The 140566-nt window shown below is 42.0% G+C and overlaps 8 protein-coding genes across 22 annotated transcripts in view; 5 read left to right on the top strand and 3 right to left on the bottom strand.

Moving 5' to 3' along the window:
- Positions 1 to 21933: 21933 nt before the first annotated feature.
- On the top strand, positions 21934 to 39462 carry C1QTNF4 (C1q and TNF related 4). 2 transcript variants are annotated; one of them, XM_035328566.1, is made up of 2 exons: positions 21934 to 22222; positions 37940 to 39462. In XM_035328566.1, exon 2 carries the CDS (start codon positions 37948 to 37950, stop codon positions 39046 to 39048), a length of 1101 nt encoding a protein of 366 aa, XP_035184457.1. In that variant the 5' UTR covers positions 21934 to 22222; positions 37940 to 37947; the 3' UTR covers positions 39049 to 39462. The 2 variants fall into 2 exon arrangements, with proteins under 2 accessions (XP_035184457.1, XP_035184458.1); XM_035328567.1 differs by lacking the exon at positions 21934 to 22222 and adding an exon at positions 24480 to 24549.
- Positions 39463 to 41136: 1674 nt separating this feature from the next.
- Positions 41137 to 46259, bottom strand: FAM180B (family with sequence similarity 180 member B). Its single transcript, XM_035326746.1, has 3 exons — positions 44668 to 46259; positions 42771 to 42850; positions 41137 to 42488 (listed from the first exon to the last, which is right to left on the bottom strand). Exons 1-3 carry the CDS (start codon positions 44732 to 44734, stop codon positions 42045 to 42047), a joined length of 591 nt encoding a protein of 196 aa, XP_035182637.1. The 5' UTR covers positions 44735 to 46259; the 3' UTR covers positions 41137 to 42044.
- A 4409-nt stretch (positions 46260 to 50668) lies between these two features.
- Positions 50669 to 55556, bottom strand: NDUFS3 (NADH:ubiquinone oxidoreductase core subunit S3). Its single transcript, XM_035326744.1, has 6 exons — positions 55400 to 55556; positions 54425 to 54522; positions 54016 to 54165; positions 52640 to 52765; positions 52089 to 52208; positions 50669 to 50918 (listed from the first exon to the last, which is right to left on the bottom strand). Exons 1-6 carry the CDS (start codon positions 55512 to 55514, stop codon positions 50751 to 50753), a joined length of 777 nt encoding a protein of 258 aa, XP_035182635.1. The 5' UTR covers positions 55515 to 55556; the 3' UTR covers positions 50669 to 50750.
- A 105-nt stretch (positions 55557 to 55661) lies between these two features.
- KBTBD4 (kelch repeat and BTB domain containing 4) lies at positions 55662 to 62868 on the top strand. Its single transcript, XM_035326728.1, has 4 exons — positions 55662 to 55761; positions 57274 to 57894; positions 60507 to 60613; positions 61192 to 62868. Exons 1-4 carry the CDS (start codon positions 55743 to 55745, stop codon positions 62050 to 62052), a joined length of 1608 nt encoding a protein of 535 aa, XP_035182619.1. The 5' UTR covers positions 55662 to 55742; the 3' UTR covers positions 62053 to 62868.
- A 146-nt stretch (positions 62869 to 63014) lies between these two features.
- PTPMT1 (protein tyrosine phosphatase mitochondrial 1) lies at positions 63015 to 65205 on the bottom strand. Its single transcript, XM_035326745.1, has 4 exons — positions 64879 to 65205; positions 64721 to 64801; positions 64451 to 64642; positions 63015 to 63274 (listed from the first exon to the last, which is right to left on the bottom strand). The coding sequence occupies exons 1-4, from the start codon at positions 65188 to 65190 to the stop codon at positions 63134 to 63136; spliced, it is 726 nt and encodes a 241-aa protein (XP_035182636.1). The 5' UTR covers positions 65191 to 65205; the 3' UTR covers positions 63015 to 63133.
- Positions 65195 to 121743, top strand: CELF1 (CUGBP Elav-like family member 1). Of its 13 annotated transcripts, none has more exons than XM_035326743.1 (15): positions 65195 to 65253; positions 80122 to 80160; positions 94906 to 95093; positions 95722 to 95804; positions 96223 to 96271; positions 98160 to 98294; positions 98476 to 98555; positions 98866 to 99027; positions 100400 to 100481; positions 103488 to 103616; positions 108740 to 108853; positions 109027 to 109212; positions 110462 to 110605; positions 112275 to 112443; positions 118752 to 121743. In XM_035326743.1, the coding sequence occupies exons 3-14, from the start codon at positions 94916 to 94918 to the stop codon at positions 112400 to 112402; spliced, it is 1470 nt and encodes a 489-aa protein (XP_035182634.1). In that variant the 5' UTR covers positions 65195 to 65253; positions 80122 to 80160; positions 94906 to 94915; the 3' UTR covers positions 112403 to 112443; positions 118752 to 121743. The 13 variants fall into 13 exon arrangements, with proteins under 13 accessions (XP_035182634.1, XP_035182621.1, XP_035182633.1 ...); XM_035326730.1 differs by having other exon boundaries at positions 65199 to 65336; positions 80122 to 80146; XM_035326742.1 differs by having other exon boundaries at positions 65199 to 65336; positions 98163 to 98294; positions 100412 to 100481; positions 108743 to 108853.
- Positions 121744 to 125675: 3932 nt separating this feature from the next.
- On the top strand, positions 125676 to 135740 carry RAPSN (receptor associated protein of the synapse). 2 transcript variants are annotated; one of them, XM_035328911.1, is made up of 9 exons: positions 125676 to 126512; positions 129028 to 129366; positions 130640 to 130798; positions 131131 to 131229; positions 131327 to 131449; positions 134065 to 134118; positions 134754 to 134953; positions 135603 to 135679; positions 135711 to 135740. In XM_035328911.1, exons 1-8 carry the CDS (start codon positions 126297 to 126299, stop codon positions 135673 to 135675), a joined length of 1263 nt encoding a protein of 420 aa, XP_035184802.1. In that variant the 5' UTR covers positions 125676 to 126296; the 3' UTR covers positions 135676 to 135679; positions 135711 to 135740. The 2 variants fall into 2 exon arrangements, with proteins under 2 accessions (XP_035184802.1, XP_035184801.1); XM_035328910.1 differs by lacking the exon at positions 135711 to 135740 and having other exon boundaries at positions 125681 to 126512; positions 135603 to 135691.
- A 240-nt stretch (positions 135741 to 135980) lies between these two features.
- PSMC3 (proteasome 26S subunit, ATPase 3) overlaps positions 135981 to 140566 on the top strand; it is a 10013-nt gene continuing 5427 nt past the window's right edge. Inside the window, exons 1-3 of the mRNA XM_035327883.1 lie at positions 135981 to 136141; positions 136218 to 136298; positions 140335 to 140460. Coding sequence (XP_035183774.1) covers positions 136115 to 136141; positions 136218 to 136298; positions 140335 to 140460 — 234 coding nt within the window. The 5' untranslated portion in view covers positions 135981 to 136114. The remainder of the gene's footprint in view (positions 136142 to 136217; positions 136299 to 140334; positions 140461 to 140566) is intronic.

Genomic DNA, 140566 nt, shown 5'->3' with positions numbered 1-140566 from the left:
TGAGCACCTAATGAGTCAGAACCCCCCAGATGATGTCTTCCTGAAATCCTAAGATTTTCCAGGTCTCATAGTGTGCTGTCGGTCTGACATAAAGCCTGTATAACATCAATACACAGTTGTACCTCTCTGACTAAATTGAGAAGTATTGCTTTGTGATTGAGACTGGTGAATCTGGGCAGGTATGTCGAGATGGAGAAACAGGGAGAGCGCCTGAGTATCGGTGAGAAAAGTTCTGGGTGGAGAGAGAGAGAGATCACATCTAGACTAAGGAAGTAAGTGCTGTTAAAAATGTGATGTTTCGGTCAGTGCAGCCTCTAGGTTGCCTTCGGGACTCATTAAAATACAGTTTCCCCACTTCCACTAGGACTTTACAAAGTTTAGCATTTCAAAAAGGCTTTTTAAAAATGTATCTTGTATACAGGCAAATTATAGCATTGAGGAAGTAGTGGAAGGAAAAACTGCGGAGTGGAGAGTAATTCACACAGTGCCTTAGGAAGGAAATTAAATATGTATGTGAGGTTTTGGGGGAGGATCTATAGCATGAAGGCCTATCTGTGGAACATTTGCCTTGCACACAGTCATACCACAAGACTGCTTGATTTAGCTCTTGAAACTAAAGGTTTTGTAATATCTGGTTGCTCGGTATAGTTGCATAAGAACAGTAAAACTGAGAAAATGGTAGCCAGCCTGCAATTATTAGTAGTAATCAGACGACTGGCACCAAACTGCAAATAGATAACATCTGGCCAGGCTGGATTTGACCTGTGAGAAGTAATCCTTTGGACCATGCTGGTCCAGGACTGTGTTGAAGGGCCTACGAACAGCAGTGAAAAACCAGCGGTTAGAGGTCAGGTGTCCACTTCATTTTAAGCCTTCCTCATCAAAGAGCTTTCAGTCCAGGCTATCTTAACCTCAGAAACTGAGAACCAAGACAGTGGCTTCCAAGCTAAAATGGCGTCACATTCACAGCACGGTATTCTGAAGACTTAGCTAACAGGTGTGAGAAGTGCTTGTGCTTTAGCTGGTGATGGATGAACTGCCTAGCTGAAGATTTGAGACTGCGATGTCTCAGCCTCACAGGTAGGTACTCCCGCCATGGTGGCCCCAGTCCTGTGTTTACAGTCACAAGAGATCCAACATGAAAAACTGTGATGGCTAGGGGGAAATGTCTCCCATGTGTACTGGCTGGGATGTTAACTTTCCCTGCAGCAGTCCATACAGTGTTGCGCTCTGCACTTGTAGCTACAACAGCAGTGGCATCACACCAGTGTTGTGTCTGCTGCTGAGCAGTGCTGGCACAGCATCAGGACTCTCTCTAACCCTCCTAGCAAGTGGGAAAAAAAAAGTTAGAAAAGAACATCAGCAGGGCAGCTGACCTAAACCAACCAAAGGGATATTCCATACCATATGATGTCACACTCAGCAATAAAAGGTGGAAAAAGGAAGAAGAGGGGAGGGGTGGGCTCTCATTGCAAAAACGTCTGTCCTCCTGAACACCAGCTACGTGCGTTGAGGCCCTGCTTTGTGGTCAAGCATCGCTCATTTGTGGGAAGTAGAGAGTAATTTTTTCCTCTGCACTTCCACATAGCCTTTACTTGTTCTGTTTTGTTTTTCCCTTTCCCCCTCCTTTTCCCCTTTCCCTTTCTTCCCTTTAGTTAAATTGTTTAATTAATAATAAGCTTTCCTTAATAATTATTTTTCCCTTTAATTAAATTATCCTTATCTCAACCCATGAGTTGTTCTTTCCTTTGCTTCTTCCCCTCCTCTTCTAAGGAGGGGCAGTGAGAGAGTGGTTCTGATGGAGTTCAGCTGCCTAGCACAGTAAAACCACCACACCATGTTTGAACCAAACATGAGGATATCTGCATATATTTGTTTGATTTTGAGGGACAATCTGTAGAGTTTGAAAGCACTGTTGTCAGAGACCAGCATGGCTTTATTAGAGCAGAGGAGCTGCAGAGCTGTGAGAAGTATTTTTTACCAGGGCCTGAGTGGACAACTCGGTGTACCAGGCAGTGGCCAGAAGCTTCTTGAGTTCACAAGTCAGTAAAAATGTAATAGAAATTCAATGGTATAATAAACACGACTGTCACTGACTACATGTCCCAGGAGAAATAGCAGCACTTGGTAGCAGAGGCTTTTGAGGGCTGCCTTCAGTTCTTCTTCACAGTATCATGTTGTTCTTGGCTGTGTCTCAACCATTCTCTCCTATTTCATAAGCTCATACATTCTCTTTCTAAAATAATTATGCTAATAATACATTGAGGCTCTAAAAATTTATCATACGGGATTTAAACAAAATGCCTCTTTCCCCCAAAAAAATGGTTAGAGAAGAGTGATCATGGTTTTAAACACTGACCTTTTGTTCCTCTTTGCCTGGGTGAAATATGTTACAGCTTCTTTATCGCATATGAAGGAGAACAGGTACCTTCCTATGCCACAGAGAATGGAAATGAAATACATTTCTGCCTTCAGCAGTTGAACAACAAAATAAAACGGTTCTGGGAGCCTGTTGGAAAACAATGCGGACCGGGGCTCTTCAGTTTGTCATGGGGGTTTGGCAGACTTCAGCCTAAGCTGAATACTGCTCAGGTATACACAAAGTCAGGAGGGCTGGCAGAGTGGACTTGTTTATCTGCAAGGGTGTGTACATGTTTAACAAGGAGTATGCTTTAGAGGTTTGTACTTAGAGATGGAAATTATTTCTGTTGAACTCCTCACTCATGTTAAACCACATTCACCAATTACATTTGCATTGGCAAATTTACAGTAACAGTTAAATCAATCTCACTTGGATGGTAAGTTCTGTTTGTTCATACTAAACAGGGGTGGTGGTAGCTTTTCCTTGTAGCCAGATGTTGATGTGAGTCACACCTGAGATAATCGATAATCCAGGCAGTGACAGCCAGAAATAACAGCAGTACAGGAATCCCAGATTCAGTTAAGGTAACGTTAACTTTATCTACTTTATCCCCTGCCTGGTTCCACACTCCCACCTGTTCTTTGATAGCTCAAAGCAACACAGTCCGTTTCCTCCACCACACAGGACAGATGACAGGTTCAGAGGCCACACGGGAGCTGTAAGTGCTGGGCCATGCTCCTGTAGCAGAGGCCCAGAGGCTCTCTCCTCCCTTGGAAATTCAGCCTTAAATTTAGCCCCTGGCTTCGGCAAGCACAAACTGAGATCTTCTGCTTTTGTGCAAACAGCACAAACTGTCTAACACACCCTCATCTCCTCTTAGGTAGTAGAAATGGGCCGGGTGTAGTGCATGGTCCCTGGACTGCCAGCTGGACTGCCATGCTGTACTCAGAGAAGAAATTTCCATAATCCTTGGTTATGTTTCTCTGCTAGATCCCTTTGGATTGCAAGACTAATTTTGGGGATAAACCATTATGTTCCTCTTAGTTACAAGCTTGCTTACTGCTCTTTAAAACTTGCACATGCTTTATCATATCTCACCTGTAGAAATCAATGAAATCTGGAGGTGCAGTCTATAACATTTCAGTTGACAGTCCAAAGCTTGAAAATAACATTATTAAATATTTTATTAGAAATGTGGATTGAGGGCAGAAAGTAAACTAATGCTCTTTATTAAACTTTAGGGTGGGGATTATTTTAATATTTTTCAGTCTTTGCAACTGAATATTTGGAACTGTGCTTGCTGAACTATGATTAGTTCTGATATGTTTTTTATTTCTCTTTTCTGTGCCTTAAGCACGCTTCTTTCCCGCTGTTTCTAGTATGACTAATGGAATCAAATGCAAATAACATGGAAGTTAATATTTCATATGTCATAGCAGCCGAACCTTAAGTGTAGTTTAAGTTAAGAAATTTATTAAAGTTGTCCAGTAAATCTCAGATCTCATCCAAAAAAATCTGAAATATCAACACAATTTTGAAAGACTAATCTTTTATTAATACAAGTTACATTAAAAAGAAATAAACCTTGCAACAAGAGAAATATTATGTACGTTAAAAATGTCCAAAACCATAAAAAGGTTGCTCTAAAATTATTTAAATTAAACATGAGAATCTAACAAAGATAAGTGTGATCAACTTTCCTTCTGTGAAGATGACAGTGAAATTTTTTGATAGACTCCTGCCATCTACTGCATGATGTAGGAAATGCAGCATAAAAATGTGAAAACCAGGAGAAATCTACCTGCTGACAGTTCAACATAAAAATAGTTCCTATTTTATAATAATTCCAATGCTTAAATACCCTACATGAAATGTTTTCTCTGTCTCTGTAATTTCAGAAAACAGTTGTGCGCGTCTCATCCATTCGGTGTGTCAGAGTCGCTCTGGAGCTGTGATGTGAAACCAGGTGAAGGCTGAGGAAAGGTAGGAAATCGTGCACAGTCTTTAAAGCTTCACAAGTCCTGGGGAGAGCAGTAATCTCAGTATATACTTGGGGCTAAAAGCTCTGCAGACTGCCTGCACCCGATCTGTTTCCCACTGTGAGTTAGCAGCGTAGTCTGGACCAACCTGTCTTGAGGGCAGAACTTGGAGAACCTTTAATGTAGCAAGGCTGGTTCAAGCTGTGTATCTTCTTTTAGCACTGGAGACAGAGCATGCAGGGGAAAAGGAGTTCTCTTCTCTTGCTCAGAAAGATGATCTTATCAAACTCTGATAGAGTTTGATTCCAGAGATCTTGCTCTAAGCAAGCTTTCGTGCTGCATGTTGTCTCCAAAATGTGTCAACTGTTCAGGGATGCACCTTTAAAATCAGTTAACCTTTGTTCAGGAAATCATTGCCCCTGCAAATTCTGTTTTTAGGAAAGAAGGCAATATCTGTATACTGTTTCGACTCACACTATCAGAAGAAATAGCATTCACCTTGGGTATCCAGGATCCATTTGCATAATATTTTACAATCTAGCTGATGATGAGCCAGCCTAATTCCCTACTCCTCAGCACACTTTCAAATTCCTCCAAGCAGCCTTTCCAGAACTGTCCTTACATGACATAGCAGTGACAACCGCTCACCCTCAACCAGCTTTAACGGATAGCTGTTGTGAAAGACAGAAGATAGTGTCCAAGGCTCATAGACTGATAACCACCCAGATAAGCAAGCAGAAGGATGCAACAGGACCTCTGCTGCCTGTATGCAAAGTGCTGATGAAAGGACATCTGTTACCAAGGAAAGATGTTATATGAATTAGGTGTCTCCTGTGCTGATGAGGCTACTTGTGGTCTGCCATGGCCAGTGTATTAATAGGCTTAATAGTATCACCTAGTAGCATGAGCTGTTTGGCCTTAGTTGCCTCCTCTGTAAACATGCTCTAAGTCTTTGGATGAAATCTCAAAATATTTAGCCTATGTTCCCTAGCCCACTGATTCATTTAGAAAGGGCTACGGTATGGACACAACTACAAATGTGGTTCTTCTAGTTTCTTAAAGCAGGGATTAGACTCTGTTGTAGGCTCCTGGCTCCAGCAAGATGAGGCTCCTACAAGCATAAGATAAAAAAGCATTTAATGAGTAATAAAGTCTTTGCTGTAACCCACAGCCTTGTCAGAAAATCCTGTGAATAAACTCCTGTAGTTCTCTCAAGACTAAGAAAAAGAGAGAGATCAGAATTTCTTACCTCCTGATTTCCTCAATATTTTGAATTTCCTTTGCAATGGTGGCATTTTAGACTAAATTTTAAATAATTGATTAATAGCTCACTTTTTCTAGCTAAATGAGTTTCTAAATGAGAAATCCAGTACTGAATCATTTCTAATACCCTAACTTGTAAGGCCATCTCCAAGTTAAAATTCGTTAAATGAAAATCTAGTAATTACAAGCTCCCTTATGTATACTGTCCGTAAAATGTCAGCGTTTCAAATTTTTAATCAGACTATAAGCCTTTTAAATTCTGTAACTGCATAAAATTAATAGCAATTTAAGGGCCATTGGTGGAGCTTGGCTTGAGACCTACTGACTAGACCTTATATCATTGGGAACTGGTCACTACTATGAAAATCAATTTTAAACACACCAACATGATAAAAATTGAATATTACTCAGAAGTTCAATGTTTGAAATTCAAACAAGAACAACTTCGGAACAGTATATATGTATGTGTTGCAATAGGGTGTGTGTGTCTGGGCAGATATGCCTGCACAAAATTCTTGCTGACCTCTAATGACAGGAGCATTTCAGATCAGGTCAAGTCTCATAAATTTGCAACTCAAAGCAAGTTCACAGTAACTTTCCTGCAGTTCAAGAGGTAATCTCTTTGCTTTGTGATTTCTAGAAGATTTGGATGTCATTAAAGGCCATCCATTAAGTACAGAATATGTTTTGCATTTTTTACTTTTTCTTCTGCAATAAAGGACTCAAAAATATGAGAAAAGCCCTTGAAAGCCCCCAGGAAAAGCCCTTGGCTTGCCACCATTTTAGCAAAGTTGTTCTACTAGCAGCAAAAGTAAAAGAATTGTGTCCCCAGGTTTTCTTTCATTCTTTCACTCCTTCAGTATCCCCAGATTGCTTCTCAGTTTTCTGCTTACTTCACTGTTCAAAAGGCAGCACAGCTCGCTGGGTTAGTAGTTTGCACTTAGACTTGAGCTGCCTCTGCTCAGTAGCTCCAGGCTGACTTCCTAGCCAGCCAACACCTCTGAGATGGACGAGGGTCTGTCTCTCTCCTCACAACGACATGGTCTTTGTTGCACTGGAAGATCAGACTGAATTGTCCAGAGCAGACACTGATTTAGAGGCTTCTACCTGAATTACACCATGCTGGAATTTTCCAACAGATTGTTGTGCCAAATAGAGAATCCTAACTGGTCCTCTATTCCCTCCCTCTCTGGAAACTTCCAGGGAAAGTTGCCATGCTGCTTCAGATCAGGGTTGTGTTGGGGAGCAGTCCAGTGAGACAAATGCTCATCTCTGGCTTTCGTAGAATGTGACTTCAGAAATGTTATTACATGGACTAGTATTTGCAGAAAACAGGATTTCCCCCTCAAAGTCAACCCAATTCTAAAAGGCAAAGGAAAGGCGGAGATCCATCGGTTCAATAATTCTGTTGAAAAACTTCCTTTTCTTCTGTCATCTGTCTGCATAGTTTGACAAGGAATGTTAATTGAGGAAGACATTTTAATATGTGGGAGGGATTGTGACAATTTTATGTGGCTGCACAGAGTAGGAAGAAGGCAAAAACTATGAAAGTGTGTGAGAATCTTAGCCTTTCACTTAAAATACATTGAAATATTAGCATCTGACATTTCTCCAATTTTAATACATTGAAATATTAACATCTGATGTTTCCCCAGTTTTCTAACATGTTTTATTATGAAAAGATGGACATAACTGGAAGTTTAGTAACAGTATGACTCTCAGGTAGTCTGGACAGGTCTTGCAACACATACTGTAGGCCTGGGAGGGATTTGGGGATGTTTAGTCTTGCCCAAGAGTTCTTCACCCACAGCTCTTCGTCCTTCAGCATTGATGGATGATTACTATGAAAATTGGAAAAATGAATTTAAATGTTAGATAACCTCTCAATTACCTTTTAGGAACCTGTATCCAATGCTCATTTAGAGACCTGGATCCAATGCTCATCTACTTAACACAGAAGCCTGTTACTTAGACTTTATTCCAAGGAAACAGCATATGTGTAGGCACTGGAACAAAAAGCCATTGTATACCAGCTGCTCAAGGGTAACTGAACTTTTTCTTAGAGTAGCTGTGAGGCAATTTGAGATAGTTTACCCTAAAATGACTTGTGTAAATATGTATAGAGAGAGGTTTTTAAACATAAAAGGTATGAAATATTTTTTCCTAAACCAATACTGAAAATTAATGTAATGATTCAGAGCTGACCTACTTGTGGGTGTATACCATAATTTTCCTTTGAAAGAGCTTACATTTGCATATACCTCTTGCTCAGAACTTTTGAGATCTTTTCTTTTTAAACTTTTCCAGTATTTTATGAATTTTTGTAACCTATCCCAGACCTCAGTCACTCTCTGATCAGACTCCTACTCTCCATAGCTTCTCGCAGTCTTACAAAGCTGCAACTGTACGCCTCTGTGGTGATACCAAATTCCCTCACTGACAACAGGACTCTATATAGAGTCTTTCAAGGGACACTACACATATACTTTGTACAGTTGTTCTCTCTTCCTGTTTTACTGCACAGGATTTGATTCCTGCCAGGTCTTCCCTCATGATACCTCATGATACATATTTGTGTGTTTGTTTTATTAAGGACAAAATTCATCTTCACTTTCAGAGAACTTGCTGAGTTCCTCTTCACCAACCAGAAGGAAGGGGAAGAGGAGGGAGAAGCAGGGACAAAAGGAAAGGATAATTAGTATTACAGACCCATTTTGTAGATGAAACATGGCAGTCTATGACTTAAACACACGCTCTTTGACATAGCAGCAAAAATCAAGTTTGTGTTATCTAGAATAAGTTTATGTAGAGGACTGAGTCATATTTTAAGAGGTTAAGAGCTTTGACTTCAAAAGCCCTTTGCATCAGAAGCACTGCATTCAGCTCTATTTTTAACCTTTTTTCCTTTCAAAGCAAAAGAAATTACATAGCCATTATACGTCTCTTTTGCATTTCAGTGTGTGCCAGGGGCAAGCATGAAAGTTTATTTCAGCATCTGATGACTCATAAGGTTGTTTCTTTGACCAGTCAGCCTTTGGCTTGACATGCTCAAGAATCAAACCAAACAGTAATTGCCTGTTTTTTTTTCCTCTAACAGGATGGTATTTCAGTTGGCACAGAAGTTGTCCCATAAATGGTTTTGATTTTCCATATTAGTACATTACTGGTGCTTCTAGATATCCACAACCACCCCATTTCTCCTCTTAAAAGAAAAATGAGAGGCATTTTGTTTTTACATTCTGCAGAGCTATATCAGATGGACAAAGTGACCATGTGTCTGTTTCCAAAATCTAAAGTATGGTCTGGCTCTAACCATCATGGTTTCATGACTAACGTTGGCCAGAGGATGTGTTACTTGGATCATGAGCTTGCACATCTGCCAAAAGGATGCCAATCTGTTTGGTCAGAAGAAAAAGGCCAACAGCATTGCCCTGCAAGGATGACACTGCATGCATTTCATTGTGCATTTCCAACCAGGCACCTACAGCAATGGTGAGCTTAGCTCACTAAGCTTTACAAAATCTTTTAATCGGATCATCTTCTGTTGTGGCAATACACAACTACATATATTAGTTTCCTGAAATTTCCACAAGGCAAGAGCAGAAAAGTTACACAGTTACGTATTCTACCTTCAGCAGAATCTGAAGCTATGGTCCTCAGAGCACACATAAAATGCAGCTCTGCAATGTCTGGGAAATAAACTGTCACCAGATAAATCCATTGGTTGAGTCCCCTTCTTTCTGTTTAGTTCCTATACTTTATAGACTGGGAATTGCTATCAGGGTTGGAAGATGCTAGCTTTGGAAAACAGTGAAGGAAAAAGAGGTGGGGTGTCTTTCTATGTTCCCTCTTGTGCTTTTATTTATATTATTGTTTCATAATACATGGTGCTGTACCATTGATAAACTAAACTTTTCAATTAGATGGAATGAGAAAAACAACCAAAGAAAGCAGCTGTAAGTAATACCTCTTTTTCCAACAGTGGATTACATTTCACTGAACTGGAAATCAAGTCAGAAACCTAGCAGATGTGCAAATCCCCCTAGAAGTCCATTTGCACCTTTGGCAAAAGATGCCTTTGAAAACTCTTCCCTAAAGGACTTATCTCTTAGAAAGGAGAATAAAAAGGGGGGAAGTGGCAAAGAAGAAATAGAAGGATGCAATGTGGGTTTTCAGAGTTATTCTTTATTAAACTTCATGTTGAAACCAACTGAAAATTGGCAAAGCTTCCAGGAAAATTTAGCAAAGAAACAGCTTGCAGTAATCTAGCAACAAGGGTTACTATGGCAATAGCAGTACACTGTGAGATTTAGTAGATATAATTTTCCATGATTCATGATATATTTTTAGCTATTTTTCTTTTTGTTCTGTCATGCAAATTGCCTTTCTGAAGAAAAGGAAGGACAAAATTGGCTAGGTCTTGCCCTCAGAAATGATAGAGAGGTGTAAGTTGGTGCTTAAGGGAAGTCTTTGTGCTCCAGCCTCACGTGATCAACCGTCCTAAAGAAATCTTGGGGTCTTTACTTCTACCCAATTCATCTTGTCTTGAGCCTTTAACACCACTGATTGTTCCCTGCTTCTTGAATCCCTTCCATTCTTTATTCCCCTTAATTTCCTTCTCTAAATCTTCTCCCTCCTAGTTCACAGTCTGAACCCTACAAATAATTTTTCTCCCTTCCTTCTTTTCCAGCTATTATACAACATAATTCTTTTCCATACCACCATCTCTTTTCTTTGTGGCATCGTTTCAACACAGGCACTCTAAAACCTGGCTCCTAGCTCCTCGCCCCCCTCCTTCTGTGCAGTCCTCTCTATGGCCTCTTTGTGGCTTGCTCATAGCCTGAGCTGATCAGGAGTTTAATGTTCTTTTATTCTCAACCACACTGATTCAGTCGCTCTCCTAGCATTTAGATAAGCACCATGATTTTTGTATGGCTATGACGTGCGAGCTGTTACCCTTTGTTTACCCTCGCAATATCTCTAAGATCTGCCCCCCTGTTCTTTGACCAAATGTCAAAACTTGTCATTTGAGGCCTTTTCCTCTACCACAACTAAAGTCTCTGCTCCTGGGCTGCACATGCTCAGTCATTCAAAATGTTGATGAATTCATGATCTTCCCGATGCACTTCTTCATCTGCTAATGTCCTCCTCCTCTGCTACCACAGGTTTCTCAGCTGCATCAGCTTATAACAAAGTGTCCTTCTCTATATTGGTGCTTCTTATCATCCACTTCACTTTACCACTGTCTCCAACTTTTGTTAAAGTATTTCACAACTCGTACAGGTGTCTCACTGATGTGTTACATTGACCCAGAATATCTCCTTTAACTCCCCTTTTGCAGTTCACGTCCACCACATTGTATGAAACAGCAGCATCTTAGTACTGGTTAGGCAACCAGAAACCTGCACAGAATCATGGGCAATCACCAGAACATGCTCATGCTGTTATTCCTTGACCTTCCTTACTCTTCACCTCTAATCATTTGTTTGCTGAATTCACTTAATTATTGTCGCTAATTAGACTCTCAGTGTTTTAAGAGTGGGACTGTCTGCCTGCTATCCCCCTTAGGTATACAGTTCAAAAGAAATGAAGCTCTTTGAAGCCTCTATAAAAGCTGGAAGGAAGGCATAAATGGAAGAAGTGTCAAAAATGCTGAAAAAGAGCAGTTCTTTAAGTTAGTAAAGTCTGGGGAGGCTTACAAGGATCTTTGGAAAACCTAGTAAAGGATCAGAATGTAGATATCCACTATTCACAGCTACTCCTGATTTTAATATTAGCTTCTAGTAACAGCATACATAAGTACAAATAAACACATACAAAATAAGAAAATATTCATAAGAATGAAAAGTTAAAAACATACAGAAAAGTAATTTTGCCAAAGCAAAATGTAATTATATAGCCAAACTTCCTGCTATATTTACAGGAAAAAGCTGCCTGCTTGTCTATGTATATTCATGAGTTTATGTACATTCATGTTTATGTATATTCATTCAAAGGCTCACAGTACCTCGTCTCAAGACACAGCTGATCAGTAGCTGGGGCTGTGGTGCAGTGTTACATAACGCAAGTTTGTGACTTTGCAAGATGTCATTTTCCTTTCCAGCATTTCTAGGTTTGTTTTTTTTTTCTATATTCAGAAAGTAAAGTATTTCAGATAAATACTCTTTGCATGTTTTTTTACACCACATAGGACATATTAGATACAGTCATGGTGTAAATATAGCAATACAAAATGTCTTCTCTCACAGACGATACTGAACTAAAGATGTCCTCATCTGTTCTGTGTTAACGCTCCTCTGTTTCTCAAATTAAGTTTTTCTTCTCACTGAACCACTGTGATGCATGGCAATATGGGCACAAGGTAAAGTCAAAGAAAAAGCTTCCCAACTCTGAGAAACCGTGTTTGTGAGGAAGAAGGAAGAAAGCAATGCCTCATCCCTCAGAATAGGTGATGGGTGCAAAATACAAAGAGTGGGAGTTCCTCTCTCAACAATCAGCAGCACTGGGGCTCCATCATCTTCTCTGTAGTGCCAGCAGTCTCCCTTGCTGCAGCAGGCTTAGCTGGGCAAAGGCTCAGCTGTGCTCCAGGCAGCACTGCAGGACTGGAGTTTTCCTCCGGTCCCCTGCACAACTGCCCTTCTGCAAGGCCCAGTGTCTGACATCCATTACAGGTGACACACTCAAGACTTTAGTTCACAATGGGCTTTGTGTTACCTGATACTACCAGATTTCTCTTTTCCCCTTTGGTGACTGTGAGTGCTGCTTTCTGGCTGCAGATTATTTCTTTACATTTCTTTGTAAATGTACTCCTAGACCTTTGGTTATTAATGCAGGGTTCTACAAACAATTATTAATGATATTGTTATTGTTCTACAGCTAACATAATTAATGCTATATTTGTAAGTAAATGCCAACATTGTAATTTCAGAAATGTCTCCTGTTCCTACAGCTATCACATAGCACTTTCTGCTACCAGAAACTAGGACTTTTTAGGTAGAAAACCTGTATTTACTCCCCGTGTTTTACCAGAGGATCATCAACACCCCTGACAGGAAAGCAAATATGACATGTTATAAAAAAAAAAAGGTGTTTGAACTGTTCAGCCTATTCTGGATGGCTTGCCAAATACAATATTGGTATATATTCTATTTACTATTGCAGTTTCTAAGCTGTACTCCCTGCACTATCCAGTAGATGATGCTAATGTATTACAAACTAGTCTCTGTTCAGTTTTCATCTGAGGAAAGATGATGATGGCCTCAAAAGTGCATTTCTGTCACATTCCAGACATTTTACAAAATTCTGTGATGTTCTTTTTAACTCTTATCTTTTCCAGTATGTGCAATCTGGAGTTTCAGACTGTGTTATTTTTCTGAAGCAGTTTTGTTACTAAGGTTGCCACTTTCAAGCACCTACCTATCAGTCTTTCATAAATGTCTGACATTTATATCAGTCTGACACATTTGACCAGCCTCAGAAGTCCATTGCCATCTATTTACCATCTATTGTCATCTACCATCACTTTGCTATCTATTTACTCATATTTTATGATGTACATTAGGCTTTGTGTTGTGTCAACATTTTTTCCTGTTTCCAGACTGCAGCAAATATGTGAAGCCAAATCCTTGCACTATAAGGACACAAGCAAGAAAGGGAAATAAAATGTTCCATTTGTATACATAAAGAAAAGAGCAGAAATGAGTTTCCATGAATCTTCCAGGATTCTCAGCTTTTCTAATCTCATTCTCTAGCATAAGCATACCTTAATTACAGACTATGGGAGGAAGCTATATAATCACTTCTCCTTTCCAATGGATTCTGTTTTTCTTACACAGAGAGGCTTGCTGCTAATTTCACAAGAAGCCTCTTTAAAGATCTTGGAATTACTGGCAGAATGAGCATGCTCCTAATCATATATATCAGAGCCCAGGTTTTCTCAAACAGAGCAACGGTGTCTGCATGACATTTATAGGCATTATTTACATTTTCTGCTGAAAGGAAAACAGAGTTTAAAGAACAGGTTTGCCAAGGTGGATGCAGAGAAAAAAAAAAAAAAATGATCTCTCTCTGCTTGCCTGAGTCTCAACCTCATTCTCTGAAGTAGTGAGATCCTAGCCAGCCCCCTCCAGAAGCTAGGCAGCTAGTTAATATTTCTCCAGTGCTAGCAGACTAGCACTTGTGGTCCTTCCAGCCATTGGATCCTGATGTAGCTGTTACTGCTTGCTGAATTGACACACCAGTAGAAGGAGACAAGGCAAGAGGAATAAATCCTGTCTTCTGAGGCAGAAAGAAAGAATACAAAAGAGGGACCTGAGCTACCTTTCTTTGCCCTTTGTTTCTTAGTCCTTTTTAGCTTCTCGCCCTTGGGAAAAGTATGGGCACCTGAGGAGATGGAGAAAGAACTTTCTTGCCTCCTGCAGCAAGCAGGTCTGATGTCTATCCTTTCCAGATTGTGAAGCTGAGTCTAATTAGACCACTTGGCTTTTTATACTTTTTCCCCCAGGAGGGATGAGTTATATGAGAAAGTTGAAGCTTCTCATGTCATTCTGCAGCAGGCTCAAGGACAGGCAGAAAACATTACTGATAATTGTATTGCAAGAGTTGGCAGCATAGAGGAGATCTAAGAATAGGCCACCCAGACAGCAGCTGGGGCATGAAGTAGACTTAGGAAATGCATGATTCAAGGCGTAGGCGTCAGGGCTTGCATGTCTTAATCTAACACCTGAGCAAAAAGTTCCAGAACACATGAGTAAATCAGCATGAAAAGCTTCAGCAGAAGCATATTTAGTCATGCAAGGCATATAGGTTGAATTGCAGGGTTAGTTCTTGTGTAGTCATTAAAGCAAAGAAAAATAACTAATCAAACAGGTGAGCAAATTGTTTTAACAGAGAACATAAAAGGAGTCATCTGATCCTTTTCTATTTTCCTGGCATCAATCACCAACAACTACATCTTTGTCTCCATGTTCAAGGAGAAGAAGAGAGTGAAAGACAGGAAGAGAAGGCACAATGCTTCAACCAACAACAAGTCTCTCTCCTGGATTGGAACTGCTTGCCTGGCCAGCAGTCTGCCTCAAATGTGGTTTTGTGATGTGTGAGTCCCTTTGGAGGTAAACTTCATGCAAGTATATCAGAAGACACTATATTAAAGTGTTGGAGAGAAATTGTTCACAAAATAATAATTTCTATTGATAGGTACTGAACACATCTCTAATAATCCAAGTACATGTCACATGAAATAGCCAAATCGGCAGTCTAATAAAAAATACCTGCTTTTTTCCCACAATGTGCTGTTGTCTCAAGAGCTGGAGGCATAACAGAAGTACCTGTACCTTTGCACATCAGATGTCTAGGAAGGAAGGAAGGAAGGAAGGAAGGAAGGAAGGAAGGAAGGAAGGAAGGAAGGAAGGAGGGAAGGAAGAAAGAAAGAAAGAAAGAAAGAAAGAAAGAAAGAAAGAAAGAAAAAGAAAGAAAGAAAGAAAGAAAGAAAGAAAGAAAGAAAGAAAGAAAGAAAGAAAGAAAGAAAGAAAGAAAGAAATGAAAAATAAGAAAGAAATGAAAAAGAAGAAAGGAAGGAAGGGAGAATTTTTTATAGAAGTCTAAAAGAAAGGGAAATGATTGAGAAAACACAGGCCTTAGAGAGAGGTTGCCTTTGGGCCTGGCAGGCAAAAGAGCCACTGAACTGAGAGAAATACTGAAGAGCTGGATCTGTTTTGTTTTATCTTGAACTTTATGCACCCTGGAGAAGGGCAGACTTTTTATGTAATTGACAGGAATTTTAACACACGAGTACAGCTGGTTGATGAGAAAAAAGCTGCTGGTTGCTGTAGTTTGACTTGATAGAATTTGTCGGGAATGGCTTTGCTTGCTGTGATGTGTAAGCATGGGAGACGTTTCATTGCTACTGTGGGGGCTGTTTTTAATTCACTGTAGACATTTGGGTTGGGAAGCTGAGCTTTACGGGCCATTGTATTTAAGTAATTTGGAAAAAGAGTTTGGAGTATTAGAGGGAAAGCTGGGTTTACAATATGTTAATAAGCAGGAAGTCAGCCTGTATAAAGCTTTGTTTGGAGCAATATGCATAGCCTCCCTGTGAGCTTCATTGTATACATGGAGAAGGATATTTTTTTAGTTTAGTAGAACAAGTTTATTTTAAAATGGTTTAGGTTTAAGTTATACAAGCATGGATTTGTGGGCTGAATGTTTGGGCCTGGAGAAACCTTTATATCTAATACAGATACAACCAAAGATTGATGGTGGGAAATTAAATGAATTTCCAGAAGATTAATAAGAGTGCAGACATCCAAAAGATGTCATCTAGAATGGCCATAATGGGAAAGATGTTTCTCTCAAGGTATTGCTTATTTCTTTAAGAGAAACTGAATTTTTACTGAGAAAAAGTTACACAATGAACATCCAGTTCGTGAAATATTAAGCATTTAGCATGCTGAAGGAATATTGAGTTCTTTGTTGTAGCAAGCAGTGTACAGGGAAAGTACACTATAATTTATATCACTTCTTTGTATGCAATCTGCATGTGTAAATTGCTTAGAAAATTGTATAGCTAACAATCTGAGACTGCATGATTCACATGTGAGATTTCACGGGGGTTGGAGCATACTGGGTAAGGAATGAAACGTGAATATGAAGGTTTGGGATCTTGAGAAGAACTGTGAATGTTCTAAACAGCATAATGCAGGGGAAATATAATTTCTAACAGAGTTAGAAACTGCCAAATAGAAGAAATCTGATCAAGCCTCCTTTTCCTATGGAAAATAAAAACATTGTACTCCTTTTGTGGGCAGGAGGACTGGGCAGGGGCAGAACTGCAGAGAAAGTAGGTCAGATGACAGTTTCTGTCCAGTTATGTAGGTTATTTGGAAGAAAATGGAGTAGTTCGTACTTCAATATTTTTGCTTCAATGAGCAACAAGAAAAGAAAGTTGTTCATGAATTATAATGAATGGAATGTGTGTTAGGTTCATCCTATTCTTTCAATTAGAGGTCTGAATATCAGGAAAGTATTTTGATTCAAATTCTGAAGCTCTTTGTTTGAAGACAAAGGAACTGGCACTGATGGAAGACAAAAGTACCTTCTTTTGCCTCTTGAGTTAAGTACATATAACTTAGCACAGATAGCAATTGTATAGGAAAAATGACAGTGTTAGTTAATGGGAAAACAGCAAAGAAAAAAAATGGGGAAAAAATAGTTAAAAAAAAATTAACAAGGCTTTGAAAATTTTTGAAGAACTGTTTTTTTTCATTGATAAAACTGACTTGGAGTCATCGTCCGTAGCACCAAAGTCTCAAGAATGAGAGAGGTGGTTTCCAAACACAAGAGATGTCTTTGAGCAATATGCTGTTTGTTTGTTTTTTTTTTCATAGCAACTATGCAGTCGGGGAAAACACTGAGTTATAGCAGATGCAATAAGAGACAGCTTTCCCACCATATGCGAGAAGACATTGGCAACATGAAACTTCTCTGATCTCTTTCTTTTTTCAAGATTTGCAGGACAGCCTTGAATAGAGCCAAGCTGTGTACACAGTTTCATGATATAATTATTAGAAAAAGCAATGCAATACACATTTACAGGTTTTTTTCAATTGACAGTAATCCCTAGCAGTTATATGGCATTTGTCTATTAGCTTAATGTAGTTATAGCTACATATATATATATACATATACATACTTAATACAGTCGTACTTCATTAAGATGATTTTGGAAAAAGATAATACATGGTCAGCTTTTCTTCAAAGTATTTTGTCAAATTATATATATATTTACTGAAGCTATTTTTCAGTTTCAGCGAAATAATGTAATACAAAATCTATCTGCTTACTGTAGTAAAGTTTTATATATTTTGAAGGAGCAATGAGTGTATGTACATTTTCAAATAAAAGAGAAAAATATTCGAAGTTAGCATCACAGTAATTGCAAGGCATTCTTGCTGAGGTGATGCCCACCCCCAGGCTTTGTCTGTGTCCCATGAGGCACCACAGGAGACTTAGGAAATGAAGACCAGTTAGAGAAGCAGGTTAATGGGAGAGGATAGGGCCAAAGGGAGCTGAATTAAAATTCTTACTGTACTTTGTCTCACATTTCCAAATGTGAGAGTTTTGGTTTTCAGTTTTTCATTAGTCAAAATTTTTCTACTGGGTCTAATCCTTAGTAATATACATGGCACCAAGAAACAGGTATAGGCTACATTACAGATAATATTTTGTAATATTTCAGGCTTTCAGCAAGGTATTTCTCATTTATCTGGACTCCTGTTGCAATTGCTAGAGTGAATAAAAAGCTAATCAGAATATACAGAAATATAATCAGAGAAAAATGCCTTCATTTTATTTGTAACACAATCCTTGGATTTTCACCAAAATTTCTCTGTATTTCTCTTGGCAAATATTGTGCCCATCACTGGTGAAAGCAATTATACTCAGCTTTTATTCCTGGCTCTATAACCTCTACAAAATGATGCAGTTGAGGATGATACTGTCTTCTGATCGCTGATTCTTTTCAGGAGCATACATGTAGTGAGTGACTACTTAGACTTTACTTAGTTACTTAGTTACTTAGTCTAAGTTACTTAGACTTTGTTATGGAGATACGGGGTTCAGCCAAAGTTAGCTTTAACAGAGGAGAAGGGAAGTAAGAGTCTGCTATTTCACAGCACTGGCTGAAATCAAAAATAGTGAAGAAATCATCACTCAAGAAATGAGACTTTATGGCTGTGTTGTGTTGAGTGGGCACAAAAGTGTAGAGGGGTGATTTATTACAGACACTTTTGTTGTGTCATTATGCACCCAAAATAATGTGACTTATCACACATGCAGACTGGTAGTTTACTTCCACAAATACAGTTAAGTGCTAAATTGAGAACTCTGGAAGTGAAAAAGGCTATCCTGAAGAGATGGAGTGTATATGCATGCTGATCGCTGGCCTGGGAGCAATTTTAGAGAAGGAGGAGTTTTGCAGCCATGTAAGACAGTTGAAAGAGCTACCTAAGCACATCCAAGAGGCTTATATAAGCCTAAAATGATATTTGCAGGAGGCTGCGTATGTGTTTGAGGCTGCCAGCTGACAAACAATGCTTCTAATAACAATGCTGCCCCAGGCTGTCTTTGCCATGCCTGATTTCTGACACATGCCAGGACAACAGTTTGTGGAACTGCACAATGGGCAGGACCAGGGAATTTATCCAGGTGATGAAAAAATTTAAACAATATGGAGAATCAAATCTTAAAACCACATAGCTATGAGGAATATGGGGAGATTTCTGGTAATATGCAGACTTTCAAATGAAAAGTCTAGGTTGCTTACTTTTGAAAAACTAGGTTACTGAAAAGGTTGATCGATCCTAGAAAGACTTGTCTTAGCATCTTTGACTCACTTTCTCTTCTGGTTGTTCCTTTGGAGTGCGTATGAACAGCTTAATATTCAGATTTTCAGGTAGACATCTTGGATTTAAGAAGTAATTTTAGATATTGTGGGAAAATGCCCACATAATTCAGAATTTAATTCAAGAAGCTGTAGGAAAAGCCTAAGTACATTTATATAGGTGTGCACTGAGAACAGGATAACTTCTATATCGTTTTATAGTGTGCATCAAATATAGAATCATACTATTTTCATTTGTATGGAAAAGACAATTTTGTAAAGAGATCTATGAGTTCTTAATAATGTCACACAAATGTTATTAATACTAAAAAATCTCTCAACTTAGCTATTACTAGATACATATTTATGTAAGATATTTGTGCGTTAAGGAAGTAATTGCCTGCTTAGTTCCCTTCAGGAGAATTTTTGACATTCCTTTCTCCTTTCATCACAGTGAAATGCTTGATAGATCTGTCAATTTCTTGAAATTATAACCACAGCTTCCTTCTTACCCAGGTTATGTGAGCCCTCAACATTCCAGCCATGAGAATCATCTTGATACTTCAGGCTTGCCAGTTCCATCACACTTCTTTTTATAGTGGAGAATTGTCATTTTTTATCCTTGTTCCTCAGACTCCAGCATTAGATGAACAAGCAAAATGTATCTTTAAATTCCTTGACACCTTATGTGTGCCATACGCTGAGTTCAAACAATATTTTTTCTACCTTCTTCTGTTGTCAATGTTATGTTTTTTTGGCTGCTTCTCCAGTGAAAAGGATCAGCATTCATGTCTATCAAGTGCAGCAAAATTGCAGCATGCTGCCCTGTTATCACTGTGCTGTTGGCTTCATCTGCCCTTTACGTCACAGAGTCACCAGCATCCATTGCTCACCTTCTTCCAAGAACTCCCATCATTTATCTTCTGCAATTTTCTGTTCCGTTTTGCCAGACAAGTTCCTCAGTAGGTGACTTGCTGAGTGTCTAAAACCCATTTGATAAGTTGACTGCTTTCCAGTTGTCTATTCACTTTGTGTTGTAAGTTGCCAGTCTGCTACAAGGGTTTCTGGTTTTCTGTGTTTTCCTACTGCTGACCCTTTTCCCTGTGACCCCTGCCAATTAATTCAAGGGATTTTAATCTGCTCCTACTGTACCTAGGATTTAAATCCCAATAACATATCTTATGCTGCATTTCTGCTGGCTTGTACCACATGCACCTCAGTGTGACACATTGCCCTGGTGAGAAGGAAAAAGCAGTAGAGGCAGAGGCACAGCTGGCAGAAGCAGAGCAGAGCTCATCTGGATTGACAGGACAATGCTAAGTAAATGCCTAACTTATAATACTGTAGTATCTTAGTACTCAATCATTTTTGACCCCAGTGGCAACGTATGTATTTAGAATAGCATTACCATCATACTGTTGATAAATTACTCATCACTGCTATCATTGCTAGATGATTAAAGGAATGTATTTGTCTGGGCTGTGTTCAAGACATGCATTCTCATCTCCTGGAAGTCAGTGGTCCATTCATTCTTCCAGGAGCAGTAAATTGGGTGTTGAGTAATCTGCCCTTTGAAATGTGTAAAGAAGCTGTTAAGAGAGCACAGAATATGTTTAGCCAGCAGTACCAGCTGGATGTGAGCCCACCCAGGATACTTCGTTCAGCTGACAGCTGCTACCAGAACCACATGAGAGTTAGTCTCTAGCACTCTCATGTCTCATTCTGCTTATCAGCTTCCCCTTCACTTTGCTCTAAAGGGAGGTAGAAGGAGAAGGATATAGCACAGGGGCAGAAGCAGCTGCTGGTGTGTAGAGGGCTAGGGAGGATTTGCACCAAGGCATGGATTTAATGTTGTGCACACCAGTTTAGATATGCTATTGGGGAGAAGAGTTACACCATAAACTGCATCCTTGTAATAATGAGGAAATTATGTTCTGGTCACTCCACCTGCCAGCCCTCTGCCTCTGAGGAAAACTATTCCTTTTGTTTGCTTGCTTCTTTTCATTCTCTCCCTGTAAATTGTGGGGATCAGCCTCATGCCTGGTACATGAGTGTAGGTGAGCTCTGACACCTAGTGAAGAAGGGAGAGGAGTGGAAAGGGGCCATGTGGGAACCGACTCAAATGTCTTAGTGTGCAAGCCTAGTGCTTGCTACAACAGGGAAAGTCCTGGTGCCTGCCAGAAGAGGGGTAAGTAGAGATGGAGGCTGGAAAGCAGAACATGCCAAAATGGAGCTGCAAAGGCTGTAGCATCCTCTAAGAGAAGCATGACTAGATGCCTCAGGCATGCTCCAAAATGAGGACACTGGCATCTGTACCTCTCCAAAAGGGGGGCTGTATAGCAGAGGGGAAGACCCTTGGTGTTGGAGAGCCAGAACCTTTTATAACCGTTCCAATCTTTACATTTTCTTTCCAGAAATCAGCATTAGATGATTGGAGTGAACTAACAATAGACGTGCTTTACAAAACCCCAAATTTGCTCCTCAGGATAGAACAGTAACGTGAATAGCCCGCTATTTTGCTGTCAGCAAAAATCAATGCAGACCTTCAAAGGAACAAGCAGTCGCCCTGTTGTTAGGTGATGATCTAAGGCGAGGCGAGCTTTCTAGGGAGAGATAAGAGCTGTCGCTGGACCAAATAATACAGCTGCTCAACAGAGGAGCTTCTGGGCTCACAAATCTTCACAGCAGGAGGTCAGACCTGAACACGATCTCGTCCACAGCTCTATCGCTCGGTCTCACTGTCGCCCTTAACCTCCGAGCGCTGCTCTGATGGACGAGCAGGGCCGGAGGGCCCGGTACCACAGGGGGCCGGTCGGTACCACAGGGGGCCGGTCGGTACCACACGGCTGCCCTCGCTCCCGGCCTGTCCCCCGCTGCCGGCCCTCCCCGGCCGCTTCCCCGTCCCGTCTCCCTCCGCTGCCGCAAGCGCCTCTGCTGCGGTGAGCGGCTGCCGCTCGAGCCCCCGGCCCCGTTTCCCGGCGCCTCTCCCCCAGGCAGGTACCGCTCCCCCGGCCCCGCCGCCCCCCGCCATTTCCCTGCCCGCCCCCGGGCCCTCCTCCCGTCACCGATTCGGCGCCGCAGCCGCGGGGCCCCGAGCCCCCTCCTCTCCCCTCCGCCTCCCCGCCGCCGCCGCGGCTCCCGAGCTGTCAGTGCGCAGGCAGCGCCGCGGCCCCGCGCCGAGCCCCAACGGCCGCCAACCGCCGCCAACGGCCGCCAACCGCCGCCGCGGGGCGGCAGCAGGTAGGGCGCCGGAGAGCCGCCGCCGGCCCGGCCGGGCTGCACCTGACAGGAACGGGGCTGGGGCTGGGGCTGGGGCGGGACGTTGGCCGGTGCCCGCGGGTCTTTTGTTTGTTTGTTTGTTTTTCTCATTTCTGCTGTTAAATGGGGAGAGTGAGGAGGCAAGGGCGTGACATTTTGGCCCCGCTTGGAGCCCAGGTTGGTCAGCCTCCCACGGGGAAGGGCGTCCTGGAGGATTTCCCGAGGGGCGGTTTGTCGGGTGGGAAATAGCACCAGGCTGGCACGGGGCTCTGCTTTAGCTTTCTGGGGGAACCGAGCCCCCTGGGCTTTCCCGAGGCTGGTGTATGCAGCGGGTTCAGTAACGTACTCGGAACAATCTGGTCTAGTGGGAGGTGTCCCTGCCCACGGCATGGGGCACGAATTAGGTGATCTTTAAGGTACCTTCCAACCCATCCTGTGATTCTATGAACATACAGTATTCTGTCAGGTAATCTAGCTCGATCCTTCTCTATGTGCTTGGCAATCCCACTGCCGTCTCCTTAACCCACTCCCCAGAAGCTCCTAGGGAAATGGGTCAGTGTCCCCAGTTGATGTACCTCACAGACACTCAGTGAGTTTCTGCACCGCCAGCTGGCTAGCAGGCAGCATTGTGACCCTTGGTTTATGCACATACTGAATGAGCCTTGCTTCAATTATTCATTCTGATGCTATTGCAGCCTTCTACAGCTTCTCTTCTCCAGGGAGATGATGTGTAACAAGACTTTGAAATACTTTGCCATTGAGTCTGTGATCCTATCCAGACACATAGCAGCTGTTTGCTCATGTAGCCATTCTTAAGGGTTAATTTATAGCAGTAAAATGTATGTCAAGGAAGAGTGAGGATTCACAGTAGAACAATATTACCCTCTACATCCCTTCTGTTCCCCTCTAAAAAGCTGTGATAAAGCTGAGAGCAGAGTACTGAATGGTTAGTGGACAAGGCTCTAAAAATGAGTTTTGTATTTTCTGCCTGGAAGAATTAATGCCACAAAAGTACATTTGGTTTCCAAAATGTAGAACCTATGGCTTCAACATGGTATTGGTCTAAATCTGATAATTTGTCAATGTGGTAGACAGTTGCTATTTTGCAGATGAAGAAACAGGTGCAGACCTGAAATAAATTGGAAACAGATTTGGCGGCAAAACTTGGAATCCTATTTGTTGTTATTTATGTTTCAGTAGTGTGATCAGCTGTCCATTACGCTGTCTTCTCCGTAGAGTACTCATTGATAAACTGAGCACCATCCAAATTTTCCAAATACAGGAGGCTGGGTAGACCCACAAAGGCCAGCAGCTATACTTACTGACATATAACTGTGACTGTAGTCAAGCAGCTTTCATATTCTCCATTTTAATAGCAGACATATTTCCAAACAGCGGCAAAGCTGATTGTTGATCTCTGGTTGTTGGAATTCTCACTCTTGCATCAGACACTAATCCAGATGGACACAGATAGAGAAATGCTGTATGTCTGAGGTGTAAAGAGCCAACATAGTTTGAACCTCCTGTGCATAACACCCAATAATATGAAGACCAAGAGAAAAAGATGCTAGGGTGAATACAAAAGTGAGCATGCACTGAGTTTCCAAGTGATCACTGTCATTCTGCCAAAATTTCACTTTCTTATGGTTAGTTATAGGCAGAGAGCATTGAAATGAACTAATCTGATAGCAATGGTAGGTTTCTCAGAAAGTACCTCTGAGAAGATAATATTCTCAGCTGAGTAACATCTCTCCTCAAGAGATGCTCATATCTACATTGACTCTTAAGGTATGAGATTAGAGCAATTGTCTTAAAAACACTATTCTGAAAAATGCTGAAGTCTAGGCTTTGTTACCAACATCTCAAGTCAGATGTTAGGATCTGGTCAGCTTTACCTTTGAATTCTCCCATTCACCCATTCTTTTCCACTGCCCAAAGTATGAAGTGTACATTCTACTCAAAAGGTGCATAGTTAAGGAGAATGAAGTTCAACTTGCATTAGAATTACAGCTTACTGACTAGCCTGTAGGGGTGAGCATCTTTGTACGGTCTTGGAATACACATTAAGGATTGGCGATTTGACAGTTTGTCATTCTTTATCAAAAAAATCTGACTGACTGACTCCAGTTTTCACCCAGTGGAGATGAAAAGCTTCAGTTCTTAATTCCTGATTGACACTCATAAATTTGGTACAGATCCCATTAGCCAGCATATCCAAGTGCAGGTAAATTAGGACTTCATTCTTCATTTCGGCATTCCCAAACCTTTACCTTTGCCAGGAAAGGAAATTTACCTGATGTTCAAACGAGGTAAGTCAATAATGTGCAACCGCTGTGCTGCTGACTCTCTCGTCAATCACTTTTCTTCCCGAGTGCTTTCTTGTTCCTGTAAAGCCTCTCTAGATGTATACATCCTCCAGACGGGTTAGAGAACAAAGGAGGAATTCCTGCTGCATCTAATCAAAGGTCTGAGGTTTCCAGCAGCGGTAACCCAGTCAGAATCAGGAACTGATCACAGAGCAGAGCAGTCAGAGACTACTTCTGAGGCTCATGGTTGATTACTAGGGCTCCAATGGGAAACAGTACAGGTTCCTGAAGTCTTACTTCTTCACCCTACAGCTGGTTAATCTATTCTGTGTGTATTTTCTGCTGTGTCAGAGACTCAGCCACAGTGCCGGCAAAACTGTCCATATGGGGTTAAAGAATCTGGGGAGATTGTGAAAGTGATCACAGGAATGGGAGCTAGATGACAGATTCAAGCCATTGTCAGGAGGAACACCGGATCATCTTTATTCCCATGTACACAATGGCTTACTATCTATTATGTGCCTGTTTGTGACTGCTGTGACTGGTGTTGAGCTCTGAGAAAGGAACTTGCAGTCCTTTGGTCAAGGGCAGATGCAAAGAAAATGTTTAGCCCATCAAAATCTACCAGATGTCTTAGTGCGTCCCTTCCAATATGTGCTGCTAGCGTACCTCAAAGTGAGTGCAATAAATGATGACATTTTGAATATATCCCTAAGTCTGCAAAGAGAGATGGCTACATCTTTCCTATTCATTCTTTCAGTATTCCAGCAGATTCTGACAGAATGGGCTTTGGTTCATTTCACACATTAAATGATTTTTTTGATGTTGCATAAGTGAGAGATTTAATTTGTTTTACAGTAAAAAGTTAAATTCTTGATCATGGCTGTATATTAAATATTTGCTTTGGTGGGGTGCAGAGCATAGCAGGTAAAGGAGGCTATAAATTGGGCAAAAAATATTTTCTGAACAGGAAGATAATCTTTAAATAACATTAAGAGATACACAACTCATAATCTGTGTGCTTTTCGTCTGTACAAATCCTTCAGAGAGGCCACAAGCTGCTTAAAACTGATACGATAGCTGTGTTGGTGAGTCCTGGGTCTGCTTCTGTTCAGTGTTTTCTTAGGTTTCCTGGATGCGAATAAAAAGAGTGGGTGTATGACATTTCCCAAGGACGTGAAACTGTGAGACTTGAAGCGTTTTGGTGGAAAAGATCAGAATTCAAACTTATTCCAATAAATTGGAAGAACTGAGGAGAAAAAGACCTGGATGAAATTTGGTAGGGGTAACTGCAAGGTGCTACACTAAGGCAGGAATAATCAACTGTATAAACACAAGAGAGAAGCAAATGACTAGGCTGCAACTCTGCAGAAAAGATTCTGTGTTATGACAGATCACAAGCTGAACATGAGTCAATGTCATGCTGTTGCAAAAGAAGGCAAACATCTTGCTAGGATATGTAAAGGACATATAGCCTGGAAGACATATGAAGCGATCCTCCGGCTCTGTTCAGCATTGCTTATAGCTCAGTTTGGAGGCTTTGTGAAGTTTTGATTATTACACTTTGAGACAGGTGTGATTGAACTGGATAGAGTCCAGAGAAGGGCAGCAGAACTCTTCAGAGGTCTGGAAAGCATGACATGCTTTGATAAAGAAGATTTGAAAACATGCAAATTATTTAGCCCAAGGAGCAGCAAGCTGTCAGGGGAATACTACAGTCTTCAGATACAAAATAGAGGAGGGAATGATCTTCTCTTTGGGCCTGTGGTGGATTGAATAGAAAACAAGAAATAGCAGAAAGACTGTAAGACTTACTAGACTGTAAGAATAATTTTCTAGGACCAAGGATAATAAAACTGCTGAATATTTGGTCCGGGGAAGTTGTTCCTTCATTTTAAGAACAAGTTAGGTAATTATCTCTGTAGAATGAAATTAGGCTAGATCCTATCTTGGGAAAGTTCTTTGCACTATATGACTTCTTCAGTTCGCTTTGAGACCTTTTCTACCATTTTATGAAGGCAACATGCTCTTTTAATGCAAATGAAATAAAAGTTGTCTAGTTATCCTGTAGTGAGGCGTATATAATACCCAAGGGTAGTGCAGCCCCTGGAATATGGTGCAGCTCTTTCTGAAAAGAGCCTAAAAGAAAGGTAAAAGTTTACTAGAAGATGGTTAAAAGAGCTCTTTTTGGAGAAGGCATAGGGAACAGGACGCTGGTTTCACTGAAACAGATGCTTAACTAAGTCTGTGAATGCTGAAAACAATGATATGGAAGAAGAAAAACCAATGTGGATAAGCAGTTGTCAAAATGATCTGAACTGAAAATAAGAGCTCTTCTAATATCATACTCCTTGAATGAAAGACCATAGTCCAAAAATTCTTGTTTGTTTGTTTGTTGTTGTTGTTTTGTTTTTTTAAAGAGATAAAATGAAATAAAATGAAACCTAGTTCTGCAGGTGATCTTTTTAGACATTTCTCCAGGGAGAGAAAATCTAGGTCCTGTAGTACTCATGGTTTAACAAATATTGTTTAGTATAAATGGAACACACGGTCCCCCATGCACAATGAAAAATACTGAATCTCTGTGAGCAGACAGGTAGAAAGAAATGAGAGAGCAATGATCATCTCTTTTGGATTCTGTAGTGATGAGCTGCACATAAGATCCTGAACAGAAGTAGTTTTGAGTCCAAATAAAGAATTTTTTAAACCTCTAAGGGGAGAAGGATTTTTCCTTTCCTTACCTGTCTCCACTCAGACAAAAAGAAAAGCTCTGAGGAATTAAAGACGTACTGGGAGGAGTGGAAGAGATTTTTAGACCAACCAGGCAATAGGGAATCCTTTCTACAAAAACAGGTACCCTGGGACTGAAAGGCTGCAAAGCAGTGCTGGAAAGAATCTGTGCTGAATTAACAGAACAAGGAAAAATGAAGAATTAAGGTGGGCTTTTTAGAAAGCTATTTTCACGAAGCTGTTGCTCAGTGAACTGTAGCGTGTTAGCATTAGAATCTGATGTAGTTTAAAACTCTTACACTGGAATTATCCATGAATTGTTTGATATCCTCATGTTTTGATTTACTCTGGGACATGTGCGCACCAAGTATGACATTCTAATTGCCCTTCTCCCTCCATCTTTGATTGCCACTTGAAAACTTTGGGAAAACTGTTCATTTACTCAGAAAGCTGGTCACTTGGTGCCCCAGCTATTTCCAAGTAAATTCACCCCCCCTCCACCCAAGGACTGACCAGTGATTCATACTAACTCCCATTGCTTTGCCTGAGTTTATTTGATCCTTCTCCCATCCTTCCCTTAGCTTTCTTTACTTTTCATATGAGTAAAACTGATTTCCCAACCAAGTCCTTATCTGGGAGACAGAAGGGGTATCCAAAAGAAGGCTTACATTGACCTGATGCTAAGGCAGGTTCAGTTTTGAAACAAAGTGGTTCTGGAAGGAAATGAAGCAGAGGATAGCTAATGTAAAAAATCTCCTTTTTACTAGTAGGAGGAGACAACAATTTGGAAGGGTTGTTCTCTGTGAAACCTGGGAGGAAATCTGAGAGGCTGGGCAGAATACGACTGGACATGCTGGAGGGGGTTCTGCAGGTGGTAACCTGCTGTTGGAAGCTATTGTCGTGAAAAGGGAGAGTTTTGGACAGAAGCAGCTAGAAGGAAGATAGGAAACTGGAAGAATTTGAACAGAAGTAGCGCAGGCTTGAAATATGCACTGAATACGAACATTTGCTTACAGGGCGCATGGCTGAAATTTCCCAGTGTGCTTGTGAAGAAATTGTGTAGGCTATTGCAAATGGCACTTCAGCATGCACCACATGTTTAATGCAAAATAACAGGATCCAAGCTTACTTTAAATAACGCATCTGCGTAGCAGTGTTCAGAGCAGCCATACCCTTCACATTATTTTGCCTAGTTACAGTCTTAAAGTAAGGTAAATCCTTCCGGTGTGTTGCTGCAGACATCTCTCTAGTATTTTAGCAGAATTCTTGTTCTACAAGCGAAAATCAGAGGCAGCAGCTTCAAGCTGGCAAGGGAAATTTTGCCTAAGAAGAAGCTGTCTGGTCACGTGGATGAGACTGGAATCTGTGAACATTTGACAGGCTCTGAGCGCTTTCTCTGCATGAATGAGGAACTGAGGAGTGAACAGCAGTGTCCAGCAGCACTTTTTGATGGTAATGCCAAAGCCTTTTACCAGCAGCTTCGCAGTTCAGATGGACTTTTACAGAAACAGCTACATAAACATTTCTACTGCCACTAAGAGGGAATGGGCCCCTTTTATATACTGGAAACAATGCAAAGACAGAAAGCAGGTATGGGAAAGCTCTGTAAAACTATGTGTGTGAAATTATGTAAGGATATTGCTCTGAAAATGCTCCTCTCTGTTCTCCCATCCAAGGCAGTACACTCTGCCTTGTGGCCAGCAGCACTTCTGTGTCATATTTTTACAGAAAAATCCAATTTCAAAAGCACATTTGTGAAAACTTGAATTGCACAGGGTTTAATGGGGGAAATTCGTAGCTTCTTGTTAAAGAAGATGACAAACTGGTTAAATCTCTGGATGAAAATATGCTCAGAGTTTTAAAAGTGGAAGCAAAACCATGTGTTTTCCTGAAGATAGCAGGGATGAATTCACAGCTCTGGCTGTCTTATTTGCACCAGCTATAGCCTTCTGAGAAATAGTTTTTTTTTGTAAAATGGATAAAAAACCTGATAGGGCTTAGGTTCCAGCTGTCCACAGGCTTTCCACAGAGAGCTGTCATTGCAAGAGATTTGTCAGGAAATACCACTGGAAGTGAGGAACCGCACATTGCAGATTGTGAAGGGTCACTGTGAACAAACATGACTAACTTCCCTAACTTGCTTTGCTACTTTTTACTGTGTGTCTGTGGACATGAATGAAAAAATGTTACCAGACCTAGAATTTGGTAAGCCTGATTCATGTCAAGCTACAAATACTAAGGCGCATTATGTGGACTGCAGGACTTCACTGGCAGAGCAGGATTTTCATCCTGGAGTAATACTGGGCTCTGCATTGGTTCTGAGTACATCACAGTTGTTTCTTCTTCGTTCTCCAGCTCAGGCCTATGTCCTGCCCCAGCAGAAAGAGGAGCAGAAAGGAAGGTGTGCTGGAGCAGAGATGGAAGTAATTCTCATGGAGATACACAGATCTTAATGCCTTTGATCACCTTCTTCAGTAAACCACAGCTCAGTGAATTTCCAAATTGAGATGTTGCAGCATGTTGGCAGCAAAGAGCAGCACTGCAGTGCAATTTGCAGTGTTCTCTGAGTATCTTCACAGTAATAAAACAGCAGGACGTGAAAAGAAATGAAGGTGATTTTTTGGCTGAGTGTGATGGCAGATGTTAAAAGACAGCATGCTTTCCTGCCTTACCTGTCAAGACAAGAAAAAAAAAAAAAAAAAACTCTCAGGGAAAGAAGCATTCTTGTAGGCAAATACCCCTGTGTAGGATAGGTTTTTTTCAGGTGGATTTGTGAAGCCTACTGTTGGAACACACTAGTCAATAGCATGAGATATTTTTCAAAGTGTGCTGTAGTTCAGCCTTTGATGGATAAAAAGACAAAAGCAGTTATGTTTTCATTGGTGAAACATAGTGTTACAAGTTGCTCTGTCAAGCAAAGGGAACTAAATCTCATTGATTCTGAAAATTTTCTCTTAACTGCAGGTAATAAAGAGAGGAACCAGAGTTACCCAGCTTGTGAACATCTTTTGTTGCATTGCTAAATAAACTCTTAGCAGTCAATGAGCTCAGACATGGCTAGGATACCAAAATGCATTTTGTTGTCTTTTGCAAGTAATCCCAGCTGGCACTCAGCTATCCATTAATTTCCTTAGGGGATGATTATTGGACTCCACAAGCTCATCCTAACTTGTGATGCAATGATCCACCAGCAAGAACCAGCACATCCCATCTTGCTTTTACCCACGTGGGTAATGTGGCAGGTCGTAGGGCAGTGACCGGAGGGCAGCATTCCACTGAGTGGGGAATTGGTTGGAATCAGCTACTGCAGGCACAGAGTTCCAGGAAAGATGAGAATCGTGTGCCCACTCAAGCAAGAGAGAGAAAGAGGTGTGCTTATGCAGATAGAGAAAAAACAGACAAGAAAAATCTAAAACTTGTTCTCTTTTCCATAGAACCTTACATAGCAGTTAGTTACATTAAAATCGTATCTTTTCTGATACAAAGTACAAGAGCACAGACTTACAGAAAGTAAATCAAGGACATAAAGCTAATACAGAGATGACAGAGAACAAACTTTGAGATTACGCCACAGGTTCCAGTATCTCATTATGATATCTCCACAATCTCATGTACAACAGTCTTGAACAGGAAGACAAGTACAACTGAAGTTGTGACTCCTGTAATGTACAGACAGCCAAAATGACTTTCCTGCTTAGTGCACTTTCATGGGTGGCAGGTTCCACTGGTTCCCATTAGATCCAGAACAGATATACCTCCTACTAACAGTTGTTTTCATTCTTAATGAGGAGGAATGAGAACACAAAAGGATCACTGCAAGATTTTCCCCAGCTGATAGTGCTGCGCCTGACCGGTCTGCTGGGTGACTGGGCACATGAATGAAAGTAGCAGTATGGAACAGGAAGGAAAACAAGTACAGCCTATGTTTAACTGGAACACTTAATCTAATCCTCATGAAATTTCCCTTACTTTCTCTAAGCATTTGTTACAATTAAGGATTTAAAGAAAACTGACAAATGGGACGTCAACTCTGAGAACAAATTAGGAACCTCCTGTGCTGGTCTGCAAGCTTGGAGGATGAAAATATTCCTTCAGCTGTATTGAAGGAAACTGCTACCTAGATGTGTAGAGGAAAGCGTGATTAAAATAATCAGTAACTACCTATGCCTATGCCTTTGAACTGTTGTTAGACTTTCATTACTTAACAGAAGGAGTGGGAACTATCCTGAGCTAAGAACAGGATAAGCTAGACAGCTTAGGCCAGCTGTCTGACCTACAAACAAACTTTTGTTCAGTGAGGCTGTCTAAATTGCCTTTTCATTCTTTGTCAACCCTTTAAAGTCCTCATGCTGCATTAGTTCTTGGGGAAAAAAAATGGAAAAATTATTTTCCTATTTAAATTCATATTAAAAAGGAAAAATTACAAGAGTAACCTGTGATGCTGAGCCAATCTGCATCTTCCTTAGGTTCTCAGTTTTGGTCTCCAACCCGGAAACTTACAGAAACATGTTTCTCCCTCGTTGCCTCTTAGGAGAACCTCTGTGTAACCATTGCCTTCTTCATATTCTCCTTTATCTGCTGTGGCACTGCTGTGGCGCTAATGGAATCGTGCCTGTTGAGTCCAGCTGGTCAGATGACGAAATGGAATTGTCCTACTGTCTGACTCTTTCATTTTAGCATCTTTAATCCTGCAGGGGAAGGTTGTTTTTTGTTTTTGTTTGTTGTGGTTGGTTGGTTTGGTTTGACCTTATAACAGCATAGTAAAGGTGAGAAATCATGTGCTGTGTTTGCTTGTTTTTAGCCGTGTTCCCTGTCCTATGGCCTGTAGATCATAAACGTCTTTTAAAAGCTCTTTTACAGAGTCTAGCAATGTGCAGTTTAGCAGGCTCCCAGCTCCTTTGCAGACTACTGTGATTTGAATATCATAATTTAAGCAAGATAAGAAGTTTAATGTAAAATCATCAGAAAGCCCCTCTGAGATCCTTACGGTAGATGCTGTCAAAGTGAGTTACCTTCTTTAAATGCTCCTGGTATTCCAGGCAAACCTGTCTCAGTTAATCATTTATGCTAGTGTGATCTGCCTTCTGGGGCAGCAACCTGGCTGCTCTTGAAGAAACAGGATGCTTCAGCAAAGCTGTGTTCCACAAGCTCAGCATCTCTTGTGCACACCAGTAGAAAGAAATGCACACGCAATCCAGGAAAATAGGAAATAAGGTTTGGGGCATGAAAGGAGTTGGTTTAACCTTGGCATTACTGCAGCTGTAACTGGATCCATGAAAAAAATCCTGCTGTTGAAATGGTCTCAGTGTTTTATGTCTAAAGGTAGCAATGTTAAATAAACATTGGACAGCAACAGAGACTTCTGGCTTTCTCAGGCTGCAGTTTTCAGTCTCCTCTGGCCTATGCTTTCGCATAAACCATTTATCTCTGAGCTCATTCCCAGCAGTAGCTTAGGTTTTTTTACTACTTACTGCTGGTGTGATTTCAATGACAGTTTAGTAACAGTCTGTTTAACTGCAAGTGCGGAACAACTTCATAGAATTCAACACATTTTATGCACCGTAGTTTGAACTCAAATATTCTAATAATGTTTTCTGTTGTTTTTCCACTTCACATCAATGTTAGAGTATGTTTCTTTGCTTTATGTTGTTTTGGTCTTGTTTGCTTGAGGATTGTGTATGCGGCGGAAGGTTGGATTTTTTGTAATTAGTTCATTTTTAAAAGTATGTTAAAAATGTGCATTACATTTTAGTCTGTTAGAATAATTGCTGGCTCCCACCAAGAGTTTATTCAGCCTTCTTCTCTACTAAAACACCACTTTGCCTTTCTAAGTTTAAACATTTATACATACACATAATAGTCAAAATGGATGACATGGTGTGTCACCCTGGCACAGCAAATGTGTATAACAAATTTCCCTGAATGCTATTATAGGAATAAAAAAGGTTAATATCAAAACTGTCATGTTTCTGTTTGATCAGTGCATATACATTTTATATATCATCATTTTAGCTTAAACAGAGTTGTTAGAATTTCAGTTGAAATATAGAAGTTTTAATTAATATTCTGAAGCGCAGGCTAACATTAGAAGCTTCTGCCAAAATACAGTCTCTCCATTTCCTTTTCCTGAGTACGGGCAGAGTTGAGGAATTTCAAAAGAATTTTTCTCTCCACAGATCTTGGGGTATACAGAAGCTGGTTTATTATGCTGACAGACTCCCTTGACTGAAGGAAACGTTTAAAATGAAGTACTTTCTGTATCATTGCCATACAGTTCTGTGATTCAAAGTGTGGCTTATAATTTCCAAGAAGCATCCCAAATGCTTCAGACAGTGATTCACCTCTCTGGATTGATGCAGAGTTCAAAAAAACATATTCATCAAAAGCAGAGAAAGGTCAAAGTCCTAAGTGAGTCCCTGATTTTGTTACACAGTCATCTTTATACTGACTTCGCTTTTGAGGATCTGCTACAATAAATTTCTCCTTGATACTGGGAGAAGTGATGCTCTTAATCTGTATCCAATGAGTGGAGCAGACAGTAAGTGGTATCTGGGGAAAAAAAATCTTGCTAACCATAATCCAAGAAAGCTGTTCGTTACGCAGGCTTTCACTGATTCACATAATTGAAACATTTGCAACTGTCCTAAAATATTAGAGCAAGAGCTTGGAAGAACAGGGCTTTGCTTTTGTAGCTTACAGGATTTTGCCAACTTTTACTAACTTTTACTAACTGTGAATCCAGCTGCATTGCTTCATTTTGGTTTCTTATGTCATTTTTCAGTGATCTTACGATCTTAGGAAATTAAAGGTCTCCTGCCAAAGGTAGGACTAGGGAATCTGGCTCATTAATATTTTAGAATAAAAAGAAAACCCTCTTGAGTTTTACAAGAAGATCTGACCTACAAGACTAGAAACGGGGTGACCTTTCTATTATTGAAAGTCCTTTACTAAAATCCATGGATTTCAATAGAAGAATAAAGCTAATTGTCTTTCCACTGGTGGATTGATTCTGTTTCAGGACAGAAAAATCACCTCCAGCTAGCACAAAGGTATTAAAGTTTCCTGGGTCATGCACATGGTGAATTCTGGCACTTTCTTTCCAAAAAAAGGGTTTGCAATTCCTGGCCTGCTATGTGAGTCACTACCATTTTAGTCCAGTCTTTTCAGGTCATTGATGTAATGTCAGTGCCTTTGAGAACTGGTGAGCTCCATCACGTTTTTTATGCCTCCTCTTCCAAAATTAGTTTCTTGGCTTCTTCCCTGTAGGCTGCTGTCCCCTAATAGTCCTGCCTGGTGTAAAGGCACTAGCACTCCTTGTTTATGCCTTGGATCTGCTTGGCTTCGTTGCATACCTCTGCGCTAACACCACAGGGGCGCCCATAATAAGGAATGGTAGGGTGGCAAAGTACCCTGCTCCATACATAAATGGAATGAGGGTAACACAGCTGCTGTGTATGACTCGTGTGACTCATGCTGAAGGCCCACGTGCCACCTCTGGCCTGAGTCTCTCCTCTCAGCCTGCAGTTTCCAATCTTATGCCACAGCATGAACTCAAGGTTGATACCACAGAGCCCACGACCAGCCTCACATCCTGATGCTCTCTCTTCCCTTCAAAGCTATCACAGGAAAAGGCTTGAGCACCTTTGCCCAACGACTTCTGCCTTTGCTGGGGCAGCAATGAAGCATTTTGGAAGTTTTATCTTGCAGACTTACTATGCTAATTCTGAAGTCGAGGAGCTGTGAGTTGCATCTGTTTATGGCAGCCCTGTAGTTAGCTGAGTCTTCCTAATGATTGGCAAGCGATTCGTAGATTGGTTTAGTGAGAGGCAGTTATTAGATACTTTCTAAATTATTTTAAATAGATAAAGAACCTAAATAGTCCTGAAAGTGGTGAGTGGGAGCTGTCAAGGAAACAATTTACTAATGGAAACACGGCATAATTAACTGCCTTATTTAAATGACTTGCCGGCACGTTACTGGGAAGAGCTGATAAACAAGAGACTCTGCAGCAGCAGGGAGTCTTTGCAACTGTAACGGAGAGATCCAACCTTTGCAAAGCGACCGTATTACAGAGAAATTAGCTTTGGGACGGAAACAAGGATAGGGGTCATATGAAGAAACACAAGGTCAGACTCACCGTAGAGTTTATTAAACTGTTTTGTCTTTTCGAGATTGTTTGGCCAGCAGTGTCCTGCCTATAGTATATTCCCCAACTCCCATGTAGTGTGGCTAAAAATGTGCATTCTTAATACTTTGCTGTCATTTTTTGCCTCAAGAGCATGCAGGAATGTCACAGTCAGCCTGCTTCTCCGTGTGGCCACACCATGGTGATCATTGGAATAACAACGGATGAGTATGAATCACAAACATCTCATAGCCCTTACAAGTTTGCCTTTAGGGACTGTTTTACTAAGCTGGGAGCTGAAATGAGCCTGCCGTGCTAGATGTAGCACTGTGCAGAAATAATTCTGCAGAACCAGAGGCTAAGCTCACAGTGTGACTGTTTGGGATTTAGTTCTTGGTGAGATGTTAGGGCCTATTAGTATTGTTTAAAGTGCAGCAGTGGCCAAATGCAGTACAGAAGAGAGAGAGTCTTTGCCCTGAGCTCACAAGCTAAAAGGCGAAGTGAGGAAAAATAAAAGACAGCATGGAAGCAGATACATGTCATTAGCTATGGCTTAATAGTTACATTCAAAATGCTTTCTTAAATTAATTTGCTGGATGAGACAGACAGCTGGTTAGCTCCTTGTAAGTGTCATGGGTAAGGTTAGTCGTTTTATCTCAGAAGGAGGTTGGTGTGGTTAGGCATGATCTACCTTTAATCAATCTGAGCTGAACGTTCCTAGTCTTGTCCTTCTTTGTCTTCCCAGCACTGTGTTCCAAGAAGACATGCTCCGTGATCTTCCCAGGAAGCAAAGTCAGGGGCAAACTGTCCAACCAGCTTGTAGTTCCTCAGGTTATCTTTCTGGCCCTTTGTGAAGACGGCAGCAACATTTGCCTTTTGCCAGTCACCAGGGATCTCCTTTATCTCCATGAACATTCAGAGTGACCGTGATATATCAGTCATCTCTCTCAACACTCATCGATGCAGCCCATGGAATCCCAAGGGTGTGTGGTATGCTCAGGAGTCAAATCAGTCAAAGCTGGGCAAAGCGTTGTGAGTTCAGAGGCATGGAGGAAAATACTGAGATGCTTGTGAGGGGTGATCTAATGTAAAACTGGGACATGGAGGGATATTTCTTTTTGTCTTTGTTAGTGTGTCCCTTTCAATAATTAGGTGAGAATTTAATTTGTTGCTGCCTTCAGAGCTATTAGAGCTGCATTTCAGATTTCAGTTTTATTCTCAAGTATGAGGGAGCAGGGACTGTGGGTCAAACTGAAATCTTGTTGGTTGGTTATTGCAGGTATCGCATCGTGCCAAAGCGGGATCCCATTACCTCCTCACAGTCTATGTGGATTCCATCTGCTTTACTTCTATTACTGTGTCATCCTCCATTTTTTTCAAATGTTTACCCCTCTCATTTTTAATTCAAGATTTATTTTCACCCCTCCCGCAATGAGTAGCGTGTTTTGCTCCTGTTCTGCCGGTCTGTGAATTCATTGTTTGCTGGCTGGCAAGGCACCAGTTCTAGGGTGACAGATGGGGCAGACTGCAAAGCAGGCAGTTGCTTCCCAGCCTGACTGATATTTTAATAAGCACAGAGACGTGACAGAGGGAGAAGCTTCTCACTGGAATGACTGGCAGTTTTGTTTTCAGCCTGAAAGCACTAATAGATGATTTTTGGCCTCAATCCAAAAAAAAATCAAAGAAAATAGAGGCAGAAAATCCCATTAGCTCCTAACTTATCCCTCTTTTTTAAGGGTCAGAGAAGTTTTTTCTCTGTGGTCTATTCTCTAGATAGTGAGTTGTTTCCTTTTTTCTAGTGTTTTCAGTTCTCTCTCAGAGAAAACTCTCTCTCAGGGAGACTTGCATTTTAATTACCTTTTATTTTCCTTCTTTTTTTCCATTTCATTCACTTTCTCCATTGTCTTCCTTCCTCCCTAAACGATCCTTCTTCCTCTAGTTTCTTTACATTCCTCACAGCTCCACAGTGAATTCTGTCTGAATAATGGGGCCTACCAACTTACTTGGCTTCCAGCTTCCGCATCCTGTGAAACAGCTGCTGCAGTGCCAGGCAATGACATCTGCATGGGAATCTCGAGAGCATATGTCCTCTTCTCTCTGCCCTTCAGCTGGATCTCAGTTACATAATACAAGGCCTGTGCAGGGCTTTGTTTCATCCTTGGTCTTACGAACAAAACCACTGCAAAAGAGAGCTCTGGCAAAGCCCCAGAAAGCTCTGAGATCCCCCTGCAGTGTGAGCAGCACAGTGTTCTGCAGACAAACTAGAGGATAGCGAGGCTTTCGGAGAAGAAGATTCTTTTTTCTTCCTAGAAGTACAGGGAAAAAAAGTCCAGCTGTCACTGGGAAAATATCAAAATGGTGCTGGAATATGAACGGAGATACAGTCCCATACACTGATCAGAGAATGCCCTGAGAACTTCTCAATGTTTTCCTTAGACTTTGATGTCTATTTAGCAGGATTCAGGTCTGGGTATCAGCTGGAGCATGAGCTGGAAATTAACGGGATTCCTGCTAAAATGTGCTTCTTTTTCTTTTCAGATACAAGGATGACTCTGAAGGTTCAGATTCTGATTGGCTTCCTCTGGTGCATGATTTTAATGCACACAGATGGCTTCCCAGTAGACAGCAATACTGAATTTCGCTCTGCTTTCTCAGTGGCTCGAACCAGCAGCATGGAAGGGAGCTCTGAGATGGTCATTACCTTTGACAAAGTGTATGTGAACATTGGCAATGACTTTGATCCCAAGACTGGGTTGTTCCGGTGTCGGATTCCTGGAGCCTACTACTTCTCCTTCACAGTTGGGAAATACCCAAAGAAAAACTTGTCTGTCATGCTGATGAGAAACAAGAATGAGGTGCAAGTGATTGTGTACGATGAACATCACCGCAAGGAACGGAAGGTAGCCAGCCAGAGTGCCATGCTGCAGCTTGACTATGGTGACACAGTCTGGCTGCGTTTACATGGAGACCCCAAGTACGCTCTATACAGCAACGTGGGCCCCTATACAACTTTCAATGGCTACCTAATCTATCCAGACACTTCTGCCTTCTTCCAAAATGCTCTTAGCTCTCAAGAGCTGGGGCCTCCCCATCACAATATTCAGCAGCTTCCAGGAGAGCAAAATGAAGCTTCCCAGCGACACATGTTGTCTGATCAGCTGAAGAGGGAGCAAGACCCTCGCTCTGCGTTTTCTGTTGCTCGCTCACAAAGTCTCCTGGGGACAGACGACAAGCAAACCCAGCATGAGCCAATCACATTTGACACGGAGTTTGTGAATATTGGGAAAGATTTCAATTCCTCCACTGGCATCTTCTCATGCCGCATACCTGGTGCATACTATTTCTCCTTCACCATTGGCAAAATGCCCTTTAAGACCATGTCAGTGAAACTTATGAAGAACCACAATGAGGTTCAGGCCATGATCTATGATGACAACCACTCCAAGAGGCGAGAGATGCAGAGCCAGAGTATCATGCTGCCTCTGCAATACGGGGACACCGTCTGGCTCTACAGCCATCAGCACGATGGCTACGGTGCCTACAGCAACCATGGCAAGTACATCACCTTCACAGGCTTCCTGATCTATTCTGAGGCTCAGCCAAAGCGGCTCCCAGGTGCCAGCTCACTCCAAGGGTCAGAAAATTAAATGCAGATGTGAAAGGAGCATAAGAAAAGCCAAGGTGCCATGAACTTGGGTATAGCTCCTCCTTGGATATCATCCTCTACTTTGAGCATGCTATCATGTGTCCAGTGCTTTCCTTATGCTGCACGCTTGTGCCTGACTGCAGGGCCACTGTTGTGTCTGTCATTCATCCATAGAAAGGTCTTTACAGGATGTATGTGTGTGTCCAGTGTTGGTGTTTGATGTAAGCATAAAGCATGAGGTAGTTTGGGGCAGGGGTGGGGCGATGTAGTGAAATGCCAAGGATCAGAGAAACATTGCAGTAATGCTACTGCAGATCCCTAGCATCCAGAAAGCAAAGGATGGTGACTTTCCTTGCATATCTGTTAAGGGATTAAATGTAATGAAATTGAATGTAATAAAAAATACAAAATATGTCCAGTTTTCTCAGATTGGAATTTGTTGTTGGCTGTGAGACTTGTGTTCTTTTAACGGCCTGAGGTGCTAGTTCAAGAGGGAAAGAAACATGGCGATTGTACGAGCTGCGGTATCAGTTTCTGAGCCAGACAGTTACTGGGGCTGTGCACACACTTTTCTCTTGTGTGTGTGTGAAGTGTTGGTGCCTCTTATGACTTTATTACAAGTTCCATCATATTTGTCGCTTTTCTTAATCTGAACTTCCTGAAGTCAAGAAGAACATGCAAGACAAGCATTTAAGAATCTCAGCTTCCATTTAATGAAAATAATACATTTGGGAAGAAGAAAAAAAAAAAAAAAAGAAGTAAGCTTTTAGCCTACTAGGATAGTAGGGGCTAGAAGGATAAGGGCTCAAAGCTACAAATGGACCAACTTCTGAATGCTCAGAAGCAAGGTAAGTGTTTTTAGATCTAATATTTGGGTCATGTTTATTAAGTGAGTAGTGGCAGTAGTTTTCCCACAAATGAGCTCCTTGAATACAAGGCTGTGGATAACCTTTATGCCACATTGCTAGCCTAGCACGGAAGGGATCAGAGGGACCACCAAGTGATAGGTTCTGCCTGTGTTCCCGTGGGTTCTCTCGTAGGCTGCGCTCAGTCGAGTCGTGGTGCTGCTGCAGTGGGACTGCTGCGGCTGTAGAGGGCACTGGTGTGTTCCTACAGGGCAGCCGAGACGGGCAGCAGGAGCAGAGTTGGGATTTAGGAAACCAGGAGGCTGGCGGCTTCACGGCAGTGTGGTTAGTGCTGTTTCCGTTGAGTTAGATGCTCAGCGAAACCCTGGTTTGCCTCTCAAAATACATAAACTGCCAAAGTGCACCATCTCGAGCATGCACGGAACTTCGTGATATCTCTGGGATGCAATTTAGAGTCTGCTCACCAGATAGAAAAGCAGACCCAAACAGACCCTAACAAAATCCTGAGTTCAACAGAATGCCTTTGTATCTGAGTCACAAAGCCAACCCCCTCGATGTTTATCCAGACATTTATGTAGCTCAGGCTGTATATTCTCCAGCAAGACAATATTTTCAGGCACTAGTGACATCCCAGCTCGGCCTTTTAATGATGTTCTGTGCTTAAACTGGATGGATTTGCAGCCACTCCCTAACTCCATCATTCCATACTAGACATTAAAGACTGAAGACCAAGGAACAGGATTAAGGGTAGAGATTGGAAGTATATGGGACGCTACCTTACTAGAAGCTGTTTCAAGTAACATGCTAATCTTGATCCCTACAACCTTTGGGGGGGTGGGGGGGGGGGTGGGGGGAGGGAAGCTTTATGAACTGCATAAATTTGTCCTGCAATGTCCTTTTGTAGCCCTAACCTTACCTCTAAACCCATTCTCTGTGGCATCTTGCTTCCAGGCTTCTTATTCCTGCCTCACCATTTTGCTTCTCCATCTGTTGGGCAGCAGTGGCTTGGAGAAAAATAAACTAGGTCAAAAGCTAGCAGTTCCACTTTGAATGTCACATACCTCCTTTTTCAGCATGGAAAATTAAGAGTATATTGATAGAAACAGAATTACAGATCCCACCATCTAAGCACGCACAATGAATTTTTGAAATTAATATAGCTAGAATGGCAGCAGAAAGCCCAGTAGAAACAAAAACAACATCAACAAATCAAAATCCTCCTGTACAGATAATTATATTTATTTAATTCCAGACAGCAGCATGTAAGATAGAAAAAAAAAGATTAATGATCTACTTCTATAAAATAATTATATTTCTGATTTTAAGAATAGAGATTGTGTATTTGTTAGGTTTGTCTTTAAAGTGCCATAGTTGTATGAAAAAAAAACTTCAGAAGAGGTAAAATCTGCTGAACAAATAACTAGGTCACGATCCTTAGGAATTTAAATGAGACGTAAGGAATTGTATTCCAAACTAATAGCTAACACAAAGCAGTGTACATACATAAATATGATACGTGAATACGAGGAAGCTTCCTGGAATACATACATCTTCAGGTTGATCTTTAATGAACACGTGAGGTGGGAAATTACTGTGGACACATCAAGTGTGATGCTGCATAACCAGCAAGCTGAAATTAAATACACCACCTCTATTGTGAAACACAGCCGCATCTGCTTCGCTGATTACTGGAGAGGAGAAACGAGACTGCGTTTGGCTGAAACCACAGAAGGAATATGAGGCTGAACTGAATTATTCAAGATGAATTCAACTAGGACACCAGTGTAACATCCTGGAAAAAAGCTGCCAGGACATCTCCCTAGAAAGCATCAGTGATCAAGGCAGATAACACATCTAAATAGCACTGCCCACTTCAGCTCAGCCCACTTAAAAAGAGAGAGAGAGAGAAAAGGGTGAGATGCACTTTTTAGTTTTGTCCTGGTTCATATAAAAATTAAAAATCTGTGTATAAATCCTTAGAAGGTTGCCAGCACAATGCAGAAAGCAGTACAAAAAGGTGTGTGGCATATTTCTACAAAGTCCTGAATACTGAGGAAAGATTGCCAGCATTCAAAACAAACAAGGACACAGCTGAAGTCAGATGTGTCCTTTCCCATGGCACTTCCCCTTTTTAAGTGTCTCTCTTGGTCCTGGCCAGGTTAGAATGATAGAACTGTTTCAGTGATGCGAAATGTGAAGGTTTCTCCTTCCAGGGCCAGGAAGCCATAAGGAGAGTGGAATTTGCAGGGCACAGCCCCTTGCACAGATCACGAAAGATTTCATCAACTAGCTGGGAGAAAAAATGGATCCAGAGATTTTTATCCAGACCCTGAATGGAGCGAATCTGATAGGCACAGTAAACACTGGTGAAAATCAGACGGTCATACTCTCCGGGAGGCAAAGGGGTATCGGTCAGTGAATAGTATCTCAGTAGCTGCTCGATCTCCATCGGTGTTTTGGGAACTTCGTTCTCTAAGATCTGCATGAACCGCTGCGCTGGGCGCAGGGAGGCCAGCTCCTCGTCCCGCAGCCTCATGGTCCCATTGGCCTCGATGTCCAGCCTCCCCCAGAGCATCTGGAAGAGAAGAGCATTGCAAAGCTGCCTGCTCTATGTCTGTCTCTGCCAGCCCCACGCCCTTTCTCTGCCTGGCCCCAAGCCTCGGCTTCCCACAGGGCCCTGTCCAGCCACCCACCCTGCCTCTCCCCCGCCAGCCCGCCCTGCTGAGGCATCTTCCAGGAGCTCCCAAAATACAGTGGCGATGAGAAGAAGCAGAACAGGTGAGTTTTTACGTGCAAGCAGATGGGAGCGCAGGTGCTAACAGCACCTCTGCCCAGAGGCCCCCAGCGCCCCGGAGACCTCTAACATGATGTCGGTGTCCTCTGGGCCGCGACGGGGTGTGTTGGTGCTGGCACCATCCCTGCTGCGAGGATGTTCATCTGGAAGACATCAGGCAGAGTGTGACACCACAAGATCATGGCCCTTCCCATTTGTTTCTGTCATTTGCTTGTCGATAAAGCCTTTGGTATTTCTGAGCTGTCACTCACGGCTTGCCAAATATGACAGATGCTGATCATAAGATTTCAGTGAGCAAAACAAGCTTCACAAGAGAAGCATAAGTGGTTAAGGGAGGCAAGTACGAATTTTGGATATGATGACCTCAAATCCTGCCAGCACAGAGCTATAGCGTGTGGCAGCAAAAGCATTTGTCTTGGAAGGCTGCAAGGAAGCCCGCTGTGGGTGGGTGCAGCAGGAGTTTGAGCAGATGGGTTTCGACAACAGGTTGCTTTGTAGCTTTAGCTAGGAGAAAGAAATGCTGCCGAATGGAAAGAGGGTGCCAGGAGGCTCCTAGAACTTTTGGTAGAAATCTTGCTTGGTGCTCACCCTGTTTTTGTACTTGTTCCCTGAGCATCTGCCACTGGCAGATACAGATTATGAGGCTAACACGGTCAAATTCATGGCTGTTCTCAAGTCCAGCTAATTTCTTGCCAGGCCATCTAACCTCATTTAAACTGGGAAAAAATGAATACTAGGCGAGAAGAATGAGTGTGAGAGTCACATTAATCCCAATAATCCTTTATTTTTTGTTTAATAATTCTTCTAATACTTTAACTTTCTTTTTCCCTTATTTTTTCTTTCTTTCTGAAAAAAAAAAAAAAAAAAGGAGACGCATGGATCCTCAGTCCAGGACTGTAAGAGGGATGCTGCGACCCCTCCCTTCTTCATGCTGATCAGCATAGTCATGAGCCAAGACCCTCTTCAACAGGTCCTCTGGGTCAGGAAAAATGAAATGCAAAAGCCAATATAAAATAGGAAGCTCTCTGACACTTCTCTGTATTATTATTTTTATACAGATAAAGCTTTTCTATATTAAAAAATAGAGAGAATATACATTGAATACTCCAGAGTTAAGGTCAGCAGGTGCTTAGAAAAAGCAGAAAAATGATTTAATACTGTATGTGTGTGATGACTGCTACCAAAGCCCACTTCCAACTTTCCATTCTTGATTAAAGCTTTTCAGGGAGATAGATGTACAAGCTGCCTGGAGATCTGCTGTCCCCTCAGACTGAGCTTTGTTTCTCTGCACAGCTGCAGGATCCCTAACATAAGCCAGCTGGGGCTTTGGAATGTGAGCTGGGCTGTAGCTGCTTTTTCCTCTTCCTTCATGGATGCGCCAGCAAAGCTTTTACACCATCCGAAAATTTCTTTCCTGGGCTTCTCCTCTCAGCTAACTGATCTGCAAAGTTCACAGATACCTCTAATGAAAGACATCTGACTGGCTTGCAAAGTCAATAACTGCTGTTATTCATAACCATCTTATACATTTATGCAGTGTTACAGTAAAACAAAACTCAACCAAAGCATAACAAATAATGTAGTGAAATAATAACATAAATGTAATTTGGAGATGGGAAAAATAGTCCCTTATTTACTTTATCATTCATCAGTTGTTCTTTTCCCCAAAAAGCACCTAGAAAACCCACACACATCATTGCAGGAGCAGACTTTTTCAGCACAAACCCCCTCCTCCTGCCTCCAGAAGCAGCAGCAGGTCTCCATCCTGCAGGTAGGTGCAAGCATCTCCCTGTGGGCACAAAGCCCAGCTGGGACTCCAGCTAACGCGCTCTCCTGCGTCAGCACAGCTAGCAGATGCGTTTGACCGTATCTGAAGAAGCAGGCAAAGCGTAGCACCACGGGAATTGCACAAACATTTGCCAAGCCAAGAAGCTGCCCCACGACCAGGTGCACTTCCTACCTGTCAGCCTCTGGGATCCAGCGAACACACACAGCACCAGCCAAGCGTTGAGCTGCACCTGGGCCATAGTGGCCGTGCCCAGTAGTGGTTCACATCCCCTCTGCGGCCAGCACCGGGTGTAAAATGAGGGCTGTTTGCTGCAGCGTCTTTCTTGGCTGCTTCTGATCCCAGCAGCCTCTGCTGGAACCGATCTGCCTTGCTGTGTTTGTGGTTGCAGTCCCGGGAAGGGCTTTGCAGTTGAACTTGCTGACCCAGGAGGCTATTTTCCATCATATTTTGGAAAGTTGGAAGACTTTGTTATGAAGTTTTTGGCAATATTATTTAAGGTTCGCTTCCAAAGACTGACTTTCCACTGCAATTTATTATACAGAGCTATTAGTTGCAAGAAATTTTACTACACATGATTGCCTCTGAGGAATGGGGGAACCTCTTGGTCCCTTCCTCCTCTGCACAGTGCTTCTGTCCCATCTCTGTCACCCTTCAGTTTTCCCTTTTACTGAGTTTGAACATTTGCGAACGATCCAGAAATGTCACAAACAGATAAGGCCACAGTCTGGGCAGATTCATGGTAGGGCAATAGCAGCCAAAATATACAAGCATGCAGAAGAAATGTTACTTATTGAGCTCTGTAGCAAACCTTTGGGAAGGAATACTCGGTATAATGACCTAGCAAACTGCAAGGATCACAGCCAGTCAGGCTTCAGCACCTCATCATCCTCTCTTGTGACTTATGGGTTACAATGAGCAAGGTCTGCCTTAGGTGTTGTGAATTATAAAGAGGAAGCTTCATCTGATTCCCTTCACAGCAGGTATCTGTGCTGTACACATCCTTGCACTTTCATTAGTGCCTAACCCTCACTTGAGACACTGTATTTCTCCTCTGAATGGAGCGGTATTGTTGCAGGTTCACCAACAGGTTCTTGGATGTGAGGGCCATACAAATCAGTGATAAATATAAATAATAGTAATGTCATCTCCCTCAGGCTAAAGGTGTTCTCTGGGGAAAGAAGTCTGCCTAGAAAAGACAGGAGGAGCTGAAGTCCATACCCTCCTGAGTAAGTTAGAGGCTGTCAGTTTGTGGTGACTTTGGTCGCCAGCTATTTTACGGGATGATGTTCCAGTTAATAAGCTGTCAGTGTGCAAGGCAGCCATTCTTCTGCAGCTTCCAGGATCTGCAGCTCTGCCTGGCAATATGTGCTCACAGCAGCTATCAAAAGTGGCACAGATTTATTAAGGAAGGAGGAGCCCTCGATATCTGGAGCCATTTTTCCCTTCTGTTTGGATCAAAATAAGACCTGTATCTGTCATAGCCGTGGCTGTCTTACAGTCAGCTGACACTTCTTTCAGTTTTCATTATTTGCTGCTGCTTCTGCTTTAGCTGCATCCCTTTCTTCTGAGATATCTTTTATTAAACTGTAAATAATATGCCACTCAAGAGGCAGACTCAGATGATCCATCTGCGCGGTGAGATTGACGTCCCTTCTGATTTGTGCTGGTCCTTTAAAATTCGCAGTGTACACCAAGGTACACATGACTGTCTAGAAGTTACTTTAAAAAACAACAAACACATCTTGTTGGTCATAAAATAGCCTCTCTTGTATGCATCGGGGGGCGGGGGGGTTGTAGTACATGACAAAGGAGTCATCCAGTATTTTGGCAAACATCTGCACAGGTCACAGTTGATTTTGTCAGTGGGAATATTTCCTAGGAACAGCATGCAGCTGAAGGTCTAGAAGAGGATACCCATTTGGTGGGAGGGAGAAGAGAGGAGGCTCACAGGCTGTGCTTAGGTGACTGATACTACGGCAGGTAGGAGGCGAGCACAGGTGGCAGACGCTGCCTTGAGCTGGGGAAACTTTGCACAACTGCCTCTCTATCCCACAGAGAAAGGCAGTTGCAGAGCACTGATAAATGTATGCTTTAGCTCTTTGTGAGCCAGCAGTAGTTCTACGGGACGTGCACAGGAGCAAGTATGAGTTTGTAACAGCTGCACACAGTCCCTGCCCGTGCGATTGCAATGTTTGGTGGTGCACCTGCTCCTCCTGAGGGATTTTGTCCTTGCCAGGTATTCACAGCTGAGCGTGCACAACCCTGCCACTCCAAGCTCCCTCTGGTCATGCCATCTGTCGTAGGCACAGTTTCAGCATGGCACATCAGGCCAGGTTTCTGCAGGGTCACCCTGGCTACTTGTGGCATTTCCACCAGGACTTCCTGGATCAGGAAGGTGGGAAAGGGGAACAAATATGCAGAACTAAAATCTGTAGGAGCTGGTTGGAGGTTGATCCTAAATTTGTTCCAAGTAGCAGAAGCTTTGCCCATCACAGGGTAATTGTGCAATGGAGTGAGAAACTACCAAAGGAAGAGACAAGTGAGGTAGCAGCCACTGTAACCCAGTTTGCCAAGGTCACAAGAGGCAGGATCTGCTGGGAAGATTTCCTCTGGTTCTTACATTATAGACCCCTGCAGGCCCTTGAACCTTGTTCATTGGTATTTTTAGTACCTCCATCGACCATTATGTTTTTTGTTCAGGCCTTTTATTTTGCACCTTGCATGGGTCTTTCTGATTTTTCAGTTGTAAACATACCCATAGATAGCAGTGTTTGCACAGCCGGCCTGTCAGCACTGTGAATTTCTGCTGCTTCCTTTTCCCATTGCAGATTACATCTGTATGCTGGGATGGGCACCGTGCCACAGGGCCCTGCACAGGCTGTGCTTAGATATGTAAGAGGCTTAAGGCAGCATCCGAAGTCACGAGGTGTGGATAATGCAGCACCAGAAGAGCCTCTTTGGAAGAGATGTTTCTTTGAGATGGGACTGCAAAGAGATTGGCAACATCTTCATAAAAGGGAAATTCTGCTTAAAAATTGAAAAAAACTCTTGCTTCAAATGTCTCATGCACAACTTGGGGAGACCTCAGTCCCCTGCCTAGGTCTGTCTAGCAGGTCTTCAGGGGAGGCAGATGAGATGAAGAAGGGTAAGAGAAGAGGAGAAGAAAAGCTCATGGCTCTCGGGGAAGGTGATACTTGAGTCACAGGAGAGAAAGAAAAAAAAGCTTGAGGGAAGTAGGAGTAAAGCATTACCATGATCAGATGGGGCCTCCACTATTCTATCTTCTACAGATATGGTGCTGCTGGTCCTTCAGGAAATGGTCTCCTTGTCTTTTTCTTCTAGTCTGTGAACCACATCCGGCTGCTTGAAGCAATAATGGGCTGTGTAACAGCGAAAGGGAGGGCACCACCCCACTGCAGCTTCTGCACAGAAGAGCGGGATGGGGCCTCTCACAACTCAGGGAAAGGTGTAACGGGATGCAGGTAATATGAGTGTCATCTAGCCTGTCCTTCAGTACTCCTGTAACATCTGCTCTGCAGGAGTTCAAGGCCCAGCTGAAATCCCCATCTGGATCTTGACTGGAGATCAGTCATCAGGGCCCGTACAGATGGTGTGGCTGTGATGCAGCTGGATACCCTAACCCCATCGATAGCCACATCCCCAGGGACAAGAGGCTGCTTTCCCAGCTGTGGGGAGAAAAGCCAGAGTGCTGGAAAACACCGGCAAAACATACTCAGCTGGGGGAGCTCAACACGGTGACTGTGAATCATCGCTTAAAGCCTAGTTATCCAGCTCTGCGGTATCAGAAAACACGTCTCCTGAACAGGGCATCTGTAAGTCAGCTACCACAGATACGTATCTCATCCAGCATCCAACTACATTTGGGAAATCCAATGCAGGCAAACAAGCTGACAGCCTCATGGAGGCTGACAGTGCAGACCAGGCAGTGACAGAGACTTGGAAGATAACTTTGTGCTTGACCAAGCTGAAAACAGCCTTGCCCAGGATGAAGTAAATGCCCACCAGCCACAAGGACCCCAGAGCAAGCAGGCTTGTGTATAAGGTTAGTCCCTGAGGCTCAGGAGCAGTGGAGGAGGTGTGCCAACACTGGCAGTACTTTGTGAAGCTATGTAACATCCACCTCAGGCATCCAGGCACCACGTGCCTGGGTGACTAAACCGCACTCTTCACAAATTCCATCCACGACTTCTCTAATGAGAAGACATTTTGGTCCATTAGCAATTATTCCACTTATTAAAGACCTGCTGGAGACAATGCCTGTCCCCACGGGGCTGGCTGTTTTGGCTCCAGTACACACATTCTTCCACAAAACTTGCATTTTATCTAACTTGACAGAGCACTGTGTCTAACCTTTCATGATGCCATGTCAACCAATTTCTCCCACTATACAAGCATTATGTTTAAATTGTGTTTTCCTTCTGTTCTCAGCCACCACCAGTCTTCTAACTTACCACACTGGGAAATACGTATTTTTATGATACGTGGACCATGAGTCCTGGCACGGTGCCTCATGCACCCTGGGATGGGTGAGGGAGAATGCAGGGTGGGGGGCAATGCGCTCAATAAAGAATTTTCACAGTAACAGAAGTGGTGCCACAAACTTTCCTGTCTTGTGCAATGGGCATTTGCATGCAAAAAGAGCCTGTGCAACAGAAAACAGAACCAGCTGTGGAAGATGTTGTGGGAATGACTAAAAGTACATTTCCTATTTAATCAATTAAATTAATAGCAGACTGTAAGGAGAGCTAGGAATCATGTAGAACCCCAAACTTCTACTGATTTCTTGTGTTCCCTTCTCCTTTCTTCTTCCCACAAGAGCTGCACTTTTTAAGGAAAGTGGCAAATGCTATCAGTTTTAACACTGTTCTGAGTCACATCCCAAACACTGCTGACTATAGCATCCTGAAACAAATTAAGAAAAAAAAAAAAAAAAAAAAAAAAGGAAGAATTAATGCTTACAAATCTAGGGTGAAAACAAACATGAAGACTGATTCTTACCATACGGTTCAGCTCTTTATTCTTGCAAACAGATCAGATTCTAGTCACAATGATTAACTGTCCTTTTTTTTTTTTTTCCCTTAACTGAATTTATTGTCATTCTATCTCTTCCTCTATCCCATACTCTGACCACCCCAGATTCTTTTTATTTAGTGGTCTTACAGTTTAAAAAGCCTTAAGTAGCACTGGGATGATTCAGGTAGTCTCTACAAACTCTTCTGAATTATTATGTGAATTTTCTTATACAACAGTTTTCAGATTTTAATGAGGTCAGTCAGCTTTCTGATGCAGAACTGTGTAATGCATTTTTTGGACTAAGAACAAGGGACATTATTAATTGATGACTGCTGTAATGTAATCTCATTCAAACAGCTGGTGGGTGGACTGAAACTACAATATTTCTCCATTTTTTTTGGAGAGAGATGAGATTTTCCACAAGAGCAAAGATAGTGGTAATGCTATTATATCATAGAGCTCAGAGTAATTGGAATAGTGACAAAAAGGCATAGATTCTTGTCTATGGCACAAGGGAAGGGAGAGGGAGATATTTTTGACTGTAGGAAAAAGCAGTCTGAAGAAGCTGGAGAAACTAAAGACTGCTAAATCGTGAAGAAAAATCTGGCATGAAGGAGTAGCATGTGAGAGGTTACCTGCAACTCCTTCTACCAGCAGAACAGACAGACCTAACTCCCAAAGAAACAACGCAGACATTTCCACAAGCAATTTGGTGTGGATCCAGATACTTCTTGTGTTGTTCTAATAACAGCTGTTTTAGAACCATTTACAAAAGCTACGTGCGTTTTGCTACATTATGATGATCTTCCCATCTTGGAGCTGAGATACTGCTCTCCCATTACTTAAGCCACACAGCTGTTTCAGAAGTCTCCTGGAGTTTGCACTTGTGAGTGCTCAGGCTATGACTTATGTCTATAGGGGCAGCTAGCAGAAGCCGTGTATCTACAGCATCTCAGCCATAGAGAATGCCTGGACTCCATTCAATTTCCCAGCCAAAAAGACAAATCCAGCGTCTTACAGTTCAAAACAGCAAATAAACACCTACCAGTTGGACTATCAGGACTGTAAATTAGCATCCCTCATCCTGTGCTTTTCATCTAGTTTGAAAACAACATTATTCATGTGACCATGACAGACATGAATCTCACATCAATTTTTATTATCATAAATACTATGTTAGAACAGAAAGGGTAGTGCTATGCACCTGCTCCATTCTGATGTTATTTTGCATCTTCTTTCTTGGCTCCTGCTTCTATTTTCAGGGGTTCTGGAGCTGCACGATAGGCAGGAAATGTCTCCCAAGGACTATTCAGATCAAACTTGCGAAATTCCTGAGATAGCTCCACAGGTTCTGCCACTACCCGTTTCACTTCATCATCATACCGCACCTAGAACAGTGCAAAGGACACAGGCCGGTCATTTTCATACAGCCCCGTGCCCCCTCTATTATTGGATGTACACAGTAATGACCCAGACCACCCTAAAGTATGAGTAACCCCAGTTCTTACGCCATGGATAGGTCTCTGACACAGCTTCAGTCCTCCTCATTCTCGAACAAGAGCCCTCCAGATGCCACCAAGACCTCTGTACTCTTCAAAAACTCCTCCTCGCTACCACACACCCCACCTGTCCTGGCTAACCAACCTGAATTAGGAGTGCCCAGCCTGCAGTCCACATGAAGTCTACTCGAAATAACAGATTTAGTTTGTCATATGACAAAGGGAGTTCTCCTGAGTCACTGAGATAAGGTGGTCCATCCACCTGGCAGAGCTGGGGACTACTCTCATGTATATTATAAATGCCCATTATGACAGCTTGTTTGGTTTCAGTTTTGCTTCTTAGCATAACATTGAGAACATAGGTGAAGGGTAGCTGAGCACCAGATAGTCTTGATTTACCCATGTTGTGTCAGTTCCAATCTCCAAACCTGTTGCCTAGTCCTCGCTTAGAGGATTCCACAATTTCTATTTTCTTAAAACCCTCTGTTGCTTACAGAACTTCATTGTCGTCTCCTGAGATTCAGCTCAGTCTTAGAACTACACCAAATATGAATGCTTCTGCAAGGCAGTCATTTGAAACTAGGCAGATACCAAATACACTCATTTCACATGCGCTTTACCACACAGAGGTAAACATTTGATAAATGACAAGTCAGTTCAACTAGAGTTTTGTAATCTGGGCCTACGGAAACTCCACAGAGTAGAATTCCAACTGCATAAAGACCAGTTCAGTCATCCATTTAAATGGAAATCTCCAGTTTTGCAGTGGAAAGTTTAACGTTTCAGATGAAAAACAAAAAAGCAGAAGCACTTTCTCTGCCTTTGGCATACGTCATGTGAGATTTGCTCAGTGTTGTTGGCCTTAGGCTGCCTTATTATAGAAAATACTTTGTGATCACTTGAAATGCTGGAGATGCATACTCACTGGAATACACACAAGTGAAATGTCTTTAGACCCCTTTTAGATAAAAGACTACAAACCATTCACATCTCTGTACTGAAACTCAGAAAGGAGTATTACAGAGATTTGATCACTTTAGACACAAGTGTGTCTCCTACCTCCACATAACCAGAGAGCGGGAAGTCCTTCCGGAAAGGATGGCCTTCAAACCCATAGTCTGTGAGGATTCGCCTTAGATCAGGGTGATTGGCAAAGAAAACACCATACATGTCCCAAACCTAAATGAAAGGGAGCCAAGTAAATTGAATTAGATAGTCTATTTCCATCTTAACCTTTCTAGCACCTCCATGCTTCCCCACCTCATACAGAAAGGCCACTCCAACCAAGAAAACAAAGGGGTCCTTCTAACACGCTGCTGGAGGTAAGGCTCCTCTTACTTTGAAAAAAGTCCCCTTTGTGTATTATGTCCACATAGTTTCAGTTCAGTCCCAGCTTTGTGCAGTGCCAGTGTTGCATGCAGGAATTAATTTAAAAGCAAATTAATTTAAAAGCAAATTAAACAGTGTTTTTCTCCTATTCGGAAAAGACAGCCAGTGAAACACCTCCCCCTTTCTCAGAGCCTTAGATAAAGGCTTTTTTTTTTTTTTTTTTTTTTAAGAAAATGCAGAGTCTCAACAGATACTCTACTCCCCAACAAAATGGCACTCACCTCTCTTTCATACCAGTTTGCTGCCTTGTGCACAGACACTGCTGAATCGATAGGTGTCAGCTCATCAGTGTATGTCTTCACACGGATCCGACTGTTGAACCGCAGAGACAGGAGATTGTAAACAATCTGCAGTAGAATAAAAGAAGGCATTGGCCATGTATGGACTTTACAGATCTCTTCACAGTACAGTACTGGCTGAGCAAAGATGTATGAAGCCTATTTCAAATGTTCCTTCTCAAAGTCACATGCAGCACCTAAGAGCTGAGCATGAAAAGTTGCCATAACTGAGGCTCCGATAGTTATTCTATTTCTTAATTCAAGAGTAACAAAAAGGATGTGGGGTGTAGAAAACATCACTGATGAGGAGTTGAAATAAAGAGGAACACTAAATCTTAAAAAAGGAGAATACTGATGGGATGAAGATGCATGACAATAGTCTGTCTTAAAATGACTATTGATTACCCCCAGTATCCAGTGACCCCGTTGGTAAGTGATTTGATACCACAAGATAAACCAGAGGGGGAAAATAAACAAGCTACTTTTCAAAATCTTTCTAACTTGCTGGGAACAAAACCAGTTCACTTCTCATGTGTGAAACATGATCTGCCCAAAATGGACAAGGACATCTCTTCATCAATATGGACAAGGACATCTCTTCATCAATAAGGTTGCCTAAACCATAGTCAGCCTCCTGCAGCTTGTGAGCCCCAGCTATTTTCTTCTGCTATCCTACACATATTTTCCTAGGCTAAACTACAACAAGGTCTTTGCAATCATACTGCAAACAAGGCTTTCTAATAGTAGGTGAGAAGACTGAGTGTCTCATCTCCTTCAAATGGGTCCTGACTTTCACAAGATATTTTTAAAACTACTAAAGATTTTTCTTTTTTAGAAGAAGAGGAAAATTGTTAAGGAGAAAATTGGTGGAATTTAAAGAAAAACATGAGTGTTTGTGTCCACAGCAGCTGACAGACCTACGTGGAAGAAGGAAGAGCACCAGTTCCTACTCGGCAAGAAGAAAAGTCTCTGGACACTTTAATAAAAAAAGCAAAAAAAAAAAAAAAAAGCAAAATCAAAGCAAAACAAACAAACAAACAAAAAGAATAATAATTAAAAAAATCATCAACCACCTCACTTCGGGGAGAGGGGAGGGAGAAAGACTTTCAGCAGAACACAAAAGGAAAGCTAGGAACCCATGCAGTATTAGTTCTGCTACTGCTTCCAGGATCAACAGGTTAAACAAACCCAGTACTTCAGAGTGGATTTTTTTCTGACTGTCAGAAAGCAAAAAATGCAGTCAGAGCTGCAACAGCATCTACAGCCACCAGCAGGTGTGGAACTCTCCAAGTCCAGCAGCACCTGTGAGCGGTTCTTACCTCAAAGCGGTACTGCCGAGATGGGACATCAACAGCAGTCAAGTCAGCCAAGGATTTGAACTGGGCATTGGTGTGATCCCGAAGGAAGGTCAGAACAGGAATAATCCCATCTGGATGGATCAAAAGCTCCAGCTCATTGTAGCAGGTCACCTGACGAAAACAACACAAAGGGAATTAGCACTGACACTAATGGGACTGAACGTCGCACTGAATCCAGCAGGACACATATACAAAGAAAGCATATGGTACAGCAGACATGGTGACATCAAAGAAAGGGGCTCAATAACAGCCCTAATTTTCATGTAATTCTGACAATCTTTCTTCCTCATAACAACAGCTAATAAAAAAGTAGCGAGTTTATAGGTTGCAGTCACCTTCCAGCATGAACAATTTCTTAAACAGCACTTACCTGTGCTTGCTGGACATACTTGGGCAGGATCTCAGCCACGTACTCCCCAAACGCACAGAGCTGCTTCTGTTCTACTTCATTTTTTGGTCTGACAGTAGCTAAAGAGAGCAACAGGTTATGGCAGAGAAGCCACAGGAAAAGCAGTAACTCCCATCCCTTGCTTAAAAATCCCTTTAATCACTGTCTCTCAGTAACTTCTGCAGAAGGCAGGAGGATTCAAGTAACCCACAAAGCTTTCTTCTGGTAAATCCAAAGCTAAACAAACCATACGTGCATAGAGGAATAGAGGGCATATCATAGAGGCTGGCCTATAGCAACAGCTGGAGAACAGGAGGCAGAGGGGACACCTCGTCATCTCTACAGGTACCTCATAGGAGCTTGTGGAGAGGAGGGTGCCAAGTCTCCTTCCTCAGGTGACAACTCATAGCAGGGAAAAGGCCTCAAGTTGCCCCAGGGGAGGTTTAGACTGGATATCGGGAAGAATTTCTCCACAGAAAGGGTGGGCAGGCGTTGGGACAGGGCGCCCAGGGAGGTGGAACCCCCAGCCTTGGAGGTATTCAGTGAGGTATGGATGTGGTGGTGCTCGGGGACACAGTTTGGCAGTGGGACTCAGCAGGTCATCTAATAACTTGGTGATCCTAAGAGGCGTTTCCAACCTAGATATCCTGTCAGAAAACCGGATAAGGGCATTTACATCTATGCTAGACAGAAACTTGCATCTGCTGTGTAAATACAGCAGGAGGCCCGCTCCAACGGTACGACGGAGAGGAAAACAAGGTGGAAGAGAGGGGCCGCCGCGGCCCGGTAACTGACTTCAAAAGCTCGGCCTGCACCCAGAACGGCTGCGGCTTTCCAGACAACACGACCGGGTTTTTCGCCAGCACCGGCTTCCCCACCGCGCGCGGCGGCGGGCGACCCCGCGCCCCCCTCCCGCTGCTCAGCCCCCGCCGGGCCGCCCCCCGCCCGCTGACTTACGGCGAGTCTCCGCGGCGGAGCCCCCCGCCGGCCGCGCCTGCCCCACCGCCACCGGGGCCGCGGCGAGCCGCGGAGGGCAGCGCCGCGCCAGGCCCCGCAACGCCGCCGCCAACATCGCCGCAGCACGGCCGGGCAAGGGCACGGCCCGGAAGAGGAAGGCGCCGCCGCCGCCGCCTCCGTGCTCTCCCCGCCCCGGTGCGGCCGCTCCCCGGGCGCTTCCGGGTCGGTCGGCGGCCGGGAAGCGGCGAGTGCCCGGCGGCGCCTGGCGCAGGGTGAGGGGCGAGGGGGAGCCGCTGGGGCACCCCGGGGCGGCGGCGGCGGCGGGAGGCCTCGGGGCGGCGGCATGAAGGGAGGCGCCGCAGGTGGGTGCCGCGCCGGGGGGGTGGGGGGGAGGGTGAGGCGGCTGCGGTCGGCTCGGCCGCTGGGGCCCGGCTGGAAGCAGCAGGGGATGCCCGGCTGGAAGCAGCAGGGGATGCCGTTACAGCGGGAGCCGGGCTGCAGGACGGCGTGCGCTGGGCTAACCGCGGCTCCCCGGCCTCGTACACCTGGGTGTGAGGCGCTGGCACAGGCCGCCCAGAGGCTGTGGGTGTCCAGGAGCCGGTTAGGTGAGGCTCTGAGCAACCTGGTGTGGTGGGAGGGGTCCCTGGCTGGGGCTGGAATTGGGTGGTCCTTAAGGTCCCTTCCGACCCCAGCCATTTTATGAACTGCTGCAGGACTGTGCTAGCCCAGCTGCCGTACAACGTGCGGGTGTAACTGAGGCAGGGAGGGGATGGAAACTGCTTCCAGTGAACGCAGCTCGAGTGAGGAAATCAGGAGCTCTCCTGTACCACACAGAGCCGCTGTAAGAAAATGCAGGTTTGGCAAAATGAAGTGGGGAAGAGCAACTGTCAGTCTCTTGGGGAAAAGTCTTGTCTTTAGGTAAACGCTCCACTGGAAATCATAACTAAAATTTTCTGTTTTAGTCACCAGGGTGGGTAGTTGAGAAGCTGTTGAGAAACTATTTCTACTAGGTATAGAAACAGGTTTAGAGGGAACGCAAACAGACATCTATTTGCTTTAGTGCTGTTGAGCCATGTTAACGGAAAGTTCTTTCCTACAGCAGAAGCTTTTTTTGACACAGAAACTGCTTGGAGCATTGCACGTAGTCTCTGTTATCTACTAAGAAATGTAGCAAACTGAGTTATCCTTGCCACTTTGGGGAAATGTTGGCTAACAGCATCTAGCACATTATTTTGCATGCTGAAGATGTCTGGCACGTTAGCAAGCTGAGTATGACCACAAGTTACCTCATTTGGTTTGGCTGAAGAGCTGGCAGTTATGTCCGGCAGGCTTTTTGATAAAAACAAACCCACCTGATTTGGTAGCGCTGCAAAAATTCATCGCTTTGCTTTTGGATGGTAATTAACCCCTACTAATGACAGGAGCTGCTGCCTGTGCTCTTTGTAGTATGATATTCTAACTCTTTGTTTTTTTTTTCTTTTATCTAACCTGACAAAGGTACTGTCACTTTCTCTTGGCATTGCCAGTTTCCTAGGGGGTTGCTGGACTATGCACTTGAATAACTCTTGCTGCATTTCTTTGTGTCAGTGAAATGAGTTGCGAAAAGATATGCAAATCTTGCAATTCTGCTGGGATGCAATGCTCACTGTACTGGAAGTTTTGTATATATTATAATCTTAATCATGCCAACTTCTAATTTGTTTCAGTTGTTTGAGGTTCTGAAACTCAAGCAGAAGTTTCTGGCTGTGCTATTTATATTCAGTCTGAAATATGCTGGCCTCTTACCAATATGCTTGATTTTTCCCTGTATCCTGAAGCACTGCGTAATTGTGTTGATGGGGGGAGAAAGCCTTATAATCATTGTGGTTTTACAGATTGCTGGAGGTCTGATCTGTGCAGCACCATGGACTCATCAGAAGAGACCGGAGGCTCCTCTGCAGAAGAGAACTACTTTGTGAACTACACCTTCACCGACCGCTCCCACTCGGGCCGTGTGGCCCAGGGAATTATGAAGCTCTGCTTGGAGGATGAGCTCTTTGCTGATGTTACGATATCAGTGGAAGGCAAAGAATTCCAGCTGCACCGTTTGGTCCTCTCAGCTCAGAGTTGCTTTTTCCGTTCCATGTTCACTTCCAACCTAAAGGAAGCCCACAACAGGGTGATTGAGCTGCAGGATGTCAGCGAGAGTGTCTTTCAGCTCCTTGTGGACTATATTTACCATGGGACTGTAAAGCTGAGGGCAGAAGAGTTGCAGGAAACCTATGAAGTGGCAGACATGTACCAGCTGACTGCCCTTTTTGAGGAATGTTCCCGTTTTCTGGCTCGTACAGTGCAGGTCAGGAACTGTCTGCAGGTCATGTGGCTGGCAGATCAACACAGTGACATGGAGCTCTACACAGCCGCCAAACACTGTGCGAAGTCCCATCTATCTCAGTTGCAAGACACGGAAGAGTTCCTACACCTACCTCTCCGCCTACTGACAGATATCCTTACAGGTAAGGAGTTTTTGAAACTAGCCATGTTGTGGATCTGGGAGGAGGCTTTTGGCCCGAGAGTCTAGCAGGGATTGATCAAAGCAGATGGAAAGATACAAGCTTTCACAATCACTGTCTATTCAGCGGCTTAGCTAAGCAAAGCAAAACATTCTGGATAACTGAATTAGAAAAAAAAAACAAACACCACAACACCATAAATTGTTAGTGGACATGCCATAGAACTGTCAGGATCTATGGTATAGAAAATGGAGATAGAGGATGCTGGTAATTTCCAGCAGTTCCCGAGTCAACAGATTGGAAGTATTACATTTTTTTAATGTAACTTAATAAACAATTGTTGTTTGCATTAAAAGTAGAACAAAGAAGCATTTCCAAAATGAACACCTTAAGAACATATTTTTCTTTTATTGTAATTCTTAATCATTTAACATTGTAATGCAATGACTCAACATTTGTAAGAAGTCTTGAGCACAGGCTACCTTTCTAGACTATGTTAGTGTTGTTAACAATTTTATATAATTGTTAGGATTATTTAGGCTAGGCAGTCAGCTGACTGAAATAGAAGCAGTGTAACATCTTGGGTAATACATTAATTACTCTTAATGTAAAGGTAGTAGTCTTCCATGGTAATGGATGCAATGACTTAGTGTTGTGAAGGATGTGTCAACATATTAACAACTTGCTTTGTCTGACACCACTGCTTAAAGATTCTCTGCTGCCCTCATACACAGTCAGCGCTATAAAACCTCTTCATGATGCTTCAGTCACAACTCCATTTTTGCACATTTCTATAGCATTGCTAGAGGAAGCAAGAGCGTAGAAGAAGCTCAAACGTTCCGATGTGCTGGACTCGAGACCGGAGAGACTCCCTCTTTCTTGCTTTAATTAAAAATAATTCTATGAACAAGTAAATTGCTATAGCTTGTGTGTCAGTGGTTTATATGCTGTTACAGTAATAAACCTGCTGTAACTGTCTTCCTTGGAATACTGGCAAATCTCCCCATAAGACCTAAAGTATCCTCTGAAGTTGAGGCTATGCCTATGCGAGTCTTTACAGATACTCAATTGCAGTATTTCTTTTGCAACTAAAGAAATTTGCAGTCTGAAACCTATTGAGAATATGTACTGATGGCTCCAAAAAAGATGATAAAACTAGGGTAACTTTGATAACTATTCCTAGCTAAAATTTTTAAACTAAATTGTGATTTCATTAAAACACAAAAATGATTAAATAAAGGGCGGCTGGCCTCTGTAGCTTTAACTCTTCCTCATTGTGATACCATGTAGTAATCATAGTTTCAGGAATTTGGCCTTCAGTGTTTGTGGTCCTTAATTAAAATAACTGCTTAAGATTTTTTTTCCATGCATCATCTATTTCCATCTATAGAATCATGTTACTCAATATTTATGGCGAAACTTGGTCCATGAAAATGGATTAAGAGCTGAAATACACTCCCTACTGCTGGTGGGGAAAATCTTCTTTTGCAAGTGCTGCTTCTTTGTTTAGTTAATGGACAATTAAGTAGAGGAAGCTATTAGTGGCAAGGATTAAAATAAACTTCATAAAGATGGTAATTTATTAAGCTTACCTTCTGTTGCGCCCTGGGACCCATTTCAAAATCAAAGTTTTTCCATTTAACCACTACATCTGATAAACAGCTTATGGAAATCCATTTTACTATTGAACAGATTCAAAATAACCTGCTTTCTCTCCCTTCCCCTCCCACCCCACTTTCCTCTTTCCTTCCAATATGGAGAAAAGGGTCAGAATTTGTCAGATGCCTTCAGCATCACTGAATTCAGCGTTTGTTGGACTACAAAATCGGAGAACCTTTCTTAAAGGGAAGCCTCTTAATGAATACAGGCATAATTGCTGGTGTTAGGGCAACTAGCCGACTTTCAAGCTAGAAGGAAACATTTAAAATCTGCTAGGTAATGTGCTGCTGCTGCAGTAGTTTATGGCATAGCTAAAACTTCCAGTTATGCCTGGAAACAAATCGAAATCTGATGCAGTCTGTTAAGCATAAGTGTTTCCTACTGTCACACTACTAAAGAAAGCTGTAGTAGCTCGAAGGGGATTTCCAAATGCTGACAGGAAAGCAGCAACACAGATGTTCAGTCTTGAGGGTCAGCCGTCTGACAGTGCTCAGAGAAGAACAATTTCTGCAGATGACCTTTGCTAGATGAGTTTCTAGGACTAGCCAATGAGCCAAGAAATGCAACTGCTGAAATTTTCATTTTCAAATAAGAGAACCTAATCTACCTAAATGCTTAATTATGTTACTATTTTTTTAATATCATCTCAAAGCATGTAAGGTCTCTTCCCTGCCCTCTTTCTCTTTGACATAGCTTCCTCTGTTGAAAGTCATCCAAAATGCTTTAAATCTGACAGCTCTGTCTTCTGATATTTAACCAAGCAAACTGCATGTAGATGCCTGGCTGGCGGTGCTGATCATGCCTGCCAAAATCTAGAAACCTTTGGATCTTCTTTTCCTCCTCGACAGGGTATGGTTTGTGGCAGGAGGGGGTGCGGGAGTTGCAGGAAAGGACGTTCCTAGGTACACGCACCTGTGTCTAGATACCATAAATTTTTTTCTGTCCCCAAACCGCAGATGGTGTTCCATGTTCCCAGAATCCGACGGCTGCCATAGAAACCTGGATCAACTTCAACAAGGAGGAGCGAGCAGGCTTTTCAGAGACACTGCGATCAAGTCTGAAGGTATAAAAAGACCTTCTGTTCCAGGCTGGTATAGCACTTACTGGTTTTGCACTTGCCAAGGCAGGGTATATTCTGCTTGCAGGTGTGACTTGAAAGGCACAAAACACAAATGCCATTGAAATTCACAATATTTGCATGAGGAATACTTTCATCGTTATAAATAGCAACCCCACTGACAGTTTTTTTTAATTTTAGCCTGAGGTTGTTTTTATTAGCGATTAGGGCAGTGCCACAAATAACGCATTTCACCAGATACTGTTATCTGAGAGACCATTCAGAAATCTTATTTTGGCATTCCCCTCATAATAAGTACTCTATCAGTGAGGTGGCCAACCCTTAACTAAACTGCAGTCACTCGGATTCCAATGAAGTCTATTGCTGCTTTGCTGTCAGATATGACTGGTGTCTTGAAAAGGCTCTGAATGCTCTGGGGTAACAAGGCTTAGGAAGCAGAATGCATGCCTCACATTCACAGGTGGGTCCTGAAATGCTGAAAAAAAATCTGTCTTGGGCATCGCTGACATTTGTGTGAGCAGGCCTAATTCTGGTAAGGTTGACAAGCTCCTCATTTCTCTTAGGTGATTGGGGAAAATGTTCACATCTACCTGATTGGAAAAGAGTCATCACGTACACATTCACTCGCTGTCTCTCTGCATTGTGCTGATGATGACTCCATCAGCGTGAGTGGCCAGAACAGCCTGTGTCACCAGATCACCGCAGCCTGCAAGCATGGTAGTGACCTGTATGTTGTTGGTGGCTCTATTCCACGACGCATGTGGAAATGCAACAACGCGACCATAGACTGGGAGTGGTGCGCGCCTCTGCCCCGTGACAGGCTCCAACACACGCTTGTCTCTGTACCAAGCAAGGATGCAATATATTCCCTTGGGGGGAAGACTCTGCAGGACACTCTCTCTAATGCTGTCATATATTACAGAGTACGAGACAATGTCTGGACAGAGACCAGCCAGCTGGAAGTGGCTGTCTCAGGGGCTGCAGGTGTAAACCTTAATGGTGTCATTTACCTGCTGGGCGGGGAAGAAAATGACCTGGACTTCTTCACCAAGCCCTCTCGGCTTATTCAGTGCTACGATACCAACACAGAGAAATGCCACGTGAAGCCATACGTACTGCCTTTTGCAGGGCGCATGCACGCCGCCGTACACAAGGATGTGGTGTTCATTGTAGCTGAGGGGGATTCACTGCTGTGCTATAATCCCTTGCTGGATAGCTTCACCCGGCTGTGCCTGCCAGACGCCTGGAGCTCAGTACCATCCCTCTGGAAGATTGCCAGCTGCAATGGCAGCATCTATGTTTTTCGAGACCGCTATAAAAAGGGCGATGCAAATACTTTTAAACTCAATCCAGCCACCTCTGTTGTAACAGTCACAAGTGGTATCAAAGTGCTGCTCACTAACCTGCAGTTTGTCTTGGCCTAAAGGGGGAAAAACAGGCCCAGTGGTAGAAAAGGCAGCAACGGTGTTGTGCTGTGCAGCTCAGAGGCACCCAACCACCTTCAGCACCAGTCCCAATAATTACGAGTTCACAACATCCAATAGAGAGCCCATCCTCTACGCCTGTGCAGAGGAAGTACAGGCTTTCTAGCTGTGGGCCTGTCCTTTTACATAGCACCATTAAAGTTGAACTGATGCATCTTAGATTTCAGATGGACTAAATGCTATTACTGTGATCCCTTGATGATAAGCTGCTTGTGTTTGAGGCCCAAACAGTGCAAGTGGCTTTTTTAGCCTGGAACCCATCCACCAATAACAAATCCTATAGCATATGGATGATATCCTCCTTGGCACAGACTGCTACTTTTAACTGCCGGGGAGATTGTGGGTTGCTGCCATTGTCAGTCACAGAGAGACGTGCACTGTCTGTCCTCCAGGGATGCCCCCACTGAAATGTTCCTGTCTCCCTATTCCAGAAGGAGAGGCTGGCAGAAATACTTAGAGCAGACAGATTCCAGAGCTGACCCCAAGACCCTGAGTAGGTTGCATTATTCAGCACTTCTAGAGGAGTGGTAACAAACTGGGAATCTGCTTACTGCTCTATCATCACCTAGCATAAAGAAGGAGATCGTTTTATGAGCATTGGCTTCCTTTACTGTACAGGGAATCCCTGCCTGTAATCATAGCATAGTGTTGGTGACAGATGGAACTAAGACCACTTCCTGCTACCCCTCTGTTGGCACTGTAACCCTTTGGGTAAGAATCTGAATAAAGTCTCTGCTGAGACAGAGTTTTCTTTTCTTTTGCTGCAACTATTTTAGAGCCTTCTGTGGATTGAAGTTCAGCTCAGTGCTAATGCTGTGCATGGGAGAGATCTATGGGGCTCCCAGAGAAAAGACTAGTTGTAAGAGAGAATGCTATAACGAAACAGCCCAAACTCCCCTTTGCTGTAATTTATGTAAAAGTTGCTTTATTGGTGGCCAAGAAGTACAGCACATAAGCCTTCGTTAGTTCGTTAAGGCCTAAGTTTTCTTTAAAGGAGACAAGACTGAGATTTTGATAGTTCTTACTGACCCTCTGCAGTTGTCCCAGCAATCATGTTCTTGTGAAATGTCTCCAGGACCTGGACTTGTTTACGACGAATAAGGATGTGGGGTCGGATCTTGGCAATAGCCTCTATTGCTTCCTGGGGGGTCCAGTGATGCAGCTGAAAAGGCAAAAACCCTGCAAGTGAAAATCCATTCCACCCCTGCGCCACTTAATGGAGCCTTTCTAGATGCTACAGGCAATGTTAGGGTTGTTAGAGAAACTCTACTTTGTCCCTTCTGTTTACTTCATCTTCCTCAGGAGGGCCTGAGTGTCAATACAAGTCCATGAAGTGAGTTCCTCACTTAAAGAGGGACGGTTGCTGCCTCGGACCTTTGTTTTCTACCTCACTCATGCTTCCTTCGTGTTGTTGATAGTTTCCTGTCCTAGTCCCACCAGACCAGAGAAAAAGGGCAGTTTTTTAAATTAAAACTTTAGTAGTACCTCCATTGTACTTCAGCACTTAGAGCATCATTAGGCAAAGGCCTCCCAGGGAGTGCTGAACAGCACCAGCAATAGAATCCCCAAGTGGGATTTTGTTTTCAGTGCTGGTTTACCTGGTTGGTTCTGTAGGGAAACTCTGAAAGCCAAAGCTACTTTTCTTGATCCTGAATTGTATTTACGAAAAAGCACATAGTGGCTCATCGTTTCAGGTAGCCATGAAGTCTAAACAACAAAAACAGAGGTTTATCTGCTCAGTGAACCTATTGTCACACGCAACTTGGTATTCCCATCTCAATCTGTTCTGCCCTAGATGCCCTAGAACGAATTAAGGACCTCAGAATCCTTCTAAACGGGTTCAGAACTTGCTGCATTAATGGCCCAGGAGATTGAACAGCTCCTTGAAGTATGACTAACCTGCCAGAACCAGCCACAGGTACCATCAGGCCTTGTTTCAGAGCTCTGTCACAACAGCAGTTTCTCCTTCCTATAGAATCAGGGCATCTTTGCCAGTACTTGTGCTAACAGCTTTTAAATGTCGTAAGTGCAGGTGAACAAGGTGTACAGAGATAAAGTGGATTAGCAAAGAAAGCTTAGGCTGCTGTTCAGTGAACGTAAGCTTTGCTTGTTGATTTATCTTGTGTTTGCCAGGTTCTGTGAAGCAGGGAGCGATGTGAGCTTGGGGCCTGGCCGTCTGCCTCTCCTGAAATGTGCGCCCAGCCCAAATCCCGTGCAGTCATGAGATGGCAATGTACCTTTACAGGTCAGGGCTCTGGAGCAAAACCAAGCTGCAGAGGCTGGCCGTGCGTGCCCAGACTACGAAAACAAACCCCGTTTGGTACAGAACCCCTCTTACCTGGATGAGGTAGGCCGCCACCATGGTGGCACTGCGGGAGCGCCCGGCCTTGCAGTGCACGTAGACGCTGTTACCGCGCTCGCGGTGCCTCAGCACGAACTCGACGCCCTTGTGCAGGTGCTCCAGGCTGGGCGCTCCGGTCAGGTCCACGGTGCTGAGCCGCAGCTGCTCCACTCCCAGCGCCTCCCATTCCTGTCAGAGACAGCCCCTCCGAGCCTTTAACTCCCTTTTATTCCTTCAGAGGGGGAGCCCGGTCCCCGCGGCGCTCACCTCGGCGGAGCAGCACAGGTAGCGGGTCTCGTACTCCTCGTTCAGCGTCAGCACGGCGCGCACGTTCTCCTCAGCCACCAGCTGCGGGCACACAACACGGCCCCGTCAGGCCGCGGCTCCGGCCTCGGCTCCCCCACCCCCGCTCTCCCCTCACCCACCGCGCGGCTGCGGCCCCGGAGCGGCAGCGCCCCGAGCAGCACGGCGCGGTCGATGCGGTGCAGCCAGGGGCGGCGCGCGGCGGGCAGGGCGGCGCGCAGGGCGGTGTAGCACAGCGTCGGGTAGAACAGCACCCGCGCCGCCACCCCCCCCATCGCCGCCGCCGCCGCCGCCGGGCGAGCGCACCGCGGCCCGCAGCGCCGGGGGGAGGCGGAGGGGGGAAGGCAGCGGGAGGCGGGGCTCCGCCGCGTCCCTTCCCGCCTCTCCACCCCCCGCCTCGGGCCCGGCGTGGTTGCTCCCGGAAGCGCCGCCATCTTGCGGAGCCGGCCTGAGGCGGCGCAGGGAGAAGCGGGGCGCGGGCGGATCCCCGGGGGCAGGTGAGGGCGGCGGCCGCCAGGAGGAGCTCGGGCCGGGCACGGCCGGCGGGGAGCCCTCCGACAGCGCGACCCGCCTCGCGCAGGTAACGGCTCCCCTCGCCTTCCTTCTCTTCCTCCTCCTTCTCCTCCTTCTCCTCCTTCTCCTCCCGCTGCTCCCCCGGCCCTGAGACTGCCCGCGCCGCCCCGCTTGAGACGGAGCCCGCGGGCGGAGCCGCCCCTCGGCCGTCCGGAACCGGAGGCCGCCGCTTGCCGCAGCCCAGCGGAGCGCTGACAGCGCCTCGGGCGGCGCCGGGCCGCGGGGCGGTGGCGGGGGGCGCTGCAGGTGCGAGCGGGGCCCCGGGCGGCGGGGAGCGGCCCCCCCCCCCAGAGCCCTCCGGGGCTGAGCCAGGGGCTGGGGGGCGGCTGCGTGTCCTCGGGCACCGCTGGGGGCTGCCGAGGTGTGAGGGGGGCGGGAGGGATGAGCGGGGGGCTGCAGGGGGTGGGGGTGCGCCGCCGTGTGAGGGTTTGCAGCCCAGAGGGTGGGAAGGAGCGGTGGGCGCTGCTGGGTGCGAGTAGGAAGAGGAAGAAGCACGAAAAGCGGGAGAGAGTGATCGTAAAACGAACGATAAGCGCATGGAGAAGCAATAAAGGTTAATGACAGCATGAGGTTTTAATAGGACCGTTTACGAGTAGGAAGCAGAGAGGCAGCGTTATAATAAAGCGTGGAGCCTTTACTCCTTTAAATTCCTGAGGAATCGCGGTCCAGACGTTTTCACCTTCAAGGCACAGACATTCTCTTCTGCCAGAAGTTGTCAGGGAGCATTTTTCTAATGTTGCAGCTTTCTTGTGTTGTACTGCTCGAGTGTGGCCATTGGGCGTGTTTTGCTGGGAGCTCGCTGATTTAGAATGCTCGCTCGGGATTTGCATCTTAAAGCATGCTTTGCTGCTGGTCTGCACGAGCTCGGACTTCCTGAGTATACTGATTTATTTATTTATTTGCTTGTGCTTGTCTGTCCCTTCAGGCTTAGGTCTTTGAACTTGAAATCATAATAATTGCTAAATAATCTCCTGGTGCCTTTAGCTCTCTTTTCTATGGGTTTTCTATAGATCACTTAATCAGTTACATTAAAACTGCATGTACTGATTTGGCATTGCATATCCATAATAAGCCTATCACGTTTTTGTTTGTTTTCTCTTCCCCAGAGCTGTATTCTTGAGAGCTCTTCGTAATGCGAGGTAGTGTTCTTCCCGGCGTTGTTTTTGGACCCAAGTCTTTAAGAGGCAGCCTTGTTAGAAATAATATTGCTATGGTAGATGTTTAAAAATACTTATATCTTTACTGTGTTATAGGAAACAGTAAGGGGGGTACAACTTGCATCCTGCAGCTTTACGTCCAGTTGCGTCTCTGCTGATGAAGAGTCCTTTGGGTAGGAGCACAGTTCGTGTATCTGCTCAGGGACATGGGTGTGCCTGTATGAACCAGCTGAAGCCATAAGTAGGGATTTTAAAATACGATGATGTGAGGGATTTTTTATATTTCTTCCGAAGGTGTATACTGTTCCCTTTCAGTCTGTGCTCACCTTCAAAATTATTGCTGGTATTTATTTAAAGGAAGTATAAGGGTTTGCTGTTTTGAATGATTGTTCTGGAATTGACATGTTTTTCTTTCCCTGTCCAAGTTTACAAGTAGACTGTCCCTTAACTGTTGCTTGTATCTCTTTCTGAAATACATTTATTGATTGCTATTTACCATATTTCTTCTTAACTTCATCCATTTGGCTTCTGGGTTCCTCTCACAAATCTCTTCAGAGGCCCTACTCTAATTAAGTTTTATTTTAGTGGGTTTTAGGCTACTTACTGGGCTAGATGGGAAGTAACATAAATTCTCCTTTTTGAAATTTCCTGGTTATTAGTCTGCAACTAGGATCTAAGAACCCCTGATTGTTCTGGCTGTTGAAATAGAGGCTGTTGATCACGGATGTGTGCATAAGGCAGTCCAGTTTGCCAGCCAGTGTGTGAGATTTACCACTGAAACAGCAGTGGTAGTCCAACAGGCTCAGATGTTTCTGCATTCTTATTAATCAGCCTTGCCACAAATGTCTTAATGCTTTATTACAATCTAGGCGTTTTCAATATTGTTGCTTGTCCTTTGGTTTACCATTCCCCAGGACTCTATTCAGAGTTATTTGTTGCCTTGGTAACTGCCCTCAGGTGAGAAATATCATTTTTATACATTGATCAGTAGTTCGGTGGGCAAAAAAACAACCACAACAGTATAAATCAAAGCAGGATAAAATACTTAAACGTTTATTGGAATGGGAGTTGTAAATTGAGAAGAGGTATCTAGGCCCTCCAATTGTATTTTTCCATGAAGGTTTGCGACACAGTATCTTGAGTTGTTATCCCATTGCAAGATTTCTTGGAGGCAAGAGAGCCTGTCTTTGTTGGAAGAAGTAACTGCTGGCTTTAATGCGCTCCTTTCTGTCATTAGAGATGCTTGTGTCATGTGGAAAAATGCAAGTACCACCTTGTCTGCTGTTGCTGTCTCCAGCAGATTGTCCTGCCAAAATGCTTTGTGCCTGGGGCATAATCGTGAAAAGTGCCCTTTAGCATTCATACTGTCAAGCATAGATTTCCCGAATGTGGTCGGAACATCATCTTGTTTGCAGCTGATTCAAAGCTAAAATACACATTAGGAGCAGGAAATTTGGATGAGGCAAGGGAGAAAATGTAACTCTCTTTAAAGCTCCAGAGCAAATTAGTCTGCAAAGGCTTTGCTGTAGGGACAATTAGCTCACAAGTTTGAAGTGTGACAGACAGAGCAGGCCTATTTGTTTGTGACAGCAGCATGGTAGGGCACAGCCGTCATCCCAGGTGAAGGAAGTCTTCTTTCTGACATCTTGAGAAGCAGAAAACTTTCAGCCATCTTAGCCCTGTGTGCTTCAAAAGAAAAAAACATTGCTGCTAACTGAATTTGGGATGAACAGTGAGCAAAGAGGAGCAAGTACTGAGGACTCCTAGTTGGACAGGCATCTTCACTACTTTTCAACTCCTAGAAAATAATTTCAGTTTTGGAGAGACAGTCTGTGGTATGAGTTTGTGTACCATGAGAAAGCTTTAGCCCAGAACTAGAATTGTGGTCCATGAGTGGTTACAAATGAAGATGGTATAAACTGGGCTGATCTAACTGCAGCTGTTAGATTTTTCACATTGGTTTCAATTACTTAATATTTAAATATAATTTGGAATAACTGGTTTAGATATTGCTGAAATTCAGCAAAATGAGCAGACTCTTTGGGTTCTTCATCCTTTTCAGCAGCACTCCTCAAGGAGGTCTTAAATGAGCATGTGAAGTAGAGGATGAGTGATTGTTGAGTGTTGAGCGTGTCGTGCTTGTACATCCAGCAGACCTTTTTTTTCCAGAAAAATGTTTTGTTACAGTTGCATATAGTGTGTTTTCTCAGAACCCAATTCTCTGTTCTCAGAAAAACTCAGTTGAATTCTGTGGTGGCTTACGTTGTTTTTACTTGAAATTACTTGGAGTTTTTCACAGCCTTGTTTTTCTTGCCTCCATCAAAATTGGTCTTTCTGGTAGCTTTCACTTGTAACTGCAGACTATTTCGTACTTTGCTTTTCACAATAATAATGCAATTCTTTGCTGCTACATTTTTCAGTATTACGGGTGTCAAAGTAAAACCATGGTTCGTCAAATATCTTCTCTAAAATTCTTTTTTTCACTGAATCCATGAATGTTTTTTGTTATTTTTGCCTTAACCTACGCCATTGAAAAGAAATTCTAGCATATGCACGATATGCAGGGATCCTTCAGAGTCTGTTGGGAAGATTTGTGCCTGTTTTCCCAGAGCAGAGGAGCTGGTTTTTTTGTGAAGTCTGTAATTTTAATGAAGCATCTAGCAGACAACGTCCAAGTCCACATACAAAAAGGATAGCATCTTCCATAATTTATTCCATCTAGAGATTTACAGGATGGACACCAAGTATCTTAATATCAGCAACGTTTTACAAGGTAAAGCTTTGATGAATGCTTCTTTTCTGTGAGGAAGCAATGAAATATTGGTCCTTCAGGAACAGAAAAAATATTTTGAATGTCATGTCTAGCTCTTGCAGTTCCTGTAGGCACAACAGTGTAAAATAAATTCTCTCACTTACTGTCTTAAATTCCCATGTAGAATGCTGTCTCAAAATCTTCTTGCCAAGTCACCTGCACCTGATCATTATTTACCATCCAAAAATTCCTGTTTTACATTTAAACTTGAAATTAAAAAAAAAAAAAGAAAAAGCTTTCAGAACAGTAGAGTCCTTGCATGGTCGTAGGAGCTATTACATACGGCCATTGGGAATGGGCAATGTGCATGGGCTCTGGAAAAAGGATTGTATATTTACTTTGCGAAGGCACACTTTTTATTGCTCAGTAGTCTGTGATCTCTTGCTGGGTGATTTAGGCAAAGTGCAAATATCCTGGCATTTATGGAGAAAAGCCACCCTTATTACATTGTGGCCTGTGTGTTCCCTACCAGGATTTGAGCACTGTCAGTGGCTGGCTCTAGGCTGTGCTGTGTGTATTTTGCAGTACAGAAGCTCCTGTGATGCTGATTCTCTGCTGCAGAATTTGCTTTAGAATTTCTTTGTTCTTTGAAGTATTTTCTGCTTCATTCAGGGCTAAATTTAATAGGCCTTTCGTGATCACTTTGAGGGAGTGGGACTAGGACATGTTCTGGATCCTATTTGTGAGGAAAATATTTCAAGATCTGCTTAGGCAGATGCTAATTCTGAGTATACCAGTATATTCCTGAGTTTGGAGGGAGCCTAAACCATTATATCAGTCATGTGAAATATGAAAAATACCCAGTGTGGTGTTTCAAATACAAGAACTTTTATGCTTATTGCAGGTCACGTTAACGGAACTGTCTGAGTAGTGCACTTCTTGTTCTGAATTAGTTACCACACTGCTAGTACAGCTGAAAGTTACAACCTCCGCTTACACGAGAGAACTTTTCTGGTGACTTCTCTAAGATGGCTCCGCATCACCACATACGTCGTGTGGTGTACTAAATATAAGAGATAGGCAGCAGCATAAGGTAATAAACCTCTCATATGAAAAATTATGTATTTGTATATAGATGAAGCTGATTTTGAGTTTACAGACTGTCACACCTGTGTACTAAAACATTCAGGGACCCTGCTGCTTTTTTTTCTCTCCGAATACTTAGGCATTTGAGTCTTCGGTTATGCTGATTTTGTGTCTTTCTGTGCCAGAACTTGAAAAGGGGCAGGAGGGGATGCTGCCTAGAAGTGGGTTTCTTCTGTTTTTATTTAAGAAGAATGCATAGCAGGAGGCTTGGTTTGTGTATAAGCATTGGCGTGAAGGGCCGCTAGGAAAGCAGACGTGGTATAGCAGGTCACCAGGGTAGTTTGTATCAACCAGTGGGGAAGGTTGTGCTTCTCGGTTTAGGAGAATAATTTAAAAGGGAGAAAGGGTTCAAAAAGATTACTGTAACTTGCAATTACTGTAAATGTGATTTGATTTGGGGAGAAAAAAGTAAACCCAAAGAAGCTAGGTGTATATGTGCTTCCAAAAGTGACAAGGAAGACCGGACCAGTTCAGTACTTACTTCTTGAAGCGCTGGTGAGTGCAGGGATTTCCTGGAAGGGAGGTTTTTTGTCCCGTGTCCGAGCTGCTGCCAGATTCTGGTGGATGAAGAGTGTTGGGAATTTCTGCGTTACTGAAGTGGACTCGAGCAAAGTGGGTTTGGGCCAGTTTCAAAACAGTAACTCCTTCTTGAAGTTTGTACACTTAAATTTTTTTCCTCCTCTGCACGTTGTGACAGCGAACGAGTGTGCGCGCGTGTGAAGGAACTTGTTTTAGCGATGGTCTCTTTCAGAGACCATGTATGGGTAAAGCAGTTGGGCTAGTTCAGCTCCCTGCTCCTCCCTCCCTCCCTCTCGGAGAGCTGAGCAGAATCTATTCTGCTGAAACGCTCGTTCCACTTTCTGCTTTCTATATTTGTACAGCAGCAGCACGCTAGCTAGCAAGGCGCTGGGGCTGGCCTGGTGTGCTTTCGGCATTTGCTGAGCAGAATTGAGAGAGCCAGGGCTTACAGTCTCTGTCGTTCCGTCCGTCCGTCTGTCTGTCTGTCTCTGCGTTTCTGGGGAGGACTGGCGTTCCGAGTGAAAGGTGATCTGTTCGTGGATGTTTTGTTTTTTATGTAAAATGCAGTTCGTCCCAGCTGGGAGTCTAGGGACTTGGAGTGGAGGGGGGAAGGCAGTTGTCTTGCAGGGAGAGTATGGAGTGGGTGGCAGTGGCATCAGCAGCGTAGTTTTTAACTCCAAAAGAGCTGCTGTCTTCTGGGATGAGGACTTTAATATCCATACCTGCTTTGGCGAATGATTAGCCAGGGGCTGTATCTGGCCATAAAAGGTCTGTTGTCACTGTCAGCCCTAAAGATTAATGGAAACTAGATCCTGTCCTGGAAGAACATAGTGCTGCCGTTGCCTGTTGCAAGGGGGATTGATGAGGAGCTAGACGCTGGCCAGCACAGTTTAAAGAGTTAGTGCTGGGAGATGGAGTTGTAGGAAATAGCTTTTTAGGAAGAGCTGGGAACTTGTAGCTAGGACTTCCATGGCTGTACAGTTGCATAAACCTTGTATTAAGGCCCTGCATGTGCTGGGATGGCTGTTCAGTTACTTTTCTTCAGCAGTAGGTCAGGTGAACAAACAGTACGGCAAGTCTGGCTGCTGGCAGTGCAGTAAATGTTGATACAATGCTCTTTGAGTAGTGGAACGGTGCTCAAAATAGTGGCAGCAACTGGATGCACCGTTAACGTCAGCAAGAAATTGAGAGGGGAAAAAGGGAAAATAGAAGTATTTTTTGTGTGTTCTAGGGGATACTGTCCCTTACAAATTCTGCTGCTGTTTGGTTGTCTATGCAAGTAAAAATCAGGCTTTTGGTCCTGAAATTTGAGCAGAAGTGTTTCATTTGTGAAATAGAAGTAGCATTTTGTTAAAATCTTTCTTGAGGACAATGCTCTAGAAACTCGATCTGCATTATTCTCCTTTCCTGCCTCTGCAGTGTCTCTGGCGTATTTCCTACAGAGAACTTCCTACCTCCAAGGAAGTTCCTACCTCAGAGTATTTCCTACCTCAAACTTGGAAGGAGCAAATTCTGGAGGTGAATTGGGGAATCTCAGCTGCCCAGTAGTCTGAATCCCACTGTGCCTACAGGCAGGGAGCTGTGATTGATGTGTGACAGAGGCTCGTCTCATTCTTGAACTGCTTGAACTCAAACAACTTTGTTGTGTGTCTGTTTTCAGATCCTTCTTTGTGTAACAGGGATATGGTGTGGTAATTTTTCCATCTTCATCTGGGAAACCTATGAAATTAATTGTGAACACGCAACTTCCAGGCTGCTAGGCTTTCTTTCTTAAGTGTCCTTTGTGTTTCCGAATTCTTACATCCTCTTAAAGCCCTCTGCCTTTCTTCCTACTTCTCTGCTTCCTGACTCCCCGACTGACATCCTTTCATTTATACTAGCCAGAACAAAGTGGCAAAAACAATGTGAACTGTTTCTAAGTTTACAACAGCAATTAAAAGCGAATTTTGGCTTTGCTTGATGCTGGTGATCAGGATTGTAAAATTGTAATTTCTATTTTTAAACGTTCTCCAGTAGCATGCTTCATTTTTTTTTGCCCATAGTCTTATAGCAGGCATACGATTAGGCAGTTTCAAAGGCCACTTAGAAGTATGCTATTTCATATTCAAAAAATGTTTGTTTTTTGTCCATTCTCTGAAAGATGTCATGATAACTGGGTAGAACGCTGAAGAAATGCATGTTCACCAAGTGCATTGAGTAGGTGCAAGATGCAGCCAGGCTGTAGAACGGCACTGGGGGATTTAAATCTTCCATTTTGTAAAAATCTTCTTAACAGCACTTAAGAGTGACATTGTTCAGAGCCAAACTAAGCTGTCAGTGTGTTTTACGGAAGGTGGATGCTTTGAGTGGTGTAGTAAACTTGTCTTGTACCTATTGTCTGGCTTTGTACTTCGCCTGTTTCCAGAAGTTCAAGTGATTCATGTAGCAAAATATAATGCTTTAGATGTGTAAGGGCAGGAAATCCTATTTGGTGTATATACTTTGAGTTTAAAGGATAATACTTGTTAATTCATTCTGTTAATCCATTCTGGATTAGCTGCATTATTCTCTGGTACATAGAAACGGTTTCATCAAGGTTGGAGACAACTTTTATCTGGCATCCTTTGAAGGTCCTGAAATTCACCAGGAAGAGTCATTTTCTGTATTTTCTTATTACTTTTATTATTTACTAAAATAACCCTTTTTTTTCTTGTAGTATCATAATCATGCAGGTGATGAATAACGTCATGTTAAGGATGGATGTCTGGAAAGATTATGGGAATTTGAAATGAAGTCCAGTGTTCATTTGAAATTAGCTAAATTTATAAAAGCTGTTGAAACAGAAGTATTAAACTTCAGGAGGAAAAGAGTGAAAAGTGAAAGTTGAAAAGGATTTACGTTTGATATAAAAAGCTGAATCATATAGACAAATCACGGACAGGAACTGATATGGCTTTAATGGAGGAAGTCCATGGATTAAAAAATTGGGACAGTAAAAGTAATTGTATGGAAGTGTGTGCACACACTTCTTACAAACCGTAGTGTTTTCCTAATAGAAATACTGGGGCCCTCATCACTTGGGGCCTTCAAAACTAACAGGGATTCATGAGTAGAGAATTAAGAGAAATGCAGCACCTAGATCAGATGATGTAGTTCCGTGAGTAATTTGAATGAGCATATGCTGGTATTGCTCTCAAAAAAGCTTGTTCTGTCTTTCATGCGTTTACCCTTTCTTTTGTGCTGCCAAGAGCATTTGTGAGGTTGTGCAGTGAACTGAATCATGGAACAAGTCTGGGTTAAAACTACTATTTTCCTGTTGCTGGTAGGAGAGATCAAACCTGGATCACTTCCTTCCTCAGGTCCGTTATACAGAGGTGGGAATGGATGGCTGGGGAGGAGAGTTGTGCTCTATTCTTCTGGCAAGAGCAGTGACTTAAAATGGCTCTGCAGTAAGATTATCTTGACCTGTTCTTGTGCATTTTCTCCCAATTTCTTTCTTGTCTTTTCAAAGAGCTTATATCCAGTCTTCTGTAGAAACACAGTCCCCAAAAATTAGTTAAGAATTATGTTACCTGCAGTGACAAATACCATTTGGTCCTAGACAGGAAGGTACTAGGTATTGTCATAACATATTTCACCATTTATGTGGTATCTGATGCATCCTATATTTGATGCTGAGAAGCCTGCTGTTCTTTTTTTGGGAAGAAATTGGTGAACATTCATAACATGAGGATAAGGAGAAGATAATGTGCCATGTTGATTGTTAAACGTGAATTTTTGATTCTGGAAGTATGAAGTACCTTCAAATACAAGGTACAGAAACCCAATGAGAGAATGTGACAAGACATGTAAGAGGGTTTTGTCTGCTTTGTGTCCTTAAGTAGCCAAAACTGTATTTATAGCACTTATTTTGTCATAAAGTTTCTGGAGTCTCCTCCTGCTAGCAGTGGAAAGCAGCTGATGTCATTCTGTGCCTTCCAGGAAAAGGGAATGGAAAGAATTGATGGAGAAGTGAGTGAAGAAAATATGTGCTTGAAACTATGAGCAAGTTCTGAGTCTCCAGTTCTTGGCATAGCGCGTGGACGGTTTTGATCCTTCCCACCCTCCTTATCCCTCCCACTTCTCCTCAAAAGCCTGATTGGGTGACGGAGCCAGCCTCTGCAGCGGGGAACATTTCTGGGGCCCTGGGTAGAGCAAGGAGCGAGTGAGGCTGCCTTGGCACAGATGTCCCAGTGCATTAAACGCAAAAGATTAGCAGTCTGGATGGGGTGTTTCAGGGCCCCAAAATGAGCTTCAAGGGCAGAGTAGAAGTGGAGTAGAAGGGCAACTGAAGTTGGCTGGAAAAAGTCTCTGAATGTTCCTTAGATGTTCATGGCAAAGAATGACAACTAGGCTTCTTCAGGCAGAGAAAAGTTCATCTTAAGCATGGCACTACATCTGTGAACGGTACTCAGAAAAAAAAATGTTTCAGGGTACTGCATGTCATTATTGATGTGTTTTCAGTATGTTTTAGACTGAATTATTGCAGAAAAAAATGCGTTTCTAAAATATTTACAGTGGTTTTCATACTTCAGATGATATATAAAGATATTGAAGAGGCTGGTAAATATTGCAAAAAAAAGAAACCGTAACACTTAAAAGTGAGGACAAAGGAGAAACCTTCAGAAAGTTTGAGTGGAAGCTTGGGAAGAACTCCTTTGCAATGAAATAGATCTTAGTGCATTTGGGTTTTTGAACAAAAGTCAGGACATTCCTAAGTTAATGTTCCCACAGCAACGTTGTATTTGCCTCTGATGAAGAAATAGTATGAAATATTTTTGAAAGTTTCAGCTCTATACACTCGACGTTAAATCTCTTGCAGTGTTAGTGAAAATTACCTGTTTTAGAAAGTTACTTGAATCAATATTCTTTTTTTACTACAGAGCATTGATGCCAGTTCTTTGTGGAAATGTAAATGAGAGTAACTTGAGTGTTATATCCATTTATTTCTGCAAAGGACTTGGTGGTGTGCTCATTACCTAAATACATAAATAAATCACTGAGCTTATTTTTCCTCTTCGGTTTGCAGGCATGGCAATGTCAGGTTCTGCATGGTAGAGTTCATAGCAAGTATTTGTCTAGTATAAGCCTAGTAAGGGACACATAATTGTAAGGTAAATCACTCTTTCTTATTTGGGCTGCTTTGAAACAAAAATGAGTCTTTATCCTTCAACATTTTGCACATGTGGAATTTCAGGCCTACTCAATTTCTTACTTAGATTCTGAATTTTAGCAATTGGGACGCCTCAAAATAGTTTTCTGTCTGAAGCTGACAGTAAATTCTGGAAATGGTCATGTGCACTCTGTCCTCTTTTACATACTGGGTGCATCAGTACAAAATGGTGATGGAATTAGTTTCAGGATCTTTGTGAGGAGATTGGCCATAGATCTGGGTTTGAACCTATTCTCTCTTGGATTGCATGGAAACAAAGTACATACCTAGCTGTCATTATAACAGGCTGATTTCAACAAGGAGCTATGCAAACTGTGTTTATAAACATTACGCTTAGGAAAGTGAAAGTGTTAGTGTTTGAATCTTCTGGCTGAAATGGAGGAGGTTGTTAAAGCTTAGTGTTGTTGCTTCTAGAAGTAGGCACAGTGTTTAAGCTGAGAATTTTGCTTCTGTTCAGTACACCTCAAACTTTTACCCCTAATAAGACATTAAACTCTGTGCTACAGCTGGCAGGCCTTCCTGGGGCACGTGCAGAATCCATAAAGTAATCGGGAGATTTCCCATCCCCTTTTTTGTTCTAATCTGCGCTGATCCCCAAATGTGTACCTCTTTTATTCTTCGTTCTGTTCTTCCTATTGCATTTGTTAATTGAACAAATTTAAATTCTGACAGTTGACCAAGCTGTCATGAGTAATTCAACCGGTCTATTTACTAGCTGTACAGATTGTCCGGTAACCTGGGTGCAGATTAGTATTTTTGCCTGCGATGCTGAAGAAAATATTTGACAGCGCTGGCTGCAGAAATAAAGTGAGCAGGCACAGTGACTAGGGGCTGGCATCGAGCACGGTGCCGAGAGGTTTGGGTAGCGTCAAGATTGCAATGGAAGATAGGAAATTCTCAGATTAGAAAGTGTGTTTGTCTCCTGGGTAAATTTTTGGCACTGTAGGAGCCTCCAGGTCTGTCAGGTTTCTTCTTGCTATCTCTGTTGTCTTTCTGTCTCCTGAGTAATGTTTGCTAGAAAGTGGTGTGTACCTCCTGTGGGTTGTGACCCGAGCTGTGCAGTAAGTGAAACTTCACCTGCTTTGTATAGGCCTTCCTCTTCACAGCCCCTACGCTCCTATTTCCAAGTTTTTTATATTGGTACTTAAAAGTGTATAAAGCCACCATGAGGCCAGCCATTGATTTATGTGAGAGATGGTTGGCATCAGGATATATCTGAGATGGAGCTGTGTGGTCTGTTTTACCTGTTAGGCTCTTTAATTGTAAATAGTAGTCCTGACATCCCCCAGACATTAAATTCCTGGAAGGTGTAATCAGAAAGCAGAACTAACTGGTCTAGACAAGTGCTGACTGTGACAGTATTATCATCGATCAGAATCCATTAATTGATCCGGTAATCGCTTACAGATGGTCCTGAGTGCTGGGGAGACTGAAGTTTTCCCACTAAGTAGCAAAGTGGTATTGCTAGGTTTATTGGGCTCGTCTCCATCATCGAGTACTTAGTGGCTAGAGCCATATATTTTTGTTACCAGCTGCAGTTCTGTTTGAATTGTATGGCACACCAGAAGTTACAACTGTTTTTTTATCACCAGGAGTATGTTTTGTCACTCTTGGCTCTGGCAGGGCTAGGTGTTAAACCTTCCTTTTTCTACATGGACTTGTCGGGTGGCGTCATCGCTTCTCCCAGCTTTGCGTAGCAGAGGTTGGAAGCAGCATCTGGTGCGGAACATCAGTCAAGGAGGGTAACTGCTGGAAGAAGCATTGCTAAAGCCGCCACGTCCTTATTTATGCCTAGTAATTGTTTTGTTGTCCCCCCAAGAACCTACGCTCATGCAGCTATGAAAATAGTTAACTGACAGCCTCTAATGCTCGACTGGGGTCAGTCTGCAGTTTGCACTTAAAGCCTATTGCTGTGTCAGTTAATTACAGAAATTGCTCTGTTCCACACCTTGCTAGGTACATGTCAGCTGTACGTGCCTTCCTCTGAAGCATCCAAGTTCTGGCTTCTTTTGAGAAGAAATAGGGTTGTCAGATCCTTTGGCCCTTGGGCTAGGTCTGTCTGTGTAAACTTGAATAAAGTATTCAGTGGGTTTATGTTCTGCATGCAATTACCAGCCATGCTGAAACAATTTTGGTTTGAGAAACACTTACTATTTAAGAGCGTTCCCCTAGACAGGTGGTTGTCAGATTTGCTACTTGCTTTTATAAAGTTTTTATTGTATTGGATTTTCTTTGATTCAGTGAGATGTCTTATTTTTTCCAAAAGTATCAAGAGTTATAGGTTCCTCTGGCTACGTTAGCTGCACTTTAGTCTCCTTTGAAGTTTTTAAATTAGTTCTCTCATGTTGCATAGTTATATGTGCTAAGGGAAGGCTTTCTTTTCAACATTTAAAAAGTTGTTTACTGTTGTATTCTTAGGTATTTACGTGATCAGTGAGCTGTGTATTTCAGGTTTTACAGAAAGTTCATTATCCCAGCAATACAACTTGGCATTTGTGACAACTCCATAGGCCTTAAGTACCTTGCAAAGTCTGAGATTGAAAGGAGGAAAAAATAAAATTTGTATGACATGTTTTGAAGCTAGGGCCATTAGCAGGAATATGAGACCATGTTTTGACCGTAAATAAATATGCTTTAATTAAACTTCAAAAAAGCAGTGGAACATGGAAGAGGTGGAAGGAGGTGTACTCAGGTAAAATACTTGCCAGAATTGCTAAGTAGGAGGTAGTGCTATTCTGAAATGTTATGAATGTTTGTTCTGAATTCATTATTCTGAAACCAAACAAAAATGTAAAGTGTTCCATGACCAGTAGTCAGTTTTCAGTAATATTCTAGAAAAGATAAATGAACTCATCATTTTGAAAACACACATTAAAAAATTAAAATACACACTAAATTAAATTTCTCAGAATTCTTGGATTGTTTTTTATTTTTCTCATCTTAACTAGTATTATAAGAAAACTCAGTTTTTGTTATGTTTAGGCTTATGAGTTCATGTAGTGGGTATAATATTTAATTAAAACAATTGAATTAATTAGGAATGATTTTTAAAATTACAATAAAATAAGGATATAAAATCACAAGAGAGCTCTCTCCGGAAAAGAGGGCATGAGTACATGTGATAAATATCCAAATATATTAAAAGATAAGTTAGAGGACGATAAGGATCACTTACACTTCTCAAAGAATATAGAACAAAGGTTATGAAGAGGCCTGCAAAGCAGGGAAAATGTGGACACTCAAATAGCCTTGTAAAACTCTGCACATTGCAGATGAATGCTGGTTTTGGTTGTTTGCCTATAGGTATGTAAGCAGATGTAGATTTTTTGTTAAATATTGCTAGACAGACATAAATGTAGTTCTGCAAAATAGCATTCAACCTAGGAGGAAGCAGAAAAGAAATTCTTAATAAATAAATACTTCCAAAAGTTGTGTTTCGATGTATGTTGGCTCTTGTTGTGGGTCAACTGTTGAGTAGCATCCCCGACTTATGAGATGTTAGTGCAAAGAGTTTGTATAGTTCATGTTTGATTTGTTTAAGAAATAACACTTGTTCCTTGTGGTGTTCTTTGTGTTACCTAATTCAGAGCTTTTTTTCATACACTTCCATCTCTACCATCTTACATTAGAGTTCACATCTGCAGGGTCATTGTTATCTGTTAGTGCTGCTGCTCTCAAACTGTACTGTAGGTTAGGACTGTGGGCGCTGCTGATGTTAGCACTGCTTCTGTCTTGAAATGAAAAGCCACACAGGTAGGAGAAGTCCCCAGAATAGTAATAGGAAACTAGAAGACATCTGCTGCCCCTTTCTTTTGTACCCTTCCACTTGTTCCCTGTATGTTGAAATGTGCAATCTATTTATTTTAAGTCTAAACAAGATTGTTACCACCGTATGATAACTTGTTACAAGAAATGGGCTTTACTTTCACACTTCTTAGCTGTTCGCAAGATGCAGTTCATGTTGTAATGATTGTTATTATGATTCTAACTCAAGAGTACTCAATGTTTCTTGTTTCTTTTCTTTTAGAGTGAAGACTGGAAGTGTTAGAGAGGTGCGTAGCTGCAGGTATGAACCAACTACAGTTTCCGTCCCTCAGTTGCTTATTGGAGCTTCCTTTCAAAGGTTTAGAGAGAAGTTGTTTTTACTTTCAGAGATATGTGGCCATTTTCTACTGCAGTGAGCAATAATATTAATTCAACCTTAAGCTCTTTGCAATTTCCTGCCCTTGTGCTGCTAAAGGGAGTTGGAAGTGTTAATAGCTTAGGACTGCAAGTACCGAATAACCATGCTTCTTCAGCGCTGTATGTAAATAATTTTATAAACACAAGTAACTGCAAAGTAGAAATGTGTACTTTCATAGTTATTTCTTGGACAGAATAAATCTCAAGTTCTCTATGCTACATGTAACTCTAAAGGTATTGGTTGGAAGAACTCCATGTGGACTGAGACAAATTTCATGATGTTCAGCATAACAGGAACACGGTTGAATGTGAAAATGTTTGGAGCCAAATGTGAGGATCTTCTGGTGCAGTCCTGTTAATGTCTGAAGTCTAGCAAGGGTCTAATTTCATGAGCCAATCCCCCCTTCCTGCTTTACTCAGTTCCCAGTGCTGATTAGTTGATGGTGCCTGGTTCTCATGATAGTTTGACTGCATGATCAACAGTCCGCTTGCTAACCCAATTAAAATCTCTCTCATGATCAAGTTGGTTTAGTGACTTGGATTGATCGACACTCCTTTGACCACACAGTAAAAAAAAGACCAGTGTCTGTAACTGTGCAGCTTAGGACAATTGACCTGTGACTGCTCTGTTAAGTAACACTATGCTCAAATTGTGATGATTGTTGCTGTTCTGAGAATTACCTCTGCTATAGCAGAAATTCTTCAGATGTGCTTTAGCGTACAGAGAAAGGAGGCTTTTTAATAAGGAAATAATATACTAGCCTTGTCATTTATCAACTCTTATACACAATGCTGCTGACAGCTTTACCAAGGCCCTTAAGAGATGAAAAATGAATGCTTATTTCAGTTACAGTAACAGTAGATCCTTTCCCTGCCATTCTCTTAAATCTAAAGTCCCTACAAGAAGGGGAAACAATGGCACTGATTGATGTACCTGTAGATATTAGGCAGTTAGTGACACTGCAACAAGTAAGAGTGGATAGGAAGGATGTGTTCCTTCTCTGATAGGTCCTTATCCAGTAACTTAGAAGTGTGGGTGGAGAGCAATGTCCCCTTACCGGCTTTGGCATGTTGACTTGCTCGTCCTGTCAAGACAGAAAAAAGAGCCAGGAATATCTGTGGAAAAAAATGGCCAGGGGCAAACACGTTGCTGAAGAAAGCAGAACAAAATAAGATGTGTGGTCATTGGAAAATTATGCATAACTTGATAGCTCGTACAAGATGCCAGTCCTGCTGGCTAGTCTGGCCAGGTGTAGTGATGGAGAGAGAGCATGGGACTCTGACAAAACCTCCAGTAAGGAGCCTCTGAGCCCTGCCTGTGTTCTGGGCAAAGGCTTCAGAGGAAATACAGGTCCACTTGTCCCATGTAGATCCAATTTGGTAAGGTCTTAAGGTCTTAATTATATTAATATATTAATCCAAATTATATATATGCATTGCTTATTATACATACCAGTATAAAATGCCTCTTATGATGAACTGAATAAATTAACTGCACAGAGATGAATCAGGGTAATACTGTCCAAATTCTGATCAGGGTCTGGTGCAGAGAATTAAACTAAGGAGGAGTCAGCTTTGCTTTGAGGTGAGGAATCAGTTGGCCTTTTAAACAGCACTTGCCTTTGTTCCACACTTTTATTGTAGCTGCTGTCTCCAAGCAGACAAGTTTTTGAAATTGAGAGTTTACTCTGAGACTTGGGATTGGTCCTGGTATTTGGAAACTTTTATCCTACACTTTGCCAAAGCAAACTAAACAGTTATTCTTCTTGTCAAGTATTGCTGTTTTAAGAGGGCCTTGTGAGCACTGACAGTTTCAGGAGTGAGGAACTCCTACCTTCTGTTACACTTGTCAAATCTACGTGCGCAAACAAATTTGCCTTAACACTGTTCAAATGCCCTGTGAATAGAAGAGAGAATGGTCATACCTCTTGCTGCGCTGGCCCTCCTTTAGGATGCTGCTTTTGTTTTCCTGAAGGTAAAATAATTAACTGTTTGGCACCCCTATGTCAAAAGCCAGGGGAAGTCATGCCTTGTCGTGGGACTAGCCAGTGCACTAAGTAGAAATGATTATTGCAATGATTTCTATTTTAACTGTGTATTACACTCTGCTGGAGCTGTCTGAGCTGCCTGTGAACTTTTCAGGTAATGTGTAAAGCAAAGTTTTAGATAAAATGGGAGAGAAATAATGTTTTGTTTGTTTGTTTGTTTTTTAACCGTAGTGTAATGTCAACTGTTCATGTTTTGTAGTTGGTGCTATTAGAAGAAACAATTTAAGATTAAAGGACTTGTCAAAACAGCTTGCATGGCTGTTCTGATTGCTGCAAAGGACAATGAAACTTGAGACTTGTTGCTTTGTTTAGTCTGAAAGGTCTCTTGAAACTTAAAAAGGAAGGGGGGGGAAAGCCTCTATCATACTTGTACAAGTTTTTAAAACAGAACTGGCTGCTATTCTAAAAACTATCAGGAAGGAGAGGCCTGTAAATTATTCAATAATACCAAGTTTGTTCCTTTCAGTTAAGATTGTTATGTTTCTGGAGTAAAACAAACAAAAAACCTCACTCTCTGACCAGTTCTTACTTCCTCTAAATTCTTTACACAAACACTTGGTATGCTACTTGCAATAAACCTCAGCCAAAAGTATTTCTCGTGGGGTGATAGAACAGTCTTCATATGTGGTATTGTCCTGGCGCTGTACAGTTGGTTCTGTAGTCTCCCCTGGGTCCCATATGCAACTACACGGCGGTGCTCTGTGTAAACATAGCTGGTTGGCTTACTCCTTGTAGCTCTGCGGTGTGTTTGGCTTGGAGAGAAGCAGACTGTTCAGAGCTTTCCAGGACTCAGTGGATTTCAAACTCCTTAGCAGAAGTATAATTTCTGGCCGTGTTTCAGTGGCAGAAAACTAACATAAAATGTGTAGTTGATTCTTTTTAAAGAATTCTGCAAATATTGCCGAGGTGACAAAATGTTTGTTTTCAGTGCATCTTCTTGACTAAGTCTAGAGCTGCAGATTCATGTTATATAGGGAGAGACAGCAAAACTACAAGGCTCTTTGAAACCAGATTTCTAAGTCTTGCCTGTGTTTGGATCTCCTTCAACTTCTTACACTTATAAAATACTTCCACAGAATTGTTTGCAGGGTTGTTCCTTAGACAAAAGGCTGAAATGCGTTAAGGTGAACTCCTGGCTGTTATCACAGACAGAAAGAGGGGAAAGGTTCCTCTGCTTTCAGGGCCTGGTAGCTTGCAGGCATTAGTATTCAAATTCTTTTCTATGGCAGACTGGGCATTGAAGTACAGATGTTGTATACCATCCATACTTCCAATCTGAACAAGTCAGAATTCAGTTAATAAACAGGAGGGAAAAAAAAACAGAACACTTCAGGCAGCAGCAATGTTTTGTTCTGTTTCCATTTCCTTTTAGTAGTTCTGTAATTTCACAGGGCAGAGATGCATGTCCTCGCTTCTTGTAGTCTTATTTCCTGCCTTGTCTCCTGCTCTGTGTTATATTGCTGCCTTTATTTCCTCTTCGTATTGTTGTGGCCGAACTACTTTTCCTAATTTCTCAAGGTGTTTTTCTGTCTATGTTGCCAGCATGTCCACAGGTCTTTCAGATCTCTTAGGTATTTTTCTGTAGTTTTTCACTTCCAAAATATGGAAGCATTGTTATGTTCTAGCATTGTAATGATTAAAAACTCAAAATGCTTCCCAAACCATCCGCTGGAATTTTGGCTTTTTTTTTTTTAATATTTTTATTGAAATTGTCTTTTTATGTCTTTCAGTATAAATAAAACAGTACCTGAAATTTTACATTTATTGACCAAAAAAAATTAAAACTGAGGCTAACAAGATTAAATCCTTTATAGTTTTTCAATGGCTATATGCCTTCGTAAACAACAAGTTGGCAATGAGACGAAGAAACCTACAAGCATCTGCTTCAAAAGCAGTTGCCCTGGGATTCATATATCAACGCTGCTTCTTCATATCAATTATTAATTGTGAAGTGTCTTGCAAACAGGGATAAACATGTGATGATTACCTTGTCTTTGGTTTGACAAAATTAATTATTCTAGGGAGCCTGCATTAAGGCTTGCCATTATCTGTTCTACAAGTACAGCTGCTCTAGTAGGTTGTCATGTGTTAATTGCTGCAAATTCATGATTTAGCCTTTTGGCAATTTGTTCATCTGCATATATGCCTCGTGTCTTTCATAGTTCATAGAATTCCTCTTCAGCCAGGTCTTTGTCTGCTTTGCATCACGTAAGTTTTGCTGTGCTTTTTTATTTTTATTTTTTTTTACATTTTTAATCCACTACTACTTCTACCATCAAGAAACGGCTGATAAAGCTGATTTTTGTCTCCCTTTCTATTCCTTCAGTCTGAAGAAAAATGAGGAAATATGCCAGATAAAATTAAGAAATAAAACTTACCTGGGGGAGACTGTTATATTTTAATGAAAATTAACAGCTATATTTTATGTATCTTAGGGAGCAGGTGTTAGAAGGAAACAGTTAAGCAACAAAGAAAAGGTGGAGTTCATCAGTAAATATTTTAATGTGAAGTTTTTCCTAACAGATTTATTTATTTATTTATTTCACTGTGTTGTTTTAGTAGAATATTAACCTGATGGTGCATATGTACTCTCCTTGAAAACAGGGTGGGCAGGTACTAGCTGCCTTTGGAAAAATGCCAGTATATATTGTCTGTCACTGTAAATGGCACTGTTGTGGACTGTGATAGTTCAAATCATTTGGAGTTTGTCTTTTAAAAAAAAAAGAAAGGGGGTATGGATTCTGAAAATAATAGTTGTGATTTGTCTTTTTTTTTTTCTTTTTTTGAGTAACTGCAAACCAGAGAGCTTTGGAGGCTCTCAGTTTGCTTATTCTTCATTGCTCTAGGTTAAGAAATTCTGTGATTGGAGGTAGGTGTTAGACAAGCCCAAGCCGTTGTCAGGAAGCAGTTCCCTGGCCAGTCTACTTGTTTCTTCATTTTTGTAATGCCTATGCAAGGATTTCTAGTGTCATCACTGAAGCAGCAGACACAGCTGTGGCAGGTCAAGCACTGGATAAACAGCCTCATGCTGCTGTGTTAGCTGATGGCTGTGTCCTAAGAAAGTAGAAGGGTAGCGTTGTGCAGCTGTTCTGCCCTAGAGAAGCAAGGCATTGTCCGCAGAGCTGTGGGTTGCTCATGCTGCTGAAGTCTGATACCCACAACCCCACTAGTATATTCACAGCATGCTTGTGTTTCCCTGTTCAGGCAAGCAGATGAAGACAATGAAGGGAAAATTGCAGAAGTTTGGGAGCCACAGTCTTGAAGGCTGTGACCTTCACTTATCTGCAGTAAGAGGGTATTAAGGCTGATAATTCAGCTTCTTCTGAGTTGTTGTTACTAGCAGTTATTCCCAGAGCTGTACGTTGTTGCAGGTGTTTTTTTTTTTAGGCTTCTCGGATTTGAACAAATGGTGTAACCTGCTTCCTGGTAGATAAGCTCTCATGTTGCAGAGCTGTCATCTCCCATTTGGTGTAGTCCTCCTCAGGAGGAAGCCACATATTGAGTATACCACAGATTGAGTTTGTCAGTTACATGCTAACATACTGAAAGCAATCGCAAGGCATTTTAAAAGAAAGGAAAATGAATATATGCTGATTACTGTCCGTGTTGCAGAATTTCTGAAGGCCAGAGTTGTGATTTATTACTTATTTTTGTTGCTTATGAAAACATTTGAATACATTGCTGGTAATAAGTTAGCATTTTAAATTAGCATTTACATAGTATATGTATAGCCCAGCTTTTGAGTAGTTTTAACAGCACAACTTTTTCCTTTTTCCCTCTAGTGCTTTTTGCCCTTCCTTTCTCCCAATACGCATGCTTAGGATCTTTGACATGTTCCAGGCTTCCTGCCTTCCACAGTTATAGAGGGTAATAATCTGTACTGTTTGTTTTCACCTTGTCACCACAGAACTGACCCAGTAATCTCCCAGCCTCTGTTTTCAGCTTATGAAAACCTCACCTGTTGTGGGTTTGTCTGGTAGCTTCCAACTGCTAGTCCAGTCTGTCCTTGCACTCATGTGAGTTTATTGTATCTGCAGTATCCTGCCAGCCAGGAGTTAAAAAATCTACTACTCTTTGCATGAAAAAAACATCTCCTTTCCTCCTCTGATGTATCAGCCACTAAGATTTTGCTTTCTTACCTGCCATTTGAAAAGTTAGTTAGCTTAAAGACATTATCTACTTGCAAAAATAGGCCACATGTGACCTATTTCAGCTGATACACGCATTCACGTCAGTGCTTGTTTCAAATAAAAGCCAGAAGGATGACATCTAGACTTGTCAGTCCAATGAGCATGTGGCAGTCAGTGGAGAACTGCCTGGCTTCACATTGGCATAGGGTAATACTGTATATACACATCTTCCCTATCTGTTTTTACTCTTATGTTAAAGTCAAAGAGAGTTCTGTCAGAGCACTGTTTGATTCCTGGACTTTTCTGTTTGTACTTCCAGCAAAACAATGGCTTAAAGTCTCTGACCTGTCTGAACCCTCACTCAGTGTTGTAGACGACTTCGCTGGTGCCCTTTTGAAGAGCCCGCACACTAATGCGTGCATCCCAGGGAACAAACACGAGGGACTGGATGGCGGTGTACTGTCTGTACAGTCTGCTCCAGTCCAGAAGTATCTTGATTGATCGATAGAAAGCAGTTGGATTAGTTAGGTTTTTATTAGCCTGTTTTTAAAGAAAACAATGCACAAACCTTGATCTTTCCTGAAAACTTTCGAATTCACTGTTCATTAAAAAAAAAAAAAAATAGGCAGAGCAGTAAACATCTCAAGGCATTGAGTCCCTAAGCATTAAGTGAATGTGACAGTGCTTTGACTAAGTCAAAACAAAACAGTCAGCTCCTTTCCTTTGTCCAGCAGTGTGCTGGTAGCTCTGAACTAGTCTTGCTGTTGGCTGTTGAAGACATTAAAGGCTCTTGAGTTTCACTGGGTTTATTGTAAGGAGGTAAGATACATCTGTAGGAAGAGTTTTTTTTTAGTTCTGCTTGTGGAATGTCTTGTCATGTTTGTTGTATGGGTCAACTAACCAGAGCTTAGGTTTATTGTCTAGCAAACAACGTTCTCATTTCTTTGTGTCTAAGGAAAGCATCGCTGCATCCTGATTGCCCTGTATAACAGCTGGAAGCAGAGGAGCTAAGGGAAGTAGCTTGAATTTTTACATCAGGTCTGTACAGAACTGGGGAAAAATAGCATTCTTTTCTATCACAGTTTGTAATCCTGATGGTACTCTGAAAAAGCATCTTCAAGTGATAAGTCTTTTCTGACCAGCTTAGTTCAGAACTGCTTTCCACAACCAGCTTAGACAGGTATTGGGCTTTATATGCTGTTTTCACACATCAGATTTGTGTTCGTGGTTGCCACAGAGAGGCAACTGTGTTTTTAATCCACACTAAGTCTTCACTATTTTCACATGAAGAGTTTGTACTGGGTAAGTTGACTTAGAAAGGCAAAAAGTTGTTTCTAAGGAACTTGAGAAGTGCCACATTGGACTAGTAGAGTGCAGTCTAGATTTGTGTTTTGGTTCTGATAATGTGTAGCACAGTGTGCATTGGACAAACAGATCTAAAATCTTAATAATGATTGATTCGTTTGTGTTTAAAAGTGAGATTACTTAGTAGTTCCTTACTAATGTTAGCTAGAAGGTGGTAGGTTTTTATGTCCAGTATTTTGATGCATATAACCTATTGGTTATCTGTTTGTTTTTTAAAAAAGTGGGAATTTTATATAAATGTGCACTAGATAGAAGTGGAAAAATATATCCCTGTAAACAACCAGTGGTGCTCAAACCCTGTCAATGTTTTCTAAAATTACAAAACTCACTGCCCCTAAATATTTCATCTATGAACTTAGTAAGAAGTGTTCCTTCTTCCATGTTTCAGACTTGCCTTTGCAACTCTCTCCAGCTTTAGTTATCTGAATATGGGAAACTACAACTGCTTAGTGAAATGAGTGGCAGGAATTTTGTTTAAAACAAATGTTGCATCACAGTAAGAAGGCAGGAAGAACAAAGATTTCAAAAGAATAATATGTATTTAAGGAGTCGTATAGCCAATTTAAAAGATGATGTATATGCATGTGTTTTTGTCTTTCTATAAACTCCACCATTTAGACTTCATTAGTAAAACAAATGTGTTGAGGTGTTAGTGCAATCCTTTACGTTCTTTTCCAGAAAGATAACCTCATTCTCACTTGAGAAAATAGGGTTTGTATAATTTATTTTGAATAATCTGTCTTTACACTCTTACTTGATAGTAAGCTTAGCTGCAATTTTATTTTTTCTCTTTCTAGGAGTGCTTATGTAGAAAAAACATGCTAGAGGAATAGGTGACTTGCTGCTTCATCTTCTGGCAGAGAGCCGGGAGTCCTGGGGGTTGTTCAGTCAGACAGAAGTTCAGAATTTTTTTATTTTTTTTTTTGATCTTTCATAGAATTAATTGGAGTAGAAGCCAAAGGTAAACAGGGTTTCATTCACAAGACAGAAATAGATGAAGAACATCTTGATTTACCTCAAATAGCGTGGTCCCCAGAAATATTTTGAAGAAACATACAAACAAACCCTTACATCACAAGCTATTTTTAGAATAGATTTTACTTAAAATCATGCTAGCTCTAGAGAGTATAAAGGATTTAAATGCTCTCAGCTATATGCCGAAGAGCGAACACGGTGAAATGGATATTTCCGAGATAAAAGCAGTTGTCTTCCTCTCCTATTAATTTTATCTCAGAATTTCTATGAAAATCTCCTATACATGAAAATGGTTTTCAGGTAAATTAATCTGAATTGTAAGTAACCCAAAACTTTATTTATTTTGATGGTAAATTTAAGATTCTCAGTGTATCGGATTTATTCCTTGTGAACTCACAAGGAATAACTGTTACAGAGATTGCCAGAGAAAGAAACTGCACCTTCGGCTAGTAGGTAAGGGGCTTTTTGTACCTATGGAGATATGGGAAGACATTTTGGGTTCCACACATGCTGAAAGTATTCTGTGGACGTGCTTACATGATCAACAAAGAAACAATAAAATATTGACAGGTAGTTACTGTATTTTGGTGTGTGTAACCTAGGGGTTATCTGCTGAAAAAACAAAACTGCAATTCAGCAGCGCTGTAGGGATCTGGATATGCACAGATAATACAAGGGGAAGTTTATTCTAGGACCTGTCTCCTTCAAAGCTTCACAGTGTCTGATTTCCCCATAGCCTGCATCCTTTCCCATAGCTTGCTCTCACCATCCCAGGAGTCCCTCAGCTTCAGAGCTGTGTATGTTGTCTGAGGTTCAGATTGTATAAAATAAAAGATGGTATTATCTCTAGCTTTCACTTAATTGCTCATTGAAATGAATGAGGCTTTCTTAGTGAAAGAAAATACTGCACTTGGGTTTTGGGTTTTATTTTCAAGTTTGGTGCCCAAAGATGGGATGTAATTCTTCAAGCATAAAAATAAAAGCAAAGCTTTCAACATTTATGCCTTACAATCTGAGGAATTTATATGATGATATATTCTGCAACATACCCTAGGGCTTCAGAAATATATATTTTTCTTAAAAAAGTGAGATTTAATCTGTAGTATGCAGAAGTTTTTAACGTTCATATTGTCAGGTTAGCACCATGTTTAAATTTGTAGCTACAGTACATAGAGCTTGGAATGTCAGACATTGTTTCTATTATCCTTTGAATAGAAACTTTGAATAGAAACAGTCAAAGAATGGGTCTGGAAGCCAACAGGAATTTGACATCTGAGCAAAAAATAAGTGTGTTTAGCTGTCTAATTTTTCTTTCTTTGTGAGCAATGGCTAGGATGGCTTTTGTGTTTTTATAATTCCAAAGAAATAACCTCTTTGCTTTATTCTTCCAACTTCTATGCAGTAGTGAAATACCATCTTTTTCCACTCTTTCTGATATTTTTACAAGACAAGTCCAGAAATGTTTTATTCTCATCAACTTGATTCCTTCAACTAAATAACGTTAAAAGAAAACTGTTCTCTATACTACTGTTTTGTCACTGGAACTGCCATCATTACTGTGGAATTATGGCACCTTGAAGCATGGAGTCTTGGCTAACGTCCATTGAGATATTTATCCACCATTCTAGTATTATTTTTTTTTCCTTCCCTCAAATTGTACATAACAGCATGTGAAATATTTTTGGCAGAGTTTTTCATTAAATGAAGGGAGTGTATCAGAGGATAAAAAAGTATAATGAGAATTAGAAATTATTATGTAGCAGGATAATTGTACAAAACTAATGTTTTAATGAGCAAAACCAGAAAAACTTTGACATGGAGTGTACCAGTGACTTGGGAACTTTTCTGTCTGTATCTTGTTGCATTTTTGTTTTAATGGAACAAACGAATGTGCTTTCTGTTTAGGGGAGCAGAGAGATGTGTAGGTAAAAGCAAATCAGAATGACGTAGTGATTTAAGCTGATAAATCTCAGTAACGTTTTGGAAACTCATTTTCTAGAGTATCTCATACCAGCATCATTTTTCATCAAACCTACAATGACTATGGCTGCTGGAGGATTTTACTGGCTGCTTAAAAAATCTAAGGATGAGAGGTTTTCTGTTTGTCTTTGGTAAGACTAGAATTCACAATGCTGAGCTATAGAATCATATAAACAATGGAGAGAACCCCAGTATATCTTCTGCTGCTGTCTAACCATATAAATCTGAAGTGTTTCTCTTTGTGGGTTCATTTTAGAAAAATCCATAAAGCGGGCCTCAGGCTGAATTCAGTGCTTGAATATGATGTGTTTTACACAGGATGGCATTTTTCAAGTAGGAGGCCTGTGAGATGTGTCTGAAGGTAGATACTAACAATTTACTGAAAGCTAGTAAATTGACCGGTGTTCCACAGTACCTACTTGTGTGCTTATGCCAGTGGTGCCTAGCAGGTAGCTTACACCTTCTCGTTAAGGAATAAGCTTCCTTGCATTTACCACATAGTAAGAGCATGTGTGAAGTAGTTACTGCCGAACATCTGATGTGTGATAAATTCAAACCCTCTCTTATTTTGCAGTAACTTATGTCTCTCTATTACAAGGCCCAGCTCACTGTAGGCAGAAGATGGGAAATGTTCTGTCTTTCAGAGGTTGGAAATGGTTATTTATCTAAAAAATAATAGATATGCTCTAATTGTGCAAGCATAAAGAAAGCTGGTATACTGGCCAGTCTAAATAGCTGCAGGTACCTGTTGCAGTCATTGACAGACAAGAAAAGCGGTCATGGTTGACCCAGTATGTGTTCCTTGATGATGCTCTAAGAGTTTATTATGGGGTTGTATTGGCTGTATGCGTAAGGCTTATCTGGATTTATGTTGGACTTGAGCTAATCACACCACTTGGAGAGCTTGGACACACCCAGCTGGCTCTGTAGCACACTCTGCAATCAAATATTTCTGCATCTCACAATGTGGTATTAACGAGATTATTTCCCCATTAGTTTGAGTACTGGAGGCTTAACAATAGGTCTGTATTATGCATATAATTATTACACCTCACAGTTGCTCGATGAACATGTTATTCCTGTTTTAGTGATGAAGAAGCTAAGGTGTTACAATCAGTGTTTTCAAAGTTTTTACAACAGTTTTCAACAAATCACTGCTAGGAACAGTATAAAAACAGGAATGGTATTACCACTAGACCTCTGTTTTTCCCTTTCTTCATGTCTTTATGTCTCTGGATTTACAGAACCATGATGGGCAAAGTGTTGTTTCCAAAACAATGGATGTTTTGCTCCTCTAAAGAGGAGTTGTTGAAGTTCTGTGGGAGCTGGGGATTTTTGAGTTAACAGACCTTAGCTTTGATTTTTTTTTTTGTCAGATTCATAGAAACAGTTGGCATTTGTCTGCCTAGAATTCAAGAGAGTATCAAAAATGACACAAGATGGAAAGAGTGAGATCATTAATTGGACATTGAAAATATTTGTGGTGAAGGAACCTTTTGACTACATGCAATGAATTGTCCACCTTCATACTGGTGAGATGGGAACTGCCTGGATCTCAAGGCCTTGAGCTGCCATTTTGGGAGGCAAGGAGTTAGTTGGGTATGGAAAGACTGCAGTTTGTATTCTTTCTGCTCTGTTACCCATCGCTATCTTCATGGATCTGACACTCTGTTTATCTGACAGTGCACTCAGTACTGCTTCGCCAGGGAAAATTGCACAAAACAAGCCCAGTGCATCAGCATTTTCATTGTGTATTGAGCTGAGCCTCCCTTCACATGGTCACATCCCCTTTTTAATCTGGGATTCCATGTCCCTTTCCCAGTCCAGCCTGTTTCTGTGGTGTCTATTGCTGGTCTCTCCGAGCTTCTGTTTCTGTGGTTTGAGTGTTTTTTGTGTGGCTGAGTGTTAAGACCTGCAGGACTTTTGGAAGTGCGTTGTTTAGGGGTTAGGCAATACACTGAGTTAGTATTAGTAGTTTGTGACAGACTGAGGTGATGGCTGCGTTCAAGTTGGATTTCCTCCCGGAGATGATGGTGGACCATTGCTCCTTGAATGCTAGCCCTGTGTAAGTAGTTTATCTTTCATGTCTAATTTTATAACTGAAGTGAGAGTTGGAACTGCTGTCTCCGAAGCCAATGCTATCTAATCAATTCCCCTTGCCGTGGGGAGGGGAAGAGGGATAGGGGAGTCTGCAAACTGTTTTCTTGAGAAAACTATAGCGGGCACTGAGAGCTGATACTGGATTCTGGACAGAGGAAAAAGTGGTTAATTTGGGGGATGAGGGTAAGGAGGAATAAAGCTATTTGATGGTACTGTTTACGTGTATGCTGTATGCTACATGTGCTGATGTTCTAAAATCAGTTATTAAAATGAATTGTTGGGAGAACAGTTCCAGTTCTTTCCTGTTAATGATTCCATACTAAACCTCTTAATTAGGAATGAAGGATTCCTTGAAATCCTCTGGAGGTCATGTTGAAAATTGCTCACTTAACAGGGGACTGGCAGTGCTCTTGAAACTGTCTGTGGGAGAGAAGGCAAGGCTGAAAATTATTACTGGAAGAGGTTAAGTGACTTCCAGTTGTTCTCATTTAGAATGAAAAAGCATGTAGTTTACCTCTTTGTAAAAGGTATTCTTTATGTTGGATATTTGAAGAGATGCTGACTCTTTCAGAGTGGAAAAGTTGAGTAGTGAAAGGATTTATGAGGATAATTCCCTTCCTTTCTAGTAAGAAGCTGTGTGGTTTCTGAGGTCAGTTCATACGGTTATAAAACTTTGGCATGAATTCTTTATCATACTCTGGACAGCAGCATATTGAGAAGGGAAAAAAATAGCTAAACGTTACTTGGTTTTGAAATTTTTCTAAAAATTACGTTGAGGGAGAAATGTGGTTGCCTATAGTAAATAGTGTTCCTGTCATTGCCTGTGATGTAATAAGCCATTGAAAAAGAATCTTTAAAAAAGGAAAAAAGCAGAGATGAAGAGAGCTGACTACTCTGGAAGAAGGCCACTGTATCCTTCAACAATGAGCTTGGGGACCGGGCTGGGGGAATCATTGCATGGTTACTGTTCTGGTCCCCGTGTTCTTTCTAGATTATGTAGGAGTTGGCCAGCAATTTTAGCCTACTAATCACTAGAGCTTCAATAGGATGTCGTTACAGTCTTCCACAAAGATAGGTCCTGTGGTATACCAGCTTGTGACTGCCAAAAACAAGACCTCACATTGTACTCAGCAAACAGTGAGGAGTCAATACAGAAAGCAGCGTAGGGCTTTCAGGTAGCTGGGTAAAGTATAACAGTTTTATTGACAGGCTTTAAATGGTTCATACAGCTACATGTAGTGCCTCACATACAGCTCCATGTAGTGCCTTGAAACCTCTTGAAGAACCCCATAATCAAAACTTGTGTGTTGTTGTAATCTAAGAAGCGATTCTCTTTCTGTGTTAGCACCCTACTGTTACTCGGCTTGATTTACTCTGAGACTGAGATTGTCCAGGCCCAACCTGTTCATCTGCAACCTGAGCCTTTTTTTTCCTCCAGATATTGTTGAAAGCTGCCTAGTTTCACAAAGCACTATATCATTGTAAATCTTTAACAAGACTTCTCATTGATTCAGTTGTTCCAATTTTTCTGTTTTAAGTTGTTTTTTCTACCCCAGGGTATAGTTCCAGATAGTCATCTTTAAACATACAAAAATGTTACCCTCATTTATGCTGCTTATTAATAAAGACACTAGTCTGCGAGTAGAAGGAGTTTAGGTTCCTTCCACTTGCAGTTTCTCTGTAAAATTTTATAGGATTGAACTAGTGATACTTTTCAGTCATCTCATCAAACATTTCCTGAATCCCCAATGCCTACATTATAAGAGCATACGTTAGGAGAAATTTTAAACAATTGTGTAGAGTAATTGGTTTCCAAGTATATGACTTGCCAGTGAATGTGAATAAAATTTCTGAATGTTCTCTTGCTATGCAGGACTGTTGATGTCCAGGAGTCTCTTTGTTTTAATCGTACATGTTTATATATGTGTAGAAATATATTTTTAACCTCACTATAAACATGCTGCTTCTAGCTGCAATGACATCTAGAATCTGTAGGAAGTGATATAACAAATTCCGTGTTATTTTTCATAGCTCAAAGAAAATGAATGGCACACTGGATCACCCAGACCAACCTGATCTAGATGCTATCAAGATGTTTGTGGGTCAGGTCCCACGGAGCTGGTGTGAGAAAGATCTAAGAGAACTTTTTGAACAGTATGGTGCTGTCTATGAAATCAATGTCTTGCGGGACAGGAGCCAAAACCCTCCTCAAAGCAAAGGTGAGAACTGTATTTCTCATGTTAGGCTTGGGGTCTCAGCTGCTTTTACACAGTTCCAATCTTAGCTGTATGCTTGGGCATGCTTGAAGAGTACAGATTATAAATACAGAGCAGAACATCTAATAAATATTGTGTTGCTCCAGAGCATTGTTATGATATGGGCAAAATCTTGCTGGAAGCGTCACAGTTTCAGACAAAATACAAGACCGAGGTTTTGTTTTTTTGTATATATCAAATGCTTAGTACCTCAAATCCCAACTAAATGCTGTAACCTGGGTTTGCAGTTCAGTAATATGCAATAATTTATTTCCTGTAAAACCAGATCTAAGATCTGGATACTACCAAATAATTGAGTTTAACAGTGGAAGTAGCCAAGATTTGTTTGCCAGATATTTAAATGATTGTTTTAATGACATGTTTTGGTATTGAATAAATCCTGTTGATGGTATCCTGTTTTATTACACACATGAATCTTTTTCAAGTTACATCAGTACCTAACTATTTCAATGTCTAAATTCTATTTATGTATTTTGCATTGGAAGGGTGGAAGTGGGGGATTTCTAATTTCTGTACAACATGTCAAGATTCCTAGTGTTCTTCCTTAGCTAGCATTTTGTTTCAATTGCAGGGTGCTGTTTTGTTACGTTTTATACCCGTAAAGCTGCACTAGAAGCACAGAACGCTCTTCACAACATGAAGATTCTCCCAGGGGTAAGAGAGGAGGCATTCTTTCTTCTCAGCTCTGTCTTGTCTTTCTTTTCTGCTCTGGCACCACAGATGTAAAACATACATTATTTTGCCCTCAAGTCATGTTTAAGAGAGATATTAAAAAGAGCAGGGTCATGAGATCTGTACAGTAACAGATCTTAAAGGAAATTTGGAGTGTTTTGAGGAACAATGTGGTAGTGAAGTGTGTAGGCATGGCTCCTATAGAAGTATTTTCTCAGGAGGAATGATGGTGTATCATTTTGGAAGCTTTTCTTTCTTCCAGAGATTTATGTATTGTTACATACATCTTTCTGTAGAGACAACTCAAGCTACCAACTCTTTCTTCCACTATTCTTCTGGGAATATTTCATGTAGCATAAAGCGAACACATCCAGGATTAAATAATATTTTTGCATTTCAGATGCACCACCCTATCCAGATGAAACCAGCTGACAGTGAAAAGAATAATGGTAAGCTGTACTAAAGTCTGAGACTTGTGGCGTCATTTGTGCTAATAGGGAAATTTCAGCTTGTGTTGAATAGCTTCTGATCAAGTCATATTGAACTGGAGACCTAATTAAAAAAAAAAAAAAAAAAGCTTGTTTTCAGTGCAGTAGGTATTGTAAGTGAGCTCTCTAAAATTTCATGACTAAGTATCTTCCGCTGTTGCTGCTTGTGGGGAAAACCATGGTGTCAGTTAGGGAAACATCCAGTGAGTTCCTGTTTGTACTAAGGTGTTTGAAGTCTAGAAATGCTTCTCAGGTGTTTGGCCAATCTGAAAGCCTGTTGTGGTTAGGGTGGGAGTCCAAAACTTTACCTTGTAGTATACAAGGAAGGATGAGAACTCAAAAACAGACCAGCAGAAAAAATACTGTGAGTATACTTCTACACATTGGCCATTTCAGATTAAGATGTTTAACAACTAGCATTGCTTAAATGATTTATCCATGCATTTCCATGATGAGTTTATGTGCACACTCACATACATGTATATATGCACATGCATATATACACACAAACGTGTGCGTTTCTTGGAAGAATAATGGAAAGTGGAAAAAGTATTCAATGAAATTTTAAGGTGACAGTTCTGAGGTTATACAAATTTTAGTACAAGGTGAAGGTGAATATGTAAATAGGAAAACATCAGTTAAAGTATTTTAACTTGACATTAAAAGGAATTCTGGAACACTTGAACTAAAATGGGCTCCAAAAAGGATTTTAGGCAGTTTTATGCTCTAAGAGCTTGACAGCGAACTGGGTACAACATAAAGATTTAATAGACAGTTAAAGACTTGTCAGCTGGAAAGGTTTGGAATTTTTCTTGTCAGCTCCAAGGTAGACTCAGCAATTAAATTATTTCCCCTCACCATGGCACTGAATAGGAGAAGACTTTGTCTTGAAGCTTCAAATTGTGCTTCAGGCCTTCGTCATGTTATATTGTGTTGAATGTTTTATTTGCAAACTGTTTTATCTGTCCAAATGACATTCTGATTAATTTGCTTCATCACTTAAAAGTGAGTATTTCAGAGATAATTAGCATCCTCAGATAAATAAAATGAGAGATTTAAAGTTCTGATATTAGTAACCACCAACTGGCAAATTAAGAGAAATGTCTGTTTCTGCACCATTTATTTTAAAATAGTCCACACACTAGAAGTTTTTCTTCAACTAATATATCTGGTAGCATCAGCATTTAGAGGGAAGATATAATAGCAGACGGATCAGATTGGATGTGTCATTTTCTTGCTTTTGGTACAGATCAGAATGGATGACTATGAAACAGAATAAAACAATAGGTATTGCTTCTGCTGTTTAGACAGGAGCATGGGGAAATAGGCAGAACTAAATTTACTTGATAGGCCCCGTATCACACCAATCTAATGATCTAGAAAGAATCCTTTTGTGACTAACTTGTCTAATTAGATATAGGTGAGGTATGTTGGCCATCTAAAGATAGAATGGACAGATGAGAGGATGAAAATAGTCCAGTAAAATACACACAACTCTACTCTTTCTAACGAGGAGCTAAATGTAGGAGATATGGGAAGTGCTGCTGAATCCGATGTATTTTTTGCTTTTGTTTTTTAAGATTCTTGTAGCTCACAGTCTTGCAAGGGAGAAACAGACAGTGAAATATAAACATAAAACATTATAAAACAGGCGTTATTCAGATTCTTTGAGGTATCACATATGCATCCTCCTAAAACAAAGAGATTGCATTATTAGGAGTCGTTTTTTAACAAGCACCAACCCCAAAATAGAAGCAAAGTAATTCTACTGTTGATGGAGAATGTTCAACAAAATACGATGTAGTAAGTACGTTTTTGTTGGTAATACTCTCACCCTTTGATTTCTTAGCAGTAGAAGATAGGAAGTTGTTTATTGGAATGATATCCAAGAAGTGCAATGAAAACGATATCCGAGTGATGTTCTCCCCCTTTGGGCAGATTGAAGAATGCAGGATATTACGGGGCCCCGATGGCCTGAGCCGAGGTAAGCAGGAATTTTTCTGACAGTTCAAGATTCTCCAGAGGGTGATACTACCTTTTGTAGCTCAAAGTGACATTTCAGTTATTTCAGTGATATTTTTTTTTAAGGCATGTTCTTTTATTTATTCATCCCAGTAATTGTGGATATAGTGAGTGACTTGTTTCGTTTTGCGTTCTTTCCCCAGGTTGTGCATTTGTGACTTTTACAACAAGAGCCATGGCGCAAACAGCAATCAAAGCAATGCACCAAGCACAAACCATGGAGGTAAAGCAAGTTAGTGAATGTCAGGAGAAAATAGTTACTGTGGAGTCTGGGGGACTAGAGAGCAGGGAGAGGACCAATGTTTGCTCTGCTCCTAGAGCTCAAGATAGAAACCTCACCTGCAGAGAAAATACCAAATTACAAAATTGAATGAAAATCAAATAGATTTTGAACCTTTAATAAAACGCATTGTTTGATTATATGTAAGTATGGGGAGGGTGTCAGAAATGCTTCTAATGACTGGGTCTTAATGCAGTAGTTTTTGGTAGCTGGAGGATAACAGGTATGTAATTGTTTGAATTGCTATTTGCAGGGTTGCTCTTCTCCCATTGTGGTAAAATTTGCAGACACGCAAAAGGACAAAGAGCAAAAACGAATTGCTCAGCAACTCCAACAACAAATGCAACAGATCAGTGCTGCCTCAGTATGGGGAAACCTGGCTGGTCTCAACACGCTTGGACCCCAATACTTAGCAGTGAGTTTCTCATCTGAGTTCTTTTCATCTCTTCAGGGACTGCAGTGTCTGATTGTTTTGTAATATTCAATGTATTCAATGTATTTAGAAGGATCCTGATAAAGAGAAGTAGGGCTTGTAATCCCCGTTTTGTGGATGAGGAGACTGAATTACAGGAAATTATGCTAACAGCTAGTCAGGATGCATTTAAGTGAGGATTCAGGATGCGTTTAAGTGAGGATTTCTGCCCCAGTCTCCCTAGCGCTAAACACTGAAACACTTCTTGTCTTCTGCAGAATGGCTTTGTTCAGGGAAGATTCCCTTCATATGTTACAACTTCATGTAAACAACCTTTCATGTTTTTTAGCTCTTTTATTCCTGTTTCATTGTTCCTTAGCCAGCATTTATTTCTTTCACCCCGTTCCAGTGAGACCTAGAATAGTACTTGGTGCTGGGCAAATAGAAAAGGTGAGCAGGTGGAAGCAGCTCACAGTGTACAGTAAACAAAACAACAAACAATAAAAACACACCAGAAGATAGAGAGGAACCACTCTTCTCTAGCAAAAATCACTCAAGAAGGTAGTCTACAGTTTGTCACTGGTTTCATTTGGTTTTTCTGGGTCCCTAAAGGGTGAACTTTCATAAACTGATTTGCTCTGGCTCATGTGGATTACCACATAGCTATGAGAACTGCTTTCATGCAATTTGGGGAATAGAAAAGGAAAACTTCATCTCATTCTTGGTATAGTGTACTACTGAAGTGGGGACATTCTTTTACTTCTGCTTTAAGTTTGGTAAATTGGAATTTTTTTTTTTTAACAACACATGGTTAAGGGAGAAAAGAATAGGAAATCTCTCTAAATAGCTTCCTAGCAGGGGCTTGGAATTTCTCTCATGGCTGCTGTGCTTAAGAAATGTGGAGGAGATCACCTCTCACAGTGGCTCTTTGATTTTTGGTATGGCATTTGCCATTTGTCCTGAGCTGGCAATGTCAACTGTAAAGTCTGGCTTGAGGTAGAATAGCCTTATGAGTGGCAGTCCTGCCTGAGGTGCTTTGAGTAGGTGTTCTCTCTCATTACTGATTCTGTTTTTGTCTTGATGTATTAGATATAAACTTCACTTAGGCTAGTATGCTGACTGTCCTGAGTGGGAAAAGCATTGTGGTGTTGCTTTGGCTGCAATGCGGTGCATGGGCAACATTGATTTTCACTCTGGTGGTGCTCTGGCTTTATTTTCTAAGAGGATTTCGTTTTACGCTTTGCTGTGGTGTGGTGCATGGGCAGTGGGAATTCCCTTTGTGACGGCGCTCTGGCTGTGGTGTGATGCAGTTTCTCCCAGAAGCGGAGCCAGCCCTCACTCTCACTCTTGTTTTGTTTTTTGGTGTAATGTCTAGCTTTATTTGCAGCTCCTTCAGCAGACAGCAGCTGCCTCATCTGGAAACCTGAACACATTGAGCAGCCTCCACCCAATGGGAGGTGAGTTTTTTCCACCAGAAGACAAATGCAGTACCTCCTACCCCCAAAAAAAGAGGGTAGAAAAAGTAGCTAAAAGGCTTGTAGACATAGTGCATTTGTAATAAGTAGTCCTGAGTTTACCCATTCCTGTGGAATGACAGAAATCCTCTGCTACAAGTGTGCATGTTCCTTCTGAATCTTAGTTAATCATTTTCTCCAAGGTAAGTTGTTGTATCCTGTTTGTCTCCCCTACCTCTGGCATTTAAAATTATCTTCCCTTATGGATACAAAAACAAACAAACAAACAAAAAACTTTATTTTCATCCAAACAGATACATATTTGAAGCACTGTGGTTTTTGAAATAAGCACTAGTGCATGTGTTTGTGATAATGGATTGTTTAGGTCTCATATTTTAAATTATTTCTTTTGAAATGCCTTAAAGTTGAAAATACAGTGTTGCAAAGAATGTGAACAAGTCCTTCATTCTGGTTCTTTAATTCCTGCATTTGTTTTACAATTGCTTATAATATTGCTGTGATGTGGGAATATCAGCTTAATAGATATGAGCCAAATTCCTTGCTATTGATTGCTAGTCAGAATGTAAGTGAAGTTATCTGAAGTATCCTTTAGTTATGGAGACAGTGTAAAAGTTTCTGAACTGAGGCTGCAAATTAATTGCACTTCCTGTCTTCAGAGGATGGCAAATAATAAAACCCATCTTAGTAACTCTGTTCATCACATTCTCTAAATTTTTCTGCTGGCAGAAAACCTATAGTTTTGGTTTTAATACTGAACATTTAATGCTTTTAAAATTGCCTCTTTGAGTTGTCCAGTAGTTAATAATATTATGTTCCCTGTCTGTGCAGAGGTTGACCTTAAAGTATTAAAAAGTGAAGTCTCTTCATACATCCAACGTGTGCTGGTACCCCCACCGGCAACAATTGCAAGCTTTTATGAAGTGTTGTGTTGTCTGTTTTAGTAAATTTGTTGTATACTTGAGGTTTATTCTAACCATAGCTTCTTAGGTGTATTTTTTTCACGTTCAACCTCTTCAGAACTCTTGGATTCTAGTCTCGCTAAAAGCAAGTTTCGTTTCACTAATACCTGCTTGGTGGTGATGTAAATAGATTTCATGATGTTTTTTCACTTACTGTTTCTGTTTAAAAAAGCAGTCAGTGATAAAGGGGAAAAACAGTACAGCAGTTTATATTTATTGTCACAACAATAGGGATGTTAGGGTGGCCTAGATGAGGTTGTGTATGGAATTTTCAGGGTAATTCTGACTTTGCTATATGTTTATTTTTTATTTTTTAATGAGAACCCTGGCATATAAGTAGCATGTTTCATGGTGTTTTGAAAGAATTATTCCGAGTCTATGGCTCTACACAGGAAGAGTTTGTTTCCAAGTCCCATTAATATCTTACTTGATTGCCCTTCCTGAAATTCTTAGAAAAATAAGCAGGTAATTAGATCCCACTCTGTTTTAGGCTTATAGACAAAATTTAATCTTGACCCTGTTTGAAAGCAGATGGGAAAACAATGTGATGACAAGAAAACAGGTGCAGCATGTACATGCCAAACTGCTTCAGAAAGGAAGCAAGCTGCTCTGTTCTTCACAAGCTCTAACACTTGCAGTTTTAACCCTCTGTAGCACAGTAACAACAACAGAAATCTTTTTGGTTTTAACTTCGTGATTTTATGTTACAATGGCACCTTAGAGAATATGAACAATATCAGGATCCTCATGTTTTGGGCAGTAAACCTGATTAAAGATACAGACCCAATCACAAAGAGAAAACAATTAGAGGAGGAGAAAAAAAAAAGAGAAGAAAACAAACCAAAAAATACTAAAAGCAGTAGAAGCTACTTAGAGAATGAACAGTTTATGCTGCATTGCTGTTTACATTCTTATGTTGTTTGCATACTTAAAGTGCAAAACTGAGACTGTAATTGATAGGTGTGCATTGTCACCAAGAACTTAGCCTCCAAAAGATGAGGAGCTGGGTCTATTTAAGACATTTGGATAATGTTACATGAATGCTGACAAAATTTCTTGTAGAGACATGCGAGGGAACTAAGAGAAAGGGAAGAGAAGCAGAAATGGAAGATAGGATCTAGCCTACTGAAGGATGGCTAAAATACAGGAGTGTTCAGAAGATGATCAGTATGAAATGATAACCCAATTGCAAGGAAAGAAGGCAAATTACAGTGTCAGTACTGACTGAATGGTTTCATTCAAAAATTAAATTATAACTCAAAATGAAGATGAGTTGGATCAGTAAATGACCAGTAAAAGTTCATCAACTTATCTTCCTCCCACTGGCATTCATGGTAGTTTACCTACAACCTGTCTGATGTTTTCCATTTTCCTTACCACTTCTGTTTGACCAGCTGAATAGCCTGTGCATATAGTAGGTGATTCCATGGTCAGGAGTTTTGCCACTCAACATTGTTTCACAATTTATCATTGCTTCTTGTCTGCCAAGGAGACCAGACAAAGCATGCTGATATTCAGCTGATGGCAGATTAAAGGTGTGACACTGGCTACTGTGTTGTGTAGGCCTTCTAGAAAGAATTCTGCAGTTGTTGCTGTTCCCCTGTAAATGGAGTAGAGGGATATGAGACAAGATGAGGTTATTAGCCTGGTGCATAAAAAAGTTCTCTGGCTTGCAGATGAGCTATTATACCCTGTCTTAACTCTCCATAGCAGTTAAAACTGCTATGCTTTTGTGACTGAACGTAACACTGCCTGAAAATATCTGTGCTCTGGAGTCTACATCTGCGATTGTGACTACTTGGTCTTTAAGGGAAATCATCCTTCTGGGCAAAAAATACATTTCATTTTAGTTGTAACAAGGAATCACAATGTAGAAGAGATTGGTAACTAGTACTGAAGTCTGTTGTTTTTAAGCTCCTGCCCATTACCACAAATCCCATTATGATGTGCTGAGGTTGCTGGATTTGTTAGTTTTGGATGATGGTGGCTATTGTAGGAGAAACTCTGTGTATTCTTCAATGTGTTGCAGGACTGAATGCGATGCAGTTACAGAACCTAGCTGCATTAGCAGCTGCAGCCAGTGCAGCTCAGAATACACCAAGTGGCACCGCTGCACTCACTTCCTCCAGCAGTCCCCTGAGTGTGCTCACCAGCTCAGGTAAGAGACTGCCTATGTTGTGCGTGTTATGGCATGGGTTGCTCTGGGAGTCTTTTCAGGATAAATGTCATCTGCTTTGTTCATCTCTGTCATGTCAGTTCTTTAACAGATAAGGTGTTTTTCCTGTAAATTCACTGGTGTTTGTTTAGGGTAAATATCTTCGCCACCAGCAAAGTGTTTTTGTTTTTACCTAGTGTATTCCTGGTCAGGTTAATTTAGAGTAAAAAGGATTTTTGAGGTTATCGTGAAGCAGAAAGATAAGTGACCTCTTTCCAGTAATTTTACTACAGTCTCATCACATCTCTAGTTTCTCTGTGAATTCAGACAGGTATGTAGCAGGTGTACACTCTTCCTGCAGACGTGGAGAACATAAGATGCTTTAAGCAGGAAGTAATGCATTCTGTGCAGTAGGAAAGACCACTTTATGTTCCGCTGGCATTACTGAAAAGGGTACTACAACTGCCTCACAGAAGCGAAATACACAGTTCTCTAGAACATTTATTGGAAAGAGATTGTCTGGAACTGATTTTATCAGTTGCACATCAAAAATCAGTATCTTGCTCTTCCATTCTATTTTTTTTTTTTAGGCCACGTACATTATCCAGAGAGACTAGGATGTCTGAACAGTGTCCTTTTGCCACCTTATTGTTAAATGTGATTATTAAGTACAACAAGTTAAAAAAAATAACTTTGCTCACATCAGACATGATGAACTGTTACCACAAATGTGGGTCAGTATCCTCCTCAATTATATTTCTATCCTATTTTCAATTATGTCTTAATCCTGACATGGGAAGAGAGGCCCTGTATTTTTAGGGTGTCAGTTTTCCAGCATGTATAGAGTGATAGGTAGGTTTGTTTCTTCATAAAAATCCAGATTGCTTATCTAGTTCTGAAATACAGTCTACAAAGTTGACAGCCTCACATGTAATTGTGAAACACCAAAGGAGGTGCTTACGGAGGTGTTCTAGACTGCCCCGGGTAGCTTTTTGTATTACGTAGGAAGACCAAGGAACTAGATGAAGAGATGATAAGGAGATTGTAAGGGAAAGCTGTTTAGAAAACCTTATGTCACATGATCAGGAGTTAAGCTGTGGGTGCTTTGCGCAGTTTTCTACTTAGCTGAATTCTCTCTCAGGAATTTCTCTGAGTCTTCTGTTGGTATACCAGCGGGTTTTTTTGTTTGTTTTGTTTTTAATATTAAAACTTTGAGGTCTGCAGTCCTTGAAGATAAAGTTTCAAAATTTATCTCGGGTACCAGATATGGTATCCTATTCAAGAATTAAAATAAATAAATAAAATAATAATAATAATAATAAAAAAAAAAACACACCACAGAGTTGAGGCTGTAGAAGAGCTACATTTACAGTCCATTACTACTGCTTCATTGTAGAGAAAGTATGGAAGTGAATGTAACTGAGAATTTCTCCCATATTTCTTCATGCAGTAGCAGCGCTGGAATTGCCAGGTTATAATTGGCTATGCCTGATGTTTAGAACCAAGCTTTCCTTGTTGGCTCTGTCGTTTACTGACTGGAGCAAGTTCTATTTGTTGAGGTGGGCAAGGGGACTGGTAGACAGGTTGTGAACTTAGTGTCCAGCGCACTAGAAAAGGTAGAGCCAGCTTCTTCATGGAAGTGTACAGTGGAAGGACAAGGACAGTGAACACAAGCTGCAGCAGAGAAAAATCTGGCTGTAAATGAGAAAAAAACATGGTGAAAGTGATTAAGCACAAGAACAGGTGTCAGTGTGGCTGTGGAATTTTCATCAGTTTAGAAGTTCAGAATTCAGTTGGAAAGGTCCTTGAAAAGCTTTACCTAATTGAGAGGTTAGACCAGGTTTGAGCAGACAGTTGGACTATATAATCCACAAAGGTCCCTTTTAACTGAAATTATGCTATAATTTGTGATTCTTTGGGATTGCTTTCCCTTCTGTGGATTTTGGCAGTCATACAGCCCCTTCCTTCAGAGAGAGACATCTTAGGACTGGGTTCCCCTTTTCATCACACTGGTGGAGAGTTAGGGATGGGGAACAGCAGTCCATTTTTAAGTACCATTTGTGCTGAATCCAAACAACGTTTTGATGGCATCGATAAATGATTGTCTCATTAGTTGAGTGATGGTGATGTGTCACTTGAATTAATATCCTATGAACATGTTTTAGTTCACTCTTCACAGGCTTCTGATGTGGAGCAGTCAGTATTACATTGCTCTTAAAACATAATTTAAAGTATAATTTTAAAAACTAGACATTATCTTTGTTCAAAAGAAATTTGAAAAAAAAAGGAGGATATATGGTCTATATGTAGTCAATGAGCAGTCAAACTCTTGAACAGTTTCAGAGGCTTTTCATTAAAGCTATGAATATTCTTCACATTTTACAACTGTGTAAATTGAAAAGAAAGTCTCTGTATATAGACAGCATTCAGTCTCATGATACTTCTCATAATTACAAAGCATGGTGGCTTTTCACTTTAAACTATTATCTCTTAAAAAATCAAACTTATAATTGTCTTTTGATTAATATTTATATGTGCATTCACATTGTATTCACATAGAATGTTGTTAAAACTCATTCAGAGCATCCCTCTTGAACCGTACCTAGACCCACTTTCGCAAGATGGTTGATGTTCTTATCGTAGTTTTATTATCTTTGCTAGCTATTCTTTACTACCTGTTAAAACTTTCTGAAAACCCTTAATCCCTTCAGTTAACAATATTACAGTTAGCTTTTTTAGCTAAGTATAATTCAGTAGATTGATCCAAGAAAGTATACTCAGTAGTAAGCAAGAAGGAAGTAAACAACAACAAAATAGAGAAGTAATGTTACGGATAGGAATGGAGTAAAGCACGCTTATAAACCTATACTGATTTTCCATTTCCATCGCTATGGGCTGTTTTCAAATCTATGGGTATGACAGAAGCCTAGAAATATATTGGTGGTGTGATAAAGATGAACTGGGAGAGACTGGCTGCTAGATCTTCCAAGACAAGAATTACAGGATATCAACTGAAGTTATGAGCTGACAGCTCAAAAATGAAAAGATGTATTTCTTTGCATAGTGTATACACTAAGTGGCAGAAGTCAGTGCCTCAGAAAGTGTTCAAAATGCACTGTAATTGAGTGAAAATCATAACTTAAATACAAAGATGTTGCCCTTAACTGAACAAGTTTTAGAGCCACAGATTGCTGAAACCTATGAGACCGTACCTAAGAAGTATTGTTTTGTAATAGCCATGTATTTTTGCTCATCTATTATTTATATGCCTTTTGTGATCACTAGAACATGCTTTGCTGACTCAGTACAGCAATTGGTATATACATGTAATTAAAAAAAAAAAAAAAGTATTAAATTTTCTTGGTGCTTTCAAGCCAAATTATCTCATATTAAAGATTTTCTTGTTTTGCTTAAACAGATGTCTGTTAAGCTAGCTAAACTAAAATAACTGTTCAGCTTTTTGCAGTGTTTTAAATGAATTGATTTAAAATCACAACCTTTTTGAAGTTGGGAAAGGATCCATTCTCTTTTACTTTGCTCTTTAGCCTTGGCTCTATTCTTTTTTTCCCATGCTGCTACTTGTTCTTTTCTTTTGAAATAGTGTTCTCATCTGTCAAATGAAGTGTCTGCTTGAATTATGGAGATTAGCAATGAAGTGCTGCAGAAACAAGTGATACTCTAAAATCAAGGCAGCTGTATCATTTCTGAATGTTGGCTTTTATTCAGCCAGCTGTTCTGTTTTTCTACCAACTTGAGAATTACTGTAACTTGTTCTCTGTTTTTTTTTTTTTTTTTACAACATTTAATATGCTACTGACAGCAAGACAGGAAGTGTCTTCTTTTCTTTGGAGCTAGCATCTTGAAATATAGCTTATGTCTTACAGACATTGTCTTTCAATTTCTGACTTGTTAAGAGTTTGTTTAGAACTTTTCTCAGAGTAGGCTTGTCGTTTCCTCTGTCAGTACAAAAAGTGAACTGTAATACAAAGTGCAGCTCCCTGGGTTCTCATGCAGTTTTCATTGAGTACAAGAGCACGCTTTTGCCGTGGCTTGTTAGGTAAGTTTGCTGTATTACATTTAAACAGTTACCACATTCCACTCCAGAAGAGACATTGTGAAACATATATAAATTGATGTGTATGTAGTGTATGTAAATCTGCTTGAAAGATGCTAACAATTATTTTCAAAGCTGTAATGGATAAATACTGCATACTGAGAATTACAGAAAATGAGAAGGAAATTGAAAATGCTTGAATTTCTATTCTTTTGTTACCTACTTCATGTAACTCATAAGTTTTTATGTTTGACTTGAGAACTTGGACATAAGTTCTGTTACCCACACAAATATAAATTCCTCTCAAAAGACTATGAGATGCTTTTACTGCACCAGTTTTCAGTTCTAACTCTACCTATTGCAGAACGTGGCAGGCCAAGTAAGCCAGCAGTCTGCTAGGGACTGCATTTGTAGACTTTGCTTACTGAGGTAAAAATGGTTGAAGGTGTTAGTGGTACAGTCAACAGAGGATTGGCTCTGTATTTTAGGCTCGTGTTCCAAATCTTTTCTTGGCCATAGCCCCAGCTGCTGCGGTAGGATTTTTTTAATGGAAAATTATTTAATGTGTCAGAATAATCTGAGCATCTGCTGTTTCTGCTCTGGCAGTATGGGAAAACCATATGTTCAGTCTGACTGGAGTTTTCTTTAATGTTGCTAATATCTGTGTGTCAGGTCTTTTTCACCTTATGTGGTGTTTCAAGATTTGATGTTAATATATAGCAATTCCTACTCATTTCAGGCAGCAGTAATAAGCATTGCTGTAGTTTCTTTGAGATACAAAGTTTAGCTGATTGTCATATTTTGATTGAATGCCTTACACTTGATTAAATTATTACTGTTGCAAAAAGTGGATGTTGTTAGGAAGCAGAATTTTTTCCAAAATCTAGAAAGGGTTTACATACAAGTGCTGTGATGAATCAAGTTGTGTAGACTTGGGGTGGCTTTACTGACAGTCTTCTCTTTTGCCTTAGTCTGTTGCATGCTACTTTTCTTGCAGAAAGGTTTTAATGAAGAAGTTGAGTTTTCAGAACCAAAAAGTATTGTTTGGAGATTAATTATCTTATTTTAATAGCAGGTTCCTCACCTAGCTCCAGTAGCAGCTCCTCTGTTAATCCCATGGCTTCTCTTGGAGCACTGCAGACACTGGCAGGGGCTACAGCAGGCCTGAATGTTAGCTCTCTAGCAGGTAAGCTGTTTGTTGTGGTGGGCTAGGGGAATGGCTGATTATCATTCCTTAAGTTGTACTAGTTCTGTTTTTTCCTGTTCCTTGTCTTTTTATAGTAGTGTAGAGTATTGAAAGATAATTGTTCTGACTTGATGGCACTTCTTATTCATCTTTACTTCCTCTTTCTTATACAGGAATGGCAGCCTTAAATGGAGGACTTGGCAGTGGTGGTCTCTCAAATGGGACAGGTAGCACAATGGAAGCCCTCACGCAGGCTTATTCTGGAATCCAGCAATATGCTGCTGCTGCATTGCCCACACTCTATAACCAGAGCCTCTTAACACAACAAAGTATTGGTGCAGCAGGAAGTCAAAAAGAAGGTAGGCAGAAAGTTGTACAACTCGAGATGACTTTTCAAAAGGGCAAGACCAACCCTTGCAGCTACCTTCATAGAATCATAGAATGGCTTGGGTTGATCATCTAATCTAAAGATCATCTAATTCCAACCCCCACGCCATGGGCAGGGATGCCACCTGCTAGATCAAGTTGCCCAGGGCCTCTCCCATCTTGGTCCTGAACGCCTTCAGGGATGGGGCATCCACTACTTCTCTGAGTAACCTGTTTGAGTGCCTCACCACCCTCTGAGTGAAGAATTTCCTCCTAATGTCTAATTAAATCTCCCCTCTCAGTTTAAAACCATTCCGTCCCCCTTGTCCTGTCATTGTCTGTCCGAGCAAATATATAACACTATAATACTTAAAGCACCCTATAAGTGTTGAAAAGCACCCTATAAGTATTGAAAAGCTGCAATGAGGTCTCCCCAGTGACTTACCCTATGTGCAGAGCTTTAATTTCCTGGCATTGCTTAGAATAATAGTTATTGGGGGGGAAAAAGTAAAGAAAGCCTGTGAGGTCCCTCTAAGGATTGTCCAAAGTAGTTTTTATACAGGCGGTGTTTAGTATTTAGTAGTCTTTAACTAGTCTTGAATGCTTAGTAATAGTACCCATCCCTTTTTCTTGGGGGAGGGTATGGGTCCTCAGCCTGACAAATCCCATTGTCAGAGAAAGACTTTTTTTTTTTATTTTCTTGGTATTTCTAAATGTGAACTCCAGTGTCTTTGTTCTTCATCTCTTCCCTCAGATCCTTATTGCTGATCTCTTCACGCTTCGATTTCTGAATCAATTTAACATGTAGTGTAAAATAAAGAAGAATATAGGAGTAAATTTTCAGCAGAACATAGAATGGTGATTAGAAAAGAATGTGAGATTACTTGTAATCTGATTACTTTGTTTCTGTTGAGATCTACGTAGCTTCTTTTGGCAACAAAAAAACCTCAAGTTTCTTGTTCAGCTTTTGTTACAACTAGGTTCTGTGAACCAGTTTTTGTACAATGTGGAAATTACGAGCAAAAATGGTGGAGAAAGCGCTAGAATTACATGAATGATAAATCCCAGCAAAGGATCAGGTTGATTTATTCTGGAATCAAGTACTCTGTAGAAATGCATACTGCAATGTCATTGTTTTCTCTAGATGATTTGGCTTGAATGGCTCTTTCACTGTTTTTTTGTGGAGCAGGCCTACATTATCTATTCTTTTTCTGAGTTAATATTCCTACTTGTTGTTTAAAGGTCCAGAGGGAGCCAACCTGTTTATCTACCATCTCCCCCAGGAGTTTGGGGATCAGGATCTGCTTCAGATGTTCATGCCATTTGGAAATGTCGTCTCTGCCAAGGTTTTCATTGATAAGCAGACCAATCTAAGCAAGTGTTTTGGTACGTTAGATCTATCTGTAGAGGAGTAGCTTCTTTCTAGTAATCTTTTCAAGTATATTTTACAGTCAAGCTTTTAAGTGAAGCAATAAGTCTTTTTCCGTACCCCTAAAATTAAATAAATCTGAATTCTTCTAGTCATGAAGTGGATTTTCCTGATTTTCATTGTGACTTTTCTCTTTTTATAATTTCATGCTATTATGCCTTAAAATACATCATTAGGGCCCTAGATAATTCACCATTGTGTAATCATGGTACAGCTCCTTCTCTCCCTCCTTTCTCTTTTCAAGAATTGTTTATGTTGCTATGTATGTTACTACATAATCATTACGAATTATTTCTATTTATATGACAGCTACCATACATGATGGGAGTACTGAACTCTCATGCTCTGTAAATGTTTTGAAGGCATTTTTTAAAGCTTCCTCCTAATTCTTGAAACCTTTGTAACTGAAGAACTGTTCAGTTACTTTGTAACTGAAGAACTTTGTAACTGAAGAATTTTAGCTGTTATGTGCTACCTAACTTTGGTTGCATTCCTTACCCTAATTTTGTTTTAATTATTGTGTGTTTAGATTGGAGATGCATCAGGGCAAGAAATTTAAACAAAAAATATAAATCAAAGTGTCATGCTATTTTTCCTATCCAAATAGATTATAACTATCAGTTAACTGCTGAAGTCTGTGTTGGGAGCAAAGGACGTATTCTTCTTTAGCTTGTGTAGCAGAAGACTGCATGTGGAATACACAACTTAATGGTTTCATTTTTCACCACTTTGAAAACAACAGTGAGAGAGCAGTTGTAGCATTTTTGTAGTGCTGTAAGCTCTTGCGACTGTGAATAGGAGAGATGAGTCTTTATGGTTCCCATAGTATTGTGCCTTCATAATACCATGTGGTTTTTTAGTATTTTGATAGTCTAAAAGATGCGGACAAGCTTTTGCCTTGTGAAAACAAAACAAAGACAGCAAAAAATACGCTGAACATCAGGCTGTAACACCTGTGTATGGAATGATCTCTCCAGGCAGTGATACCAACCGTTGACTAGAATTATTTATAGTAGTAGGTTTCTTCAAAAACCTTGGGATATTTATTTTGAGGATGCTCTTCTCCTGTAATGATACACAACTTTTCATAAGACAAAAACTTAATCTTTGGTACAAGTACCATGCTGCCTTAGCAGCTACTTCACTCCAAACAAATCAACTCCTATAATGCCAAGATCATAGAATAATTTAGGTTGGAAAAGATCCTTAGGATCAAGTCCAACCATGGCCTTAATACTATCAAGACCACCACTAAACCATGTCAGTTAAGCGCCACTTGCACGTGACAATGCTTTCAGTCTTCTGTCTTTACTGAACTTTCATAGATCAATATTTTCCAGGTTTGGTTTCTCCCAGCTGTAAGATGTTACAGAACAAAAATGAGAACTACTTTTTTCCTGTTGGAAGACAAAAAATATTTCAATTTCCTGAGTTGTGTTTATCTTTTGATCGAAGTTCCATGCATCAGAAAACAAATCTTTGTCTGAGAGCCCTTAGAGTATTCATAAAAACTTCTTACTAAGCAATTCTGAGCTTTTGTAAATTGCATTTCATGCAAGCTTCTCATACCTTGTGAGTAGCTGTTCTACAGCTTTGGCATGCAATAATAATGTATTTCCTTTTCAGGTTTTGTAAGTTACGACAATCCTGTGTCTGCACAGGCTGCCATTCAGTCAATGAACGGCTTTCAGATTGGCATGAAGCGTCTGAAAGTACAGCTCAAGCGCTCTAAGAATGACAGCAAGCCATATTGAGCGCCCCTCCCCTCCGGGACTGGAGTGAGAAGGATCTTCTGGTAAGTTGGAGAGGAGCGCACTTAGTGATTCGAAGCCCTAAGGCTGTGTTTTTACAGTCCTGGAAGCTGATCCATGCCGTTCTATCTGGCACATCTTCCCCTGAAGACTCGGCTGCAGCCTCTGCTGAGAATTCTGCTTCGAATGGAGGACAAGTTTGTGCTTTTGTTTCCAGTGTTTTACTTTGGAGTTTAGGTGCCATATCGCTGAGGGTTTTTTTTGTTTTTATTTTTTTTTTGTTTTTATTTTTCCCTTATTTGAAGTTTGCTGTGTTTGTAACCAGTGTGTGTTGAGAAGGACCAATGCCAGCTCCTTGGGGGTCGGGAGGTAAGGTTAAAGGGAGCCGCGGAAACTGACACCACGCTGCCTTGGGGTAGAGAGGAGAAGGGGAAGCAGAACTGACACCACACTGCCATGGGGAGAGGAGAGGGGAAAGCAGAAATAACACTGAACAGCTGATAGAAACAAAGATAGGGAAGGAGAACTTAGTCCATCCAAGTTAGGGTGAGCAAAGAACCAACTCCAAATAGCCTCTGTCATGCCACACCCACTCTTTTATGCTTCCTTAACTGTATGCCATGGTGGGGAATTAATAAATCATCTCTAAAGCAGGAGACAGGTTGGAAGGGTGAACACATTAACAAGCCAAAGGAAAACTGCAGTGTTTTTTATTTTTGTTGTATATAAAGTAGTGTGTATGCAACACTGTGAATGTACACAGCACTTTAAAATTATTAGTTAATGTCTCTGCCCAGGAAACTTCACTATTTACAGTTAAATATTAATGAGATGCAGTGAATTTCTCCCTATTTAAGAAAATTTATCCTTTATAATTAGCTAGGTTTAGAGCAATATAGGTTAGAGAGTCTAGATGAATACATCTGGGGCTGGAAACAGGAATCTTGTAATACCTGATAACCTGCAGATTTTTTTGCCATTTTTTTCCCTAACAGTTCATTGCATTCTCCATTTCTGTGGAGTAATATCCCTTTTGCAGAGTATTACTTGGAATTCATTCTGATAAGCATAATACGTGCTGTTTGTTTCTCTATTAAAATGACTGTTAAATTGAGATACAAAGCCCAGAGTTACCCTGACACAGCTCTTGAGGCTCCTGTTTCATATGTGTTCTTACAGGATTTGCTTTCTCAGTCTTTCTGTTGCAAAGATAATTGCCTATTTAAAAGAAAAAGCAACTAATTTGTGCAGTGAACTAGTCTAGTAATTAGGTATTTCTTTATACTGCAGTTTTCCTTTAAGGTGGTGTGTACCAGTGCTAAACAGGGCTAACGCCCATGCTGTGTGGAACCAGAGCAGAGAATTGAGACATGCAGTCTTATTCTGCATTTTGGTACTGTTATCTTTTATACTGAAGGAAAATTGAATACAACCCTTCAATTAACACACTTTTTTTTTGCACGCTTCTGAAATTTCTAGTGCATTGCTAAGGGCCTTATACACTGGTTTTAGGGGACTCAGAGGACTTTTGACACTCTGGCCTGAGTTGTTTTAAGAAATCAGTAGAGTCCCATGTTATAACCATCAAAATCCACCTCTGTCACAAGAGGAAGTTTACAATTTCTGTGTGTCTAACAGAATTTCCATTTACCTCATATTTTCTCTTCTTCCTTGTTTCCTTTGTATTCCCAGTTGTTGATGCTGTTTCCCAGGGCATAAGCTAACAAACACTGCTGTCTGGGAGGCAGCTACTGAATAATGTGTGTGGAGTCAGACATAGGGTTTGGACTGTCTGTTCTGCTCCAGCAGGAGGAGCACTAAACCCATCAAACCTGTCTGAGATCATGTTCAGAATCTGTGCACCCACGCCTGGTGGTCTATTGGGAATGTCATGCATTCCCAGGGATCTCAAACCTCAGAAGTAGAAGGCCTGACCCATAGCATCCAAGAAGAGCCCTTTCCATTGTTAAATTGAAAATCAAACAGTTGATGCCTGTCTATATTGACGGCAGACAGGTAAATCTGTCAGTATTAACACAGATCATTTTGTGGTGGCAAAGGTTCAAAGGCCAGATTGCCAAATTTCCCAGTTATGCTGGCATGTGGTACCCTTCAATGTTAATTATTTGGATCTCTCTAGAAACGTAAACACTTAAGTGAACCATGTACACTTGAATTCTGCACGACGGGAAAGATGTGTCCTGGTTTTCTGAGAAGAGAGTGTTGGAGTGTGAAGGCCTCCAGGGTGATAATGGGATTTTTTTATAAATAATATACTTTTCAAAAACTTTCAGCTACCAGAAACTAGGAAGAAAAAAAATAGTTGGGAGCAGCTGCTCCAGGTGCAACCTGCTGTAACCAAGAATGTTGTTTCTATTTTTATAGAAGTTTTATACCGCTCCAGGGTGGAGAATATTTATTACCTAAATTATTTCACTGGAAAAAAAAAAAAAAGGCCAGGGTTTTGTAGAATCCTGAATGTGATTGTTTTACACACATAATGATGTGCATGATTGAAACTACTGATTTTCAGTGGCCTGTTTGCAGCCCAGTAACTGCCAAATGGGGAAGATGAACGCTGTGAACCAGTGGAGGAGAGCACTGTGCTCTGGGGTCTCTACAGTCACTCTTACCTTCTTTGCGCCCTACCCCACTGTGCTGAGAACTTTGTCCTGTTTTTCTTTTAACCTGATGCTCTGGCCTCTTTAGTAGTCATTTCAGTTGTCCAAAAATAGACATTTTAGCTTCTGCATCCTATAGTGTGTCCTCAGTACTGTGACTTACAGATCAAGCTAGGCATTGTTGCAAATAGGTGCAACTCCTGATGACTTCAGGAGATTCACCAGTTGACAGTGTGGCTTAGTTTGGTCAGTGACTCCTCCCAGACATAACCACCTTAGACACCTAACTTGGGCTAGCTCTTGTGCCTTACTGGCGTAACTGTATTATAAGTATTGCCAAAAAGAAAGGAAACAAAATATCTATGCAGGTTAAATTCTAAAAGATGTGATCCTCAGATGGTTTGAATCAATGCAGTTCTGCTTTCTTCAGAAGAGCTGCATCAATTTTCACCAGCTGAAGATGTTGCCCTTTTTCTGTATTTGTTTGAGATTTCCCTTTTTTTGGTGTATCAATGTATATGTTGCCAAAGTTAATAAATGTATCAAGTTTGTGACTTGGGCAGACTTTTTCTGCTAACAACAGATCAGATAAAGTCAACATTCCTGTGTCTGTTTGGTGGCTGCTGCTGAGTATAGAGATTTATGTTCCTCTTGACTTCCAGTTTTCTTTCTCAGTCCTTGTCAGGAAAGTCTAGGATTTTGGGGGGGCTTGATGATTCATTTTATTTATTTTTTCCTATTTTTAATTCCTTCATGCTCTTATTCAAGCACAAAGCAAATCAGTCAGCTCTTGGGACCTCATGAGGTAAACTGCCCAAAGCAAACAAGTTGGTTCTGATGAGCAGCTGGTGTAAAAGAATCTACCAAAATTCTTTGAGTAGTGCTTAGAAATAATCCTGATGAGGAAATTGCCTGCAGAACAACAGTGTAATAATAATTCAAAAAGTGTGCTAGTACAGGTTAGGAACCATGAGACTGGAAGGAATGTTATAAAGGAACAAGAAACGGAAGTAGCAAAACCATTTGAGGCAAACTTGACTCTCCCCTCAGTATTTTAATATTGGAAATTATCATCAGATAGGTTTCTTTATTATAATCTGTTCTTGTGCCAAACGCTTTATTTCCTGGATTGTACAATAAGAGTTGGGTGAGCTCAAATAAATTGCAGAGGGATTGGCTTAACTAGCCCCCTGGGCAAAATATTCTGTAAACTCAAACCCAAGAATCTGACTTTTCTACAACAAAAGCTAGTAAGTTGTCTAATAAAATAGAATTAAGTCTTATGTGTGTCACAAGAAAGTACTTAAGTATTTTCTAGAAGCAGGATGGAAATGCTGGTATATTTCATAGATTTGTCTCAGAAGACCTTTGATTTTACTAGATATACCGTAGTAAGATGAAAGTATTATGAACAATTGAAAACTTAGTCTAATGTTGCTTAGTATCTATCTGGTACTATAGCAAACAAACTCATAGATTCTTCAGCCCCCTAGATAATCAACAGTCCAAAATCAGATATCTCCCTCTAACTTTTTTTCCCTCAAAACATGCATTACTAGAAAATGCCTTTGATACATAGTTGTTGAATTTAAAGCCTAAGCAGAATGATAATTAGAATTTCTCAGAAGTATGAGATGTTGGTGAATATCTTCTTGTATTTTAGCGATGAAACAGTTTACTAGCTGTGGGCTCTATTATCTGGAAAACAGATGCCTCAAAAATTCCTAGCAACACAGAACTCTATAAAGAAAAAGCTTTACACCTAAATAATAAGTTAGGAGTGATAGGTTCTTCTTGAGTCGTACAATTAACTAAAATGTTTCTTATTAATAGCTGAGAGTTAGGGAAGGACAGCCAAGCAAAATCCATCCAGTTATGGAGCTGTTTTAGCTGTTTCATTTGGAAGCACCTAAAAGCAACCTGAATAAAGCAAATTACAGTTGAAGGGTGCAGCTATGAACAAGTAAAATGCTTCGAGAGCTGCTTGTTGCAAACAGTTAAACATAAGGATGTTATACATCCCTGAGCATGTTTAGCACAAAGTATAAAATACAGAATGCTGAGCAGTTGCATTACATTATCACAATTGTGAGAATAAAACAAGGACAAAATTAAATAACTTTCCCTAAGTCATTCAGTTCTCATGCAGCTTCTCATGACTCTGCTGTTGTAGGCCAGTTCTTCCTAATGGCTTTAATGAGTCTTGGACTTTCCCCTCAAAATTGCTGAGTGAAATACTTAATCTATCCAAAAACCCTTAAGAAATTGTGTACACAATTCCTATGGTGCATGCTAGATGTCGCTTGATTTCATGCCTTTTATTTGTTCTCATGCCTCAGAGTTCATGATGCATTTGCCTTTGTGGTTTAGGACTGAAACCTCACAGCTGTCTGCAAATTGTCTGGAGTATTCCTAGAACTACAGAAATAACTGCAAGAGCTGCATTGTACTCTGCTGTAGTTGATTTAAACTCCATTGTAAGTCCTTCCTCTAAATTGGGAAGTACAAAGAGAAAATTTATTTTAGCATTTCTGGTAGATTTTGCAGATTTAGTGGGTGACGTGCTGCTTTTTGCTTTGGCACTAGAATGCAATGCTTTATATTTTCAATCATGCTATAAATGCTGTATGAAAGTCTCATCTTGCATTAGTCTGTAACCTGTAGCTTTGAGGGATGTTGAAAAAATAAGTCAGCAAACGAGATAAAATGGAGTTCCAGGGATGGGGGTGAAGAAAAACCTTTTCTCTCCCCTGCCTCCCTCATTCTTCCCAAAATGTTTCTTCTGTTTTGCAGTTCAGAGGCTGAGGGGAGGAAACAAAGTTATATCACATAATGTAAGAATTAATGTATTTATAAAATTCGTGAAAGCTTCAGGAAATGCATTTTTCTACTCATCAAACTGGCAACAGTGACTGTAGAGCTTCTCAGAGCCCAGAATCCCCTCCTCACAAAGTCAGGGAGCTGGAGGCTGTTTTATATAAAAGGTTGGGAGAGGAAAATCCCTGTGCAGGTCTAACGATATGAAAAGTGCTCAGCTAGGACAAGTCTTAACTTGCAGTCAAGTCTTAAGGAATTCTTTTCTAATATGTAAGGTTTTTGGTTCCACTTATGTCTTGTATAATCTTTTTTTCCCCCTGTTCCAAACGACCTAACCCCAGATTCACAGGCTCCTAGAGAATGAGAAGGGACTGTAGGTGAAGGAAAGAACATGGATTTCCTGGGCTACCACTGCCTAAGTACTTCCCATGTTAGGATGCTGGAAAAGTCTCAGCTGTCAAACCACCTGTGAATCCCTTGTGTCCTGTCTTGTCTCTCAATCTCTGTGGGCAAACGTGAGCCCTGGAGCCATATTTTTGGAGTCAGTCTCCTGGGGAGAGTGCGTGCTCTGTTCTCTTAAACAGAGCTGATAGAGACACTGGGCACGGGACAAGGTGAATGCATGCTAGTCAACGTGTCACTTGGCTGTGGAGTGCTCCACGGACTGGATGTTGAGGGAAATCAAGGCCTCTGCTTCCATTTAGTTTCTGGCAGTTTGATGTTTACTTGGTGTCCTTCATGTACTTTGACTTTTACTTGTCCATCGTTGGCATGTGCTGCCCTTCCCTGTCAACTCCCTTCCCCAGGAGGTCTCATTGTACAGTGCCCATTCTTGTTCTCTCTCTCTTCGTTTGGATGTACTGCTCTGTGTAACTCAGTGGGTCTCCCTCTTTCTGGTTTGTTTTTTTTTCTAGATTCCTGCCGTTTGTTCATCGTTGTGCCTAAAGCATGTCGATGTGGCGTTCAAGTACATCGTCCAAATCCTTGTCTCTTCAGCTTCTCTGATGCTTGAACTCTCACCTTTGACCTTGTGTTGACTTTTGATGCTGATGTGTATTTTTATTATGTTTGTTTCTTTCTTTGTTTTTTTTTTTTTTTTTTTTTTTTTGTGCTGCCAAATTGGTTTTGCTAGAAAGACTGCTGAAGGGGGAATATTTAAACTTGCATTTGAATATAAAAGAATTTCTATTTTTCTAGACCTTCGTAAGATAACCACTTGATTTTGTGAATCTGATTCTTTGTAATTGTCTTCAGAGCAGCCTTGCTAGCATACCTTGTGGAGTATTTGTATTTCTGTGAACATACAGCCAATCACTTTCTAGGCTTAGTTTTTTCTGTGTGCTTAGTTTTAAAAACACAGTTTTGAAGAAAAAGTCAATTATGTGGTGTGACTCAATCTTTCAGGAGACTTCCTAGTCACATTTTGCTGATCTGGTTTCTGTGCTTGAGGAGACAGCATGTGTTTTTATGAGTTCAAACTTGTGACTTGAGTGGCATCAGCAGAAAACACTTGAACTACATTTTCTTCTGATTGTAGCTACATTTTCGCCCTGGCATTTACTGATTTTTTTTTTTTTTAGTTTTAGTTTTCCCTCGCCTCCCTGTGTGATTATCAGTCTGCAGTGAAAATTTGATCAAAGTTGATGTTGTATTTTGTTAAGCCCCAGCATGCTTGTTTTTTTCGTAACTACAATCTCCTCAGCAAAATGTGATGTTTTCGTTTTATTCTTTCAAACTGAGATAGTGCCCAGAAATGTTTTGCATGTTTCCTGCTGTTTTCTTCACACCCTCGTATATATCACCTTCACCTCTCTGTTTTCTATAGTTTGTGCAAAAACTGAGCAATTTAACGGGTTTCAAAGGTATCCTTTTAAATTGGTGTTTTTGGTATGGCAAATATCTGATCAGAAGCCACCTGAGGGCATCTACCTGTGCACTTAGACTGTCTGCCTGACAGAGCACCTGGACCTCGTTTCATCTCCAGTGCTGTCACAGGCTCCTGAGGGCTTGGCTGCATTGTTCCTGTAGTAGGAGTTTTGGTGGAAGGGGATAGCTGGGAAGCAGGAAGGTGGGGGAACTTCACAGTATTTCTGTTTCTAAAGCTCTCTGAAGCTAGGGCTCCTTTGAAACACTCTTTACTAGCATTTTGTATAAATCAGGGCACATTTTTGTGAAGTTCAGCCCCAGCTTAATACCATCAATCAGACCTTGGTGGCAGGATCCTGGAAGGATCTAGGGTAGCTCTTGAAATAAAGTGTTTGGAATCTTCTAGAGAAAGCATTTTTAAACCTGGTCATACAACTGCTGGCTCTTTTCCCAAGTGACAAGCACAATACAACAGCCTCTGAAGCTGTTACCTGAACAGGGTACCATCCCCAGCTCTCTTCTCAAGGGCCTTAGCTGGGGAATCTCTACGGAGATTTTTTAGTTTTTGTTTAGTTTTTAATTGGGTAATGAGCTAAGCAGTTTTTCTAGCTTGCAGGATGAACGAGAACAGGTTACTGCTTTTTGTGTGGCAGGCTCCCCCTACCCTACATACGATCTGCACAGGTAGAAACTGGGACGTAGCTTCTAGATGAAGGCACCTGAGGAGTGTGTGCTGTGATGAAGTTTCAGTCAGAAGGCAAAGTGAGCTAGTTTAGGTATCTTAACAGTATAAAATAATGTGAAGTGAAATCCCAGGAGAAAGGGGTTTTCTGAGAAAATAAATTATGTTTGATTGTATGGAAATCTTACTTTTGTCCAGTGTTTGGGATAACGAAGATGCAAAAGGATTTATCCTCCTACCCTACTCCTGAGTTGGCTGAGGATACTATATATTCTCGATAGATACTGGTTAAATTTGTGTAGAAAGTCCTTAATCTGCTTGAGACGGAACATTTTTTGGATATGGTACATATACCTGGGAGTGAAGTGTGAGGCTGGGTGAGGAAAGGATAGAGACTTGTTTATTTTGGAGGTAGGGTTGTGGGCTGGCTGCTGTCATTCCCACAGTCTGATTGCACAGGGCTGGGTGTCACTGGGGGGCACTGATACCCTGCAGTGTATTGAGTAACTGCCAATACATTTCTGTACGTGCGCATTTGGTTCCATAAGGAACTCTGGGGAAACCTGTGGAAAAATATCCGAAGAAAACCAAAATGCCAAACGTTGGATGTTTCTTTCCTTTCTTATTTCCTTTTCTTCCTTTGGTTGTTTTAATTGTTCTGTGGTGGTTTTAATGGATTTGAGACAGTGGAGCAGCAGCTGCCTTTCTGATTTTTGGCTGCTTTTTGTGAATAATTTAAAAAGAAAATTTACATTTTGGAGACAAACCTGTGGGCTTTTTTATTGGTACAAACATTGTATTTAACACTAGGGGTTTTGTACAGTTTTTTGCCTTTTCTACTAGAAAACAATGTAAAGTGATTCACAATGTGATGAGAAAACAAATTGCCACTATGACCAAATGTAGAGTCTGTTCTGCAGTAACGGAATTTAATCAACTCGAAGTCGTGGTTCAGTCGTAGAAATGCTTTTCTTTACCTTGTTTGAGCTGTTCCTTTTTTCTTGTTTTGATTTGCAAAACAAAATGTCTTTTTGTGTGAAATTGTGTTGTACTCTGTAGAGAATTACGGATTTTACTTTAATGGTTTCAAAAGTAGAGGAGCACATGTTGCTTTTCTGATCTGATCGCAGAGTTTGTGTAGTGGATTTAAAATGAAAAGATTTGTTACAAGTTTGGAACGAGCGAGTATGTGTTAAAGGAATTTTCTTCCTTTTGTGTGTGTGTTTTTTTTTTCTTTTTGTCCCAAAGGGCAACTTAAAGCTGTTTTAATTGCACAGACACACCGACAACAAGTCATTTTGTATATGCCAAGTGTGGTACCTTCCTTTGTTTATTTGCTATTAAACTGTTTGAGAAGAGTCCTTGTGTGTTGTGTTTGTGTCTTGAACTTGAGGTTCTTTTTGGGTACAGGTGTGGGAATCTGAAGAGAGATGAGAGTGCTGTCTTCCAGTTTTGTAGCCGTGAGCTACAAAAATTTTCATGGTCCAATGTTACCTATTCTAGATGCACAAAATAGCCTTCCATGTAGATCAGCTACTTTGAGTATAAACCAAAAAGGTTTTGTTTGTGTAGCCTCGATTTGCATCATTTTCTAGTCAAGTCCTAAAAATCTCAGATAATGCAAACGTGAAACACTGGGGAGTGGGTTGTAGATATATCTGCGGCCTCACAGAAGTGGTGCTGGGTAGTCATTTGCCTGTGCATGCAATGTGCTTCATAGTGTTTCAAGGGCTGATGAACTTCAGCATAACACCAAACTTGAGCTGTAGAAGAACAGCATAGGTGAATGGTGGTGTGTGGGATTAGATAAGCACTCTTGGAGACACCAACTCATACCGCTCCTACAAGCACCATACCTTCCACTCCCACTGCCACCTTACTCCAAACAAGACCCAGCTTGCTGAGCCTACCTTTTTTCTGCAAGGTGAAGGTATCTGCAGTCCCCAGTGCTCCTGGTCCTGGAAATACTACATGGAGAAATCCAAAGCGATTAGAATTTTCATAAAACCTGTTGGGGTTTTATAACACCTCAGGACTTAGTAGCTCAGGTTTTGTGATAAGCTAAAGTTACCCTGCTTTGCTCTTAGAACTAAGATACATTAATTGTTTGAGTTGTCTAAAGGTAAATTTCTGCTGTAGTCAGAGTATAATTCACTTAAAAACTTGACTGAGTTTGATGTTAATATTGCCCCTCTGAGAGGGAAAGCACCACATTGGCTATGACTTTGCTACATTTGTGAAAAATCCTACAATTCAATAATGCTTTTCCTTCTGACTTCCATCTCAGACTGCAAGCACTTTCAGGGCAGCTATGTTCCTCCTCCGTGTCCTTTTTCTCTGTTATCTGGCATGCTCTGTTTCACCCCATTACTTCCTACATGATAATAAATCTGAGAGCATTTGCAAGCATCAAGATTCAGTGCTGCATTCCGTTCTCTGCAGTGCACCAATTGCGAAGCAAGGCGCTGAGCCACCTGTTGCATAGTGTGCTGGGATCACTCATTTTAATTTGCAGCTGTTGAGAAGGGGGGCTGGAGAGATTTCGCTTCAGATATGTCTGAGGTGAAAGATGGAAAGAAACAATTGAATCGGAGAAGTGGTTTGCTTAGCTGGGATGGAAGATTCCTGCTTGTGCAACAAAGTTGGTTAGTGTCATCTCACACAATCAGTTAGCAACTTTGTCCATTATATCTTATGAAACTGAGAGTAGATCCATCAATACTTAGATGTATTAAACTACAAATAAGAGGCAGTGTATTAATTTCTGAAAATAGCTAGCATTTCACATGGGTTCTTAAGTTCATCAACATGAAAACACACAGACTTGTAGATTAAGTCCTGATGTTGAATGTTTAGGCAAAATTGTTTTCCACTCACATGCTCCTCCAGCTTTCACTACTTGTTTTAACTCCAGGCTTCAATCTTCCTGACTTTACCAGCCATGTTCTGCTGTCTTCATATGGCCAGGAGCCGCAGGGGATACATTATGAAGAGCAGTGGGGAAGGAGACAAGCAGCTCAGTGTGGTCACTCTGAGGAAGTGACCGTGTGTATGACTATAGCTCCACAGCGTAACAGGTGAGATTCCCCAATTTAGCCTTTCCATGCACCTCGCAGGTGTGAGGTGTAAAACTATTTGCAGTTCCCGAGGAAAACTATTGATTGTTTAATGTAGAAGCTGTACTTGTGTCATTTATAAACTAGACCAATCTTGAGCCACAGACTGACCACTGCTGTTAATTTCTCAGACGGTCAGTGTCTTGGTGATGCATTTACCCATCCATTTTTAGGCAGCCTCATTGGGCTCAAAGTGGTATGTTCCATATCAGAATATGTTTCTGTTTTTTGAAAGTGACCAGTTTGAGCTTGACAGTTCTCCTAGCCCTTATTTTACTAGGTTAAATTTTCATCCTGGCAGACTAGCTGTGAATGGATTCTTAAGAAACTAAGCAGCATTTCAGAGAACAGCATACAACTCAAAAGCAAGGAAGTACAGTGCAATCAAGAAAATGCAGGACAGATCATCTACCTGCTAGAGTGGCTTTGGCAGACTGCAAGGCATTTCCTTTCCACTTTGACCTTTCTTCATCGGATATAAGAGCAGCGTTATGGATGAAGTGAAGTGTTCCAAAAGCATCAGGATGAGTTAAGGTACAGACAGGCTACTTCTGGAAGGTAATTTTACAAAATGGTCTGCTCCAGCAAAGAATTGCGACTTCTCTTTTATTTCCCTCTTCTTGAGTCCTGCCTGGCTTCATTCTTTCATGCTGTCAACTGCAATGTCTCCTGTCTCTGACCCTCTTAACTTCAGCTTCCCCAAGTCCCGAAAACTTATGGCCTCACCATTACCACCGCTTTCCATGGGGATTAAACTTCTGTATCATGTGTCCATCCTGCCACTCACCTCCAGATGGGCATATAAAAATCACTGCTAGAAAGAGGGATTTTTATATTCCAAATCAGACTATAATGAAGTCCTAAAATATATGGTATATAGATACTCTAACAGTGCTGCTGAAGTGATCTTGGCACGAGCCAGCTCTGTGTCAGCTTTACTTTCCTTCAGTCTTTTATAGGTTTTTCCATAGTTTCTACTTCTGGAGTTTGAGAGCACGCAGTCTATGCAGAAACTTCACCAAGCACATTACATCCCTGAAAAACATTGCAAAATTAAGTAACGTGAATATCAAAAGCTCCCAGAAGAGAATCAGCCAGGTTGTAGCAGGAGTCTTCTACCATTTAAAATACTTTTAAAAATACTTTTCTGAGAAAATTTTGGATAAAGATGTTAATGGAATCTCTTAAAAAGATGACTGCTATGGTGTAAAACCTCTGTGTGGGCTGCGGCTGTATTTTGTGTCCTACTTTCCTTAAAGATACTGTATCAGGAAGGCTCCCTTGGGTGTTTGTGTTTCCTTAGGCAGCCACAGTCCAGACCAGGATGGTCCAACTGGGGATTCCATCAGTCAGCACCTTTGCTTGGGGCACCATATTCATGTAGATGCAGGGAGGTAGCTGGAGACATGCCTGCTTCAGCGTGTGGGTCTGTTGTTAAAACTTTGAATTGCCATTTCTTCTGTTTGGCCTGTAAAAGGATCCCAAATAGGTGTCTGGGACATGTGTATCTGAAAAATGTTAAACTTCTCTGATGCATATCCTCACTCCCCAAGTTAGGTGTCTCTTCTTCTGAAGGACAGAGTAAATCTATGCATAACAAAGACTAAGCCCATTAAAATTGCACCAGATCAATAGGGGTATGAAACTTGATTCCTAGAGTAACCGGTCTAACTTTACTCTTTCAAAGATGTGTAGGCGAGTTAAAAGCTATCTTATAATTGGGCTGACAATCTTCTTACGTGCGTGCTTGCATCTTTCTTATGCAGAAATGTATTGCTTTCAGTTGTTATTATCAGTCATGGTTAAAGATCAGAAAGTTCTGGAAGCAGAACTTCCACAGTGCCCTTGAAAAATTCTATTGAAAATTCCTGGAGGACTGTTGCAGGTATCTGATGGCAGTGAGTAACAGTCACAGCTTTTTCAGTTCTTGTTCTCCTAGAGAGGCTAACAAGTCAGTGACATATTTGCAGCAAATCAGTGACAGAGCTGACCCTTGGCCACAGAAACGGTCCCCATTCCCAACTCAGGTCCTCAAGAGGGAGGCAGAATTTTGAGCCTGGCAAAGTACCAGGCTCAAAATCAAAGTATGATTTTACTGTACTCAGTACACTGTTGCAAGCATAATGTGTATGCTGAAACTTTTAAAATCATACCCTACTTCTTAAGACACGTATTGTTCTTAAAGCTACATTCCTAGATGAGGCTGCTACCTCCTAGGCTAGCCCGCCCCCCCAGTGCTTGCAAAAGAGGATGGCAAGGGAGAACGGCAAGAGGACTGAGACATCCCTGTGACTTCAGCTGATTGTCTCTCCCTGGGGTATTTATAAGCCGCATACTGGCAGGCTGGGGTGGGCAATTGGCTCACCCTGACCTTGGGAGCTGGGAATCCTGAGTTGCATTCCTGGGAGCCATGCGAGCCAGACTGGCAGGCACAGCTGCAGCCAATGGGGGGGGGGGGCAGCAGTGGCTGCTCAGATTGAGTTTCACTCCCGTCGCTTGAGATTATTCTCTTTCTCTCCCTGTTGTGTTTTTCCTCTTTGTTTATGGGATTGGACAGCCGAATGCATTGACGGAGTCTTAGCAAGCAAGACGTTTGCCTAATGGATTTGGGATACTGCCTTCAGTGCTGAACAACCACTTCTTGCCATTGCTTACCATAGCTCCAGCCCCCTTACATGGCTGGGCTTTTACGGCTACAAGATTTCTGAGCGCACAACCCGCCCTCCTGTATTAGGGCATTTTATGTTGTGTTCTCTCTTGGGTACTTCCTTTTTGCTCTCCTTAGAGGTTAGTATATGAGGCTTTTTAATGCATGGGAGATGGGTCAGGACCAGACAAAGCAACAAATAGAAAAAGGACTCCATCTTTACCAGTCTAATCAGACCGAAAAGGCCCTGCAAGTCTGGATGAGGGTTTTGGAGAAGTCTGCGGATCCTGCTGGCAGGTTTCGGGTTTTGGGTTGCCTCATCACTGCTCATGCAGAGATGGGCAGATACAAAGATATGCTGAAGGTAAGGCAAACTGGAGATGAATGCATGCCATTGTGTTGCATCCACTATGGAGAGTGGCTGGAGATTAGAATGTGAAATCAGGGCTTTTATTGTGCATATAGTCCGAGGTACCAGCTACTGGGTGCATATCGTGGGCTGCCTTATTCACTGTGTTGACCAATAGCTCCAGCCCATAAGGTATGCAGAGTACTGCTTTTGATTGGGTCTGGTCCCTCAGGATTCCCAGATTAATGAGGTTCTATAGACAATCGTGGGGACCTTTCTTGATTTATTTGTCATATACAGGCACACCATATGATCAGGCTTCACAAAAAGGCATGAAAACATGGCCTTTAATTTTTTTTTTTTTACTGTAAAAAACTGTTTATAGCGCATGCATTAGTGTAAAAAGAGATCTCCAAATAGATTCTATAGAGTAAGTGTCAGTTCTGAGAAGAGGTGTCTATTATCTTGTTCAGCTGCTGTTAGATATCTGACACAGATCTTACACTGTTTTTTATTGTAACTGTTTGCATGGGGACTGATTAAGAGGGGAATGAAGATGCTTTTTTTGGTGGGGGTGAAGGGTGATGAGAGATGTTCCAGGAGGGGTCTGACAGTTGAGGTCAGAGAGATGTTCCCTATTGTCAGGATAGCATTGAAGAAAGAAGGACGTAAGGGTTGATGAAAGGTCGGCAAAAAGAAGCTGAAGCTTCACTTAAAGAACATGAGGATAAAGCTTCTGAATAAGTGAACAAAAGGAAGCTGACAAGTGGATCTGGGAAGTCACAGGATGCTCATATAGTAGCAGGCAGTGTTTAGGAGAGAGTGACTCAGGAATCTAAAGACAAGAGGATGTTGTAATAGTCTTAAGAAACTATCCCAGCCTGAAATAGGGTCTTGCTAAAGGGCTTTGATATTCTTGTCCTGATGGTTTTGGCTGCCTCTTAAGAGACTGGTAATCATTCAACATTTTGCATAAAAAGTGAAGAGGGTGCTCACATCTCATTGAAAAGTTTTTGGTAGCTGTTTAGAAGGTGTGTGGGGGGGGGTCCTCTTACTGGTAAACCTGTGCACATATCAAAGCCATATCTACAAAGCAGATGCTTAGCATGAAGAAGAAAGAGGGGTATTAATACACTTGGAAAACATTTGAAGAAAAAAAAAAAAAAAAAGAAATTCTGAGAAGCAATGTGGGATTGATTAAGTGGTGGCAGAAACAACGGACTGATTAGAGAAGAGAGAATCGAAAAGGTAAGATGTGGCTACCTGAAGAAAATACTGAAGGCTTCACAGAAACAAGAAACAGGCAAACGAGGGGGCTCACAATGCTCGAGCTGTAACTTCTTGCCTGAGAAGAGAACAGAAAACAGGATCAGAGTAGGTGAATTCTAGTTCTTCCCAGTGTTGGGAAAGAAAATGGCTTCAGTCGAACTGAAGATTTTACACTGCAAATGATCAAAGGTAGAGGATGGAGAACTTTAGCAATAAATCACTGGGAGAGGAAATAACAGGAAAAAAGGGGGTCTGTGAATTAAAATATGAAATTAACTGGGATTTAAGAAGAGTTATGATGCTCAATCTCTTGGAGAAAGAAATTACTTCACACCAAGGAATGAGGCTGTGACTATCAGGAAGTAATGAAGAACTGATGGAAAGGTAAGGGAATCCAGGAAAGCATAAGCTAGTGCACATTGCTGGATACACATAACAGCCTTCCTAAAATGTGCTAAGGAGGGGGGTGAACACACATACCCAAGCATAAACAAATTGATTGTTTTTTATTTTGTGGAATATGTAATATATTCTAGCAGCTTAAATTATTAACTCTTGCCAGTGTGCAAAAGTGAAGCAACTGGTGCCTTTGGGAGTTACTTGTAAATCTAATTGTTAACCTCTAATGCAAACACATGTGGAGAAAATTGCTAAATATTTACCTTTGCTACGGGCATTAATTCCAGCCAGCAGTGCGCTTGGTTCATCACAAAACATACAAGAGAGTCCCTGCTCAGAAGAGCTTGTGGTCTAAAAGAAAAAGACTTCAAATCATTTGTGAGAACTGCAATGAATCCTGAGGGTTATAGAACAAAATTGATTAATACAACTCGACTGTAATTGGATTGTATGAAACTGATGAATGAAGAAGCTTGCTTAGTTTCTTTGAGTACTTTGATAGCTTAAGCATTCCAGAGAAAGCAGAATAAATTAAACTGAGTGAAAGAAAAATGAGCTGCATTGTCAGATGTTTTTTGCCTTACCTGCTTCTCTTCAAGGCCATTTAACATTTTTTTCCACTTATTACTATTCCAGTTCATTTTCCTTGTCCAAGAGGCAGTGTGGAGAGAGGTTTCTTCAGACTGCTCCCATGCCTTGTAAACATCTGGATAACTGCTCCATTTATACAGTGCTGCTCAGTCCATGCTGTGCTGCTCAGAGATGAGCCACTTCTCCAGTGCAGGATGCTACTCCACGGGTCTTTGAGCTGTATTTATTTAAATTACGTGCCTTTTATAAACACTGACTTTTCTACTTGAAGTTTGCAGTGGTACAGATTGACACAGCACGGGAGCTGGAAGACCCGGATTACCTTACAGAGGGCTACCTAAACCTGGCTCGCAGCAATGAGAAACTCTGTGAATTCCAGAAAACGATATCTTACTGTAAGACATGCTTGAACATGCAGGGTACCACTGTGAGCCTGCAGCTGAATGGCCAGGTGAGCCTCAGCATGGGCAATGCATTCCTGGGCCTCAGTGTTTTCCAGAAGGCTTTGGAATGCTTTGAAAAAGCTTTACGCTATGCACACAACAACGACGACAAGATGCTGGAGTGTCGAGTCTGCTGCAGCCTTGGGAACTTCTATGCCCAGATAAAGGTGCAGTAACCGAAGGGGTGGGAGGATGGGGTGGTGGTTGACTCATTATGGAAAGAATTGGAAATTGTGTGAATTTCAGCTTACATGTTTGCTACAGAAAGTGAAGCGCTGGGAGAGCGTTTCAAGTTAAAATCTCTACTTTGTAAAATCATCAGTGAGTATTCCCCGTTGCAGTAAGGATGGGAGGATTAGGGAATGCTGATATAGCACAACAGAAGCAGCTGTGAATTGAAAAGATCAAACTTAGCTTCAAAGATCACATCAGAGGAGGCACTGTCTGCACACAGGGCTGGCAGCCAGAACTCATAGATTCTCTTTCTAGCTCTACCACTATTGCAGGCAAATAGCTATTTGTGTGTACAAAGCCAGGCAGGAACTGTGGGTGGGGTGATTTGCCAGTTCTAACTAATATTACAAACTCAACAAATAGTTTCACAAAAGTCTTATTTTTTTATCACTAATGGAAGATTCACCAACTAAAGTGTTGAAAACTCGTTAAATTTCCCTCATAGTACCAAAAATAAAGAGGCAAATACTACACTGTAGACTTTTGAGGTATGAAATAAGAAGAGAGAACAGAAAATTTTGAGGTTGCCTTTGTGCATCTTGGAGAATAATAATAAAAAAAAAAGCTTTTAATTTTTGCAGGTTCATATATCTCATTTTAGAATGGGTTAGGTATCTTTAATAGTTTTATGTACTAATTGTAAAATAAGATTTCTTTATAGGAAGTTTTTAATGCAGAAAGATACTTAAAATATTTTTTATTAGTTATTGTCAATTTGGTAGGGCTGTGATTTTTTTTTTGTTGTTGTTGTTGTTCCCTGTTTCCTGCAATGCTGAAAAACCAGCCTCCCAGAGATCCTGACTTGCCATATGGAGAACGTGAGAGCTCCATGTGGATGCTGAAAGTGGAGCTGATGCAAGAGCAGAGAGTTTTCAGCCTTCAGTTATAGAAGATGGTAAATGGTTCTGGCAGCTTACGGCTGATGGTGCAATATATAAAATTAATGTGCTGTGTCATTTCTCCAGTGTCCTGAACACATGGAGTATTATGAATTCAGCATATGGCAATTCCACCTTCCGCAGTTTGATATCCATGTCAGTTTAGAAAACCAGGTGTGTAGAAGAGGACAGGCAGGAGAAGAAAAGTGTACAAAAACCAGCTAGCTGTTGCAGCATTAGTAAATCAAAAATAGTTGTTTTTTTCTCCTTATTTTTTTTTTCCTTTAATTTTGCTGTAGCTACTTCTGTCTGCTTGTCTGCCTTACAGGATTACGAGAAAGCTTTATTCTTCCCATGTAAAGCAGCGGAGCTGGTGAATGATTACGGGACAGGCTGGAGCTTGAAGTACCGTGCAATGAGCCAGTACCACATGGCAGTGGCCTATCGGAAGCTGGGGCGCTTAGCAGACGCCATGGACTGCTGTGAGGTATAGGGTGTAGGCAGATGCAGAGCATCAGAGGTGTCAGCAAGGGTATTTTGCTTAAGGACAGGACTGGGAGGAAGAAATGAAATGGCATTCACACCTGAATAGATACTGCTGTTGCCTCCATGTCTTAGAGTTGTGGCCTAAGTAGCCCTGGGTACCTCCAAATTTGGACCTATGAATGTCCCCTAGTTGGGAGTGTGAATGAGATTGTAGTTCCTTTAAAAATGTGGTGCCATTTCTCTGGAGCTGACCCTCCAGTGGCTGGAGCACAGCCCAGCCCCGTTCTGAACCAGAAGCAAGCTCTCTTGCTGACTAAAGACTATTTCTTTCAGGAGTCCATGAAGATTGCCCTCCAGCATGGTGACCGGCCTCTGCAAGCACTGTGTCTGCTGTGCTTTGCTGATATCCATCTCAGTCGCAAAGATGTGCAGGTACAGCTCTTTCCTGCCAGGAAGGGCATAGGGGATGGCAAGAGGGTGTAAAAAGCAGGCCAAAGCACAGCATGCATTTTCCTCCCCACTTCTGCAGACAGCCTTTCCTCGGTATGATTCTGCCATGAGCATCATGACAGAGATTGGAAACCGCCTGGGACAGATCCAGGTGCTGCTAGGAGTGGCTAAGTGCTGGATGATCCAGAAGGAGCTGGACAAGGTCAGTTACAAACTTGTTTCTACACAAGTTTTTTAGATGAGATAAGAGCAGTCACTTTCTGAGCTGAATGCCCATCAACATGCAGTAGAGCTGTTGCTCGTACAGCTGCATTTCTCCACATGGTCCCTCAGCCAGGAATTTGTTGCTAACAGTATGAACATCCCTTCTGAGTCAACCTGGTGTCTTACAGAACTGTCTCAGTAGTCGGTCCTGATGACTTTAAACACTACTCTGAGAAACTTACTGGGGGAAGGAAGTCTGCTCCTGCCGTTGTAGGCAATCAGCTTATCCTTATGCTCTGAAATAGATTCCACTGCCTACTTTTTAGCAATATGACTAAGCTCCTTATTGTTAGTGATCATTTTTAGACAGCTCTACAGCTCCACCATGTGCTCTGCAGATAAATGTGGCATCAAATTCCTGGAGGAAATTTGAAGGTATATAAACCGTGATGTGAAACAAATGAGAGCAGAAAATGATTTGGGAATAGCCAGCAGGTCAACACAGTACAAGGAGGTGAAGTTACTTATTTTGAAAATACTTAGGCAGTGTATGTGTCTGAAATACCAGACTGTATTAAATGCTTCAGATTGCACTGCAGGAATGTTAGCAGGCTGCAGAAGGAGATGCTCAAAAGCTGGTCTTGAACTAGTGCTGAACAACCTGCAGTGCCTCTACAGTGACACATCAAGATGCCGTTTTGGATGTAGATGTACTGAAATTTCACTCTTACTAGTCATGAGAGACACAAAGTATATGAGGTAAAAAGCATCTCAGAAGGAAAGCAGCATGTGTCTGTCAGAAAAGACAAGTTCACGGTGCTGTCAGCATCCAAGTTCCCTATGGTAGGAAATCAGCTGGGTGAGATACACCTTGCAATGTCAGTAACTAAATGCTACGTTTGCATTGGAAGAAAAAACTGGACATAAAAACTGCCTAGTGTAATCCCTTCCAAGCCTCACATCTCATGTGTGTCCTGTGATACAGGATGCAGCAAGTAGGCCTGTAAACAAGTGAGTATTCACTCTTCTAACTCCTACATCCCTGGTTTCACCTTTAGCCATTGCCACCCTCTGCTATCACAAATAGTTTTCACCTGTGAGACCCTGATGAGGGCTTTGCAGAGCCCTGATCTCACCAAACCTGTGAAAGAATGGAATGACCTTGGATTCTGCTCCAGGTGTTAGAGACAAGTCTTCCCTGGTGGTCAGAGACCTTATGCCCATTTGCCCCAAATGTGACCTCCTCAAATGTTACAGCACTGAATAGTCCCCCCATAAAGCCTGTTCCTCAGTTTTACCAGTCCCAGCTTCCATTTTTCATGCTACTCATTCCAATATGAGAATTAAGTATGGCAATACTTAAGTATTTCCACTTTCAGATTCCCTGTTCTTGTCCCAGTCTTCTTCAGCCTCCCAGTCTTCTCAGTTAGTCCCAGTTTCCTGTCACTGCATGTAGTCAATACTATGCCAATTCCTCCCCTGCTGTTGGCACAGCCTGCTTGCCCAAACACTTGTACAGTCTTCGTTTTCCTGTCTCAGACAAACAGTCCCCTGGACTTCTCAGCACCTCTTCCTTCACCTCATGGGCTTCACTTCATTTCTTAGCCACCGCCATTAATTCCAGGCTTTCCATTACACAGTCACTCTGCCTGGGCCCAGCTCTCAGTTACATTCTCACTGCTGCTCTTCTGTTCCTACCTTCCTCCTTTGTCAGTTCCTTACCCTAGGCGGTTGCTGCCACCACAGGTCTAATGCCATCTCCTCTGCATTCTAGGTGCATTCTTTCATCTCAGCTGGTCCTCATCTCCTAGAATAGTGGTGATGCCAAATTATAGGGTGCAAATTTGATAATGTTCCTCATTACCAATATTGTGTCTCAAGGGAGGTCTCTTCTTCCTATTGGACTTAAAGCAGGACTTGATAGTTCTGGGAAACAGCAACTGATTATCAGAGCAGTGGGGATCACTATGGCATCTAGGGGAAAGTGGGGACTCATTTGGTATGACAGCTGCTATGCTAAACATTTTGCTTCAGACTGAAAAAGAGTGCTAGCAGTACACTCCTACACTGCACCGTGTGTAAGTAGGACAAAGCAGATATATGAAGAGCAGGAAAAAAATGGAAGAGCATGGTATATAGATAGTGCTGATCCCTTCTCCTCCCTCAGGTACAGATGAAATTGGAGTTGCCCAAAGATTACTGAGCCTGTAGGGCAGGATGGGGAAAAGGCTTGCTTTGCTTGTGCTTCATCCCAATCCTGAAGACAGTGTGACTGAGCTTAAATAAGTCTATATTCTCTCTGCTTACAAATACCAGCCTCTGCCAACACCATACCCCTTCTTTGTGTGGTTTATGGCTGGAACAGAAACATAGCTCTTTGATTATTTGTGGTGGTTCAGAAATGATAAGCTTTTCTTATGGATAAACTTTTTGGGGGCTGTATCTGTCAGGCAGCTGTTTTATGTCTCCAGAATTGCAGGAATGCTTGTTTATCCAAATTCTACTTTGTACCTCTTTACCTCTTTCTTTTAATAATTCCTGGCAGGGTATTTATAGAATTCTGTTTCTGATATATCAGACTGAGGACTGATAATGCGTGCTCTCTGTTCACAGGCTCTGGAAAGCATTGAAAAGGCGCAGGAGCTGGCAGAGGGACTAGGGAACAAGGTAGGATACTGTAGCATCTCTTCAGCACTATCTGTAGTCTTCTGTCAGGCAATTTAAGATGCCTAGTGTTCAAGTATCCAGACTTGTTATTGCTTATTAATGTCTCCATATTAACCAATTGATGCTTGACTTGTTTTGTTGTCAAGTGTTTAGTTGTGGGCATTAGCACAGATTATCATTAATGTGCAAGTCTGTAAAGTGAGGAGGAATCACAGTGGGATAAACAGGGAAATGGGAAGCAGTAAAAATGCAGTGTGAAACAACCATAGAGCTGGAGGACTAGAGTTCTCTTCTTGGAAACTATTGTTGGCTGAGCAAGAGCTGAACAGTGTGCTGGTTGGAGGCAGAGGAAAGTGAAATGCAGCATATGTCATGCATAGTTCAGGAAGACCATTTTGATGAAAAAGCTGCAGAGTGCCTCAAACCTCCTCTCCCCTTTTGTGATGCGGGGGTACGGTTAATGTGAGGAAGTGCTGCGAGACCAAATGTCCTTAGGACTGATCCTATCCTTTGGACAATTTGCTATGCTGATGTTTTCTCTAGCTGGACAATGGGGTTATAGTAGTCTCCTGTCCCTCTGCTACCGCTCTGTCTTCATCTTGTTCACTTTTCTTGTTTCTGCCCTTCATGTGCAGCTTGGCCTGCTGAAGCTCCACTGCCTATGTGAAAGGATCTATCGCACAAAGGGGCAGCAGCGAGAATTGCGTGACCATGTCGTGAAGTTCCATGAATGCGTGGAGGAGATGGAGCTGTACTGTGGCATGTGTGGAGAGTCTATTGGGGAGAAGAACAACCAGCTCCAGGCCCTGCCTTGCTCCCACTTCTTCCACTTGAAGTAATGAGCTGGAAGTACTACACATCCTTGCCATGATATTAGTCAGAGGCTGTTTGTGCCCAGAGTAGGACACTTCTACGTATGTTGTTCCTCAGGCTTTGTCATGCTTAACTGTGTCCCACAGGATCCCATTTAATATCATGGCCTTAAAGGATGAGATTTGGCCCTAATATCCATCCCACTTCCATCCTCTAAATGATTGTTCACTCACATCCTTGCCTTGTAGGCACTTAGCCTAATTCCTGGATTATTTCACTTAATTCCTCCTGGGCAATTGACTTTGGGGCAGTTTGGCTTTTTGTCCTAAGTACCCCCCTTTTCTTTCAGGTAGATTTTGTATGGAGCTGAATAAGGCATGCAGTCTGTTACTGTGCTGGTGGCACCAAATGAACACTAGCTGTGCATACGTTTATTTTTATAACTATAATACGTGACAGAAACTTAGTTCTAAAAATCAACCACTTAAAAATACACTACATACACTAAACTTAGGCTCCCCTTAGAAGGTTGGCAGCGGGCTCTGCTGTCAGCAGCGCTGCTCCCCGTCGTAGGGGGGGGGAAGTGGGGAAGGGGTCGGGGCTCTACCCCCTCCCCTTACAAGCTCCACGGGGGGCACAGAGCCCGCTGCCACCCGCCCCTTCCCTTGCAGGTGTCTGCAGACCAACGGGACCCGCGGCTGCCCCAACTGCCGCCGCCTCTCGGTGAAGCCCGGCTACGTCTGAGCGCCGCCGGGACGGCGGGGACACGGCCGGGGGCGCCCCCGGGCTCCCCCTCAGCATCGCCGCGCCGGGGCCCCGCTCCCTCCGCTCTGTCTGTACCGGCCCTGCCCGCAATAAAGCCGCACCGCCGCCAGCCGCCCGCTGTCGGAGGGGGACGGGGAGGGGCAGCGCGGGGCCGGCTCCGCCCCGAGATGGCGGCGGGGCCATCACGCAGCACTTTTGGGACGGCGCCGCCCCGCCCGCAGATTCGCCACGGCCGGCCGCGCTGCGGGCCGCGGGGGGAGGCTCTGAGGGAGGGCAGGGGGGTGCGGGGACCCCCGACGGACCCCGGAGGGCCGCCGCCGATTTTCGCCTCGCTGTTGGCGGCGGGAGAGGGGAGTCTGCCGCGAGGAACCGGCCGTGAGGAATCTGCGGCGGGGAATCGCCGCCCGCTGAGGGGAAGATGGCGTCGGTGTGGGACGAGTCCGAGGTGCGGGGCCGGGGCCGGGGCGCGGGGCGGGGGCGAGGCGCGGGGCCCGGGGTGACGGTGCCGTTGTGCCCTGCAGGATGGCGTCGGCGAGGAGGTGCTGAAGATGTCCACGGAGGAGATCGTGCAGCGCACCCGCCTGCTCGACAGCGAGATCAAGGTAGCGCGGCCCGGCCCGGCCCGGCTGGGGTGCGGGGCCGCCCTCGGGGCCCTGAGGTGGTCACGGCGCGGGTGCGGGAGCTGAGGCGGGAGGCGGCGAGAGCGGGGTGGGGAACAGGCCCTGATCTCTGAGGGGGGAAAATCAGGGGAAAAGTAGGGCTGGGGGAGGCTGGCGGGGCCGTGCCGCCCGGCCCGGGCAGGGAGCTGGAGCCGAAGGGACGCGAGTCCTGCTCCCAGGCTCCGGGGAGGGGAGAGCCTTGCCCGCAGCTGGGTCCCATCGGGTCATCGCGCAGCGCGGGTTGAGAGGGCCTCCAGAAAGTCCCTGGTCCTCCTTAAAGCAGGGCGAGCCAGCGCCAGGTTGCTTGGGGCTTTTTCCAGTTGGATCTGGAAAGCCTCCCAGGACAGATGTTGCACCGCGCTCAGGACAGCCTGGGCCCAGGGGGTGACAGACCTCGTGAGGGCAGAGACTTGTTTTGTGTGCAGGCTGAACCCCTCTTGTTTCAGTCTTTGTTGCTGTTCATCCTCCTACCGCGCACTGCCCCAGCCTGGTTCTGATGTCTTGATTTCTTCCTCAACAATTTCCTCCTCTGGCAGAACAAGCCCAGTTCCCTCAGTTCCTTCTCACAGGGCCTTCTCACGGTGGCCCTGTGCTGAACTCAGCCCAGGTTATCGATGTCTTTGCTGTATGGGGGGCCCCAAACTGGACTCTAGCTAGGGTCTAACAGCTGTTGACTGCAGGGGGATAATTGTGTTCCTCCATCTGCTGGCTGCACTCCTGTTACTACAGTCCGGGATGGTGTTTTCCACTTTTGCTGCCATGACACGTTGCGGGCTCACGCTGAGCCCATTGTCCCAGGTCTCTCTCAGCAGAGCTGTTCCCCAGTCTGTATCACCGCAGGGTACACTCAGTTCCCACATGCAGCACTTTGCATTTGTCCTTGGTGGATTTGTGTGGTTCCTGCACACCTGTTCGTCCAGCCCCTCGTGGTCCCTCCAAGTGGCAGCTCTGCCCATGCATGTATAGATCGTTCCCCCACATTTAGTGTCATCTGCAAACGTGATGAGATTGTGCTCCGTCCCCTCATTTGGATCATAGATAAAAAGGTCAAAAAGGACCGGTCCTGGGGTAGGCCTGTCCCAAGACCCATAAGGTGGTATGGGACCCGTCCCACGTACAAGAGCATTTAAAACTTTCAGCTCATCCCTACTACTCGAGGCTAGCAACATTGAGATAAATTGTTTCATAGATTCTACAGGGCAACTTTATCCTGCTGCTTCCGGCTCTGCAAGTATTTCTAACTTCTTAACTTAAAACACCAAAGATAAATTAGTGTCTTGTTTTTAAATTGCGGAGTAGAGCGCGTTGTATAAGCAGCCTCCATTTTGTAGTAAGAGCATTGTCGTCATGGTGGCAGAAATATTTATTGGCACCCTCCCTTCATGCGGTTTTCCTTGAACGTTTCCAATACTATATTGAATCAAATTTCTATTTTTTTACATTTTTATGTAATGCTTTCTTTATTAGTGCCTGTAATGGTTCTGCCCTGTGAATCGTTGTGTGTTACACTTAGGATTTTAGAGAAGAATGGATTTTCCATTAAACAGGCCCATGGGAGCCGATTCGGGTGCAGTGGGTTCTGAGACCATTTGGTGTTAGTCAGTGGGGCTCACGCTGTGCTTTCAAAGTGTGTGACAGTGACCAGGAAAGGGAGCAAAGTGTGTGTGGGTGTCCACCAGGTGGCACTGAGCACCACCTGTGTTAGGTACTTTAGGATATAAACGTGCTTACTGTTGGATGGTGATAACAGAACTTTCTAATCTTTCAGCTGTTTTTCCTTCCAGTTAGTAGCAAAATCCACAGTAAATTAAAATTATGAAGAGATGTAAGAAATTTAAGTTCTCTATTGTGCTCCTAGTGTTGGGTTTGTGTGTTCTGTTGTCTTTTTTATTTTTTCTCATAGAAAAGTTTTATATCTTATTGAAGCATAGGCCTAGGTCCTAGAATGTGTTCTGAGTAAATTCTAGAAGGTGTTCTGAGCAAATTTGCTGATGATACTAAACTTGAAGGAGTCATTGACTCTGTTGAGGGTGGAAAGGCCTTGCAGAGAGATCTGGACAGATTGCAGAGCTGAGCGATCACCAACCGCATGAAGTTTAACAAGAGCAAGTGCTGGGTCATGCACTTGGGACAGGGCAACCCTGGCTATACGTACAGACTGGACTCTGTGTCACCTGTGGAGAGGGATCTGGGGGTTGTGGTTGACGGCGAGCTGAATATGAGCCAGCAGTGTGCCCTGGCAGCCAGGAGAGCCAACCATACCCTGGGGTGCGTCCAGCACGGCATCGCTAGTCGGTTGAGGGAAGGGATTGTCCCGCTGTACTTGTGCTGGTGTGGCCTCACCTCGAGCACTGTGTGCAGTTCTGGGCACCACAGCACAAAAATGACGTGAAACTGTTGGAGAGTGTCCAGAGGAGGGCGACGAAGATGGTGAAGGGCCTAGAGGGAAAGATGTACGAGGACTGGCTGAGGTCACTGGGCCTGTTCAGCCGGGAGAAGAGGAGGCTGAGGGGAGACCTCATCACAGCCTACAGCTTCCTCACGAGGGGGAGTGGAGAGGCGGGTGACCTATTCTCCTTAATCACCAGTGATAGGACCTGTGGGAATGGTGTCAAGCTGAGGCAGGGGAGGTTTAGGCTGGACATAACGAAGAGGTTCTTCACTGAGAGGGTTGTCGTGTACTGGAGCAGGCTCCCTGGGGACATAGTCACAGCACCGAGCCTGTCAGAGTTTAAGAAGCGTTTGGACTGTGCTCTTAGTCACATGGTCTGATTTTTTGGGTAGGCTTGTGTGGTGCCAGGAGTTGGACTCGATGATCCTTATGGGTCCCATCCAACTTGGGATATTCTATGATTCTAGGTTACTTCAAGGCATAAGCTACAGGTCATGAACTGAAAAAACAGCTCATAATTTGAAAGAGCTTCCGCAGGGGTGTGAGGATGGGCAGTCAGTTCACTGGGAGGGTAGTCAGGCAATGGAACGGGCTGTCCAGAGAAGTTGCAGTCCCCATTGTGTGGTCCTATCCTTGGAATTTTTTCAAGATTCAGTTGGGCTCAGTCCCGAGCTACCTGGCAGGAGCAGACAGCTGGCCCTGCTCTGAGCAGGAGGTCAGGACAGAGGCCCCCAGAGGTTCCTCTCAGCCTGAGTTGTCTGATGAGCCTGATGAGGACCTGGCTATCTTCCTTGGGGGATGTATGTCATGGATATTACCCTAGTGTTTAATGTTTTGCTTTTAAGGAGAACAAGGATTTTTTTTTTCCCTACAGAAGCAAGTGATAAGTTTGTTTCTCATATGGTCTTGTAGAACGTAATGGTTTTGTAAAAATGGCACCTGCATTTCTTTGTTCCACTGGGAGCAGCAGCAGTACATCTCATTGCAAAGGTGCTGCTAGTCCCGCTACTCTCAGCAGACATGAGCCCTAATTCTGCCATTCCCTGTTCATACGTTGTTTGCTTTGATGCTTTGTTGTGATACTTTTAAGTTTAGGGAGTTTCTCTGTTTGTTCCTGTGCTATTGCTTGTATCAGTGTTCCCGTACTTGATTCTTCTCTAAACCACCAGAAAGTAACTTTTAAATGGATGGATATAGATGTGCACGTGTGTCTATGTTTAATCATCTGTGTATCTGTATGTATATATATAAATATATATAAAACAAATAATGATAAAAAATAACAGTTACCTTATGTAGGCCATATTGCAACCCTGAGAGCTGATGTGTTGATCAGACCAAATGTATCAAGTGACACTGGGAGGAAGTTACTAAGCAGTATTGATTAGAGACCCAAATGGACTGCATAGCTCTAAGCAATTTGGGCTATTTTGCTGTCTTCTCTTTTTCTATGTTTCCCTTTATCTACGCTGTCTTCTCAGGCTTAGGTTTTTAGAATTGTTTTACTTCTAGAACAATGTATACATTTTATATTGCCTTAGACTTCTGACATTATTTCTACCTCTTTCTTCTGCACGCTGAATCTAGATCATGAAGAGCGAAGTGCTCAGAGTGACCCATGAGCTTCAGGCCATGAAGGATAAAATCAAAGAGAACAGTGAGAAGATCAAAGTGAACAAAACCCTGCCGTACCTTGTCTCTAATGTTATTGAGGTGAGAGTGGTGTGCTTTTCTGAAGCAGTGTGAGAGGTGCGCACAATTTATGTCAGGAGGGAGGAGGGCAGGGGAGCTCATTAGTAATTTGAGTCATGGCATACTC

This window comes from Oxyura jamaicensis, chromosome 5 (assembly GCF_011077185.1).
Source record: "Oxyura jamaicensis isolate SHBP4307 breed ruddy duck chromosome 5, BPBGC_Ojam_1.0, whole genome shotgun sequence".
In the NCBI taxonomy this organism is placed as follows: Eukaryota; Metazoa; Chordata; class Aves; order Anseriformes; family Anatidae; genus Oxyura; species Oxyura jamaicensis.
This window is presented reverse-complemented; position numbering and strand designations above follow the sequence as displayed.

Bases quoted from the DNA above. Each gene is read 5' to 3' on its own strand.
- FAM180B (XM_035326746.1), bottom strand. From the start codon at position 44,734: ATGGCCCAGGTGCAGCTCAACGCTTGGCTGGTGCTGTGTGTGTTCGCT. The intron at 42,851-44,667 runs GTAGGAAGTGCA...GATGTCTTCCAG, and splicing joins TGGATCCCAGAGGCTGACAG to ATGAACATCCTCGCAGCAGG. The intron at 42,489-42,770 runs GTCTCCGGGGCG...CTTCTCTTCCAG, and splicing joins ACACCGACATCATGTTAGAG to ATGCTCTGGGGGAGGCTGGA.
- NDUFS3 (XM_035326744.1), bottom strand. From the start codon at position 55,514: ATGTTGGCGGCGGCGTTGCGGGGCCTGGCGCGGCGCTGCCCTCCGCGG. The intron at 54,523-55,399 runs GTAAGTCAGCGG...TGCTCTCTTTAG, and splicing joins CTCCGCCGCGGAGACTCGCC to CTACTGTCAGACCAAAAAAT. The intron at 52,209-52,639 runs GTGAGTGCCATT...CCTTTCATTTAG, and splicing joins CAAACTGGTATGAAAGAGAG to GTTTGGGACATGTATGGTGT.
- KBTBD4 (XM_035326728.1), top strand. The intron at 57,895-60,506 runs GTAAGGAGTTTT...CCCAAACCGCAG, and splicing joins ACTGACAGATATCCTTACAG to ATGGTGTTCCATGTTCCCAG. The intron at 60,614-61,191 runs GTATAAAAAGAC...CATTTCTCTTAG, and splicing joins CACTGCGATCAAGTCTGAAG to GTGATTGGGGAAAATGTTCA.
- PTPMT1 (XM_035326745.1), bottom strand. From the start codon at position 65,190: ATGGCGGCGCTTCCGGGAGCAACCACGCCGGGCCCGAGGCGGGGGGTG. The intron at 64,643-64,720 runs GTGAGCGCCGCG...TGTCTCTGACAG, and splicing joins ACCTGTGCTGCTCCGCCGAG to GAATGGGAGGCGCTGGGAGT. The intron at 63,275-64,450 runs GTAAGAGGGGTT...TTGCCTTTTCAG, and splicing joins TGGCGGCCTACCTCATCCAG to CTGCATCACTGGACCCCCCA.
- CELF1 (XM_035326743.1), top strand. From the start codon at position 94,916: ATGAATGGCACACTGGATCACCCAGACCAACCTGATCTAGATGCTATC. The intron at 100,482-103,487 runs GTGAGTTTTTTC...AATGTGTTGCAG, and splicing joins CAGCCTCCACCCAATGGGAG to GACTGAATGCGATGCAGTTA. The intron at 108,854-109,026 runs GTAAGCTGTTTG...TTTCTTATACAG, and splicing joins GAATGTTAGCTCTCTAGCAG to GAATGGCAGCCTTAAATGGA.
- RAPSN (XM_035328911.1), top strand. From the start codon at position 126,297: ATGAGGCTTTTTAATGCATGGGAGATGGGTCAGGACCAGACAAAGCAA. The intron at 131,450-134,064 runs GTCAGTTACAAA...CTCTGTTCACAG, and splicing joins TCCAGAAGGAGCTGGACAAG to GCTCTGGAAAGCATTGAAAA. The intron at 134,119-134,753 runs GTAGGATACTGT...CTTCATGTGCAG, and splicing joins CAGAGGGACTAGGGAACAAG to CTTGGCCTGCTGAAGCTCCA.